We start from the raw sequence: 116,830 nt of genomic DNA on the forward strand, positions 1-116,830 counted from the left end.
CTCATGGATTATGTGTATAGACCCATAAGTCTGGCATACGATTAAAAATAAGTGAACCTATGATGTATGTGATGAATTGATGAAACCCTCGAAGGGTTAAGTACGAGTGTAAGATACACTAAATGGCCAAGTGCATTGGCATATGACGAAATGAACAATGCAATGATGAAATGATGAAATGAACAATGAACTGATGAAACACTAGAAGGGTTAAGTAAGAGTGTGAAATACACTAAATGGCCAAGTGTGTTGGCATATGATGAAATGAACTATTACATAAAAATAGGTGAGTAATAATGATGAGCAAATATGCTAATGTTAATGAATGTGGTGACAGCATGATATGAGGCTAATATAAAAGATGAGAGAATTTCAAATGAGCCTAAGTAAATGTTTGCAAAATGTACTCATCTATGAGAGTGTAAAGTTAATGAAGAGACCAGTCTCTATGAATACTCTAATGAAAGTATTGAGATTAACACACTTAATACTAATGATGAGATGAGAAATCATCTATTGAGCTATAATGTCCTCATACTAGAAGCCAGCTTCCATGACGTATGAGTTGAATGTAATGGAACTTTATATGGAGCACCGATAGACTAGCTATGAGCGGTTATGCCTTCTTTCGGGAAGGAAGGAGGTTTACGTAACTCTCATGAGATGAGACAGTCCGGCATGCCAGGTATGGGTCTCCTTATATCTCCTAGTCTTCAAACCTATACTGCCAATATAAGAATCAGGGGAGCTTAAATTCCCATGTACGCCGACATGTTTTTGGCCGGTGAGTCCACCTCTTTTCACTGTTGTGAGACACTGGATTTCATGATGCTTAGGTGATCTATGTCAGTTAAAGTTAAACTTCCCAAAAAATGAATGAGGTCAACCTCAAATGATGCACATAATGAAATGAACGATACCAAAGGTGTAAGGATAGGATAATCAAAAGGTGATATAGACTTAAAATAATGAAGCTAGGTTATTCTTGGTCATTGCACCATAAACCCGATGAGAGTCTTAAACTATATCCCAGTATGACTAGTGATTGCACTAGTATATGAAAGAATGAAAAATGAAGTACGTATGAATGAATGAAGCAAACTCTGTATTTGCTAAAGAAGGATCCCTAGTTGAGGTCCCATATGTTGAGCCCTAATTTTGGGAAGTCCTAACGCCAAGTCCATGATCCCAAAGTATCATGGCATATGAAAGAATGATATGAACTACATGATATGATATGTGAACTATGTTATGTGTTGTTTGCAAAATGATAAGTTTGATGATTCATGTTACTCTCATGGCATGACTTTCCAAATCCAAATTTGGCAGGTCCATTGACTTTCCTTATCCAAATTTGGCAAGTCCATTGACTTGACTTTCCATAAATCATGTTGTTAACAAATAGCTATTTTTTTCTCATGCATGTCCTTGGTGTGTGCTTGCATATACCTATATTTAGTACAAGTGTGTTCCATACAAATATCTACTTTTAGGTGCAGGAACAGGTGAACGTTAGATCTTACAATACGACATTGCAGCTATCTGGACGTGGAGATTCTCCGGACTTGGTAGGCCCTCATGCTTTCGAGGTTTTCTACTATTATTATCTAGCTTAGATATAGGCTTTAGCTAGTGGAGCATGTTCCACTAGTGTTTCATTTCCCATTTCTATTCAGGCTTTGTATTGGTGCCATTTTGGCAAGTACACATTTAATGCAGCTATGAACTATTTCTTTCATAAAATTATCTTTATGTTAGATGGTTGATGGTGAACAATTATACATGTAACAGAATGTTTTGTCAGCATGTTAGGAAACAAAAAGTTTCAAATTTTCCGCTAAAATTAACCTAGATGAAGTAACAACGACGTATGTAGGCTTGTTTGGACCTTTGAGAGGTCAACGACGCCGGTGTCGTCTTGGATCTAGACTTCGGTCGTGACAATTTTGATTTGAGATAACAATAAATCTTTTAACTAAATCAACTAACCATATTTGATACCTTTTTGGTAAAAAATCTATGTCAATTTATTTTATTGAAGGTAACATAAATCTCTTTACTAAGGTTACTAACCATATTCAATAATTTTTTGTTAGAAAATCTATGTCAAATTATTCTATTGAGACCATAAGAAAAGTTTGTAACACTATATAAAGAATGAAGTACAAAAGCAATTAACACATAAAAAGCAAAAATGACATTATTTTCAGTTACATCATGAGTAACTTCAGTCTTTTTGTATCTATTGTTCTTTTTCTCCTTTTAAATACATAAGTAGAAGTTGTAGCTTTAAGAATTGAAAACATTTCAACCAAATCCTTAAAAGTCAAAAAGATTTTTTGATCTTTCATAAAGTTAAAAAATTTTAATCCATGTGCACAGTTCCTACAGGGCCAAATCCTGGTAGCCCTCCTGATTCTCATAATACCCTAAATACATTTGCTACACGCAAACCCAATGCAACAAAGTGTTAGCTTTTGAAAAAAAAAATCATAAGATGTAATAAACTCATAGACATATGCATTAAATAAGAGTGTGGTTGCTTAATTATATTTTATTAATATTATTATAATATATATTTTATTATTTGATATTTGTATAATTCTAAATAAATAATTATATTGTACTATTATAAATGCTAACAAAACCTTATAATTATTTGTACATACACTGAAAACATATATATATATATATATATATATATATATATATATATACACACACACACACACACACGCTAGATGCCAACATTATAACTTTACCAATTTTGGTTATGAAAATGATGTTAAAGAAAAAGAACGAAAAATAGGAAAGGAATATAAATCAGAAAGTGCATAAACATATATGATGTGCTTATATGATTAAAAGTAGTAGGTGATGTAAATGTGAAGCAATAAGGTGACAAAATCAAATTAGACTTGAGTTGGGTTTTATATATATATATATATATGAAAAAATCTAACATTGTTGTTCATAATTGTACATCAACAAGAAAAAGAATAACACTGCAGTTCATAATTGTGCATCATGTTATGTAAATTGTACTATTTATTTAAGCTTAGTTGTAGGCTTGCATGTACAAATAACTTAAATAATTTTACTTTATATATGTATTTATGAGTCCATGTGTAGGTACTTTGAACCATGTATTTTTCCATTACTCACTCCCCTAACCTCCTTCACAAATATTTGTCTATTTTATTTTTGAAGCTCTCTGTAAGTGCAAATAAAAGATATCAAAGGTCATGGTTAATCCCTTTACTTTTTTTATTTTTGCAAGGTAACAACTCGTAACTCAAAATGTCTAAGAATAAGCAAAGAAATTGAAAATAATCACGTTTAGAGATAATTCTTGATATGGTTGAAAATTTCTTGGAGATAGCTTTTCAACTCTGCCGAGTTTACACCTTTTTCGATATCGTATGAGGAAGATATGCCTATCGGAAGTTGGGTTGTTGGATTGAAAAATATCATAATCTGGATTTAAGGAAGGGAAAACTAGTCTTTTCACCAATTAATTTCGTATTTTGATTTAGAAATTCATTTGGGTAAAACAAGTTTTAGTGGGATTAGAAAAGTTAACTTTATATATAGGGCTTGGAGAAGAGAGAAAAGGAGGGGAGAAAATCAAAAATTCACCAAGAACACCAAGGAATAGCGAGTGGAATTCGTCGTGGTGATCCCTATCAAGATATTGTAGATCTTTCATGTTGGATTAATTTATCCACACACCAAACTTGTTTAAATTCAGTGATTTTGGAATTATTTACATCATTAGAAGTGAATTCTTGATGAATCTTGTTGAATCCCTATTGGTTGAGTTGTTTGAATGTCCATTGATGTTGATTCTTAATTTCCAAGATGCATTTTGAGTTAGATCTACTAGGTAATGAAGTTATTGATAATGCTAAGGGTTTGTGAATAGAACTATGGAGGTTAAGGAGACCTAGGATCAGAAAACAAGAGAAGAAAGACGAACAGGCACATCTGGGTAGCACCAGGCGAGGCGCGCCCCATCTCCCCCAGAAGGTCTTCGACGTTCCGCCTGTAGTGCGCCAGAAAAGTGTCTCAAACCAACTAGTTTGGCGCGGCGTGCCCAAATCAGAATTTTTCTCCAAATTTTTGTACGTTAGCCTTTTTAAGTCCTTTTAAGGTAAATTAAAACCTTCAAGTGATTCTAATTACTTCAAATGATTTCTAAACACCTAGAAATCACCAAAGAACACGAATCATAATCTTGAATCCAAAATCCAATTCAAGGAGAGTTAAGATCAAAGAAAAAGAAGTTAAGCACCAAGTTTTATAAACTTCCTTGAATTGAATTATGGATTCAAGATTCATGATCTCATGTTTATAGATGATTTCATGATGTTTAGATGTACCTTAAAGTGTGAGAATCAATAAGGAAATGGGGTACATCACTTGGGAACTAGTATGAAAAAAGATCGAGAAAAAATGGGGTCTTCACACGTCCTTAATGCTCTCAGAGGTGTGGAGCCCAAAGCCTAACGGACAGAGTTTGTCCTTAGGAGCTCTAGCTAACGCGGTGCTCCAGATCCTGACGGACAGAAACTGTATTGAGAAGCTCTGGTGGGTGCAGCGCCCCAGGGCTTGTCAAAAAGGTGTTTCGACTTTTCTTCTCCGTTTTTAATCTCTAAACCCTCTAAACTTTCATGGATATCACCCCATAAAATAATTAATAACCTCAATGCCCAATATATTAGACTCTAAAAAACAACCGAGAAACATTAATTCAATCAACTAAAAGCATACCACAACTTCAACCAACAAGAATTCAATCATTGTTCTTCACGAACTTCAATGTTCATCATTATATCTACTCAACATTCACTGAATTAAACATATTGGTGTGTGGATGAACTAACCCAACACAGAAAGAGATCACATACCTTAATAGGGATCACCCCCGATGAATTCCACTCAAAGATCTTGGCGTTCTTGATGAATTCTTTATCCTTCTCCTTCTTCTCTTCTCTTCTCTTCTCTTTTTCTCCCCAGCTTAGTTTACCCCTAATAAACCTTTAAATGAATTAAGAAATAGTTGGGTGAAATGACAAGTTTACCCTTACAAAAATCCAGATTGGGACCATCCTCAATCCAACTTTTGATAGGCATATCTCCCTCATACAATATTGAAAATGCACAAACTCAACGGTGTTGGAAATATCTCTCCAAGGTCTTTCCAACCATATAAATAAGTGCATCTAAATCATCCTGAGTTAGAAGTTATGAACATTTGAAAATGACCAAAAACTCCTTTTCTTGACTTAGGAAATTTTTCAGATTTTTCCTATTCTTTCCAAAAAATGGTAAATTTTAGTTTCTTAGAAAATTATTGTATATTACGAGTTATGAGATTTTACAATATCTCCCCTTGGGAACATTCGTCCTTGAATGATTTTTCTTTCACTACGCTAAGGATAGTAACATCAAGTTTAACACTTAACTATCCAAAAGAAAATAACCATCATGCTTACTCATAGTGCATAAAGTACTAAAAAGAGAATTAGTACTTTGATATACATTCTCTTCGGATTCAAAGAGATGTGGATATATATTTTTCAAATCCTCTTCAACTTCCCAAGTCGCTTCTTCAACGAATTGGTTCCTCCAAAGGACCTTCATTGACGCAACTTTCTTTGTCTACAACTTGAGAACTTGGCAATCTAAAATCTGAACTGGAATCTCTTCATAGGACAAGTTATTCTTAATCCCAACATTCTCAGTTGATACAATCAATGAAGGATCACCCATGCACTTCTTCAACATGGAGATATGAAATACCAAATGAACCATGCTAATTCTTGTGGTAGCTCCAACTCATAAGCTACATTACCAATTTTCTTAGATATTCTATAAGGTCCAATAAACCAGGGAAAAAGCTTCCCTTATTACCAAACCTCATAACACCCTTCATGGGTGAAACTCTTAGATACACCCTGTCATCCACTTCAAACTCCAATTGCCTTCTCCTCACATCTATGTAGGACTTTAGACGACTTTGTGCCATTTTCAATCTATCTTGAATCATATTCACCTTCTCCATAGCTTGGTGAACTAGATCTGGTCCTATCAACCCGGCTTCACCAACTTCGAACCACGCAATAGGAGATCCACATCTTCTCCCATAATGAGCTTCATATTAAGTCATTTAAATGCTCGAATGGTAACTGTTGTTGTAAGCGAACTCAATGAGGAGTTGGTGATCATCCCAATTTCCTTTGAAATCAATCACACAAGCTCTTTACATGTCTTCTAAAGTCTAGATGGTACGCTCTATTTGTCCATCCGTCTAAGGAAGAAAAGTAGTGCTTAAGTTCACTTTTGAACCTAAACCTTTTTGGAAAGACTTCCATAATTGAGCAGTAAATTGTGCAACTCTATTTGAAATAATGGAGACCGGAACTCCATGAGTTTTACCACTTCTTGAATGTACACCTTATCATAATCCTCTGCCGAATGAGTGGTATATACTAGCAAAAAGTGGGTTGATTTCGTCATTATATCGACAATCACCCAAATTGAATCATGCTATCTGCGAGACTTTGGCAAGCCGGTAACGAAGTCCATATTAATCATCTCCCACTTCCATTCTAGAAGTTCTATATTCTGAGCAAACCTTCAAGCTTTTGGTGTTATACTTTCACTTGTTGGCAATTTGGGCATTTGGCAACAAACTCAGCAATGAAATATCTGGAGTTATGAGTCTCCTCCATGTTCCTCTCTTGAAGTCCATCAACCCTAGGTACACACAATCTACCTTGATACTCCAGCACACACACCCTTGTTCAAAAGTCAATACTCTTTTCTTATGAACATTCACCTTCAAATCAAGTAAAATGGGGTCTTTATCTTGTTTTTCTTTCACCTCTGGTACTAGTGATGATTCATCCCCATTAGTCACCACTAATCCTCCTTCTGTGGAATCCAAAAGTTTGACTCCCAGACGTGTAAGTCTGTGCACATCTTTGGCTAACACCCTCTTTTTTTCCTCAACATGGGTAGTACTCCCTATGGATAACATGCTTAAAGCATCAACAACCACATTAGCGTTACCTTAGTAGTAAAGAATACTCATGATATAATCCTTGAGTAATTCTGACCACCTCCTTTATCCAAGATTGAGCACTTTCTGGGTGAACACATATTGTAAGCTCTTATGGTCAGTGAATATGTCAACATGAACACCATACAAGTAATGACGCCATAATTTTTTCAAAACGAATACTATAGCAACTAACTCTAAGTCATGGGTTGGATAATTCTTCTCATGGACCTTCAATTGTCTAGAAGCATCAGCTATAACCTTGTCATTCTGCATTAACACACAGCCCAAACCAACTCTTGATGCATCACAATACACCATAAAACCATGAGTACCCTCTGGTAAAGTCAAAACCGAAAGAGTAGTCAACCTATTTTTCAACTCCTGAAAGTTTGTCTCACAAGCTTCATACTTTCGAAACTTAATTATTTTTTGAGTCAACTTGGTCAAAGGAGACAAAATAGATGAAAATACCTCAACAAACCTTCTGATCACTCCTCTCACTACTTTATATTTTTTTACGTAAAAGTCATTTTAGTTTGACTTTTAATTTCTGACTTAAACGCAATTTTTTTGTCAATGCAAACTTGCTCTAAATCATCTTTATTTTTAACAATTTGGGCAAAAATTCATTGCAATTGATTCATTGATTACTTTTTATTTTTACTCAAAAAATCATTATTTAAGCACTGTTTTTGGCACAAATGACAAATATCATCGTTTAATTTGTAACTTTACACGTCATTAACGAGTGTAACATACATACCTCGCGTGATTTCATTGATTAGAAAAAAAAGCGTCAAAATGGCACAACGTGTTCCTACATTAGGTATCTAAAATGAACATAGTCCAATTAAGTTGTTTAAGTGAAACTTCGTGCCAATTTTAAGGGATTACGATAGGTTAGCCCATTTATTTATGATTCAAGGTCCATTAGTGGCGTATTTCTCAAACTTGGATGATTTGGACTTGATTTCTATGATTTGAGGGTCGTTAGTGGCGTATTTCTCGAACTAAGATAATTTGAACTTGATCTTTATAATTTGAGAGGCGTTAGTGGTGTATCTCTCAAATTAAGATGATTTTATTTGGAATTGATCTAAGGACATTCATGAATTTACATAATATTTGATTTTGATCTTAATAGAATTTAGTATCATTTATATAGGCATGAACTAGGTTTAGAGTTGAGTAGACTCCAAAAATTCCAATTGAAATTGAGCACATGTAAAGTCAACTCGAATTAAACGCATCTTGTACAGTTTCAGAAAATTTCATTGTCTAAAATATAATAAGATATAGACATTTTAATTTTCTTACATAAATAATAAATAATAAAGTGTATTATCTTCAATATTTTTTTAAGCAAGCTCCATTGATATTTTAATTACGGCACTGCTGGTTGGCCTCATAAATTTGGCCAAATATTACGTCCCTTTTGTACACTTATTTAGTGTTATCTTCAAGTCAAACTTCTAATACATAAACATAAATTAATTTAATTTAATTACTTAAATTTACTAATGAAAATAAATTGAATATTTAGTTTCATTTTCAAGATTCATATCTTTCAAAGATTTTTTTTACAATGGATAAGGTATATCATGTCATAATTATATGAGAAATTTTTTTAATAGATAAAGTATATTTTGTAGCTTTCCATGTCTTTGACCCATTTTTATTTTTTATATTTTTTTTGGAAATGGGACCCAATAATTCACTTGAATAATTCTAAAGAAAATCTTTTACAAATTTTGTCTCCAACGTATCTATCTCTTATCCATCATAAAAATTTTCAATTTGTTAGGGTAAAATAAGAAAAATAATGATATTTATGTATTGATTTTGTTGATAAGATGTATTTAAAATGTTTATTTTTGGACAAATTTGTTTATAAACAAGAAAAAACTATAAAATATGGCAAATGTTAATATACATTTAAATAAATAGCTACATTTTTGTTTTATGATATACGGATATAACTACACCATAAATAGCAGAGTTAATTATATATAACTAATCATAAAAGTTATTGATATTAAATTGTAAAGACTCGTTATGTCATTTTGAGAACTAGTCCCCTCTCTTTCTTAAAAGACCCTTTCCGAAAAATTTATATCACAATTTTGAATTATTTGCTAAATTATGATTATTCAATTAATAATTAAAAAATTAGATAATAAAATTAATTGATAGTTAATGACCCAAGTTAATAAATCTTGTAATGTCCTACATTATGTGACCCGTGTATAAGAATTAAATTAAGTGGGAAGGATTAAACCTAATAAACAATAGCATCAGAAGTTTCGGCCAAAAGAAAAAAAGACACATAATTTTATGAAGCAGTTTCAGAAAAAAGCTTCAAAAGAAATCCTTCACAAGTCCAGGTTTGATTTCTTTTAGTTGTTGTATTCCTAGTATTAATTATTATATTAGTAAAATTGGGAGAATGAGATTTTATTAATCTACATGGACCAATTAATGTTTTAGATTTAGGTGTCATTATGTTGCTTTGAATTAATGGATAAAACATGATGAAGTAATGATAACCCAATAATAAGGTTAGCCAATTATTAAAAATTAACGTTTAATAGTGAAAATTTTTGGTGTTGCACACTGGATCTGTTAATTTGGTTTCAGAATCTATATTGTATTAGTCCGTAAGTAATCGACCTCAACTTTGGGACTATTTTTTTGTTATTACATTATAAATCAAGTTTTTACATATTAAGATAGGTAATTGAATATTAGTTATAGGATATTATATGAAGATTAATTGGGATTATGTTATTTTAAGGAACAATGACTTAACCATAAACTTGAAATTAAGAAAAATGTGAGATTTAATCTATTAGTTGGAATCAAGATTTAGAAACACTATTATAAATTCGGGTGAGTTTTGAGTCTAAGATAGACATATTATAATGTGAGTATTGTTAGTTCAAAAGTCTTATTGTAATTACTTATGTGAATAGATTGCTATGAGTTGAACATTCAATGAAAGGAGAAGGCTCAAGTTCCGAGTGACTTCTTGATTGGATTTAGGAAAGTAGATTTCTAAACTCTTGTTAAGTGTATGAAATGCGTGTTCCTTGTAGTATATGTTTGGGAGAAACTGGATTTGTGATGGGTTGACTTATCCACATTGTTTAATTCTAATGATGAAAAAAAAAGGGATAACAAAAGGCAGTGTGATTAATTGTATATGTGTGATGTGTTGAGAAAGGGTTGAAGGCTTGTTGAATCATTGTTGATGTGATTTCATGTTTGTTTGGTTATGAACTGTGCAATGTTATGAAAATGGTCATCTCCTCATAATTTGTGTGAACTTGTCATCTTCATTATTATGAGGCATTGGTTGTGACAAGTGTTATGTGCATTGAAAAAGAATGAGTACTTAAGAGGATGTACCATTTCGAGGGACGTATCGCGCACCGCGATGGATACTATATTTTGAGGGACGTATCGCGCGACTCGATGGATACTATATTTCAAGAGACGTATCGTGCGCCGCGATGGTTACTATTATTGAGGGTCATGTCGTGCACCGCGACAGATGCATTGACAGATATGTCCCCCGTGGGTCCCGGACTGAGAGATAGCGGGTATGTATTACTAGGTCAGACATGCATCATTATACTTGACATTGTATTCCATTGCATTGCACATACTTATCATTAGTGAACTTGATATCGTGTTTTGTTGATTTTCTGATTGCCTTTCTGCGGAACTTGTGATTGATCAATATGGATCTTGTTATTGCGGATATATAATTTATTGGAGTATTGTTGTTGAGGATATGTAATTTGTTAAAGTGTTGTTGTTGAGGATATGTAATTTGTCTAAGTGTTGTTATTGAGCTACGTGCAATGTAAACTGTGAGATGTTAGGTTGGCTTCATTTTAATGCAGGTTGTAGTTGTCGAGGTTTTGTTGGGGTGGTATGAGTACCCGTATTTAATCCCCTTAGCTTGTGTTTAGAGGTTTACTTGCTAAGTACCGTGTCGTTTGGTACTCAACCCTTGCTTCTACAAACTTTTGTAGGTTACTAGCTCGGGCCTTTGTGATATATTCTCTTCTTTTGCGAGGATTCTTGGAGATTTGTGAGGTAGTTGTTTGTCATCTCAGCAGACCTCCTTACTCCTGTTTATGATTTTGTTCTACTCTAGAAACAATATCATATGAGACTTATATTTTCTTTTGATTCAATTATAATACTTTAGAGGCTTGTACACGTGACAACCAGGTGTTGGGGTATAATGTAAGTTGATAGTAAATTTTCCACATTTTATTGTAATAGTTGAGTTTTAGGATGACTTGTCTTAATGGGATAAGGCGAGTGTCATCACGTTCATTTTTGGGTTGTGACAACATGGTATCAGAGCTCCAGGTTCATAGGTCTCACGTGTGTACAAGTCATGTCTAAGTTGAGTTTTGAAGATTAGTACAGAGACGTCTGTACTTATCTTCGAGAGGCTATAATGACTTTTAGGAAGAATTTTCACTTCTTGGATCTCTATCGTGCGTACTAGGTCCCGTTTTGATTCTTATCGCTTCACTCAGTTCACTCTCGTTTAGGTGATGACTCGTGCGTAGTTCCTCATGTGAATAGTTGGTGTGTCGTGTATTGGTTGGATATTAATTAGATATGGTATTAAGGTGGAAATGAAATATTTATAAAAGTAATGTGTGATCATATTTGAAGGGTTTGAGTAAGGTTAGTTACCATAGTAACAAAAAATAACAAAAATAAAATAGTTTTATGTGGTATAAACAATATCTGGAGTGATTCGACAATTGGAAATGAAATGATTAAAATGATGGCTAGATAATGGACATTTACCTTTGGAAACTACAATTATTAAAGTACATGAATTTGTTGCTTAGAAAATGATGAGAATAATGATGCACCAATTTAGGTTAGAATTTGTACTACGATCTTACAGATTGTCTATATATTAAAGAAGGCTATGATACGACTATTACAATAGTATCGATGCTTACTTAGTTTTCGTTAGAGTTATAGAACGTGTTACTTGTGATATTGACTTGGCCTATGAAAGAATACATAAAGCTTGGGCTAGATATGGAACAAATTTGATGATATTTTAAAATTATTCGATAGGTAGGAATGTGCGAGCTAATTGGGTACGATCTTCTTGAAAGATATGATGTGTTGTAGTGGTGGATTTAACAGACTTTCACGATGAAGTACTAGTGGTATATGAAAACAGATACGTCAAATTGTCAAGTGTGAATTCTACTTAAGGATTTATTAATTGTATCACATGCTCATATAATAAGATTTGGTGTTGTATTCATATTTGAGAATCTAACTAGTTTTTTTTACTACGGAAGAATGAGTTAAGAATTATTTATAAGGAAGCTTTTAGTGGTGGATCTTTGGTACGGTATTGATGTGTTTAGGTCGTGAAGTGTATCTCAGAGATTTTAAATGAGTGGTATTCCATCGTAAGCTACATGAAAGTGGATCAATATTCGGATGAGAAGCTTAAAGGTAAAGGAAGCCTGAATGAATATATTTGTGTGAAGGTAACTGAGAATTTTAGTAAGGAAAAACGTATACATTGGGTTAGCCCTTTGGATTTTGAATTGGTATAGTTGGGTTTGGGGTGTCATGTGGATGACAAGATTGACTTCGTGATGATGAATAAACTAACTAAGCATGACGATAACAAGGGATCGTGATGGATAGTGATTAGGATGCAATTATATGATAAACATTGTTGGCTAAATAAATTTTGTATTGTAATGACGACTTGTGAGTATTTAAAGCAGAGGTTTGATACTATTTGATGAGTAGCTTGATTGCAAGGAAAGTTATATGAGGTGTTGAAACACTGCTCGAATAGGATTTAAAGGAGCTAGAGTCATAATGAAAAAATAAATAATAAATAAATTAGCTGATATAGTGTAGCCTTCGGAAAGAGGTGAGAGTAAGAATATTTTCTTTGATAGCAAGGGATAAAGAGGTATATTCAAATGGGTTGAGAATTAAATTTAAATATACATGATTTCACCCATATTTTCTTTGATTATGGTAATATATAGTGTCACAAGATCATCAGATTGGTTAAAAACTATTGGAAAAATCTTGAGAAAAGAGTGAATGATCGTTCATCTCGAGCATGATAATTAGTTCTTTTGTGGTTTTGAGTTTAATAATGAATATGGTAGAATTTTTAGCGAAAGATATGATAAGGTCAATGGAGAGGTGATCAATGATAATCTAAGATACGTGAATTCATAAAGATGTTCAATATATGAAATAATGTTGGTAAATAATGGGATTGTGTTACATGATTGGGATTAAAAAAAATAAGTTTTTCATGGTGAGTTTATGTTCATGGTAGATGTTTTGTCAAGGTATGAATGGTAAGGTAAGGAATTATCGATAAAATTGAGTATGAAGTATGTGTAATTACTTAAAAATAATTTAAGCAGTAAATTTGGTTACTTTTGATTGTTATATCTAAAGGGCGATTCATGTAATGTGTTGGTTTGGAGGAGAATGTAAAAATACATTGCGTTGTTGATCAAAGGATAAGATTGGTAAGTAAGTCAACAAAAGGAACAAGAGTCTAGCGTATTAAAAGGTTCAATATATTAGGAATTTTATGTCATGGGAAGAATTTGAGAAAAGTGAAGGAAAATGACCTCTTGTATAAGCCATTGATTTGTCGTTGAATATTTTATTAGTTTTTGACTATGGATATAGATATGTATGTGAGAATTAATATATGAATGTGAGATGTGAACTAGTTCAGTATTGACTTGCTAGGGGTTTATCATCAAAGTTGTATAAAGATTGAGTTTTAATTGGGTGACAAGTAATCAGGTGTGGTAGGTTCTTATGTCTAGCTAGATTGTTCAAATTAGGATAGGTAACTTATGGATATTCGGCAGAGTGGACCTACAGTTTTACATGGTGAATGAGTATTTTAAGGGATTTAAACACTTGATAGGACGATATAAGCAGTTATGATGCATTACATAGGTATTTTATAGTGAGTAAAGGTTATGAGCTTATAGTATACCAAATTACTGGAGGTGACCAAGAATTTCTTAAGTGTTGGCATGAGGAATATGATGGTTTGAAGGATAGTTGAGACTTGGTATGTCTGTGATACTGTGTTGTTGACCATGGGCGTGATTCGTTTATCGTGTCGCAATGGAAAGTACTTTTTGAATTGAAATTAGTATTATTAGTTTTGGGTGTGACCCGTATTTGTCATTAAATAATTAAAAAGAAAGAGAACCATAGTTGAATTTTTTAAAGGCTACAATGTGTTTGCTAAGAAAATTTTGATAGTAGGAACAGTTTGAGAGTAAGGTAAAGGGTCAATGTGGTTATGATGTTTTTTAGTATAAAAAGTGTTGACTTTAAAAGAGTATTGTGAGAAGTATGTTGAATTTGATAAAATATGCGATGATTTGTGCATTATAAGTGTGTGATGGTTGGTTAAGATTCACTTCCCGTTGTAGCCACTATTGATTTAGAATTTTATAGTGGTTATGTGAGAGGAGCATATTGATGGTTGTGTTATGGTTCAGTTGTTTTCAGTTTCGACTCATGAGTTAACTTGTGGCTTAATGATATTCACTTCACTCTTCTTTTTCTTCTTCTTCTTCTTATTTATGTTCGAGGACAAACATGATATTTTAGTGGTGGATAATGTAAAGACTCGTTAGGTCATTTTGAATACTAGTCCCCTCTCTTTCTTAAAAGACCCTTTCCGAAAAATTTATATCACAAATATAAATTATTTGCTAAATTATGATTATTCAATTAATAATTAAAAAATTAGATAATAAAATTAATTGATAGTTAATGACCCAAGTTAATAAATCTTGTAATGTCCTACATTATGTGAACCGTGTGTAAGAATTAAATTAAGTTGGAAGGATTAAACCTAATAAACAATAGCATCAAAAGTTTCGGCCAAAAAAAAAGACACATAATTTTACGAAGCAGTTTCAGATAAAAAGCTTCAGAAGAAATCCTTCATAAGTCCAGGTTTGATTTCTTTTAGTTGTTGTATTCCTAGTATTAATTATTATATTAGTAAAATTAGGAGAATGAGATATTATTAATCTACATGGACCAATTAATGTTTTAGATTTAGGTGTCATTATGTTGCTTTGAATTAATGGATAAAACATGATGAAGTAATGGTAACCCAATAATAAGGTTAGCCAATTATTAAAAATTAACGTCTAATAGTGAAAATTTTTGGTTTTGCACAGTGGATCTATTAATTTGGTTTCAGAATCTATATTATATTAGTCCGTAAGTAATCGACTTCAACTTTGAGATTATTTTTTTGTTAATTACATTATAAATCAAGTTTTCACATACTAATATAGGTAATTAAATATTAGGTAGAGGATATTATATGAAGATTAGTTGGGATTATGTTATTTGGAGGAACTATGACTTTACCTTAAACTTGAAATCAAGAAAAATATGAGATTTACCTATTAGTTGGAATCAAGATTTAGAAACACTATTATAAATTCGGGTGAGTTTTGAGTCTAAGATAGACATGATAATGTGAGTGTTGTTAGTTTGAAAGTCTTATTGCAATTACTTATGTGAATAGATTGCTATGAGTTGGACGTTCAACGAAAGGAGAAGGCTCAAGTTCCGAGTGACTTCTTGATTGGATTTAGGAAAGTAGATTTCTAAACTCTTGTTAAGTGTATGAAATGCGTGTTCCTTGTAGTATATGTTTGGGAGAAACTGGATTTGTGATGGGTTGACTTATCCACATTGTTTAATTCTAATGATGAAAAAAAAAGGGATAACAAAAGGCAGTGTGATTAATTGTTTATGTGTGATGTTTTGAGAAAGGGTTGAAGGCTTGTTGAATCATTGTTGATGTGATTTCATGTTTGTGTGGTTGTGAACTGTGCAATGTTATGAAAATGCTCATCTCCTCATTATTTGTGTGAACTTGTCATCTGCATTATTATGAGGCATTGGTTGTGACAAGTGTTATGTGCATTGAGAAAGAATGAGTACTTAAGAGGATGTACCATTTCGAGGGACGTATCGCGCACTGCGATGGATACTATATTTTGAGGGACGTATCGCGCGAATCGATGGATACTATATTTCGAGGGACGTATCGCGTGCCGTGATGGTTACTATTATTGAGGGTTGCATCGTGCGCCGCGACAGATGCATGGATAGATATGTCCTCCGTGGGTCCCGGACTGAGAGACAACGGGTGTGTATCACTAGGTCAGACATGCATCATTATACTTGACATTGTATTCCATTGCATTGCACATACTTATCATTAGTGAACTTGATATCGTGTTTTGTTGATTTCTGATTGCCTTTCTGCGAAACTTGTGATTGATCAATATGGATCTTGTTATTGCGGATATATAATTTATTGGAGTATTGTTGTTGAGGATATGTAATTTGTTGAAGTGTTGTTGTTGAGGATATGTAATTTGTCTAAGTGTTGTTATTGAGATACGTGCTATGTAAACTGTGAGCTGTTAGGTTGGCTTGATTTTAATGCAGGTTGTAGTTGTGGAGGTTCGGTTGGGGGTGGTAGGAGTACCCGTATTTCATTCCCTTAGCTTTTGTTTAGAGGTTTACTTGCTGAGTACCGTGTGGTTTGGTACTCAACCATTACTTCTACAATTTTTTTGTAGGTTACTAGCCCGGACCTTTGTGATATATTGTCTTCTTTTCCGAGGATTCTTAAATATTTGTGAGGTAGTTGTTTGTCATCTCACTAGACCTTTTTACTCCTGTTTATGATTTTTTTTCTACTCTAGAAACAATTTCATATGAGACTTATATTTTCTTTTGGTTCAATTATAATACTTTAGAAGCGTACACGTGACAACTAGGTTTCGGGGTATAATGTAAGTTGATAGTAAATTTTTCGCATTTTATTGTAATAGTTGAGTTTTAGGATGACTTGTCTTGGTGGCATAAGACGAGTGTCATCACCTTCATTTCTAGATCGCTACATAAATATGAAAGTTATTGTCACACACTTAATTGATTAAGTGTAGGCATGTTTTATGTGATTGGTTCTCCATGTTTACCCTCATTAATACTTTCTCTTTTATCAATGTTCATATATCACAAAATTTATGTATTTTTCACTCAAATTTCTTTCAATTTAAGATAATTTTGATGATTTTAGGAGCAATTTTTATAATTTGAATTCATCAAATATGGCTTAATTGATTTTCTCCTCATTTTTTATGAAGATAATATTTGTATACATATATATTGCATCTATTTTTATAGGATTTTGATTAATTTGTTTCTACATTACAATAACTATAGGTATAAAAAAAAGTAATTCAAGAACAACACGAGCTAAAAGAGAATGAAGTTTCAAATTTGTATATAGTAGAACAGTTATGTACATAGATACTTGTATTTTAATGTTAACACAAGTTGAAATGTTGATTTCTGAATACAAGTATATTTGGATAAAATACAAGTCTTATTGGATATATTAATACTATTTTTCTTATAAACAAATACATGAATCAACATGAAGCTCAAGTATTATAAGAATAACTTGATCAAAAAGAGTGACGTTTGTCTTTTTTTAAAAAATTTTTTATACAATCGAACACTAGCACACTTTTGTTATCTACATATTCTATTATTTTCCTTTTCTTTGTTTCTATATTATCAAATATATTCATCTTCTGTTTAACAACAATGAATTCATATGTATACTATATTGGTGTAATCATTTCTGTTTAGTAATAATGTATTCGTTTTTCAAATCATCGTGTTCATATGCTAAATTGCTATACTTTATCTTCTTTCATATATTAATACATTAAGTTTTTACAACTTCTTGTATCCTTGAAATATTAATACTTTAAATTTATAAATAAATATACTAATTTTAATTCATACAATTAATACACTTTTCTTATTTCGTTCATTATACTTAAAAGTGTATCAATGTATAAATAGAAAAATAAATAACACATACAATAATATAGCTAAAAAAAGAGTTATATTGTAGTAATTTTTTTTATAAATATCATATTTCTAGCTATTGAACTTTAATAACCCTATAAATATAGTCATTTTTTGTAAGTTGCTTTAACAACAAGGGATACCAAGAAATGAGAAGACAAAAAAGGGAGAAGCATTTTCTAACAAAACGCCATTTTTCTTTGTAGCAATTGCTATTATTTAAGTGATTTTATTTAATTATAGTACTTTTGACTTTTAGTAATCCAAAAAATATACATATATACTCTTATATTATCATTGATTAATAAGTAACTTTTTACCAAGAAACCGTAATGATACAAATGTATTATATATATACTGATTGTATTAGTTAGAGAAATTATCAACCTTAATAATACCAGTATAATATTGATATCGATTTAGTATTTACTAAGCGAAAATTGTCACCCTTAATGAATAGGGGTGTGAACGGTAATTATTTGTGATAAAATCGACATTTCAGGATTTACTTTGGATCTAGATATAAACTTGTAATAAGGGAAAACCACATAAATCACACTAGTTTAAGTCTTAATTACTAAGATTCCCACTTGTTTCACATATTACTTCCTCTACCATATTTCATGCTTAAGATACATGACTCAGAATTCATGATATACATGTATCTGTCGAATTTTAAAATTGAGATAAAAATTTATTTATTTAAATTAATTGATTGTAACTTATTTCCTTAATTAGAGGAGTAACTAAGAATTTTTAAAATACATAGATAATTAATTTCATTTCATTATTCTTTGAAATAGTAAATTCATTAATATGTGTATCTTGGTAACGTAATTTGGTTAATATCAAACTATTACTCTTAAAATAATAAATTCAGTAATTTGATATATCTATTATCAATATATGATGTATCCAACAAACTAAACACTTAGATACATGAGTATCATACAAGTACATTCATATGTATCATAGAATTATCTAGCATTAATTTCATGTATTTGTTAAACGTATCTAGTATTAATTTTATGTATCCATTTATATATGTCTAATATTAATTTCGTGTATCTTTTATATGTATCTAGTATTGATTTAATGTATTATGTATCAATTGCATATGTTATATCCACAAACATGTATCTCAAATGCATAGTAAGCGTATACATCTAATTATGTGAATTTATATTCATACGTTATATCCAAAAAAATGTATCTCGAATACACAATAAGCATATACATTTAATTATGTGTATCTAACTATGAAATGTAGCTGAAACACATGAATTCGTGACAAATCATGATTGTAAAGTATCTTTCGTATCATTAATATCATCGTGTTGTTAAAAATCATATATCCAAAATTTAATAGTGGATACATATACATGTTTATATACCCCATTACTAAAAATGCTACTCGAATCTTAATTAAGATTACTACTTATTGGATACACATATTCCGTGGGCTATATAAAAGCAATATTGGTATTACCACATCAATGACATAGTAACCACAGAAAGCCTTATAAGAACACCAGCAAACAAAAACTCTCTAACTCCCTTTGATTCCTTTACGGTGAGGCATAACATAATCAGATCTAAGATTCATTTCTTCCGAAGACAACAATCAAGATTCACTCTGAATTTAAAAAAATTAGTAACAGTTACTTTGATTTGATCTCGTTATATATGAACAATACAGAATAATATTTGGGTTCATGAGAATTTATCGGCAATGGTGATGATATCTTGAGAAGAAGAAAGTAGAATAGATATTGCTGGAATGAAATTTTACATTGAAATTCTTGAATCAGAACGAAGGATACGTAATTGAGTGATAAATATGGGAGTGAAGAATTACGAGATAGTGGTTGATTTGGAGTGAAAGAGTTAATTAAGCAAATAATTAATCAATCCTCATTTTAAAGGATGTGTATATCTAATTTTATCTTCAAATAATATATTAATATATGGTATAAAATACTAAAAGTGGTAAGAGATATAATTGTTTGAAAGTAAAGATAATATTCGTATATATAGTAATGATGTATGTCTAATAAGTTAGTTTATCCTTGTAATTATATTGTATTTTATGACCCATTAATGTAATTTTCCAAAAAATTAACCTCACAATGATAAAATATCTTAGGAAAATCTACCTTATTTAATAGTATATTTTACACAAATTTCATAGTGTTAAGAGATAATTATATCATAATTTTATTCTTTTTTAAATTACAAAAATTTCTTAAAATTTAAGAATTTCATATACATTACTTGTTGTCCTTATGCATCACTCTCTGATACATTCTCTTACTGAATCTTGCGATAAAAAGGGGAAAATAACTGAAAATCAAATTAAAATTCCATAAAACATGTAATCAAGTTTTTATCACTGCTAATCAATCTCTCACAATGCTTAACACTTTAAAAAATTGAAATTCCAAAATTGTTCTAGCAAATCCTCAATAACTTTTCAATTTTGATTCAAAAATTTCACTAATATTTATTTTGTTGAGATATTCAACAATCTAGAAATCTGAAGTAAAGTATAAACGATACAAAAGTGATAGAGTCATTGTTGGAGATAATATTTTGTTTGTGAATATGAAATCGGTAATTGCAGTTGAATTAGAGATTGAATAATTGAGGAAAAGATAGACATCAGATATCATAGAAGTAACTATGATACATGACTAAACACACCTAAACACATCTAAAACAAAGTTTAATCATGAATTCTTATACATAACCATATGTATTGTGTCAGCTTTGTATTAAGTGTATTTAGTTATGTATCTCATATGTAACAGCAGGCATTGTATACATCGGATACTAAAATATAATGAAAGATGACATAGTTATGTATCACAAACATAATATAAACATGATTCATACTGATTTAGGTTTGAAATAATTGGGTTATGTATCAATAATAATATTTGTACAAGATACATTGTACACAAACAAAATTATAATGTATCTTATAGTTGAAACATAGACATGATACATAAATAAGCACACAAAAACATATGTATCGTATCAGATACATCATAGAAGTAATTTTAATACATAACTAAACACACCTACTACAAAGTTGATACATGAACTTTGATTTATAACTAGGTGTCTGCATCGGTCGGTTCAGTTCGATTTTATGTATTGTTGATTTTATTTATCAATTTTGTTTTTTAAATATGGTATTCCGGTAACAAACCAATAAAATACTCTTTATCAATTTTTGGTTTATCAATTTTTTGGTCGTTATTGGTTCAGTTTCGATTTACCCAATAAGAAAATGTTCCTAAAATATTATATGACTTTTCACTTCTCTAAATTCATTGATATAGTAAAACAAGAAAAATAATTGAAAATTGCATCAATAAGAGAAAATATAGTACAAGGGTGATAATTACATGTCAACGCAAAAACATGGTATGAAATTATTTATGTTGATCAAATTACGAATCTTTACAAACTTGCAAATGTTACAACCTACAATTACAAACTAAAACCAAAATCAAATTAAGTTGTCCAACAATACTAAAACTAAAACTAAAATCAAATAGTTGCAATTGTGAACCGTTACTAATTTTAGGGGTGGACATAAACACCAAAAAATCGAAAAACCGAATCCAACCGAAATTTTTTAGAATTTCTATTTCGGTATTTTGGTTTTCGATTCGGTGTTCGATTTACTTTTTTGTATTTTTTGGTATTTCAGTTCGGTTTAAACTAAAATATTATACTATAATTTATATTATATTAATTAATAATTATTAATATTAAATAAATTTTTTTAAAAAAAGAAAGAAATCTATGGCTTATTGCTTATTCCTCTCTTTTTCATCTTTCTCCTGACTTTATCTTGGTCTTTCATCTTTATCTTGGCTCTTTCATGTTCCTCTTCTTCCTCTTCCTCTTTCTCTTCTCCTCTTCCGCTAGCCAGAAGCAGCAGTCGCAGCCACGTCGTCTGCCAGAAGCAGCAGCAGCAGCCGCGCTATCCGCCAGAAGCAGCAGCCAGCAGCAGTCGCGTTGTCTGCCAGAAGTAGCAGCAGCCAGCAGCAGCCGCGCCTCTGCCATCAAGCAGTCAGCAGCCGTGTCATCCGCCATCAAGCAGCCAGCAGCCGCGCCGTCCGCCATTAAGCGACCATCAGTCGCGCCGTCTCAGGCCCATTAAAAACCCGAAATAAAAAACCAAACCTGAATTAATAAAAATCGAAACGAACCAAAATATTTTGGTTCGGTATTGGTACACAATTTACAAAAACCAAAAATCCAAAAAAATCCGAAACCGAACTGAAATACCGAATGTCCACCCCTAACTAATTTAGTCTTTAGGTTTTGAGTAAATCGTAAAGACTAGTAAAACGACCTAGTGTGAAGTAGGTAGAGTACTAATAATTTAATTTAATTATAGTGTCTAGTTATATATTAAATTAATAATATACAATAATTAGGACGTATAAAATAGTAAATTATAATCGTCTTATTGGTTCTCGGTTTACCCAATAACCCAATAGTAAAAATTGATATCGAATCAACAACCCAATAACTTTATTTATAAACCCATTAAAAACGCAATTGTATAATCTCGTAACTTGAAACATCTAATAATAAGCTTGTGGCTTTTATGAAAATTTATAACTTTTTCCATGAAAAGTTGTGACTTTATGAAGAGTTTCGACTTTTATGTAATGTTGTGACCTTTCTGAAGGATTGTAACTTTTTCAAATAGTTGTGACATTTCCAATAAGACACAATAATCATATATTTACATTACCCTACAAATAGAGGACTACATAATGCATTCAGTGGACTCAATTTTTTTCATTTTGTTTCATTATATTGTTGCATATCTGTTATATTTTTTACAATCATTAGTTTATACTTATATTAGTAATTGTTGTTTTAAAATATATACTTTAAACTTTGTTGTTTTTGAATATATGCTTTAAACATTGTTGTTTATGTTACTGAAATTGTTGAAGTTACATTAAAAAAGCTCTTGCATACCTCAAATTTCTTCGTCAACAACGTTATTCCTTCACAAATAAGGAGCTGATTTTGTATTCTTCAGAAAATCCTCTATGAGTTAATATTTGCATGCCTATACTTTTTTGTTTTTATGTTATTGTCTAGTTTTACTCAATTTTATCTATTATGAGTACTTTAAGAATTCAAAAGTTGATTAAAGTGTTAGTCAATTTTTTGAGGTGTCTTATTTCAAAACATAGGAACTTTTCTGGTTAGAATGATTTGTTATCATATTAGATATCTCATAGTTTACTCCCTTTAATGTATGTTTTTTCTTGCTCTTTTGTTGTCTCCTTACAGTTGTATTGCTTATTTTTTGTTTGGCATGTATACGATCTTACTATAATAAAGTTCTTCGTCCTTTTAATGTATTTTTCCTTTCTCGTCTGGCTCTTCTAAATATTTTTGTCGTTGGTTATGAAGAATATGAATAAAACCTACTCTAAATAAAAGTAATATCTTAAGCTACAAAAGATATGTCTGTTAACATAGATTTGTTGTCCTTCATGTCCCAAGTCATTGCTGAGCATCTAAATTATCTAGGTTAGACTCATTTTTAACTTTTTTTAATGTTCGAGAATGTTTCTTTAACATGAGTCTAGCATTCAACATTTTAAACTATGTGTACTGTTGACACCCAATTTTGACCCGCGTCGGTATAAATTAATTACCGAGCTTCGTAAGCTTTCCAAACAATTTAAATTAATTAGTTTTATGAATTTTGTGAAAATCAAATAATAGAATGCATGGATTTTATGTTACTTCGGATACTTTTGTCATAATTTTTAGATAATATACATATTTACCTAGTTATGTATATAATTAGTATATTTTATGATTACTCAAAAAAAACCGTCTCAAAAAAAATATTTTAATTTTAGTAAGCATCTTAGCTTAGTTAAATTATAATTATACTTCGAATCACTATTTTATAATTATATTACTAAAACAAAAAGGGGAGCTCGTTGATTAATTAATACAAATTCATTTTTTTAAGGTTTAGCCAATTTTTATTTTATCAACTAAAATTGGCCATCTTTTAAATTTAACCCTTTTCCCTTTAATCCATTTAAAGAACTAGCTTGGGCCTTTTTTCCAACTATCCAGCAGTCCATTCCATTTTTTTTTTACTTTCAGCCCACCTTTTTCCCAATTTCAGTGCACCTCAATTCTTTAATTCCCAAGCCCACTCCAATTTCTTCCTTTCAGCACCCAACATTCCCAGGCCCAATTCTCCCTATTCTCAGCCCCCACTTTAATACCCAGCCCATCCAATATTCCAACGGCCCAATACACATTTAAATACCCGCCCCTTTCCCTTTGACCCGTCCCCCAAACCCGTTTCCCCTCCTTCTTCCCCTTCCCCCCACGCGTTCCCCCAGAAAAACAGAAACCCAGCAAGAAATTCCCAGAAAACATCAAATTTCCCACTTCTTCTCCTTCCTCACGCGATCCCAACACCCCCACGCGATTCTCAGAGAAACAGAAACCCCCCCCAGCAGCCGCGAATCCCAGAAAATAGAACCCGCCTGCTTCTCCCTCACGCGCAAGGAATTTTCCTTTCGTTTTGTTTTCTTCCTCGCGTAGCTTTCCCGTACAGCGCGTCGCAACTCTTCCTCTATCCCCTTGTCTGTTTGTGCGTCTGTCTTCAGAGGGGCGTTACGTACTCGTACAGAAAGGGAGAGCGACGTGGCGATATCGCAGCACTCCCCTTGTCCTTGGGACGAAATCGAATGGTTGTTCTCTTTTTTTTCCGTTGGAGAATCGTATGAAGCTCGTACTACTCGTCCCCAACCTTATCTCTTCAGGGTTTCTTTTAATTTCAAAAGGAGACTTGGAATATCGATTTTACCCCAAGCCTTTTCCTGATTTTCCCCCGCCCTCCTAACCCAAAAAACCCTAATCTTCTATTCTATATTAACTCTCATCTTCTCCAGGGAAGGGGGAAAAAAGATTTTGGGGGGAAAAATATTTTTTGAAGAAAATTCTTTGGTTGTTCTACTGTTTGTGTTTCTGCTCGATTTTTTTTCTTGAGAGTAGCGTTCAACCTATTAGAAAGGCTTACAAGGACGTGATAGGCACGGATATGAACAGAGGAAACTAAAAAGAAATCGAGAGATTTCTGTTGAGTCACAGTGTGCTCGACTGCAGATTTCCATTTAGACGCCTTTGCTGTGGTTCGAGTAGGATTTCGGTGTTGAAGTTCATTCCTCGTCTAGCTCGACAATCCCCGTTCGCTGCTTTCGAGAAGGTAATTCTCCCTGCTTCATACTATTTCCTCGTTTTCTCCTGTTTCAAAATGGCTTTTTCGTTACTTTGTGTTCTGGTTGTTTGCTGTTAATCATCTTGGCTGGTCTTTCGTTTTGTGTTGAATCAAATGTGTTAAAATATCCGAATGTTGAGCGTACATGTTTGGTCTTGTATATCTTTAGCAATGGTTCGAGTTTCTTCATGGCTGTGTTGTTTCATCTTGCAATATGTCAACTCTAGCATGATCTTGTTTTCTTTGGGAATGGCATTACTCAGTTATGTTGCGATTTTCTTTCAAATATATTATTTGTTTTTGCAATCTTTAAACATGCTACTTCGAGATTGAGCTTACGTTTATGATTACGTCAATGCTTATAATACTGGAGGAAGTAGCAGTGACTCATTTGTAGAGACTGTAATACCATTCTTCAATCTGCTTTGCATTTGATATCAATACTTTTCTTGAAGCTAGTGATAGTGCAAGTTGCCTTGGGTTTTGATAAGACGTCTCTTTGTGTTAGTTTCCATCTCATTTATATTGTTTAAGTTTGTTCACTGTTTTCTTAGCAAATGATTCCATTTGAATTTCTCGTTTATTATTAAAAGGAAGTGTCTATCACGCTTTGAACTTTGTGAATGTATGCCTTGTTTGGAGTCAGTTGCCGTGAGTATTGTCTATTGTTTCGTTTTTTTAATGATTTTTTTGCATGTTTATTGCTTGGTTCGTATGAGTCTTCATTTGGAACCGGCATTTTCTAGCTTTACTCGACTTTTCAAAAGGGTGAGATTTTGAACTTTGTGAATGTATGCCTTGTTTGGAGTCAATTGCCATGAGTATTGTCTATTGTTTCGTTTTTTTATGATTTTTTTTGCAAGTTTATTGCTTGGTTCGTATGAGTCTTCAGTTGGAACCGGCATTTTCTAGCTTTACTCGACTTTTCAAAAGGGTGAGATTTTGAGTTAAATCGTGTGGTCGTCACTTCGAATTGGGAATGCACAAACATCTATCTGCTTGATTATTTAAAATGCCTTTGCCATTAGCTTCTGTGCCGAAATACTAATCAATTTTAAAAGGAAAATATTGGTTATTTCTGTGTTCCAAGCATGTCTTGTTGTAATCGTCGTTACTATTATTGTCACATCGTCCTAGCCGTTTGCTCGTTAGTTATTAGTCAAAACCCATGTCTTAGATTTTTTTTTATTTTTTTTATATATTTTATTTGATAGCATGTCATCAACTGTTTTATGTTCAATTATCTACTATGTGCAAAAATTTTGGTTAGTTGCTTATGTTCTCTTTGAAAGGAAAATTTTTTTAGTCTAATGTCGGAACTTGAATTGATGTTATAGCATTTTTAGTGATACATGTCGGGACTCACTCGTGTTTCTCTTATTTTGCTTTGTTACATGTAAACTCATGTGAATCCTCATGGATTCTTTATCCCTTGGATCTCGAGAGAGTCATTATGACTCGTTTCCAAATGAGTCAACCAATCGGAAAAAGATGAAAAAGAAAGAAAAGGAAAAGTAAAGGACAATCCAAATGATCGAAGTTTGAAGCAATCAAAGAAGGCGTATTAGAAGATTTTTTTATTTACTAAGTTGTATTTATTTTGGGCATAAGCCCTTGTCATTTTTACTTTCCTTGTATTTATTCTTGTATGTTTAGACTAGGACAGGTACGAAAGAAAAAATGGGTCAAACACCCAAAAATGGCAGGTGGGTCCAAAATTCGGTCAAGGCGAACAGAACCCGAATTTGGACCTAAAATCTCTCTCTCTCTCTCTCTCTCTCTCTCTCTCTTTATTAGTTGCTTTCCGTGTTTGTTTGAATATCGTATAGTTTAGGGTTAGAAAACTCCAAACCTTGTCAAAACGCTTATCTGTTCTATCAGAATTTAGAAACTAAAAATTAAATCTTAAATCTTAAAGCAATGAATATTTCAAAAATTTGTAAAGTTTATCTAGATAAAACCTTAAGTAGCTTAACTACAAAATAGATTCGCAACGTCTTTAAAAAATAGTCAAATAGTTAATTATCGGAAAACCGTAGTTAGCGGAGTGTCTTAGGTGCTTTCAAGACCTTCCTAAGACACTCGTAGGAATCCCGAACCCTTTAAAGTATTTTCAAAACAATTTTGTTGTTTGAAAAAAAATAATAAGTTTTCTTAATTTTTCTGTAAAAATTAAGTGGCGACTCCTAAAAGTCGAAAATATCTCTTAAATAAAACGAACTCTTTTCGAATTAAATATATTTTCTCATAAAATAGAATGGCGACTCAGCTGGGGAATATTTGGAGGATTCTAACCCTAAGGTTAACTTGTTTGACTATTTGCGATAACTGTTTATTTGTTTGGTTAGTTTAGTTTTCGAAATGTTGCATTTCATGACATAACTTTCGCCAAACGGCAAATAGTTTGCATTAGGAAACGAAAGTTACACGGCTTACCGCGACTTTCTTCAGATATACCCAAGAAATCATTTGGGAGTATCAAGAAAATAGTCGGAATGCGTTCATCCGGCGTTGTTCGATAGCTCCACCCCGATGTTTGTTCGATTCGGGTAACCGTCAATTTGAAAATTATTCTAGTAAACCTAGGATAAAGCTAAACCCAATCCCGAAAATAGCGCATTTGCCTAAGATGACCCAATACCCATAGCGTATCAGGCCCATTAGAAGACCACCTTGAGTCCAAAACGGCCCACGGCCTAAATGGACGTTCATACTTATGTGTTTAAGTTTGAAGGATGTATACATTGTTTGAGAAAAAATTATTGTCTCATAGGGTAAGGATTATATTATTAGTTTGTATAAGTTAACGAAAGAGCTTTAAAAGCTACTGGTCCGTCCAAAGACGTTGGCACCCGAAGATCGCGAAAAAAAAATCTTTCGTGGAGGCATAGTTTAGAGTCGTACCCCTGTTTGGGGCTGATTATTCTGTATACCTTTCCTTATGTATCCTCATTAAGTTTTATTCATAAAATTTGTATAAATTTGAGTTTTGGGGCAATGAAATATTTCAAATGACATATACATCCATCAAACCGCAAGGCCCACCCTTGTCACAAAAAGGTCACATATCTGTTTAAAACGCGTAATATTTGTTTATGTGTTATAACTGCTTATGTGAATATGTTGTTTATCCGGAGATATTCTAGCTCACTCTTCTTCAAATACTTTTAGAACTCATAAGCACAAATATCAAGTCACCATCAAAAGTTGCATCCAAATACTCTTCGAGTCTTTAGTTTCCTAAAAAAAAAGAGAGATTGAACTTCGTTTCTTTCTTTAGTACTACTCTCATATCAGAAAATATTCATCATTTCAAATCGAAAGAATTTTGATAAATTTTATCTTTTTCGACTCTTATCAGGAAATTGGAGTTACATCTCAATTAAAATCAAAGTGCGGTAATGAAAGATACCGTCAACTTTGTTTCGACTCAAGTTGACATTTTTATTCGCTAATCCCAAAGTCAAATAGACAAATTCCTGTCTATTTAACCATTTCTTTCCCTATATGTGTGAGCCAGTTTATCCCTGAATAAAGCAACTCTTATGTGTTTACACCTATATGTGATATCTTGTGTTATTTACCACCTCCAGGCACTAACACATTGGTCTTTTGAGTTTTTTCATTTGTCAGGTATTTAAAACTGATTTGTATTGATAAGTTGGTTGATCATCCGTATTTTACAAGGTCTAAGGCCCCTAAAGATTTCTTACCCGCTCAAATTTGCAAAAAGAAAAGACAACAATGGGGGATAACAATGATGAGATTGACATGAATGATGTTGTCGTGGCTCAACCCGCTTCTGCTGATAAAAATGAATTGATTATGCAGTTGATGCAACAAATCGCCGAAATGAGGGTCGAAATGCAAAGAGTGCAAGATTTGCCTAATCCAATTTCATCCTTCAACCCTCCAAGAGATGGAAGACCTCCACTCCACCATCTTCCCTCAAACGCGGAACAAGTTCAGAACATTCTCTCTAACCCCACTCAAAATCCTCCCACCATTGACTTAATTACCCCCAATCCCCGTGACGCCACATCGTGTCAAGCACCACAACATCCTCAAAATACTAACCTTCAAATCCTCCATCTCCCTCAAAACCAAAATACGAACAATGCTCAAACCTTCCTCCATCTTCAAAACCAAAATGCCGATCCTCAAACTTTCCCCCAAAATTATCAAGCCACTCAAAATACCCAAAATCCTTCCATTGTTCCAACCATACCTCAAAAAACTACTTTTCAAATCCCAACTTCAAATGAACCTTATGCCTACTGTTCTGAGCTTGATCACTATAAGGAACAGGAGAGAGAGTGGAGGTCAAAAGAAAAGGTGGATAAGCTGAATATGAAAGAAGAGATTAGGAAAGCCATAAAGGAGTTGCACTATATTTCCAAAGTCGATGGATTGAGCTATAATGATTTATGTATCCATCCGAGTCTCGACCTCCCGAAAAGGTTCAAAGTGCCAAAGTTTGTCACTTTTAATGGAACAGGAAATCTTCTAGCACATCTGAAAGTTTATTGTGATCAACTCGTGGGAGTTGGCAAAAATGAAGCATTATTGATGCGTCTCTTCAGTCGAAGTTTAAGTGGAGAAGCTCTGGAGTGGCTTACATCACAAGAGCTGAAACAATGGAAAAGTTGGAATGCGCTCGCAAAGGATTTCACGGAAAGATTTGGACATAACATAGAAGATACCCCAGATCGCTACTACTTAGAGAAGATCAGACAGAAGTCTACAGAAAATTATCGAGAGTACGCTCTTCGTTGGAGAAAAGAGGCCGCAAGAGTTCAACCTCCAATGTCCGAGCGTGAGATCACCGAAATGTTCATTCGTACTCAAGAGCCTGAGTACTATGAAAGAATGTTGTGTATGATGGGACAAAAATTTGTCGAGATTGTCAAAGTGGGAGAAGCTTTGGTAGATGGTTTCAAGACTGAAAAGCTCACCAAATTTATCGCATTGCGATCTAATGGAAAATCTACTATATATAGTGATATGGATAAATCAAAAGGAAAAGTGGAGGAGGTAAGTACAGTCACGACTACTCATGTGAGGTCAGCTTCTCAAAGGAAATATCAAAACCATAATGTCAATCGGGAAAAATTTCCTCGCCCAAAATTTAGGAAGGCTCCTAAAGTATTTACATCATTAAGGAAATCTCAAACTCAACTTTATGAAAGGTTGAAGGCAATGGGTATGCTCTATCCTATAGAAGGAAGACCAGCCAATCCTTTGGGAAAATTTTACAAAGCTGACCACAGATGTGCTTATCATTCAAGAGTCGTCGGACACGACACAGAGAATTGTTCAACTCTGAAACACAAGATACAAAACATGATCAATATTGAGGAAACCACCTGAATGGATGACATATTAGATACTCAAGAGCGAGTACAAGACATTTCTTAATTGAGTCGTTTGAACATATTCATCATCAAGGGTCGAGAAGAAAAATGCCCAACATTGCCAAATTTTGCATATGAAGTTTTGTTACTTTTCTTTTGAAAATGTATTTAATCCTTTTCCTCCCATTTTATCGCGTATTTCTTGTTTGAATTACGTTCGACTTGATTTCTCAAGAATGAGATACGTAGGCGGCCCATGTCTGCCTCGATCGTTTCTTTATCAAAACTTCCTATTTCGGTTAATCCTTGAAAGGAGAACTATGTTTGACCTGATTCCTGCTCCAATGGGATACGTAGGCGCCACAACGGCTCGGTCATATACCCAGTAAGATTTACATGTCTCTTTATAATGGAAACTAGGACAGAATTTTTGAGAGGATCTCAAAAATTCATTTGAAGTTGGACTTCTTTAACAAGTCAAAATAGAAGACCAAAATTCTACGGAGTTAGCTTTGGGTGGATCTCAAAATTACGATAATCTAGTTTACAACTGGGACAGAATTTTTGAGATGATCTCAAAATTCCACAAATGTCATTTGTTACTTATTGAGGTAAACTGGGACAAATTTTGGGGAGGGGCCTCAAAATTCCAGAATGAGCAACCTCAGAATTAACAGAGCAAGTCATGAGAGTTCTTATATATTTTAGACCGAGACAAATTTTGAGGAGGGTCCTCAAAAAAAATTCCATCAAATATGTCATATAAAGGACGGGCGAGCGTGTAAGCCAACTGTAAGAAGGAGCATGGAGACAAGACCAACACAAATCAGTCTTTCAAACTAAGAATTTTTCTTTGGATGCAGGAACATTGAAGTCACAAAAATAGCTATATAAAGCTGTCAAGAATGACAAAAGGCGTCATTGCACCCATCACCCATCATGGACTCATCAACAAAACCTAAAAAACCTTCCATCTCATTTTATCTCTATTTCTTTATATTGCCTCGGGTGATTTATAAACAAGTTTTTTTTATCTTGCAGGAATATTAAGGCCGAACGTTGATAGATTCTTTCAAAGTTGCAAGAAGCAAAGTACGAGAGGATCGCTAGTTTTGGGTCATGATCAAAGATTACAGTTGGACTCATCATAGCCTAATCTGGATAAGCCAAATGACTCAATCTAGTTCCTCAATTTTATTTTTGGTCTTTACTTCATCATCGATACTAATGTTTGGTGTCGAGCTTTGTAGGTGATAGTATTGATAAAGTCAAATTATATATTAAAGAGACATCAAATTTTGAAGATGATCAAAGTGACACTAATTTAGAAGTGTTGCAAGGGGTTTGCCGAGTCCATCACATCGGAAAGAGGATGGTGACCACAATATCTCCTTGACAGTCAAAATTATCGAATTGTTACATGTTTTCGATAAATGATTAGAAATGACTGCAACAAACTTAAATTCTACTGAGTTTGTCAAGGAAGACGAGAGTATCTCTATTTTTCATGCGAATGAATCAGTCATTCACCTCGATAATTCTTTCTTTTAAAGAACAGAATCATAGTCGCGACGTGCATAAACGTCAATTTAGTCTTTAGTATGTTAGTCTCGTAGTAAACTCGGCGTACTTTATTTCTTGAATATGTCAGAGTCATAATTCTTATTTGTTGGGTATCCACCCCATAAGTGGATTATGTGTTTTGATTGGACAATCAAAGACCTTAGCATATAGTTTGTTGGGCGATCCACCCCATAAGTGGTTCGTATATTTGCTTTTCCATTTCAGGTTTCTATTTTGAATCAGTTGGAATATTATCGAGCCATCCACCTCGTTACAGTTGGAATATTATCGAGCCATCCACCTCATTACAGTTGGAATATTATCGAGTCATCCACCTCGTTACAGTTGGAATATTATCGAGCCATCCACCTCGTTACAGTTGGAATTTTATCGAGCCATCCACCTCGTTACAGTTGGAATATTATCGGGTCATCCACCTCGTTACAGTTGGAATATTATCGAGCCATCCACCTCGTTACAGTTGGAATATTATCGAGCATCCACCTTATTACAGTTGGAATATTATCGAGTCATCCACCTCTTTACAGTTGGATAATTATTGAGCTAGCTAGCTCGTCACGGAGAGCTCCCAAAGAGGAGAAAACTATCTCCAAAACCAGTGATTTTACTGAAAGCAGGAGGTTGTTCATCTCGTTCGTGTCAAGATGCTTGGGAATGCGTTTGTTTATTTCAAGACATTCCCAACAATATGAAATTTACAAGGTGTCTAGCCAGATTCAAAGGTGAATCAAACAGGAATCTCAACGAGGATTTCACGATTTCTGTAGAGGGCGCTATTTGCATTACGTTATCAAAACAAGATAATTATTGTCAATCAAGACGATGCATTAACCCAGAAGAGATAGTTATTTTATTACTATTTGTTATTATCGATCAAGTCGGTATATTATTTGGAGGTCGTTTTGCCGTTATTATCAACACAGACGATATAAATATTCATGCATCACGGAGAATCATGTGTTTCCGAAAAATCATGCCTCGCAGAAGTCATACACTGAAGAATCATGCATCGCGGAAATCATGCATCGCGCAATTCATATACTGAAGAATCATGCATCGCGGAACTCATACACTGAAGAATCATGCATCGCAAGTTAACAATTATGTGCGACGAGAAAAAGTCACACCTCGTCGAACTTTATGCACGACGAGAAGATTTCATGCCTCGTCAATTTATGCATCGCGAGAAGATTTCATACCTCGCTGAAATTTAGACATCGTGAGAAGAACTTATACCTCGCTGGAATTTGTGCGACGAGAAAAATTCATTATGCACGACGAGAAGATTTCATGCCTCGTCAAAATTTATACATCGCGAGAAGATTTCATACCTCGCTTAAATTTAGACCTCATTGAAAATCATGTATCGCGGAAAGTCAAGCATTGCGGAAATCATGCATTGCGAGTCAACAATTATACACGACGAGAAGACTTCATGCCTCGTCAAAATTTATACATCGCGAGAAGATTTCGTGCCTCGCTGAAAGTTATGCATCGCGAGAAGATTCATACCTCGCGGGAATTTACGTATCACGGGAAGATATTCATGCCCCGTAAGAGGACATACACTGATAAAGAGAGAGCCACACTTATCCATCGGCCTCGATTGCATTCTGTTATTTCTTATAAAAGTAAATATCAAGAAGAGCATCGGAGATAACGACAAAAGAGACATCAATATCGCATCAACATTTATTTATTTATTTCGACATCAAATATAGAGTACATTGAAGACTATATTGCAAAACACAAGACATAAGCTTTATTTGCTGGACGCCAGACCGATCGAGTCGACGTCGATTTGAGGAGAACAATGAGGTGTCGACATGGTAAAAGACACTGTCTCCCAACATAATTGCATTTTTAAGCTGATGAGTTTTATCTCAGTCTTTGTCGAGAGCATCCAAAAGGATGAATTCTCCAAAAACCCACGGGTGCGGACGACATCAAAAGGATGCAGCACAACGTGAAACTTTTTCTTGGCGGCGAACTGGGATACAGTCCAAAGAGGAGTGTCAAACTCTTAGGAAACGAGTAGAGGAGCGACTTCCACCACAATCGAACCACCCCCTCAAAGCATGCGGGTTTTTCTTTAGTTCCGTCAGTTTCAGTCTCGCGTCCGAAGGTTTCGATTTATTGGAAGCAAGTTTCCAATCTGAGTGACAAATGCGTCGAGAGCTTTGGAAATTATGTCCGTGTAAGTTCTTAGTTACGGGTGTGAAGCGCGCCACATTCATGGCTAAAGAGGTTACAAGCCTCCTTTTCATACTCGTTAATTTGTCACTTGTCCAAAACCAAAGGTTATCTAGCATAATAGACTTCCTTTTCCACCAATCGAGTCGAACTACACACAGCCTGATTCCGAAGGTTTAAGGATATGTAGGCGGATTCAATGTTGAAAACTCGGTTGTATTCCAACATTCGCTCTCGAATTATGTTCTCGAGCGTTTCGATACCTTCATAATTCGGTATCGAGGTGGCTTTTGATTCTTTCAAAATCATGCGGTAAATCAAGCTTATCGAACTACAAGTGGCCTGAATTCTCATATAGCCTGAGATATGTAGGAAACTCGTTTCAAGGGTTCGGCCATAATTCACAAACCCTTTGTCGAATCCTTCCTTTAAAAATGAATGGGGTTGGTCAAAATTGGTTTGGTCAATTTCATTTTCCTCGAGTTGCTTGCATCAACCCAAGTAAAATGAGGGACAGTTGTTGACACCCAATTATGACCCGCGTCGATATAATTAATTACCGAGCTTCGTAAGCTTTTCAAACAATTTAAATTAATTAGTTTTATGAATTTTGTGAAAATCAAATAATAGAATGCATGGATTTTATGTTACTTCGGATACTTTTGTCATAATTTTTAGATAATATACATATTTACCTAGTTATGTATATAATTAGTATATTTTATGATTACTCAAAAAAAACGTCTCAAAAAAAATATTTTAATTTTAGTAAGCATCTTAGCTTAGTTAAATTATAATTATACTTCGAATCACTATTTTATAATTATATTACTAAAACAAAAAGGGGAGCTCGTTGATGAATTAATACAAATTCATTTTTTTTATGGTTTAGCCAATTTTTATTTTATTAACTAAAATTGGTCATCTTTAAATTTAACCCTTTTTCCCTTTAATCGATTTAAAGAACTAGCTTGGGCCTTTTTTCCAACTATCCAGCAGCCCATTCCATTTTTTTTTTACTTTCAGCCCACCTTATTCCCAATTTCAGCCCACCTCAATTCTTTAATGGGAAATTTTTTAAAATGTCAATATTTTAGCATTTAAGAGGACTCATTAGCAACAATTTCAATATTTAGTAAAAATGTCATTTTAGTTTGTTATGTATATTTTTATTATTTATTTTTATTTAAAGAATATAATTTTTTAATAACAAAAAGGAGAAAATTAAGGGGGGAATATTTCAAAAAAAGGCAAGCATCCTTAATTTTTTCATCAGTTACATTTTCAAATTAAATTTAAATTTTGTTTTTTTTTTCTCTAGAATTTTACCTTTTTAAAATTATATTCATTCCACAATATATTCTATTTATATTTATTATAGTTTTTTATTAGTTTGTATTTATTTCAATAGGTATGCCGAATTTATCTATATAGTCATTTAAGAAATATATTTGTATTTTCATATATTTTTTCCCTATATAGTTATTTTTTTCTTCAAAAATCCTGTATGTATTCATTTCAATATGTATTTTATTTGTATTTCTATTTATTCTAGTTTTTATTTAGAATTTGTATAATAATATATAAAATACAAAAAAATTAGTATGATGAAAAAGTGAATGAAATATAAAATTGAAAAGAAATAATTGAATATTTGGTGTACTCATTCTTAAATAAAACACATAACTAGTTGACATACCTTTAGAATAAATACAAATTAGAAAAAAATATCAAATTCAGTTGACATACCTTTGTTAGTTTTTATTCATTCCAATATGTATGTCAAATAAAATGTAGCTATTTAAGAAAATACATTTGTATTCGTATATATTTTCACTATGTATTTATTTTTCTTTTCAAAATCTTGTTTCCTTTTCTAAGTCGTATTCATTCCAATATGTCTATTATTTGTATTTGTATTCGAATACAAATAAACTAATAGAAAGTTGTTCTTCTTATAAATAAAATACATAACTAGTTGACATACATTTGGATGAATACAAATTAGGGACAAATATAAGATTCATAAACCATGCAACATGAAATTTTTAATAAATATAAATATTGATAGTATACATAGTGATTTGAATACAAATTAAAGAAAGCATACCAAATTCTAAAAAAGAACTGTAAATACAAAACAAACTAATAGAAAATTGTTCGACAACTATCCGATCTTCGTCGTCTTTTTCAAGATCCTCACAAGTAGACAAAGATTCTACATTTGCGTTCTGAATTTGAGGAAGGTTTTGCACACCAATGAGTCTTGCAAATGTTCTTACCCTCTTTCTTCCCTCATTTTAGCAGCGGATCATACATTATACACTATTTGTTAAATAATAAATAAATTAAAGGATGAAAAGTCAGCAGAAATTGGTTGATTAAGATGAATACCTCTAGTAAGCCTCTTGGATTCAGCCATTGGAGAGTAAATCATAACGGAAATTGAAAAATACAAATAATATTTTTTTAAGATTTAAACAAAAATAAAATTAGAAAAGAAATCTGAAAATAGGATAAAGATTAGAGATACCTTAATCAAAGGGATTCTAGTTGATTCAATTTTGGATTAAAAAAACAACCAAAATATATGGCAAAAAAATATTTGCAACTTGAATGTTGGAGGAAAATCAGAAAAGATAACCATGAGAGAGAAAAAAAATTAAATGGGAGAGAGAATTAACAATTTGAAAAGATAAATATGAGAGAGAATGATTTTTTTTTTCTAAAAAAAGCATATATAGAATTAATTGAAAAAGAGAGATAAAATAGGAAGAAAATTGGGACACATAAATTTTTTAAAATAATGACATTTTTGACATTATTGCTAATATTTATAAAGTATGGATATTTTTACTAAATATGTTATTTATTTTTACTAGTTTACTAATTTTTCCTTCTTTAATTCCCAAGCCCACTCCAATTTCTTCCTTTCAGCACCCAACATTCCCAGGTCCAATTCTCCCTATTCTCAGCCCCACTTTAATACCCAGCCCATCCAATATTCCAACGGCCCAATACATATTTAAATACCCGCCTCTTTCCCTTTGACCCGTCCCCCAAACCCGTTTTCCCCTCCTTCTTCCCCTTCCCCCCACGCATTCCCCCATAAAAACAGAAACCCAGCAAGAAATTTCCAGAAAACGTCAAATTTACCCTTTCTTCTCCTTCCTCACGCGATCCCAACACCCCCACGCGATTCTCAGAGAAACGTGGCGACTCCTAAAATTCGAAAATATCTCTTAAAATAAAACGAACTCTTTTCGAATTAAATATATTTTTCGATAAACATGTACTTTCATAATGCCACAATCATATATAAATATTCCTGAAAAAGTCATAAAGTTGCATTGGTAAAGCATCCGGAAGGGTCTTCCGCAGTTTACTGAAGAATGAATTTCTATAAGGGTCAAGAATATTATTTCTTTGTTGTTTAAAATAAATTTTCTCATTCTATAAATTTTTGTTAGAATAACAAAGTAATAATAGCATAAAGTGGTAAACATTTGACCTCAGATAAGTAGATTGTCTCTAAAAAATATTACTTATGTTGTTGCGGTGTAGATTTTTAACGGTCTTAACTTATTTATAACTAATATTGATTCTCAAAACATTTACATAAATTTTTTTAGACAATGAGTTATGATAACTATAAAATTATTAGATTCTATATTTTTCATGTATAAAAAAATGAAAAAGTGATGTTTAATTGTTACATAAAAACATGATTCAATTTTAACATGACAATTATATCATCAAACAGAATTATATCATCAAACATATAATATGATAAATTATGTAAAAGATAAAAATAATTAGATATCAAGTTATTTTAAATCATTAGTTATATATTTACGATTTTTGAGATATATGCTAATGTGAAATCATTTAATTTCTCTAGAAATGTTCTAAAAACCTAAAAAAAATTCATATAAGAGTTGTTTATTGGTAATGTTGTTCAAAAGGTTAGAGAGATTTCTTATGCCCGCGAAGCGTGGGTGAATCACCTAGTTGCATAAAAAAATCTCATCATAACTAATGCAAGCATTACTAATACACTATAGATTGCATTATTCTTACACACTCTATCAAACGACCCCTAAGGCACTTAATTATAAATCAAGAACACGTATCTTGCTCTAGTTATGTGGCCCTAGTCCGATGATATTTCATTGTAAAAAAGGAAAGTTAAGATGATGAAGCTCGTAAAACTTGCAAGTAAGAATAAGTTTCAAACTGTTCCTTGCAGAAAAGAATGATTTTCATGTGAGGCGTGAAAGAAATTGTTAGATTTATATTTAGATAAAGCCTTTTACTTTGTTTGCTCAATGGAGGAGGGAATTCCTATATATAGTGTTCTTGCAGCACATGAAATGTATTGAAATTTGAAATTGATGAAGTTAAGCGCGACAAAAATTTAAGAGTGATTGGGAGAGTTAAGCGTAAATTGGAAGAAGAATAGTGATGTATCTGAGAATGGAAGAGAGACCGAGTAAAATGTGAAAAATTTAGAAAATATGAAAAAAAAAATGGTGTAGTTAAGCAATTTGTCCTGTTAACTATACATCACTATAATATATGCTAATCCTAACTATATTTTAAAATGATTCCATATATTATCACTAGTTAAGATTTTACGTGCTTTAATGTCTCCATCCCCAATTCATCCTTTAATATCAATCAACTCTTTGTGTCTCATCAGCTTCCACTCCACATCCTCTAGCACTCTTCTCTCTTCCTTCCTTCTCTCTACCACGATTTTCACCATCAAAACCTTAAAATTGAAATTTGGAGCAAGAGCACACTAATTTGAGGTTTGTCTGTACCTAACCATTATTCAAAGTCATGAATATGTGACAAATTTATATCTGTTATATCTTCTAATTTGCAAAAGTTAAGGTAAAACTCTATTGATTTAAAGTTTTGTTAATTTACTTTTCTCCAATGAAAAATTGTCAGCGCGCGCCTCATCCTTTTCTCCGACTCCGGGTGTTGATGGTAAGTCATAGCCACAGAGCACTGTTTCTCACAAAAACAAATCAAAAGATGAATCAAACACTATCGCGGTTAGATGTCAAATCAGCCAGAAACGTAATTAGAAGGTCTCAATAAGCAGAGATTTACGCATATATCTAGCACATTATTAAAGTATCTAACTCGTTATTGAATTAAGATTATATATTTCTAGTTTTTAGCAGTGTATCTGATTAAGTATACATGTATTTGATAAAATATACACATGTATTGGAGATAAAATCATATATATGACACACTATATATTAACTTATCTCGCGAAGCATGTAGTCTCGCCGCTAGTAGCCATGCTACCTTCTTTGGCCCTGCCTTACACACCTTATTTATCCTAATAATGTATTTGACATATTATTGAATTAAGATTATATGTACCTAATTTTTATCTTTGTATTAATAAGTGTAAATGTATCTAATAAAATACACATGTATCTAAAATAGGAGTTCAAGAATCTGTGTTGAAAGTGTTATTTACAGTTTTGATGATTTGACAAACCAAAGGACCTTGTAAGGAGACCTAATACTTCGTGAAAATATGTATACAAATGACAGGTTGGAAAAGGTAAAAAAGTTTGGTGAGGTTGGTGCACAGTCTCCAAGCGTGACATAATCCTCGGCCAATAGCATGACCTCGAAGGTTGTGTCTATCCTTTATAAGGTTATCATTAATAGACACAACCTTAATTTTTACATACAGAAATACTCAAAAACTCAAGAAAAAAACACTCCTCGGAGAAGTATCTTCCTCAAGAACAACATGGACCTAATAAAGCTGCATGTGTCGTAGTTGTCTCAGGATTTATACTTCGATGCTTATATTGTAATCTATTCTTGTGCTATAAAGAAAGTAGATCTTTGTTTGATTCATACAAAAGTCTAAGTCAGTTAGGGGGAACTGGTTTAGTGGGCAGCATTGGTATTGCTTAGTTAAAGTCTAAATCATATAAAGTTAGGTGGTTTAGTGGGAAACATCGTTGTTGCTTAGTTGAAGTCTAATTCATCTAGAGTTAGGTGGCTTAGTAGACAATTAAGTTATTGCTTAGTTGCTTTCTTTGTAGTAGAGTTCGTACATTGACGGGGAAGGAATTTAGAGGTAAATTCCTAGGTTGCAAGCAGTTCTAATCTGAATTTTTGCTCTGTTTGAGTGAAATGGAGTTGGGTTGAAATCTTGTGAGGAATGGTCGTGGTTTTCACCGTCCTTGAGCAAGGGGGTTTCACATAAACAGCTTGTGTTGTTTACTTTACTACTTGTGCTTGTTTTACTGTTCTTGTTGTGTCAAGGGACCTAATCCATTAATTGTTAGTGGACGCATACATCTTATCAAGAAGTCTAAAATTTACTGAATCACCAAAAAATAGGATTTAATTGTTTTGATTTTTTTAAGGAGTTGTGATCTATCATACCCTCTAAAGTTGTTAAAAGCGTAATTTTCTCCATTGACTTTCAGTTATATCACTTAATTAGACTTACACTATCATAAATAATTTCAAATATATTTCCTAATTAGACACACTAATTGATTGAATTTGTCTTACATGTATCTCGGACTAGATACATGTATCTAGAAGAAATAAATATATGTATTTGAGATCTAAAAGGTGGTAATGAATGTAATTTTGGAATTTACAAACTAGCGAATCTAAGTAATTAACTTATAAAAAACAGAATTTGCGTAAACTATCCAAATTTTATAGACTTTTTGGAACAAGATAAAGATTACCTCAATTGTTGAGATCATTACTCCATCCGAGTATTGGATACATTATTGTCATGAGTAATACCCGTGTAGTAAAGTAGGAAATCAAATTTTATCATTAGTCTGTCCAGCCTTATGTATGTCTCGTTTATGGATTTAGAAGCCAAAGAAAAGCAAATAATTAGTACGAGTATGAAATATGTTGTTATTAGGAGGTACTACACGTGTTGTAATGTAAGAAACTAAGTTTTACTTTGTTCCGTTCATAAGGATCAAAACGTCTAATTAATCGTAGAAAATTTCAATAATCCCTTTTCCATTTGGAGAATGTAAGTAGCTCAATTGGTTGACTATGTGAATTTTATCTTATTAAGAAAGATTCGAATTCTCATAATTCTTTACCTATTTCTCCATTTCCTAGCCCCAACTGTTTAAAAAAAAAACATCCATCCCATAGTTGGTGCAGAATTACCATTTCTTTATGCTCATAATTCATGTTAAATGGAACACAAGAAATAGACCCGAGAATGAATCCTAGAAGTTTAATGATATAAACTTCTTTTAGCCACATCCATATTTCATAATTGTCTCTTTTCAATTTCAAGGACAAAATTATTTCTATTCTAGAGAATATCCCAAATGAATAGGATCTCTTATCAAGGCTATCAATGTAAAAAGTTTAGCTTTTTTTCTTCTTTTGACCGTTTGTCAAATATAGGATAAGAATTTCATCTCTATCCAATATAGTTGTCTCCAAGGTGGTTGGCAAAATTGACCTTGAAAATAATTTTGGATAACAAAAAAAAAATTCTCTAGTATGTTACAAACTCAGTATAATCTCATAAATAAAATCGAGAGAAGTTGATACGTACATAGATTTCTGTCATTAACTTGTGAAGGTAGAGACGGTATTCAATTCTAATATGAGGATGGATGGAGTAGATTGAAATTTGATATTTTATTCACACTAACACTACATAATGTCAAATTTGCAATCCTCTTCATGACTACAGAAGGGAAAAATGGCAAATGAAAAAGACAATGAAGTTCTCAAACAGATACAAATGTGGGGCAAACAATTTCTAAAGGACAATGTGGATAACAATCAGACAGAAACCTTCTCTTCTTTGTCAATTTACTCAACAGCCAATGGGACAAGTTCAGCCTGAATCAAAACAAAATACAGAAGCTCCATTAACAGTTGCTTTAGACTATTGGACAAGTGCAGAAAGCAGAGAGACATACCAGCTTGCGGAATTTGAGAGCGTAAAACATCTCAAGATAACGACGAATTTCAAGACGATCAAGCTTGGAAACGTGCTTCCAGAACCCGTAAACAGCAGCTAGTGTCAACAGCCGGTCGGAGTAGATTTGCCATGTGTACCTACAGCAACAGGAGATTAGAATCACTTTGAATTAATGCACTCAATAGTGATCACGTGATAGGACGAAAAGATGAGCAGCTTACTTCTCCTGTATACGCTTAAGGCCACCCTTGGAAATGGCTTCCCAATGTGAAGGGTCTACCTTACATTTCTCGAAGAACTCAGCGAGGAGATCAGCAGCCTGCTCGCCATGGTATGGATCAATTTGGAAACCAGACTTTCCATGAACGATGATCTCAGCTGGACCACCTTGATTAGTTGCAAATGTAGGCAAACCGCAGCTCATGGCCTCAACAACAGTCAGACCGAAAGCCTCGTAGAATGCAGGCTGCACGAAAGCTCCCCTTGTGTCAGCAATGTACCTGTAGAGTTCCCCATTCCTCACGCGGTTCATCTGGGAAGAAATCCATCGGAACTGGCCATTCAAATTGTGAGTCTTTATAAGTTCATACATCTTCTTCATCTCTGCCTGCTCTTCCAAGTCTTTGGATTCCTTTCTTCGGTCTCCACCAACCACTACAAGGTTAACCAACTCCCTTAGTCGTGGATTCTTAGCATACCACTCGACAAGTCCAGTTAAGTTCTTCACTCGGTCCAATCTTGCCATGGTGAATATGATGGGCTTATTCCTGTCCTTCAACACACACCTGATATAGGAACACAAATCTATTTCAGTACAAGCTTGTTTATATCAGTAAACACAATGTTGCACTATTATAGAAACATACAGGTGTTCTTCGTTCTCAACATCGCTAAACAGCAAGTCTTCAATTTCAGGGTGAAAAGTTGTCAATCTCTTTTCCTTTTCGGAGTATGGGAAATAGAGATTCACATCAGCTCCTGGTGACACAATGTTGAATTTGGGGTCGAACACATCAATGCCATGAACAACTCTATACAATCCAGGCATTGTGAAGGCCATGTGGCTCTCATACTGTCCAACAGTGTCCTTGCTAAAGAAAATTGAAAAATGTTTTAGGATCAAACACAATGAAACAGGAAGAAGAACAATTTAATCATAGAGCGAATTGATGTCATACCTTCCTGCTATCTCCTGGAAGGTGCTGGTGATAATGAAATCAGTATGATTCATTGCTATAAGATCAGCTGTGAACTGAGCTGAGAAGTGGTATTTCTCGTCAAATTTGTTCAAGTAAATGTCAGAATCAGGATATTTGGTTTTCTCCAATGCATGAGCAATGGTGCACTGCAGATCAACGCAAAAGAGAATTCTTAATAACTCCGAGTTCCAAATGAAAGGAAATGCAAAGTCAATCTTATACATGTGACCAATGTTACAGACCTGTGTTACACCTAACTTGTGAGCCAACAAGGAGGCTGCAAGGTTTCCCTCACTATAGTTTCCAATAATAAGATCTGGCTTAGCTTGCAGTTCTGCGGTTATTTCTTTCCCCACATCCTAATGTATTAAAGTCACAGTTTTAGTGTAAGTAGAAAATTGCTGCAAAAATCAACTAGAAGACTGAAAAATGAATACAGAAAAGTTGCTTCACCTCAATGAAAGTCTCCATGTATGGCCAGACTTCAAAACGAGAGATCCATTTGCGAACAATGCCCTTTTCAGTCCTAAAGGGGACCCTAAGAATATGTGAATGCTCAGTTCCAAATACCTTCTCGAGTCGCTGACCACAAGTGGTACCAACTGCATCAGGGAGAAGCCGAGTAACCTGAGAATTTAAACAAAGATCAGATGTTGCATTAGAACAAATCAAAATCCTGCATAATCATAATCTATAAGCACAATCTCTGAGAATACTAACAATAAGAATACGCGGTTTGATATCAAGTCCTTGCTCCTTTATGCGCTTGAGCATCTCACGCTCCAAGGCAGGAACTTGATCCAAAATATAGACAACCTGCAAATTAAAGGAACGGGAACTCAGCACTTGCCCCAATAGGTTTCTAAGGAGTAAGACAAAGTGATCACAAATAAGCAATGCACCTGACCACCAGTGTCGGGGTAACCCAAGACATTTTCCTGGGCGAAATATCCATGAGGTGAAAGTATAACTACATTGAAAACCATAGGAATTCTACTAAGGAACTTCTCAAGAGTACATGAGTCAGGAGCCTCAAGGAGATCCAGGAGCATGCAGATCATCTCTAGAACACGCTCTGCGGTGTCACCCCAACCTCTCTCCAAGCCAATTTCTTGGAACTTGTGCTCAAATGAGGAGTATGAAGTTTCTGGCGAAAGGGTGGTGAGGTATTCCTCGGCCTTCCTCAGGACTTTTTGGAGAGTATACAAATTCTGAATTCTATCATTCAGCATCATTGACTGCACAGAAAATGATTGTTCGAACATGTTAATCATTTGTTGGATGCAAAAATCAGTAACTCCATACTCGAAATTTATCGGAGAAAAACCACCATAACACTAAATTTACCTTTCCATTGTAGTGGTGAACTCGAAGAAACTCGAGAAGAGGGGTCATGCTTTCCTTGTCATGGAACATTTTAGCAGAGAGGTGCCTGTTGAGGAATTCAACTCCATTTCCAATTGATTTCGTGAGGGTTGGTTTTGGAAATGATGCAGTGAAGGGCTCAAAATCCAATTCAAGAACAAAGTTATCACTGGAACTGCATCAGGGAAAATCACAACATTAATCAAAAAGATTCTAAGAACATGTTGATTAGATAACTCATCATCAAATTCAAACGTAAAACTTACGTTCCGTTAACAAGTTCTTCCTTGAATTGCAAAAACTCAGGCACAGTCAGCTCCTCAACACTAAGAGCATTAACATTCACACGGACATATTCCCACACACCGGGCCTCAAACGAATAGCAAGTGCAACCCATGGGGGCAAAACAATTGCTTCCTAGTATGACGAACAACGCAAAAGAAAATTTCAAATGCAAGTACAAACAGATACACATGTTAGCTTAGTAAGAAAATTAAATATAATCAACCTAACAACAAAACCAAGTTACCTGAGTGGATTTCAGGACTTCTTCAAAGGCATGATCATTCAGTTTGTCTTTGTCTTCTTTCTGAATTGATTCAAACTCAGCCAGTAGCTGGTGAGGTTTCAAGATCCCTTTCCCGTGGCTTTCGATCCTGATACAGCCAAAAACAGCAAGAATAACTCATGATGTACTTGATGGAACCATATATTTGTCCGTCAATTAGGGGTCGTTTGGTTTGAAGACAAGTTTTACTAGGACAAACATTCATTGCATAATTTTTAAGAACGAAAGTTATTTGTTTACGAGAATACCTTCCACCTTATTAAGTAAAAAAGGATCTAAGGGACCTCTGGGGGATTTTTGTCATTTTCATTGTATTGTTCCAGGATTACTAGTTAACAGTACTATTATTCCATCAGAGATAACTTATCGAGGTACTAATTACTAATTCTGATATAACTTATTCCGAGATCAATAACCAAACAAAGGAATAAGGCAGTACTAAGTTTGTATCCCCAAAACTATTTAGGCTTGCGAAACATACCAAACGAAAATTACAAAAAGCGAAAACATGGCTGTAAGACCATACCTTGAAAGAAAGAGCAAAATTTCATTGCGATGAGCATCCAAAGTAGCATCAAGACGTTCACGAAGACTGTGAACACGAGTTAGAACACGTTGAGCCATTGCACCTGCAAATCCTCAGATGACTTTCAACTGTAAAAATAAACAAACAAAATACTGTTAACTCAAAAATCATAAAAATATTTTAGCACATTACTGCTATTCAAAGAGATGAGATCGTGTCACCTAATTAATCACCTAATTTTCCAATTATCTAGAATATACTAGCACAAATTTTCAACCCCACCTAGCTCTACTATATTTTCCAAAAAAAAAAAGTATTTTTTATATTTTATAAGTTTTTTCAATTCAAATATCTAACTGATAATTTAAAATCATAAATTTTTTATTTTAATTCATCAACTCGTCCGATCAAACTAACACGGACGGAATAATAAAAACTAGCAGACCTACCCAATATTATAATGTCATGAGAGTTATCAAATAAATGCAGAATAGGATACGTAAACGACCAAAAGAAATGTGGCCCAATAATAACACAACAGAGAGAACTTGCACTGATCTTCCTATTATATATTTATTAAAAAATAGGTGTTAGCAGTCGTATTTCACTGTTTTAGTTAAACCACACCAATAATTGAACCAATAAATAAATAAAAAACACCTATGACATACTCCCTATATACTATATGATCAATAGGTACCCTTCAAATATTATATTTCAAAAGAAATAAAGTGAAAGAATATGCCATCTAGAATTTAGTAAATATCAACAAAATTTCCCCGTTTTCCTCAACGTTTCACTCGAAAACAAAAAACTGGGAAGAAATTAAAGAAATTGTGACAAAATCAAATACTAAAACATTATGAAGATAAAATATGTCTTGATTGGAAACTATTTTTTTTAATCATTCGATATCTGAAGCTCACGTCAAACTAAATCAAGTAAAAATAAAATGATTTTAACCCATTCAACCCCACACAAAGCAACATCTAAATAGCTAGAATTGAAAAAAATAAAAAAACAGAGGAAAGAAAAACAGAGCAATACTAACAGGAGAAAAAGATGAAAAGAGATGTGAGGATTTTTGTTTCTTCTCGTCAAATGTATAATACATTGTTTTCTATCCGTGACGGTTATAAATAGATTTTTCTGTCAATATTGTCAAAAAAATGAAAAAAAAAAGAAAGTAAAGTTAGAATTTGCAGAGTATAACAAAAAAAAAATCTCACAATCTCTTCTTTTTATCAGTCAACAAAAATGAATATTAAAATGTTTTTTTTTGTTAAAAAAAAAAGAAAGAACTACTCTGAAAACGAAAGGTACATGAACAAGAGTAGTAGTGCAAGCAAATGCTACTGAAAATTATTCCTTTTTTTTTATATGTACGAATGAGATAGGGATGAAACAACAAAATTCTTACGCACCGACATAACATAAACAAATTAGAGTCGCAGGTTTTACCTTTTTTTAGTTTTTATTTTTTATGAATAAAATGGAAAGAGAGGAATATTGAAAGGAATAATAATAAATAGAGGGAAGTAATGGATGGAGGAAATTAACACAAAGATGGAAATGAAAGAGTATTGCTTATGAATGGTGATGAGAAAAAATGGAATGGTAGAGGTCCCTTTTTATAGAAATACAAAATGTGTACGTGTCTTCTCAAGTGAATCACATTTTAATTATACAAACAAAATGCTATGAATATTAATTAATTCTTGTTTGCCTGCTAAGCTCTTTTAAGCAACACCATCACAATCACTGATTCACGTGATAAATAAAGTTATTCATCGATTTTAGATTCTAAAATTAAACATGAAAATATTCTTAATATATATAACGCGAATTTAAATTAATTAAATTATAATATAATAACAAAAGATAAAAAAAAAAAATTCTCTTAGAAACATAATTTAATAATTATGGGTGTATCCATCCAAGAAAAATGTTTATTACTTTTTTATGCGAAAATAGTAAATTTCTTATTTCATCATGTTTAATAGTAAACAAGAGATATATCTAAGAAAAAAATATAATATTAAAATATTTTATGTATTTAAATAAATAATATGAGAGTTGAGGCATGTGGATAAAAAATGAAGTGTGCTAAAGATATAAAAAAAAAATGATAGAATATCACGATCAATGTAAAATGTCACTGATAAAATTTATTTTTTCTATATTCAGGAAGAAAAAGATATATATCTTTATTTTTTAAGAAAATTTATTTTTTTTCAAAAAGATTCATCAATTGAACATGGAAAAGAAAATAAGAAAATGTTAACTTTCCTCCATACTACCAAACACACCCTACAAAACAGGATAATTTGATGTACTTTATGTTGTTCACGCAAATTTTAGGAAATGATTGCACTTATTAGATAAATATTATCTTATTATTCTAAGTTCCAACTCATAACTAATAAATTATGTAAAGATAAAATTATTTTTACTTTAAGATTCACTTCAACTTTATGATATAGAATTAATAACTATTTAAACCTTTAAATTATTTATCCATTTAACTTTTTTGGTACAAATCTCATCTCACAGTAATTGTGGTAGTTGTTGGCCTTTGAGTTCATTGAATAACCAATTACCTCTTGTCCAATTTTCTTCTTTTGAAAAGAAAGAAAACTAAGTTCACATTTTCAAAGACCTTGGGTTTGACATGACAGAAAAATAATACCATGAAAATAATATCTATAGTGCTTAATCACTTTATTTATTTATCTAGCTTTTGGTATATATTGTAAGCTCGTTTAATTAGGATTTATATAGGATAAATAGGGATATATATAGGTTGTTTTGTTTTATATATCAGTTGCTATGATTTTTAATTTTTAAATACAATAAATCAATAAGATAATTTTATCGATTTATTAAATATGATATTTAAATGCTCAATTATAGATTTAATGAGTAAGAAGATGTTTATGAAACAAATATATGACATCTTCAATAATTTGATATGACAAGATAATAACGTAACTAATTTAATATAAAAAATTGTAACTAATATGAAACAATAAAGTGCAACACAACGAAAAAATTAAGAGAAATATATTTCTTACTTTAGGTTTTGAAGTTTAGTATAATGTGAAATTGCAAAACTCAAAGTCAATGTGAAGTGAAGGCTAAATGATACAACACTAGTGAATAAAATATAGAGATTAATATTTAATATTTATATAAGGATAAAATAGTAAATCAATATCGTCTTAATATATTACTGGGTGAATACTTAAAAAATTAAAATCGAACCAATAATAGAATAATTTTTCTTTACACAATCATTAAAACTCCGTGAACCAAATAAACTAATAACAATTATTCTAATTCAATTTATCGATGATTTAGTTTTCACCCTCACCCACCCCGGTATATAAATCTCTAATGAATTTAAACTGTACCACATAACACTTATTTATAATTAAAAAAAACAATTTCTTACTGATTATTTTTATTTTGACGATTAAATTCGTAATTTTATTTATCTCATCGCAAACCTAATAATTTTATCCAATGAAAAATGTTATAACATGCATGTACCTTGCTTCCTACACCTTTGTCAGTTAGGCTTCAAGTTTCAGAGTTGTTTTAACCAAAACCACTTTTGGTGCTTCTGTATTTAACACTAATCCAATGGACTCATTCTTTATTTAATATTGGTGGACCCGACCCGTTTCCTTAATGATGACTTTAAAACCCTTTTTTTATGTCAATTTGTTTGGGCTACTATATTTGATTCGTACTCGGGATAATTGACCTTTAAACTATTTTATTTGTTACAATAATGACATTTTTTTAATACTTGCATAGGGAATATAAAAGTTAATTGAGGATAATACTATGGTCTATGTTAATGTTTTCATTTTACTGGATTTCTTTGAATTTTCAAAGGTCCCTTTTTCTCTTTTGACTCTATCATCCTTAAATCAATTACATCTTACACTACGTGTGTTTAAAAATGAAATTAAGAATAGATTTTGAAATTTATTTATTTAATTAATAGTGATAATTCAGTGTGAAGGATAAAAATAAATAGTTTTGAAATAAAAAATAATTTTAGAATAAAATTTTATTATTTTGTTTGATTGTCATCTCACCATTTATAATATAGTGAGATAAGTTGTTTTAGAATAATTAATTTCAAAATTATTAATTTTGAGATAACTTATGTCTAATTAAACGGTCCGTAATATTTCTGTTTCTGCTAATCTTCTATAAAGATTTTGAAGTTGTGAAATTTTTTTAATATGCCGCTTATATACGTACGTTTTTCTTCATTTTCAATGTAGAGAATTTTTAGGCATAATACTTTTTACTTTACTTTGAATTTATTAGAGATAAAGTTATGTTTAGTTATATTTTTGCTAATTATATTTGAATACTCAATACAATTTCAAAAAATAAGAAGTGAGTTGAAAAACAAATTTTAAGTTATTTTTAAATAAAAAAATATAACTTCAAAGTTTTCCTATCAAATTTTCAAATAAAATAAATTTCAACAAACAAAAAAAAAAATTGCTTATGGGTAAAGTGGTCCACTTTAATTGTCATATACCATGTCATTTTTGTTGGTGGGTTCTAGAAATAGGGTGTAGAATTATGACTTTGTTTCTCTCCTCCATAATATTAGCTACAAACCATATCCAATCCACCAACTACACAAGACAAGACGAGAGGAATTAAATCACTTTTTTTCTTTTAATATTTGTCAAACATGATTCTTCTCCATAATTAGAAATAGAGAGTGCGGATCTGATTCTTTTTCACGATCAAATATGTTGGTACTGAGTAAAATCTCAGGGTCTAATCAGGGTTAAGCATGACAATGAGACTCGATCTCAAGACATATAACTGTTGTGATATATATAATTGAATTGTATAATTATTTTATCCAATTTAAAAATTTAATCTATTAAAAAAAATATTTTTATAAATTAATTTACGTAATTTATAAAAAACAAATTCAAAATATAACTATAAATAAAATTTATATAATTTGATTCTAAAAAATATTACGAGTATTTTGAGAGCCGGAGGGAGTAATTAATAAATGGAAATTGTTGAGTAGGCTAAATGCTAAATGTTGAGAGATTTCATTTTGGGTGTGGAAGTTGGAAGAAGTTTCGTGGAAACCAAAATCGTAATGAATGTCAGCCAATGAATTCCACCGTTTTTCTTTTTCCACATAATTCTTTTAGACTCAAATTAAGCATGACAAATAGATAGGAAAGTGAAATTTATGTCGCATGAAAGTCAAAGCAAAACACTTCTAGAAAGAGGGTTAATTTGCGGTTTTGAAATCGAATTATAATTGATAATTTGAATTGAAAAAAATATTGATTTATTGGTAATAAATTTTAATTTAGTTGTTATAACAATGATTTTAGTTCTTTTTATTATTGGGTTGTCGTTTTTTAACGGTTTAAAGTTTTTTTTAACAGGTTAATCGATAATTGGACAGTAAATTAAATAATTATATTTATGTATTTAATAAATAAAGTCTTTGACTTACAGTTTAGTTTAATTTTCTTTTCTTTTTTTCAGGTTGTTTCAAACTTTCGATTATTGTATAATGTGACAATATTTGCTTTTGAGCAAGGTGCATTCTTACAACTCATGTGCATAGTTCATTTAGTAGTCAGCTTATTTTCTAAGTGATTTTTTATGATAATTTTTTTTGTTAATATTTTAACGGTGAAATCGATAACGAATTGATAATAATCAATGCCCAATTGACCAATAATCAATAAGTCAATATCTTAAGTCTTGACGATTCTATATAACATGTCTATTAATCGATAACCTATAAGTCAATCAACCTTATACAATATAAGGCCCTTTTATTTTAGCTTTGTCCACAATTTTGATTACTTTCTCTATTTTAATTTGTTGGGTTGATTTTAGTTTGATACAAAATTTTAAAAATAATTAGTCTTAAATACATTAAATAGAGAGTTAAAATTTTTAAAAATCTCTATTACCATTACATTCTCTCCTTTTTATAGAAAAAAGACAATATAAGTAATACTTTTAGTTTGAACATACTTCTTTAAAAAATTACGCACTATTAAAAAAAATAAGGCAATTTTCTGATAGAGGGGAAGAGGCAGAGCACAACCGATTCTGTGGCACAAGATGCGCTGGTATTGCAAAAGCAGGAATGAGTTCACAACGTTCGAATAAGCTATTCGACCGACTAAAGCTAAAAGGAGAAAGGGAGATGACTCTAGTTTAAGATTTATTTGTATTTAAATTGAATATCCTTTAGAAATGTCTTGATGAAAAATACTACTAACAAGTAACGTCCATTTTATTTTATTTGATCATGTTGAACACACACTTGCCTAAAAAAAGATATTTATTAGCGGTGTATTTTATCAAAATAACATTATTAACTTATGTTGTGGAATTCAAATTAAGGGCAAATTCAGATAAATCATCTGATTTAAAGACAAATTTAATCCTTTTACTTCATTTCTCAAAATCTTTTAAAAAAAGATCATTTCCTTTTACTTTATTTCTCGAAATCTTTTTAAAAAAGGTTATTTAAATCTAATTAGATAATTAAGTGTCACTAAATATAAATAACTTAAAAAACAGAAAAAATATGGTTGAAGTACATCAATTTAAATTAAATGTGTAAAACTCTTTTTTTATTTATACCCGGTATATAAAACTTTCATATTGATATAATTTTTATTTACTTATAACATTCATTACTTGATTTACACCCCAAATTAGAATAGTTACAAGCAAAATCTCAATATTTGTAAAGAATCTTTTAATTAGATTAGTTTCATGAAAGTCTCATATCTCAATCTGAATAGTAAAATTTTAAATATTAAATTAAATTTTATAGACTAATAATATGATTGGATTTTATTTATCAACATGTTAAATTAGATAAGTCAAGTAAATAATGCATAAGAGTACAAAAAACTATACATAAGTTGGGATTGAATTTTATGACATCAAAAAGAAAAAAAATTAATTTCAATTCAAACATGTGTACTTTGACACACACATTCATCATCTACTATAGGCTATTTATTTGGTGACACTTGGTTATATTCGATTAGATTTAAATGTTTTTTTTGTAAAATAAATCTAATTGGATTAGATTTAAATGTTTTTTTTTTTGTGAAATAAAATCTAAAAAAAAACAATTTACTAAAGAAAAAACAATTTACTTTTCAACTTGGCAAAGGATTGAAATTTTTGGGACAAAATTTGAGCTATTTTGATAACTACAGTACTAAAAATATACTCTCTTTTTAAGCGTAAAAATTATTTCATTTCACATAGAATAAGAATATGCTATAGCTCTTAGCCTATAGACAAATGTTACATGATTTAGAGCCTATTTGGTTTAATTTTAAAAAATAATTTTAAAAGTTATGAATTATGAGTCGTGGTCATTCGTGTGAATTTGATCCGATTCAATATTATTTTTTTAAAAAAAGATAAACACCATTTTGAAATGAATGGAAAAAAATATTGGGTAACTATTCAATTGTAACATTCATTCTCTTTAAAATGGTTCTTTCATCTTTGAGAATAAAAAAAGAAATAAAAAACAAAAGTAGTAAGAAAACTGTTAAGATTTAGTTGATTAATTATATGTAACCGATTTTTAGTTAGCTTAGCCAATAGCTTAGCCATTTCAGTTAATTAGTTAGAATAGTTAGTTTGTTTGTTGGAACTAGTTTGTTATTGAACAATCCACTAGTTTGTTAGAGATTTTTTGATTTTCTTCTTTGTATAAATACATGATCTCCTCACAATACAAGGCAGTTGGCTTGATTCATTCATCACACTTTTCTTCCTCTCCTTTCGATTTTACTGCTACTGTTTTCTTCTTCTTCCTTCAGCTTCATTGCTGCAGTTATGGAGGCTCAATCATGATTTGTGAGCCAGTTCTTAACATGGTATCAGAGATAGGAGGTATTCCAATTGCATCTGTTTCACCTTCTGAGTTCATTTTTTAGATCTCGTTTTCTTTGTTTTCTGATATACATCTCAAATGTGTTGATTTGCTGGTTAAAATTTGGATTCCAGATCTGTTTCTTGTTCCAATATTCATCCTGTTGAAATTAGTTACTGGATCAATTTGTATTTTGTGTGTTTGACTGTTTTGGTTTCGCTATGGTGATTGAGAATATTTCAACTTCAACTGAGAGCTCTGTGAATAACAATGGTGTTAACAATATCGATATTAGTTCACCATTGTATGTACATCCTTCGGATAATCCTGGTGTTTCGTTGGTTCAAAATCCTTTTGATGGAATAGGTTATAGATCATGGAGGCGAAGTGTTCTAAGAGTTTTATCAGTTAAGAACAAGCTAGGCTTTATCAATGGTGATTGTAAGAGGCCTAGTGCAGAAACACCACAGTTTCGTCAATGGGAAAGGTGTGACGACATGGTTACTTCCTGGATTCTTAACTCCTTGACTAAAGAGATAGCAGAAAGTGTAGAATATGTTTTTGATTCATATGAGTTATGGAAAGAATTGGAGGATCGATATGACCAAACTAACGGTGCAAAGCTGTATCAAATCCAACGTGAAATCAATGATCTATCACAGGGAACTTTGGATATTACTGCCTACTACACTAAGATGAAGAAATTGTGGGAGGAGTTGAGCACATTACATATTAAGTTATGGAAAGAATTGGAGGATCGATATGACCAAACTAACGGTGCAAAGCTGTATCAAATCCAACGTGAAATCAATGATCTATCACAGGGAACTTTGGATATTACTGCCTACTACACTAAGATGAAGAAATTGTGGGAGGAGTTGAGCACATTACATATTAAAGTTCAGTGCAGTTGTAATTGCACTTGTGGAGCCAAGGACAATATGTACAAAGTGGAACAGGATAGAAGATTAATACAATTCCTTATGGGGTTGAATGAAGTCTATACTGTAGTGCAAGGAAATATCCTCATGATGAATCCATTGCCTTCTTTGGCACAAACCTTTTCTCTGTTAATTCAGGATGAGAAGCAGAGAGAGATTAAGCCTAGTGCTCAAATGTTCATGGAATCCACATCATTGAATGCAAGTGGTTCAGGAAAAAAGGCTATGGAGTCTGCTGCTTTCAATGCAAACAGCTCAGGAGGAGCAAGTTCTTCTAGATCACTAAGGCTAAGTAACAACTCTACAGGGAACAACAATGTTAATTTCAAAACCAACTACTCTCAGACTAGTACCTATGGTAATAGCAAGCCTCGTGTGATATGTGATTATTGCAAAAGGCCTGGACACATCAGGGAGAAATGTTACAAACTACATGGCTATCCATAGACAAATAACAATCCACAAAGGAACAATTACCAAAATGAGTACAGGGATAATAATCAGAATCCTAGATTCAACAGAGGAAAGGGACTTATGGCTGATGTTCATGGTTGTTCAGGAGAGACAAATGATGGAGAAACTCGTGCAGACACAACTCATCAACTAACTAAAGAACAATATGTTCAATTTGTGGAGCTGTTGCAACAATTCCAAGCTGAGAAAAACAATGTTAAACACATGGACAATGGTGGCATGAATTTTGCAGGTATGATAGCATGTACTTCTTCAATTGTTTTTGGGAAATTATCTTACAGATGTTCTCATAATGAAACTGAATCTTGGATACTTGACTCAGGAGCCTCTCACCATATGACCTTTGACATAACAGTCCTAATAAACATTACATACCTCCCATGTCCTTTATTAATTTCCTTACCAAATGGTTATAGAGTAAAAGTTGTGAAAATTGGTACTGTAATACTTGCACCAGACATTATTTTGCATCAAGTGTTGTATGTGCCTTCATTCAAATATAATCTTGTTTCAATTCACTGTCTTTCAAAATCCATGCCTAAAAGCATTGTGTATTTTTCTGGATCTTCATGCATTCTGCAGGCCCCTTCAATGAAGAGGCCTCTGGTAATTGGTGAAGCAAAGGATGGGCTTTATTTCTTGTGTTCTAAATGCTTGATGAAACATGTGTCTCCTGGTGATGCTCCTGCTGTTTCCACCTCTGATCATCTATCAAGATCAAATGTTTTCAATTCTAAGTCTGTGTCTTTTTCTACTCAATCATGTAAACATACTATACAGTCTTCTGTTTGTTCTTCAATAAATGTAATTCCTAATACTTCTCTTATGACTCATACTTGTAATGATGTAGATATATTGTGGCATAATAGACTTGGACATGTACCTTTTGGAAAGATGAAGGGAATTAAATCTATACCTGAAAGTTTTTCTGTGAAACAACAGTTCCACTGCAACATATGTCCTATGGCAAGACAAGAAAGAATGCCCTTTCATCATAGTGTCCATGTTTCTACCAAAATTTTTCAATTACTACATATAGATCTATGGGGTCCATATAACATGTTAACACACGACAAACACAAATACTTTATCACCATTGTTGATGACTATAGTAGATGCACATGGACACAATTGTTGACATGCAAAAGTAACACTTTAGCAGTCATCAAAAGTTTCTTATCCATGATTGAAAATCAGTTTAATACTCATGTTCAGACCATAAGAACTGATAATGGACTTGAGTTTGTTAATGCAGAAACATCAAGTTTTCTTGATGGAAAAGGAATTATACATGAAAGAACTTGTCCTTACACACCCCAACAAAATGGGGTGGTGGAAAGAAAACATAAATACTTGTTACAAACCTCCAGGGCCCTTCTTTTTCAGTCCAAGTTGCCTCTTAAGTATTGGGGTGAGTGTGCGTTGTGTGCTACTTATATCATTAACAGACTTCCTACCTCCCATGTAAAGGACAAGTCTCCATATGAATTACTATACAACACCAAACCAACTTACTCACACATGAGATCTTTTGGTTGTCTATGCTACCCTACTTTCCCAAAAATTCATAGGGACAAATTTCAAGCAAGGACCACACCACATATATTCATAGGCTACCCCTTTGGGACAAAAGGTTACAAGGTTATTAGTCTAGCCACAAGAAAAATACACATTTCAAGGGATGTGGTTTTTAAAGAAAGTATTTTTCCTTTTACTGTTTTATCTGATGTATCCACTTTTCCTTCAGTATTGCATTCTGTGCCCTTCATAGATACTTTGCATAATGACACTGTTTCACATTCTATGCAACATATGGAAAATAATGTAGATGGTGCAAGTAACAGTCCACTTCATACATCACCCAACACTATAACTGGTTTATCACCCAACAATGTAGAATCTGATTCCATTTCTGTCCAAAGAACTGACATTATGATTCCCAATAGACCATCTAGATCACACAAATTACCAGCTTATCTACATGACTATATTTTACCCAACAATATGACAAATCACTTACATAATACACATGTTTCACTTAACACTGCATTCTCAAAACACCAACACATAATACACATGTTTCACTTAACACTGCATTCTCAAAACACCAATATATACCATCTAAGATCTTGTCCTCTGAGAGTCAAACACTTGTGAGAAACATCAGTAATGATAATGAACCTTCTTCATATGAAGAAGCTGCTATAAATCCTGCTTGGCAACAAGCTATGACACAAGAATTTGAAGCATTGCACACAAACCATACTTGGGATCTTGTTAGTCTACCTGATGGTAAGAAGGCCATAGGATGCAGATGGGTATACAAAGTGAAACATAAAGCTGATGGAACAATTGAGAGATTCAAAGCAAGACTTGTAGTGAAGGGTTATACTGAAGAAGCTGGAATTGACTATACAGAAACCTTTTCCCCAGTAATCAAGATGACAACTGTGAGGGCTTTGTTAGCTACAGCTGTAAAGAAGGGCTGGGATATATTCCAACTTGATGTGAATAATGCTTTCTTACATGGGGATTTACATGAAGAAGTGTACATGGAAGTTCCTCCAGGGTTGGCAGTGCATAAACCAGGATTGGTATGCAGATTGAATAAATCTTTATATGGCTTAAAGCAAGCCAGTAGGCAGTGTTATGCCAAGCTGACTGAAGCTTTGTATTCAAAAGGGTACACACACTCTTTGAATGACTATTCCTTGTTCTATAAGAAGTCTGAGGCTTCCACTATTTTGTTGCTGTCTATGTAGATGATGTGATCTTAACTGGAACAAATGTTTCTGAAATCAATGACCTCAAAGCTTTTCTTCATGACAAGTTTAAAATCAAGGATCTAGGGAGACTGCATTACTTCCTTGGAATGGAGGTATTGTATAAAGATGATGGACTGATCATTTCTCAGAGAAAATTTGTTCTTGATATGTTAAATGACTACCAGATTGGAAACATGAGCAGCTGTTCATCTCCACTTGATCCTGCAATCAAACTCCAAGCAAAGGAGGGAACACCTTTGACAGAACCATTTTTCTACAGGAAACTCATTGGTAAACTGAATTTCTTAACCAACACTAGAATGGACATCTCATATAGTGTACAATATCTCAGCCAATTCATGCAAGATCCTAGACAGTCACATTTACAAGCAGCATTTCATTTACTAAGGTATCTCAAGACAGATCCTACACTAGGAATCTTTATGTCCAAAGATCAGTCTTACAGCACCAAGGCTTATTGTGACTTTGACTGGGCTGCTTGTCCAGACACTAGAAGGTCAGTAAGTGGCTATATTGTGTTAATGGGTAACAGTCCACTTAGCTGGAAGTCTAAGAAATAAGAGATCATATCCTTGTCATCAGCAGAGGCAGAGTATAGAGCTTTGAGGAAAGTTGCAGGAGAACTAGTATGGCTCAGCAGATTGCTCACAGAACTTACACTGCCATTGCAAAGGCCTATAGAAGTATATTGTGATAGTCAATCAGCTCTTCATATAGCTCGAAATCCAGTGTTTGATGAACGCATTAAGCACATTGAAGTTGATTGTCACTTTGTGAGGAACTTACTTCAGACAGGGCTCATATCACTGCATCACATAAGTATTGATAATCAACTGGCAGACATACTAACTAAGACATTGACTGGAATTAAGCATTCTGCAGCACTTAACAAGTTATCTGTGTTCTCCACACCTCCAACTTGAGGGGGGGTGTTAAGATTTAGTTGATTAATTATATGTAACCGATTTTTAGTTAGCTTAGCCATTTCAGTTAATTAGTTAGAATAGTTAGTTAGTTTGTTGGAACTAGTTTGTTATTGAACAGTCCACTAGTTTGTTAGAGATTTTTTGATTTTCCTCTTTGTATAAATACATGATCTCCTCACAATACAAGGCAGTTGGCTTGATTCATTCATCACACTTTTCTTCCTCTCCTTTCGATTTTACTGCTACTGTTTTCTTCTTCTTCCTTCAGCTTCATTGCTGCAGTTATGGAGGCTCAATCATGATTTGTGAGCCAGTTCTTAACAAAAACCATTTATTTTTTAATATTGATATCAAACAATTTGTGGCATTGTATTTTGTTTCCTTGAGATTTTTAAGTTCAATTTAGAGATGCATAGAGTTCCCTGGTAGGAAGAATTTCAACAAAAATACTGTTGATAAATCTTTTGCTATTGTTAACAGGTACACCGTCATTGTTCTTGTTACTATTAATCTTATAAATAACTTTTTAAAAATAGTTTTTTAAAAAAATCAAATTTAAGTAACTTGTAAGTTTAAAAAAAAAGGTAGGAAATTACCTATTTTTAACTTTTAATTTTTTAAGTCATTTTAATAAATTTAATGACTTTTAAATCAATTCAAATAAATTCGTGATGACAAAAAATAAGTATACGCTTTAAAAATTTCAACATGCGTACGATGAGCTAAACAATGTGGCTTCGTTTTGCAACAAACAAATCTATTGGCTGGCCTGCCCCCTGTGGGTTTAAGGGAACCCATAGTATCTCATTTCATTGTATGTGTCACTTGCTATATGTATTCATTTTACATGAAATTAATATATATCATCTTTCGTCTCAAATTATGTATCGTATTTTATTTTATACTCCTCTTATGAAATACTATCATTTAGGAAGCGTTTTGATTATCCTACCTTCATATATAAATCATCATCTCATAATTGAAGTATTTGTAAGTTTTCAAATAAAAGTTCTATTAAGAGCAACATAAAAATAAATAAATTATCTTAAATTTTTAAACTGATAAATAATTTGTGATAAGTAACTTTTAAATATACAAACAAAAAAATTTAAGAGAATAATAATTAACGTAAAATTTATTAATTGTGATTCACTACTCATGACACAATAGTGACCAAAAATTACTCGCGCGGAGTCATCGGACATGTGGTAATATCAAGTAATGATAATATGAAAAATTAAAAAAGAATTGAATCAAGTTGCCATAAACAAGTTGACATATTTTGTTAACCTCCTTAGTTTTAAATCTTAAAAAATTGACAATAAGTTATGTCGATGTTAATAATATAAAAATTGGTTATTTCATCTTTAATATTCTGTATATCAATATTAAACAATTTCTCTTATAATTTATACATGTTATTCAACCTGTATTATAAGGTTAGCCTACAACGACAGAAACAGAATAAGATGAAACAGAAAGTAAATAAAAAATAAGAAGTAATTCGAGTCCATAGAAATTACTATGTGTCCTTAAGAAATTTAATCCCCTCACTGTACCCGAGGTTATGGATTAATTTCTCCCAAGATAAAACGGATTAATCCTGTTAAAGAAATAGCGGTATCTCAAATTTCTTTAACTTCAGCGAACTTCAGAACAAAAACAAGTCACACAGACTCAGTCGATCGACACTTTGATTTATTTGATAGAAAAAATTTATGCGGAGCAAGAAAATTTCGGTGTTTGAAAAAACTAAAATTGACTTCCTTTTATAGCTATTTTCAGCAAGAAACGTGTCTGTTCAGAGAAATCTCTTCAGACCCACTTTATTTCGAAAGTTGTGTCTTTTGGATGTGTTTGTTGGGAAAATAACGGCTTTTCAGAAAGTAACGACTTTTCGGAAAGAGTAACAACTTTTCTGAATGTTACCGTTACCCGCAAATTTATAAGAGATAATATTAACAGGATTTGATTTAACAAAAACTGATTAAATAAATTTTGTCCAAAAAATTTATCAATCACATCATTTGCCAAATCTGAAGCCGAAGCCGAGCGAGCGACGACGGTGGCGCGAGGGGGCATCTTCTTCTTAGATCTTTAAGAAGTAATGGAAGTGTTTCCTTATATAAGGACAACAATTTCCCTTTCTTTTGCCGATATGGGAGAAATGACTTTTCATTTGCACTTTGCAAATGACTTTTTTCATTTTCACTCCAAAATAGTTCCCTCACTTTTCATATTCTCTCTTTTCTTTTCCAATTCACACTTGCTAAACCCAACAATTCCCCACATGAATGGGGAAGGCTATTGTTAAAACATATGCATGAAAAAACTTGTGTGTCTTGTAGGTAAAGGTTAATCACATCTGGATAAGTAGGTTTCCCCTTAAACTTTCCGTAGTGAACATATATCGGATATACTCGGTCAATCGGTAGATTTGACATCTTTGAACCGTCGAGCTTTGGTGTATACCTAGACAACATATGTCACACAATCAACCCTTGAACTGTTCTTAGTTCTCATTGTTTTGTTCGTTTCAGCCATGAACACATCTTGGATAGTAAGTGCTTAAAGAACTGGCCTTACCAGATTCTTCTTGAAGTGGCTTACACTTCACACTTAACATAAGTGATTTCTAAATGTGTTATCCCATAGATACACCATTTGATATTCCCTGTATCAAACTTAGAAACGATTAAAAAGTCCTTATGTCTTTATCCTGGTTACTAAACACTGTCTCATCATGAGAATGGACCATAAAATAATAATTTTTCTTGACAATGTTGAACCATCATCAATGACTTTGTTTTATCTCCTTGAACCTAGATCTTTGGATCTCTAGTCTTCTAGGTAGAGTTACCACCACGACAACTTGTTCTCGGCCATAGTCACATTCCCGTCGATAATTTCTCAACTCCCTCTCTAGTTAGGCCTTTTGTAAGTGGATCCGACACATTATATTTTGACTTCACTTAGTCAATTGTGATAATTCCACTAGAGAGTAGTTGTCTCACAGAGTTATGTCTTCGTCTTATTTGACGAGACTTGCCATTATACATAACGCTTCCAGCCCTTCCTATTGCAGCTTGAGTATCACAGTGTATGCATATAGGGGTCATTGGTTTGGGCCAAAATGGAATATCTTCTAAGAAATTCCGGAGCCATTCAGCTTCTTCACATGCCTTGTCTAAAACAATGAATTCAGACTCCATTGTAGAGCGAGCTATACATGTTTGTTTGGATGATTTCCAAGATATTGCTCCTCCACCAATAGTAAAAACGTATCCACTTGTGGATTTTGTTTCAGTTTACCAGTAATCCAATTTGCATCACTATATCCTTCAAGAACGGTTGGATATTTGTTGTAATGTAAAGCATAGTTTTGAGTGTCATCTAAGTATTCCAAAACTCTCTTCATTGTCAACCAATGACTTTGATTAGGATTACTTGTGTATCGACTCAGTTTACTGATAGCGCAAGCTATGTTTGGTCGTGTACAATTCATGACATACATTAAGCTTCTCAATACGCTAGCATAGTCCAATTGAGATTGACCTTCACCTTTATTCTGTGCAAGATGAAGGTTTACATCAATTGGAGTCTTTGCCCTTTTAAAATTCAAAAAATTGAATTTTTCAAGTATCTTTTGAATAAAATGAATTTGAGGCAATGCTAGACCATTAGGAGTTTTAAGAATTTTAATTCCTAATATCACATCTGCAACTCCTAAATCTTTCATATCAAACTTATTAGCGAGCATACGCTTTGTAGCTTTTATATTAGCAATGTCTTCGCTCATTATAAGCATGTCATCTACTATAGGCATACAATGACTTCCTGATTTGGAGTATCTTTAATGTAAACACATTTATCACATTCATTGATCTTAAATCCATTTGACAAATGGTTTGATCAAACTTTGCATGCCATTATTTTGGTGCTTGTTTTAGTCCATAAAGTGACTTAATAAGTTTGCACACTTTCTTTTCTTTACCAGGAACTACAAAACCCTCAGACTGTTCTATGTAAATTTCTTCTTCTAGCTCTCCATTTAAGAAGGTTGTTTTCACATCCATTTGATGAATTTCAAGACCATATACTGCAGCTAGTGCAATTAACATCCGAATTGATGTAATCCTAGTCACTAGCGAGTATGTGTCAAAATAATCAAGACCTTCTTTTTGTCTAAAACCTTTGACAACAATTCTTGCTTTATATTTGTCAATAGTTCCATCATCTTTCATCTTCCTTTTAAAGATCCATTTTGAACCTAAGGTTTGTTCCCCGGAGGAAGATCAACCAATTCCCAAGTATGATTGCTTAAGATTGATTCAATTTCACTATTAATAGCCTCCTTCCAAGAGGTTGAGCCGCTAGACAACATTGCTTCATTGAATGTTTGAGGCTCACTTTCAAGAAGAAATGTTACAAAATCATATGCAAATGAAGTAGATGTCCTTTGACGTTTACTGCGTCTTGGACTTTCTTCGTTGGGTTCATTCTCTTTTGGTTCTTCTCTGGGTTGTTTAGATCCCCCACTAGATGACTCAAGTCTAGTTTTATACAGATAGGTATGTTTAAAAAATCAGCATTATCTGATTCCATTACTGTATTATCATGAATATCCGGATGTTCGGACTTATGAACCAAAAATCTACATGCCTTACTGTTTGTGGCATATCCAATTAATACACAATCCACAGTCTTAGGCCCTATTTTTACCCTCTTAGATATAGGAACTTGGACTTTGGTTAGACACCCCCACACTTTGAAATATTTCAAGTTGGATTTTTTACCTTTTCATTTCTCATATGGAATTACATTTGTCTTTGAGTGAAGCACTCTGTTAAGTATTTGATTTGATGTAAGGATAGCTTTCCCCCACAAGTTATGTGGTAAACCTGAACTTATAAGTAATGCATTCATCATTTCTTTTAAAGTTCGGTTTTTTCTTTCTGCAATTCCATTAGACTGAGGAGTGTAGGGAGCAGTAGTTTGATGGATTATTTCATTTTCTAAACATATTTCTGTAAATGAAGATTCATATTCTCCACCTCTATCACTTCTAATCATTTTGATCTTTTTATCTAACTGATTTTCAACTTCAGTTTATATTGCCTAAATGCATCTATTGCTTCATCCTTACCATTTAGCAAATAGACATAACAATATCTAGTGCACTCGTCAATAAAAGTTATGAAATACTTTTTTCCACCACGTGATGGTGTTGACTTCATGTCACAAATATCAGTGTGAATCAATTCTAAAGGATTTGAATTCCTTTCAACAGATTTATAAGGATGCTTAGCATACTTAGATTCAACGCAAATTTGACATTTTGATTTATTACACTCAAATTTTGGCAAAATATTTAAGTCAATCAGTTTTCACAAGGTTTTGTTATTAACGTGTCCCAAATGTTCATGTCATAAACATTTAGACTCAAACAAGTAAGAAGAAGCAAAATCTTTATTCATATCAACTGCAATTACATTGAGTTTGAAAAGGCCATCACTAAGGTAGCCTTTTCCTACATACATATCATTCTTGCTTACTACTACTTTATCAAAAACAAATACACATTTGAATCCATTCTTGATCAGAACTGGAATTGAAACTAAATTCTTTCTCAATTCTGGAACATATGAGACCCTATTCAAAGTCACCACCTTGCCTGATGTCATCTTTAATAGGATTTTGCCAGTTCCTTCCACCTTTGCAACAGCGGAGTTTTCCATAAACAACTTCTCATCTGTAGGTGCTAGAGTATATGATGAAAATAATTCTTTGTTGGCACAAACATGGCATGAGGCACCAGAATCTATCCACCATTCTCTTGGATTTCTAACCAAGTTACATTCTGAAAGCATTGCACATAGATCGTCCATTTCTCCTTTGGATTTAGCTGAGTTTGCTTGGTCCTTCTTTTTCTTGTCCTTCTTAGGACCCGACATTCAGTAGCCTTATGACCATGTTTACCACAGTTGAAGCAGTTTCCATTGAATTTCTTCTTAGGATTGCTTTTTGGACCAGATGCTTTCTTTCTTTTCTTTAATTTTGTGGGATCTTCTTCAACAAAATTTACTCCAGATATTGTTGAATTACCACGTGACCTATTTTCTGCAGCCTTATTATCCTCTTCGATTCTCAACCTTACTATGATATCTTCAACAGTCATCTCCTTGCGTTTATGTTTCATGTAGTTTTTGAAGTCCTTCCACAATGGAGGTAACTTTTCAATAATTGCAGTTACTTGAAAGACATCATTCACAATCAATCCTACATTAAAGATTATGTGAGTAATAAGGAAAAATTTAATATTTCTAACATAGGCATTAAATAAATTTATACCTTCAGTAATGAGATCATGGATTATGACCTACACATCTTGAACTTGGGTGACGACAATCTTACTGTCTATCATCTTATAGTCCAGAAATTTTGCCACAATGAATTTCTTCATTCCGACATCTTCTATTTTGTACTTCTTTTCTAAAGCATCCCAAAGTTCTTTTGAGGTTATGAAATTGTTGTACACATTGTACAGATCATCTTGCAGGCCACTCAGAATATAATTTTTATACAAAAAATCTGAGTGTGTCCATGCTTCTGTTAGCAAGAATCGTTCATCAGACGGACTTTCATTTGACATAACAGGAACATTCTCATTAATGAACTCTGCAGACTCAACGTAGTGAGATAGAAGAACATCTTCTGCTGTCATCTCTTAAAGTCGACTCCAGAAAACTTTGCAGGTTTTTCAGTCGACGCTAAGACAACATTTGAACGATTATGTTCAACCGATGTTGTTGCAGCACTTACTGTTCCAGCATTTGTTTGACTTGAATTAGTCATTTTTCTTTCTTTTTTTTCTGTCACAAATGGCAGATAATTTATGTATTTGAAATACTAACAGTAAAGAACAAATCTTTACACAGAATGTTTCTAATTTAACGATAAAGTTTTTATATTTTTTTAATCGTTAATCGAATGAATTTTAAAAATTCAAGCAGAGTAGAAAACCATAAAGGTTTTAATCTCCAGAAACCTCAAATACAGAAACTTATTAAATTTCTTTAGATTGTTATTCAGCCTGTATTATAAGGTTAGCATAAAACGACAAAAACAAAATAAGATGAAATAGAAAGTAAATAAAATATAAGGACAGGAACTACTGTATGTCCTTAAGAAATTTAATCCCCTCACTGTACCCGAGGTTATGGATTAATTTCTCCCAAGATAAAACGGATTAATCCTGTTAAAGAAATAGCGGTACCTCAAATTTCTTTAACTTCAGCGAAATTCAGAACAGGAACAAGTAACACAGACTCAGTCGATTGACACTTTGATTTATTTGAGAGAGAAAAATTACGCAGAGCAAGAAAATTTTGGTGTTTAAAAAACAAAAATTGACTTCCTTTTATAGCCATTTTCAGCAAGAAACATGTCTGTTCAGAGCAATCTGTTCAGACCCGTTTTATCCCAAAAGTTGTGTCTTTTGGAAAAAATAACAACTTTTTGAAAAAATGTGTTTGTTAGGAAAATAACGGCTTTTCAGAAAGTAACGACTTTTCGGAAAGATTAACAGCTTTTTGAAATGTTACCGTTACCCGCAAATTTATAAGAGATAATATTAACAGGATTTGATTTAACAAAAATTGATTAAATAAATTTTGTCCAAAAAATTTATCAATCAATCACATCATTTGCCAAATTCAAATCCAAATCCAAATCCAAAATTCAAAATCTAGAAGTCGAAGCCGAAGCGACGACGGCGCGAGGGGCATCTTCTTCTTAGCTCTTTAAGAAGTAATGGAAGTGTTTCCTTATATAAGGACAACAATTTCCCTTTCTTTTGCCGATATGGGAGAAATGACTTTTCATTTGCACTTTGCAAATGACTTTTCATTTTCCCTCCAAAATAGTTCTCTCACTTTTCATATTCTCTCTTTTCTTTTTCCATTCACACTTGCTAAACCCAACAATACATGTATTAGTTACTTATACACAACAATTAAGCTACTAAAAAATAAAATAGTACTATTTATTAAAAGAATCAAAGTACTTCTAAAGAGGAAAATAACCATTAAATTATGTTTGCTATCAGAAAATTCCCTTTACTTGTCTCTACCTTTTATCCCAATGCCATTAGAAATGGTCATATACAACATCAAATATTCTACGTTTGTGTGTATATCATTACTCTAACGTCTTGCATTTTTTTTCTGGTAGAAGTGAATTCCAGAGTGTGTTTGGTTCCACTGAATGTATTCCCAATGGAAATGTTTATATATTGGTGTTACTTTTGTTTTTAATCCGGTGTCAGACATTCACATTGAAATATATTCTATTAATTTCAATTTGCACCGTGTAGGATCCATTCAGAAAAAAATGCTTCCTATCAAGAATTTGTTCATATCCAAAACTCAAAACCAATACAAAGAAGTAGTTTCATTCATTGCACTACCTTCTTTGATAGATTTTATGGTACAATGATATGCATTCTTCATAAGTTAGCTTTTAGATTGAATTAATTTAAACAATGTTACTTTGATCATGGTTCAAATGGCTAGTCATCAACATGTATTCTATTGCCATTATCGGACATTTTTCATATGTTATATGTGCAAATTATCATAAATTTACCTCTATTTTCTATTGCCATTATTGGATATTTTTAAGCTTGAAATATAGGCTTCAATATAATCTCTTTGTTTTAGTAATGAACTTTAAACTCGTTTTGAAACTTGTTTTGATAGAGTATAACTTCAAACTTAAAACTCGTTGTTCGAATAATTTAAATTAATTAATTTCATATAAAATTTATCAAAGAACAAAAATTTTCTTAATTAAAAATAAAGGATCATATTACCCACCTGAATTTTATATTTCTCTATTTTCTGCACGCCTAAGTGTTGAAGTCGTAGGAGATGTTCTCACCTCTTGGCGCGTTAGAAGGTGAATTTTGATGAAAATTTCCTCTTTCTCCAACGGTTATCTTCCTCATCCTTAAAATAAACCATTGTTTCTTCTTTCAGACCATTAAACCTTATTCCTTTTATAAAATATTCACGATTTTCTCTCAAAAATAAGGGCTTAGTTGTTTATGTTCATTTTCATTTCAAAATTTGAATTTAGGGTTTGTGATCTTCTCTAATTTATTATTTAGGTCTCTAATTTGAATTTTCTCGAAACTCATCAAAAATGACAAATGAAAACTTGAATAAGTTTTGTATGGATGAATCAAACGTAATGTTCAACGATGTAGTGAGATGCAAACATGGACTTTTACTGAATTTGCAAACTTCTTGATCGAAATTAAATTCGGGAAGAAGATTTTGGTCTTTCCCATGGTATGGCGCATGTGTTTTTTCTTGTATTTTTGCTACAAATTATATTGCACGATGCTAATGTACTGTTTTGAATTATTTTCAGTCTAAAAATTGTAAATTTTTTTGATGGAGGGACAAAGAAAAATTGGATCCAGGATCAAGTTTTATCCTTCCAAAATTGGTGAACAAAATTAATGAGTTGAAACAAAAATTATGTATAAGACAGGTTCATATTGACAACTACTTTTGTGTATTTTAATTTGTTTTGTCTTTATGCTCATCAGCAACCAATATATTCAAGGGTAATATTTGATTTGGATTTATCTTTGCTTTGTATTGTTGTTATGATTAATTGGAATTGTTCGTATGTGACACATTTTGTGTCTATGATGTCAATTAAAACGTATTAATATCAGCACTTCATCAACAACCAACAACCTAGTCATCCATTCATGCTTCAACATAAACAACACAACACCATTTATAAAACACATAACCAACGCAACATTATTTCTACAACCATATATAAACATACCTGAATAGCCAATACAATTCGATAGACAACTCAACTGAATCAACACATCATCATATGTAAACACACCTGAATAGCCAACATAATTCGATAGACAACACAATGACATTTCATAACACAACACCACCATTTATTTATAAGGCCTCACATAATATAAAATTTATCAAAATAAAGTCATATTGATAACGCCTCACATAAGACAAAATTTACCTAAGTAATATCATATTCAAAAGCTCTCACCTAAGGCAAATTTTATCAACAAACAAAATTCAAATAGTAGGCCCTTAATGCAGCATATCTCGACTAACTTAAAAGTGCTTAAATACATCAACATCACTACAATTTTCATGACATCTTTGACTGTAAAAAATTGTAATTTAGCTTGGATTATTTGAACTACTTCCCAGTGCTTCTTTCTTTACTTCTCTTTGAGCTCATGAAGTTTGATTTTTGAGATTGTTGCTTTACCATTTCATTTCATTTCAGCTTAACTGTATTACTTGGTGTATAAGAAATGTCACCAGCTACATCAGATCATCTTGTCACTTTTGCTTGTCTAGAAAATTAGTAAAATTAGGATTAAGTCAATGTTTAGGCAGGTTAAATAAATAAAATTAGGATTATTTAAGTTGTTAAGATATATCAAAGACTCACATTCATGACTTTAAAGCCATTTGCAGCAAGAAATGTAGAACTCTCACACCTAGGACTAAAGAAATCAAGGATTGTATTGATAGTATTGATATATTGATCAATATTAATATATTGATATTATTGATATGTTGATTAATATTGCTAGTATTGATATGCTAATCAATATTTGTAGTATTGATGATTATAATGTTGAGTAACAAGCTCCTTATATAGAAGAGAATTGTAGAGTCCTAAGTTATCTATACTTACAGTCCTACTACAATACATATTACTACTATAATTATAATAATGCAATTATAAGTAATGTAAATCCTAATTGTACTATATTTCTAATAGTAGTATAATTCTAGTCGTAATATAATTCTAATCATAATATAATTCTAGTCGAAACATAATCGTAATTAATATAATTCAGCTTCGTTGGACATGTTCCTTTGACATGTTCCAATCGTCTGTTTCCTTACTCATCAACAATTGTTGCAGACAGGTCAGTCAACTTCGTTGACCTATTCCTTTGGCATGTTCCAATCGTCAGTTTCCTTGTTCTTCAACACTTCTCCTCAAGCTAGTGAGTAGAGGAACCGTTACTCCTAGCTTGCTTTGAATATCCAGCAAAAAAACTTTGAATACCCAACAAAAATTTATTTTTTCAATGCTTCAGTATATTTATGTAGTTGTTGTCGAATATCTAGCAAAAAGAACTTTGAATACCTAGCAAAAACTTATTTTGTCAATGCTTCGGTATGTTGTTATTGTTGTTTTCTCTTCACCTGCCGTTTTTTAGCAGATAATACCATGTTACTTTTTTTTACCTCTTTTTTCTTTTTCCTTATATCAAAGCCTGTGAGAGCATTAACAAATTGATTAAGGGTGGGATATGATTCCTTACCTAAGTTTCCAGCAAAATTAATTGTTTTTTGATATAATTTTTTTTGATAGTATTCTCGCATCTCCTTGGCAGTTGAGCAGCCCACAATTAGTGTGCTTTCTTCGGTCAAGGTGCTTGAGATCCAACTCTTTAGTAGCACATCTTTCTCCTTCCAATCATCAATGGTGCCACTGTATTTTGCATCCTTCTTAACCGCTACAACTTTTCCAGCAGTCTGTCCAGTAAAACAACTACTTTTATTTGGTTCATTCTTTGTGATATGAATCAATTGAGATATGTGTGTCCTCTTTATGAGGTAGGTTGCTGGCTTAAGTTTAGTAGAGCAAGCGATAATTATTTGGTGAATAAGGAGGTTGACATGATTTTGGTAGAAGGGGATATTGCAACGTGTAATTTTTTCTATTTTTTTAATCAATACTCAGAGAGCGGAAGATATTTAAGCTCTGATATCATGTAGAAATCTCACACCTATTACTAAAGAAATCAAGGATTATATTGATAGTATTGATGTATTGATGTATTGATATATTGATTAATATTGATATATTAAAATTATTAATATGTTGATCAATATTAGTAGTATTGATATGCTAATCAATATTTGTGTGATTGATGATTATAATGTTGAGTAACAAGCTCCTTATATAGAAGAGAATTGTAGAGTCCTAAGTTAGCTATACTTAGAGTCCTATGACAATACCTATTATTACTAATTATAATAATGCAATTATAAATAATGTAAATCCTTATTGTAGTATAATTCTAATAGTAATCTAAAACTATACTTAGAGTCCTATGACAATACCTATTACTACTAATTATAATAATGCAATTATAAATAATGTAAATCCTAATTGTAGTATAATTCTAATAGTAATCTAATCCTAGTCGTAATATAATTCTAATCATAATATAATTCTAGTCTAAACATAATCCTAATTAACATAGATAGTCTAATCCTAATGCAACTCTAATTCTACAACAGTGATGTAAACACGTTGGTCAGCTTCGTTGCACCTGTTCCTTTGGTATGTTCCAATCGTCAGTTTCTTTCCTCATCAACACTTGCTGCAGATAGGTCAGTCAACTGCAGTAGGTAGGGGGTGCACTAAGTGCTACTGATGATGTTTTATTTTGTCTTCCTCTTCCTCTTTTTCTGCAGACTCACTTTCTGATGATGTTGATGGAGTTAAGAGAAATAGTAAGTCATAAATTAAGAAAAAGTAAAACAAATTCAAATATTACATTTGATTTGCCTCTTCCCCTGCCTGATGGTTCTTCCCTTACTGTTGCAATAGGTGATTGGTGCACTTTGTCTTGTTGATGACTCGACACCTTCTCTTTGAGGATACCCTCTTTTGTTATGGCCTATGACATTGCATATACTACATGTCATTGCAAGTTCATTCCTAGGAAACTCTCCAAATTTCTTAGTTTCTCCATCTTCTTTCCTTCTAGTCTTAGGTGGCCTACCAAACATGTTTGTGATTGTTATGACTCAATATATAATGTCGTTTGTAGAAACTATCCACATATTTATGTTTGTGAGTAATTCAATAACATTGACATAAGTCCTCAAGTAAGTTTCCTTACTGTAGCAGCTGTCTATATAGTCATAAAAAGTAAACTTTTTAAAGTACAAAGCAACCATAACATGTGCACATGATATGCCCTTTAATTGCCACACCCTACAATTACAAATTATCCTACCAATATCTACTTTGTGTTAACAAAGCCCTTATTTCATTTCAAATCTAACAACTCCCTTAAACTCAATGACACATTCCTTAGACCTACTAGTGTTCTCCACTAAAATCTTCAGAGCTAGTGGAGAGAAATTACACTTCCAAGTACTTGGGAACTCCTTTAAATTGACTATTTGTGTCATCATCTTCACTCTTATTTCTTCAAGCATAGTAACGATGGTCTTGTGTCTAGCATCCAAGATCCATGCATTAAAACACTCAGACATGTTGTTTTCTATATAGTCACACTTTACTTCAGTATTGAAGTAAACATTGCACAAATAATTAAAGTTGTAGTACATTAAGCTATCCATCATTTTCTCTGAATCTAACAACTTCAGCTTCTCTATATTTTTCCTTAATTGAGACTTAAATGTACTCTTAGCTATCTTCTAAAGTTATTGTCTTTTTCTAAGACTCCTACAATCCTTAGCCCAATTAGCTAATATGTGTCTAGCACATGTTTCATGTTCACACTTAGATAATACATCTTTAATTACCTACTGGTACCTCTTCATTGTCACCAGATACTCTTTCCCTGCTTTTAATCCTTTGAAAACTTTTGTTTTCAGCTCTTAACTCCCTGACCTCCTCATGAATATCACTATCATACTTTTCCTCATCATCATCTCCAACTAATTCAGTTTCAGACTCAACACTATCCTCAGTTGAATAATCAAAACCCTCTACTTCTTCTTCTGAGAAATCAGGCCCAGCTGGACAAACATCTATATCATCATCTTCTACAAAATCTATTGTAAGTGAAAGGAGGTGAGGTTGAAAAAGTAGAAATAGGGTCTTCACTGTTTAAATGGTCTTCACCTACCCCAGAGTTAAAGATTTCACTCTCACTAGACCTTGTATTAAAAACTGAACCAGATTCTCCTATTTTCACATGACTACCATTTTTTATTAACATGAGCCCTATAGTTGCCTCATCAACCAAATGTCTGACAAATACCTCCACTACATCCCCCTCTTTCAAGTAACACATCATGCCTAAAATATCCTTATCCTTATCATTATCTATCAAAATTTCACTATTAGGTGTTTTAATACTAAAGGTGCAAGTTATATTATATGTCAATTTTCTAGTATAGTCTTTCATCTTAAAATATGATATTTTATCTACATCAACATTCAAAAATTCTGTAACATTTCCACCATTATATATTGATTCCCCACTACTTAAATATAAACACCCCATCATAGTACCACCTTAGACTAATCTAAGTAAACCCATACATCTCTTACCTGAAGGCAATCAAAAAAATAGAATAGTAACTATAGACCTACTCTAGCAAAAGGGCAATAAATAGAATGGTATTTAAAACGTAGTATCACTATAGAAATATGAACATGATACTAAGACGAACGTAAGTACAATATACTAGCATTAGTTTCTCTATGAACATAATACTAAGACGAACATAAATACAACATAGTAGCAACTTCTCTATGAGCATAATACTAAGAAGAACATAAATACAACACTTCATGAACATAATACTAAGACGAACATTAATTCAAAATTACGCGACATAAACGAGAAAGGAAAAAATCTAATTTCATAAAAGTGTGGTATAATATGGTGTAAATGAACACCTAACACTATAATCGTAAGCCACACATAAGATTTCACACAATGTTACTCTTTATTTCATGAATCAACAAAAACCCTAGGAGAAAAAGCACAAACACGAAATAAGGGACAAAGAATTAATATTTTATTAAATCAGTTGATAAACTACGAAATGAAGTTGAAAATACACAATAAAATTGTTCCATGATCACTAGAAATGCATTGCAAATGGAGAAGGGGATGAAAAGGAGAAAAATAATTTTTTTTTTGGTCTTTTACGTCAAGAAAATGGGGGAAAACAAGAATTGGGAGTTGAAAAGGTGGGGGACCCAATAATGTTGGACTAATTATTTGGTTTATGTGTTGAGGTTCAGCACTTAGGGTTATAGAAAATAGAAAAATATAAAGTTCAGGTGGATAATATGACACCCGTAAAATTCAAGTGTGTAGTTCAAATTTCGGGTATATGTTGGGGGAGGGGGTTTAGACCATTTTCCCTATATAATAGGAAAAAATCTTGATTACCCCAAAACTTTATGATATACCCTCTGTTTAAAAAAGAACTCATGTATATACCCCTATCATCATAGAAATGACTCATATATGTCCTATTACTTAACAGATTAAGTTTTAATAATTGACTCATATATGTCCTATTACTTAACAGATTAAGTTTTAATAATTAAATAATCACTTTCTTACTTTAATTTAAGAAAATGTCCCACCTTCCACCAGACTCACCCGACCCAATTGAAAATAATAAAAACCCACCCGCTCAAATTAACTTCACCCATTCTATTTCATTGTTACCACCTCAACAGAAACAAAAACAAATTTTACCAAATTGTGTTTTCTATTTTTATCCGGTTCCCTCTGATAAAACTAGCTTAATTGGTGTGAATTAGTTATCAATCAATTTGTTAGTTAGTTAGTTAGCCATTATTCAACTTTCAAGTAGTTAGTTGTAGTTGGTTATAGTTAGTTAGTGCTCACATGTTTTGTATTTTTTGATTTGTTAAACTACTCATTGATGTGTATATATACACATCCAAATGTACTGCTTTATCTACAATTTTTCAATATAGAAAAGTTCTCTTCTCCCTTCTTCATACTGCCAGAAGCTCAACCTCCACCAATGGAGGTATGAGACTACTTTCCAGCTTAGATTACTGGTTCAAATCAGCTTGCATTGCTGATTTTATCATGGTATCAGAGCGAGGTTACTCATACTAAATCCTTTTGATCTAATTGATCGATCGACTCACTGATCATTTTTGTTTGATTTTTTGATCTGATCTGTTCTTCTCTTCTGTTCTCTTTTGCCTTCATTTGTTCTCTGTTTTTTTTATTTGGTTACTTGCTTGTTGATAATTCATAGATTTTCCATTTGTTGAATATCAATTCATTCTCCATGGGTGATACTTCTCCTGATGTGAATACTAGTAACTCCGTAAAACGACCAGATTTTAGTAGTCCTTTCTATCTACATCCTTCTGAAAATGCTGTTTCTACTTTGGTTCCTATGGTGTTTGATGGAACTGGTTACAGATTATGGAGAAAAGCAGCTCTTAGAGCATTGTCCGTTAAGAATAAGACTGGATTCATCAATGGTAAGATTGTGAAGCCAAGCTTTACAGATCCATCATTCATGCAATGGGAGAGATGTGATGATATGGTGACATCTTGGGTTCTAAACTCCCTCTCCCCAGAGCTAGGTTATAGCCTACAATATGTTAACAATGCTAAGGAATTGTGGGAGGAATTGGAGGATAGATATGATTAGACTAATGGATGCAAACTATACCAGTTGCAGAAGGAAATAAATGATTTGATGCAAGGCACTCTAGACATCACTGGTTATTATACAAAGATGAAGAAATTGTGGGAGGAAATGAGTGCAATTGATGTGAATTCGCAATGTAGTTGTGTGTGTACTTGTGGAGGAAAGGTAAAATTGTACAAGGCTGAACAGGACAGAAGGCTTATACACTTCTTGATGGGTTTAAATGAGATGTACACTGCTATACGAGGGAACATCCTAATGATGTCTACCTTGCATACAATGGCACAGGCATTTGCTATACTGTCACAGGAAGAGAGGCAAAGAGAAATGAAGCCTTTAAATCACATGGCTTTGGAGTCTACTTCACTTAATGCATATATGTTGTCTCAAAACAATTCAACAAACTCCAGTTCTTATAGAGGAAACACAGGTAGGGGAAATGGAAGTTACAATAACACTGGCAGTTCTAACAATATCAATGCTGGGAATTTCAACAACAATAATACCTATAGGGGAAACTCTAATGCTGGTAGTAGATCAAATACATTTTATGAGTATTGCAAACGAACTGGACATGTCAAGGATAGATGCTACAAACTTCATGGTTATCCAACCAATACAAGAAATCCAAGAGGAAGAGGAAGAGGATCTGCAGCTAATGTACATACCTCTGAGGGTGATAGTTACAAGTGCGAAGAGAGTTTTGAGCAGGGAAAGCAAATGCCAGTGAATCTATCAAAGAGTCAATATGAACAATTGCTCAACTTTCTTGGAAATGAGTCTGAATATTCAAACAATGTGTCAAGTGGAGCTGCAACCCTAGCAGGTATACTTGCTTGTCATTCTTCCATAAGTAAGATAAGTGATATGTCATGTAAATGTGAAAGGTTAACTGCTGATTCTTGGATCATTGATTCAGGAGCATCTCACCATATAACCTACACAAAACACAACCTCACAAACCTTAAGCCTGTATCTTATCCCTTCTTAATCACCTTACCAAATGGATACAAGGTTAAAGTGACTGAAATTGGTGATGTGTGTTTGAATTCAACATTAACTCTGTATAAAGTATTGTATATACCTAGCTTCAAGTTCAATCTAATATCAGTTTACTGTTTAGCTAATCAACTCAAAGGGATGGTCAATTTTAACAATAGTTCTTGTTTACTGCAGGGCCCTTCTCTGAAGAGCCCTCTGGCACTTGGTAAAGCAAGGAGTGGTTTGTATCTCTTTTGTTCAAAGTGTCACATTCCATCTGTAAATGATGATACTGGCTCCCAACAAAAGTTTCAATCTGTTTCTCTTATGAACTGTAAAGCACCATCACTTCCTAATGCAAAATACTCTCATATATTCAATAAAAAGGTCTGTTCCACTGATAAGATTTCTAACTCAGCTGCTCACTTTTCTTTCAATCAAGACAGTGAATTCTTATGTCATGCTAGATTAGGACATATGTACCATTTGTGAAAATGAAGGACATATCTACCATTCCTCTAAAATTCTCTAACAAACAACCTTTCACTTGTACAATTTGTCCAATGGCTAGACAAACCAGACTGCCATTTCCAGAAAGTGTTAGTACAACCAGTTCAATATTTGAGTTGCTACATGTTGATTTGTGGGGACCCTATAATGTACCAACACATGATGGACATCAATATTTCTTAACTATGGTAGATGATTACAGTAGAGCTACTTGGACACAACTTATTAGGTGTAAAAGCAATGCTTTTTGTACTATAAAAGCTTCTATGTCCTTAATAGAAAATCAATTTCACACTAGATTGAAAACTATCAGGTCTGATAATGGCTTAGAATTTTCTAGTACTGAGGCAACATGTTTCTTCCAAGAAAAAGGCATAGTACACCAGAAATCTTGTCCCTACACACCACAACAAAATGGGGTGGTAGAGAGGAAACACAAGTATCTTCTTGAGACAGCAAGGGCACTGTTATTTCAATCAAAAATTCCTGTGAGGTATTAGGGAGAGTGTGTATTAACTGCCACTTATTTGATTAATAGATTACCTACTAAACTACTTCAAGGGAAGTCTCCATATGAGTTGTTATATCAGAAGAAGCCTTTTTATTCAAATCTTAGAAACTTTGGATGTCTTTGTTTTCCAACTACTTTAAAAACTCATAAAGATAAGTTTGAGCCTAGAACTGTACCTCACATTTTTGTTGGATATCCCTTTAACACAAAAGGGTACAAGGTCTTAAACTTGGCTACCAAGAGAATTCATGTGTCTAGAGATGTTTCTTTTTATGAAAATATTCTTCCTTTTGTCATTACTTCTGCTGGTTCTAGTTTTGATTCTATACTGCAATGTCTTGTTCATCACTCTGATAAGTTGCCTTGCATGTCTAGTAAAACAAATACTTTTATTGATGATGATATGTTGAGTCAACACACACTGGATGAAGTCACTTGTGATCAAGTTTCCATACCTGAAAATATACCTATGACTGAATCAACAACACCTTCTACTGAACTAAACATACCTGTCACAGCACCTACTGAACCAAATGCATCTGTTCTCACACCTAGAAGGACAACTAGATCTTGTCATCCTCCAAGCTACTTAAAAGACTACAACTACTCATTACCTAAGCTACATTCTTCTTCACATACAAATAACATTTCTGATTCTCAACATTCATTCACATCTTTCACAAATCATCCTGACCACATATGCTTCTCTACATTGTGTTCTGAAAGTCAGCAGTTGATCCATAGTGTTTCACATGACATTGAGCCTACATCTTATGAAGAGGCAAGCTTGAATCCAGCCTGGCAAGCAGCAATGAAACAAGAGTTTGATGCACTGCATACTAACAATACTTGGGAGCTAGTTAAGGTGCCAAAAGAAAAGAATATTATTGGATGTAAATGGGTGTATAAGATTAAACATAAGGCAGATGGGAGCATAGAAAGGTTCAAAGCTAGACTAGTGGTAAAAGGATACACTCAACAAGCAGGGATAGACTACAATGAAACCTTCTTACCTGTGGTAAAGATGACTACAGTCAGAACACTAATCTCATTAGCAGTTAAGAAGAGCTGGGATTTGTACCAATTGGATGTAAATAATGTTTTCCTACATGGTGACTTGAATGAAGAAATGTACATGGCTTCACCTCCAGGACTGGTAGTGGACAGTAGTGATATGGTATGCAAATTGAAGAAGTCTTTATATGGTATAAAACAAGCCAGTAGACAGTGGTATGAGAAGCTAGCTGATAGTCTTTGTTCAAAGGGTTATGTTCATTCAGACAGTGATTACTCACTATTTTACAAGAAAAATGGTCACTCCTTAGTATTTGTAGCTGTATATGTTGATGACATTATCATGACTGGTACTGATAAGAAGGAGATTGAATATTTGAAACTCTTCTTGCATGAGAAATTCAGAATAAAAGACTTAGGAAGGTTGCATTATTTTCTTGGATTAGAGATACTGTACAGGCAGGATGGTGTCCTTATTTCACAGAGGAAGTTTACCCTTGATCTCTTGAAGGAATTTGAGTCTATAAACTACAAATCTACCACTTCACCATTGGATCCTACTGAGAAGCTAAGGCTCACAGAAGGGAAGTTACTACAGGATCCTACTTACTACAGAAAATTAGTAGGCAAACTGAATTTTCTTGCTAATACAAGAATGGATATAGCATATAGTGTCCAGCATCTCAGTCAATTCATGCAATCTCCTAGAGAACCTCATTTAAAGGCAGCTTACCATGTACTCAGATACCTACAACATGATCCTACACTGGGAGTTTTTGTTAGTAATAGACCTGATATCACCATTAGTGCCTACTGTGATTCAGACTGGGCTTCTTGCCTTGATTCAAGGAAGTCAGTGAGTGGTCATTTGGTTCTCATGGGAGATAGCCCTATCAGTTGGAAGTCAAAGAAGCAACCTACAGTATCATTATCCTCAGCAGAAGCAGAATATGGAGCTATAAGACAGGTAGTAGGAGAAGTGGTGTGGCTAGAAAGATTGCTTGGTGAACTCTCAGTGACAACACCTTTGCCTATACAAGTATTTTGTGACAGCCAAGCAGCAGTACACATTGCTAAGAATCCAGTATTTCATGAACAAACTAAACACATAGAAGTTGATTGTCATTTTGTCAAGACAAAGCTCTAAGAAGGACTGATTACACTCCAACATGTCTCAACAGACTCTCAGCTGGCTGATGTTTTCACTAAGGCATTGACTGGTGTTAAACATTCTAATCTGTTGAACAAGTTGTCTGTGAATAGCTCACTTCCAACTTGAGAGGGGGTGATAAAACTAGCTTAATTAGTGTGAGTTAGTTATCAATCAATTTGTTAGTTAGTTAGTTAGCCATTATTCAACTTTCAAGTAGTTAGTTGTAGTTGGTTATAGTTAGTTAGTGCTCACATGTTTTGTATTTTTTGATTTGTTAAACTACTCATTGATGTGTATATATACACATTCAAATGTACTGCTTTATCTACAATTTTTCAATATAGAAAAGTTCTCTTCTCCCTTCTTCATACTGCCAGAAGCTCAACCTCCATCAATGGAGGTATGAGACTACTTTCCACCTTAGATTGCTGGTTCAAATCAGCTTGCATTGCTGATTTTATCACCCTCTACTTGGTACATTTCTCAAGCAACCTGTTTTTTCTTATCACTCATTGTATGCTTAAATATAGATTATCACTCATTGTATGCTTAAGTTGTAGATTTACGATATACAAGCTTATGTAGTTTTCTTTTAAGATGGATCAATTTATAGACCCTAACAAAGTAAATGTTAAATGTGCAATATATAGGATGCATAACTACATCTCTTATAACAACATTTGATCTTTGCAAACTTTGGTTTGTTAAATGCTTGATAAATAGTTGGGTTATTGTTTTGTAGGCACTTCAATAACTGAGGCAGCTCCGACGAAGAAGGGCACTGTTGCGGCCGCTAAAGCTTCTAAAGAGGAAGTTTGACGTTCTATCTTGATTTTCCCCTCCATTTCACCAATGAATCGAAGTTCAGAGTCTTTGTTTCTCGAATATCATTCGATCTCAGGCTCATCACAAAAATTTTTATTTTTGTTTCTGTTGAGGTGGTAACAATAAAATAGAATGGGTGAATTTAATTTGAGTGGGTGAGTTTTTATTATTTTCAATTGGGTCGAGTGGATCTGGTGAAAGGTGGGACATTTTAAAAGCGATATGACATTTTCTTAAGTTAAGGTAAGAAAATGATTATTTAATTATTAAAAATTAAACTGTTGAGTAAAAAGGCTATATGGGTCATTTCTATAAAGATCAAATCATAAAATTCAAAGGTACATGAGGACTTTTTCCCTATCCTTAGTAAAGAGTGGGTTCATGTACCACATACCTCAAAAGAAAAGGGAAAGACACAAAGAATAAAGAGTAAATTCTCTGGGTTGGGTTGGGTCCAATTGCACATCTCATCAAGCTTGGACAGCATTTAGGAGAAAGTATTTAGGTTCTATATTAATAAAAACAGAAACTTTAGGTACTAAAGTGTAGTAATTTCAAAAACATTTTGCAGGGATGAGCGAAGAGGCTCCAACTTAAATATAAACAAATAAATCAACGGCCTTCAGGTGCGCTAAGTGTACGGAAACGGAAAAAGAAAAAGAAAAAGAATATAATTTTGTTAAGTAGCCGTTACTCTCTCTCAGAATCTCAAAAATACGAACCCTGAAAAATCATCTTTTCCATATTTGATCTCAGTTTTCTCTGAGTAAGTCATTTACATTTCGTTGAAATCGCAAAATTATCGTTTGAAAATCTATTTTTTTTGGGTTTGAGCTTTACTGGTTTAAGTAATCTTTCCATATTTGATTTCACTTTACTTGCCATTTCTTGTTTATTATCTTAAAACAAACGCATAACTTCATCTGGGTTTCGTTTAATTTTTACTTGAAAATTAGATGATAATAACAAAATTGGTTTTTTTTTTCAAGATTAGCTTTTTTTTCTTGTTTAAAATTGTGGGTTTTCTTGAATGCGTTGTTTTGGTGGTTCAAGGAACTTAAGTTGATGGTTTTAGTGACTATCTTGAATTTTAGTTGGGGATTTTGGTGTATGGTTTGATAATTTCATGTTAAGAATGGGTTATTAATTTGATGGTTTTTGAATAGGATGGTATAGAAATAGTTCACAAAGATGGTGATAGGCGTACCAGGAACACCATTGTCGAAGACTGGAAGGACACCTTCTCGTTTTCCAGGTAGTAGAAGGACGATTCCGTCGTCTACTCCAGGAGGTCCAAAGCTTCGCGAAGAGAAAATTCTTGTGACGATACGTGTGAGGCCTCTTAGCCCAAAAGAACAAGCAGCCTATGATCTCATTGCCTGGGATTTCCCTGATCAACAAACTATTGTTTCGAAGAACTTAATTCATGAAAGACACACTGGTCCTTATTCATTTGGTAGGTTGATTAAATGTGAATTACTGGTTGTTGTAAGTTCTGATTTTTGAAAAATCTGCTTACATGGTTTTTTTCTGTGCCAGATAATGTCTTTGACCCAACGTGTTCGACTAGCAAGGTTTATGAACAAGGGGCTAGAGATGTTGCTCTCTCTGCTCTAAATGGGATAAATGGTAGAACTAGAGTACATTTGTTTTAGCTCTTGTATACATCATTTGGTTTATTGTTTGAAAGATTCATTCAGTTATTCTCGTACTTCTTTTGCAGCAACCATATTTGCATATGGACAGACAAGTAGTGGGAAGACATTCACAATGAGGGGAATAACCGAGAGTGCTGTTAATGACATTTATGAGCACATCAAATTTGTAAATCATACTTTCTCCAGAATCTTTTGTTGTTCTATGATTGAGAAATTGAGATGTTGATATCCGGATGCTTTTTTTTCTGCATTTCAGACTACTGAGAGGGACTTTGTGCTGAAATTTTCTGCTTTAGAAATATATAATGAGACAGTAGTAGACCTCTTGAATCGCGAGTCTGGCTCACTTCGCCTATTGGATGATCCAGAGGTACACAAGTGTCTTAGTTTAGGAGTTCAAGTTTCTTAACTAGAATTTCCTTATAAATAAATTTTCCTGAATTTTTTGTTTCTGAATGCAGAAAGGTATTATTGTAGAGAAACTAGTGGAAGAGATTGTAAAGGATGGCCAACATCTGAGAACCTTAATTGGTGCCTGTGAAGGTAAGTTGCATATTTCTTTAATGATACATTATTGCATTCATCTTATAATATCATAGAAGAATGCCGCCTTAGAAACCTCAGTATATATATTTTTGAAGTTCAGGATTTTCCTCTGACCTTGTGGTTAAATACTTGTTACTTGTTACTTGCTGCAGCCCAGAGACAAGTGGGTGAAACTGCTCTAAATGATAAAAGCTCAAGGTCTCATCAGATAATTAAGCTGGTAAAAGATGCTGACCCCTTTTCTACTAAAGTTTAAAAGTATTTGGCATTGTTAAGTTTCTTCTGCACATTTGACATGAGATATCGTATATGGAATAGATGGGGATTCAAGGATTTGTAGGCCAGAAAATTAAAGTTGGACCACTTGGACTATGTAATATATGTTAGTTGGAGGGAGCAAATCTTATCTATCCAATAACTATGTAGACTAAATCCTTAACTCTTAATCCGGATGCCAAGTAGTGAAGTAGATGTGATTGCTGCCTCATTCTATACTGGGACCTACTTCTAAGGTGGCATCCCAGCAGTTCTTATTTTCTTGATTTATATGGAATATCTTTATAGTAATACTAGATGTAGTTGCTGCCTCTTTCTATGCTGGGACCTACTTCTAAGGTGGTATCCCATCAGTTCTTATTTTCGTGATATATATGGAACATATCTTTATAGTAATACTAAATGTCATGTTGGTAATGTTATGACGTATCCATTCAGCTGACATTTTAAGGTTGTATCAGAACAGTTCTTAATTTGGTGATTTATATGGTACTCTTCGTGTACTAATAAACAATGTTGTGTTTGTACTGGTATGATGTATTATGTATGTTACCTCCTTTCATCTATGTTGTTTCTACATGAGTTCTTAGAACCCTGTCCATACAGCTGACATATTTGCTTTTTGTTCAGACCATTGAGAGCAGCATCCGGGAAAACTCAGGGCGTGTGAAATCCTTCTTGGCAACTCTGGTAAGGACCTCTCATTACTGATACGATAATATTTCTGATGTCGTGCTCGTGCATGAAGGCCAATATATGATACTCCTAATACTGCAGAACCTTGTGGATCTTGCTGGAAGTGAGCGTGCTTTGCAAACAAGTGCAGACGGTACAAGGTTAAAGGAAGGAAGCCATATTAACCGGAGCTTGCTGACACTGACCACAGTGATCAGAAAACTAAGGTATTTGAGAACACCATGATCTTCAGTTACTAGAAATTTTTGCAACTTGGAAGAATGGGTGAGCACATTGCTTTCCATTGACACTATTTATATAACCACAACTGTTGTTCTTGTTATTCTGCACAATTCTCATATGCATTAATGGCCTAGAATTCTTGTTACTTGTAAGAACAATCCAGTTGATGATAAATCTCAGTTAATAATAGCCTTGAGACACTACTTGTTGAATTTCATTTGCAGTGGTGGAAAGAGGGGTGGTCATATTCCCTACAGAGATTCAAAATTGACGAGGATATTACAGCCTTCACTTGGCGGAAACTCAAGAACAGCAATTGTTTGCACTATGAGTCCTGCTTTAAGTCATGTGGAACAATCACGCAACACTCTGTGCTTTGCAACAAGTGCCAAAGAAGTCATTACCACTGCGCAAGTAAACATGGTATGCAATTAGTGGTTACTTTGAAAGCTCCAAGTGACTTCTAAAGGAACTGTATCATTTTTCTATTTCCCTCAGTTTTCTTCCCTTTAAAATTAAATATACCAATTGATAACAATATATAAGTTAAGGGGTTGTTTGGCCATGTGCTAGTTATGCGGTGATTATTTATGCGGTGAATAGTAATGTGGAGATTGTTAAACTGTTAATACCGAATAATCTTGTAATGCAGAACTTTATTGTTTAGTTAGTCTTATCCATGTAGTGCTATTATATGTTTTCTTATCACATATACTATCAAGCATAGATTAATATGCAGATTGGCGCACACTTATGTGGTATGAGCAAATGCGCATTTTAATGCTGCCAACCAAATGTTTATTATAAATTATGTGGCACTCATGGTGGAGTACTCTCTCACGGATTCGCTCTATTGGTTTAACTATGTTTTTTTTCCAATTATTATTAATTTTGTCAGATTTAACACTCACTGACTGTCCGTCCACGGATTAGGATGTGGAGGACTCGCATTAGGGTAGAAGGGTAGTAGTAGGTAGTGTAAGTGTTGTCTTGCTTAGGGTGGCTGGTGTTTGCGATGGTACTAGTTGTATTATTGTAATTCTTGTTTTTTTACCAGTATCATGTTGTTTACGGTGTTTAAATTATCACATGATTTTATTGTTGTTTTCGCTACTTTTGCACTGTTCCTTGTTATTGCTGTATTCTCTACATTGTCTGCTTCTTCTTTATACCGGTATTTGTTACACTTGAGCCGAGGGTCCTTCGAAAACAACCTCTGTACCTCTATAAGGTAGCGGTAAGGTCTGCGTACACTCTAACCTCCCTAGACCTCACTTGTGGGATTTCACTTTACCGTCCATGGATTCAGATATTCAATCCCACAATGATTGGAAATATTTGGAACCGGTAGAGCGAGGATTTCCAGTCCTCTATTAATCCATAGATTGGGACTGGTGGAAGCGAGTATTTTCAGTTCTCTGCTACAATCCCAACCCTCTGGAACCGGTAACTGCCAACTGGTGGTGACACGAGAAGTTTCAGTCCTTTGCCCTATGAAGTGAGCTATCCTGGCTATTAATTCCCAATCCAGATTGGAATTGGTTGCACGAGGATTTTCAGTCCTGCCAATCCCCTTGAACAAGATACTTTTTTTTTTCTTCCTGCAAGCTTGGACCGGTTGTGCTTTAGGGTGATTAGTGGTAATTCAGCTCTGAAAAAAATTCCCCGTAGAGCCAGAGAGAGATGAAATTTATAGTCAACCTCTCTGCCTCTCAGATAGCTTTCTTTTTCCTCTACAACTTAAACCATAAGATCCCTGAGTTATTGTTTACGCCTACAAGTTATCTCATAATGTGAATTAAATCCGTAAAATCTATACAACTTCCATAGTGTAGATACCATTCATTGTTTTGTTTAGTCCCTTTATTGCTAATTACATGTACTCTTATTCCATATTCTATTTGGCATAAAATAAATTCACATACTCAAATTCTTTGTATTACTTGATGTGGATATGAACAAATGCAACTTTAATAAGGCCAACCAAATGTTGTATTAAATCGTGCAAATTCCATTTTTTATGCAAGTTAAAGCCTGCATTTTCAAAAAAAAATCAGGGCCCTTAGTCTACTTGGTATTCTACAATCACAGTCATGTTTGACTTCTTCTTTCTTGTTTTCCAATAATTTTCCAGGTTTTTGCTGAGAAGCAATTGCTGAAGCATTTACAAAAGGAAGTTTCCAGACTTGAAGCAGAGCTCCGAAGTCCTGACCTTTCTGCCTCCCCATGTTTCAGATCTCTACTAATGGAGAAAGAGCAGAAAATCCAACAGGTACCACTAATGTTTTTCAGTAGTATTATACTTCCAGCATCATTTTAGAAAGTAGGGGGGGGGGGGGTAGTAGGTTATGCCTGGCTCTTCTAGTATCATAATTTTGTCATAATAAATGAACTTTTTTCTCATTTTCTGAAGTCATTATCTCTGGCAGCAGCCTATTGGTAGTGTACTGCTTCTCATTTTCACATGTGAAGAGTTCCTCGTTTCATTGCACAATCCAGTTGAAAACTCTAGATTGACAGAAGCTTCCTATCTCATTACAGCTTACAATGTCGACTTACAAATACTAGCCATGTTACCCAAGTACTTCATTTTCCTAGATTCACCTGACCAGATGTTGAGATATGAAAACATAGGATGCTTATTGCAGATCCTTCTACGCACGGAAAAAAACTGATAAATTTGCATTTAAACATGCAGATAGACCTCTTCCCAACAATGTAATACATGTTCTCTAAGTGTAAAGTGTCAGTTGTATTTTAGTTCAGAGAGATTTGTATGTTTAAGAAACAGAAAGCAATAGCTTATTAAGGTGGAATTGTCATTATGTTCACTGTTAAACTAATATTTTTACTTAATCTAATATCTTTACTTGTGAATCTTTTGCAGATGGAGGAGGAGATGAATGAGCTGAAACGTCAGCGTGACCTAGCACAATCTCAGCTCGAACTAGAAAGAAGATCAAAGAAAGAGCTCAAGGTACAAAAAAATGTTGAATTTAGACAGAACACCTAACTTCCCATCTTTGTTTGTGGATTTGAGTCTTGATAAGTAAAACTTGTTGGCATATGCTCATTTTTCAGGCTTCAGATCACCATGGACCTTCTCGTCAAGTAGTCAAATGTCTTTCATTTACAACTGAAAATGAAGTAGTTTCCGGATCTCTTTCTACACCCCTGGGAAGAAAAAAGTTACTTGACAGGCAGGCTGCAATTAGGAGGTCTACCAATTCAACCAATCCATCTATGCTGGTGCACGAGATCCGAAAGCTTGAGATGAGACAGAGGCAACTTGGTGATGAAGCAAACCATGCTCTTCAGTTGCTTCACAAAGAGTTTGCATCTCACAGAATTGGCAGCCAAGGGGCCACAGATACCATTGCAAAGTTGTTTGCAGAAATTAAAGAACTGCACAAAATAAGTTCTGTTCCTGAACAAATTGAGATAAAAGATAAAGCCAGCTTGAAAGAAGAGATTGCACGGCTGAGATCGCAGGAAAACAACATTGCATCTTTAGAACAGAAACTTGAAAATGTTCAGAGATCTATAGACGAATTAGTCACGCATCTTCCAAGTTGTCAGGAATCTGTTGATTTGAGGACTCCAAAAAAGAAAAAGGTGCTTCCTTTTAACTTGAGTAACACCAGTAACATTCCAAATATAATTCGATCACCATGTTCTCCTATGTCTCCTTCGTCCTGCAACATCGTGGAGGGTGAGATTGAGAACAGAGCACCAGAATTCACCAATGTTGGATCTGCTGGTGATTCATTTTGTAGCCAAAAAAGCACTCCAATTAGAAGAACGGACAGTAACTGTATCTCATCGAGGGAGGGTACTCCTGGATCAAGGCAGTCAAACTCTGTTAACATGAAGAAGATGCAAAAGATGTTTAAAAAAGCAGCTGAAGAAAACATCAGGAGTATTAAAGCTTATGTTACTGAGCTGAAAGAAAGGGTGGCTAAGTTACAGTACCAAAAGCAGCTGCTTGTTTGCCAGGTTAAGATTTATCTTCACTCTCCTTGTGGCCTTTTTTTTTACAAGATATGCTACCTCCGGTTCCTTGCAATTTCCTTTTGTTTCGATAAATCAAGAATATCATTTGGACTAATTGTTGCGCGACGGGTAAAACCAGGTGCTGGAGTTGGAAGCAAATGAAGCTGCAACTGATGAAGCTGATATAACCGAACAATCTCCATTGTCATGGCACTTGGTGTTTGAGGACCAAAGACAGCAAATTATAATGTTGTGGCATTTGTGTCATGTGTCTTTAGTGCACCGCACTCAATTTTACATGTTATTTAAAGGGGATCCATCAGATCAGATATACATGGAAGTTGAGCTTAGGAGGTTGACATGGTTAGACCAACACTTAGCAGGGCTTGGTAATGCTAGTCCTGCTCTTTTGGGTGATGACCCTGCTGGCTATGTCTCATCAAGGTATAATTTATTCTTTCAAGGTTTATTTGAACTTTTCCAAGGCATTTAGTAATTTTTACCAACTCTTGGCTTTTGAATATACAGTATTAAGGCACTGAAGCAGGAAAGGGAATATCTAGCTAAAAGGGTGAGTTCGAAGCTAAATGCAGAAGAAAGGGAAATGCTGTACATGAAATGGGACATTCCACCAGAAGGAAAACAGAAGAGACGGTTACAGCTTGTGAATAAACTCTGGTCAGATCCTCTTAACATGCAAAATGCACGCGAAAGTGCTGAAGTAGTCGCGAAGCTTGTTGGATTCTGCGAAACAGGAGAACATGTCTCAAAGGAGATGTTTCAGCTCAATTTTGTTTCCCCGTCCGACAAAAAAACATGGCTAGGTTGGAATCTGATATCAAACTTATTACACTTGTAGTTTCAAATATCAAGTCAATGTAGATTTTGGCATCCTGTACAGTTTCTTGCAAATGCGTCCAGCATTTTTGCTTCTAGCAAACACACATCTTACTAGAATTTTAGCAGAGAGGGTTTACTGAATTTTTTCAAGAAAAACTAAAAAATAACATTCATGGAAGACATAAAACGTGATGCAAATGCTTTTGACATATATTGGTTTGGCTACGAGTGGCAAATGCTTTGCGGGTCGAGTCGAATATGAGAATCGAAAATGAGTTAAACTAAAATGCGTAAAATACTCAACTAGATTCATATTTTGAATGGTTAAAATTGAGTTATTCATTTAAATGGTTACGCCTTCTTAAGGCAGGTGAAGAGTTGTCCGTCTTGTGGTACGATCCTATCTACACTTAGTTATATGAACTCTCTCCAAAATCGGTGCTTAAAACTACTCAAATATATAATTGTATGCTCCTGTAAAATTCTCACGGAGTTGAGATAATTACTCAAAATGATATCTTTAAGAGGTAATTGAACTGTACTCAATCTTTTTGAAATACTCTAAAAACTCTTGAAACTTTTCTATCCCATGTGAAAAATAAGACTTTTTCAAGGGGTAGCTGAACTTATCTTTATCTGGCTGAAATGCGTTTGAAAATTATTTATGATCTTCTTAAAAATAGTAATAATTCTTTTGTCAGAGTAAATAGTGCTTCTATAGAACCATTTGTATTTTCTTAAACTTTTCTCGAAAGATACTTTAAAATATTCTTTAACTCAGTTTAAAATTCCAAAACCAATGCATGAAAATAAATGCATAGACTTTCAATAGAAATCTCATCAACTAGGATTCATCTGAAATATAAGTATGAGCAATAACTCAAATGTGTCAATGTATATAATATTGCAATCTCTTAATATAAAAATTTAGAATTAGGAATAAGAACATTACTTGTATCAAGAATTTCATAAAATTAAGAGCAGAATCCTAGATTGAACTTTCTACTGACTGAATTGAGATATAGGGCGTGAAGACGAATTTAGTTCAATACTATGATTAGCCTAACATACGTGGAAGAATAAATTTCTTAAAGAAGTTTAATGAATTACTTGATTAGAAGCCTTGAAACCCTAATTTTTGTCTCTCATGCGGGTTTTTTTTTGAGTTGCGGAGTTGAGAGCGTAAAATTAAAAGAAAATTGAGTACTTGGTGGAATATATTCTCCTAATTAGGAGTGTCAAAAGAACATGAAAAATTGACCGAACGAATCGAACCTAACCGATTTATACAATTTTTAAAGAAAATCGTGGACTTTTATTTATGTGTATAACCATCCCGAATATTGGGATTATTTTTTTAATTTATGGAAAAAATCCTGAACCGAATAACCTTACATGTATGCAAATATATTTTATTATCAAAAATATATTAAATTTAATATATAAATTTATTTTATAATAATTTTCAAATATAAATATAACTTGCGTCCTAGGCCTCTGGTGACTAGACAACTTTGGGCCTTTATTTTTTAATTAGCTTTTACTTAATTAGATCTAAAATTAAAAGATAATGTAATACACAACAAGATTTTACATTCTTGTCCTTTTGGTGAAAAAAAGTGTTTTTTCAAGAACATATTGTGAAAGAAATATATTAATGGTAGTATATTTTGAGGTGATATTTTAAAAGTAAAAAGATCGAAAATTAACCAAAACGTATTGATGCCAAAGAGATGATAAAACTAACTGATAACCTTCACTTACGATCAGACCTACGGACCGTAGACCGAATGACGATCCGTGCTGGTCATCCTTAGTTAATGTAGAGGCTGGGTAATAGGAGTCTTTATACATGAACACAGACCACAGACCGTTGGTCGAGACTTAGTCGATTTTCTGAGCTGAGGTTTTTAGGGGGCTATAGTGGTGAACCACGGACCCATAGTATGGGTCGTAGATCAGACTACAGTCCGTATATAATGACTGTAGATTGCACCTGCAATTTTTGAAAATCTAATTTTCTATCTGTTTTGGATATGGAATGTTATATTATCTCACTCTTGGGAACATTCGTCCTTGCATGATGGGTAAACTAGCTGAAATAGAGGGAAAGAGTTGCAATCCCTACCACTAAACACTGAGAACTGAGTTTCTGACTGAATTGAGTTCCAAGAACATGCAACTATACTGAAAATGCAAGTACAAACTGAGGGAACATGATTCTAAGGTTGAATTCACGCATGAGTGACTGAAAACTGAAGAGAAATTATTATCTCAAGCTGAAGTGGAATCAGAATGAAAGAGGTGAGGATACTCGACTTTCATGGCTGCTTTTGCTTCTCAACTAGCTCCCTCTACGGACTGACTCCTCCACAAAACCTTGACTAAAGCGACTTCGTTGTTCCTCAACCATCTAACCTGATGATCAAGAATCTCAACAGGTACATCCTCATAAGAAAGACTATCTTTCACAGCCACACTATCTAATAGCACCACAGAAGCTGGATCACCCACACACTTCTTCAAAAGTGAGATATGGAAAATCGGATGCATACTGCTAATTTTGTTGGAAACTCTAACTCATATGCCACTTTGACAACCCTTTTCAAGATCTTGTAAGGACCTACACATCTAGGACTGGGCTTCCCTTTCTTGCCAAATCTCATCACCCTTCATAGGTGACACTTTCAGGAAAATCCAATCATCAACTTGTAACTCTAGTTCCATTCTCCTTACATCTGCATAAGATTTCTGACGACTTTGGACTTTCTTAACTCTATATCTAATGAGTTGCACTTTCTCTATATCATAAAGGACTGAATCTGGTCATATCAAAGTTGTTTCACCTACTTCAAACCAACCAACATGAGATCTATAAGGGGTCATCTGAATGCTGGAATGGTAGCTATTGTTGTAAAAAAACTCAATAAGAGGAAGGTAATCATCTTAACTATCGATCACACAAGCTCTCAGAATATCCTCTAGGGTCTGAATGGTACGCTCGGCGTGTCTATACGTATGTGGATGAAATGTTGTGCTAATGTTAACCTGAATACCAAGACCCTTCTGAAATGACTTCCAGAAATGAGAGATAAACTGAGGACCTCTATCTGAGATGATAGACAAAGGAACCATATGCAACCTCAAAATTTCATTAATGTAAAGCTTGGCATAGTCCTCCACCGAATTTGTAGTCTTAACCGCCAAAAAGTGAGAAAACTTAGTCATCATGTCAACTATCACCCAAATGGAGTTATGATGTCTACGAGTATAAGGTAACCCTGTGATGAAATCCATATTGATCACTTCCCACTTTCAAGTAGGAATGTCGATCTCTTGGGTCATACTCCCTGTTTTCTGAGTTCTACCTTGACTTGATGGTAGTTGGGGCACTTACTCAAAAAATATGATATATCCCTCTTTATGTCATTCCACCAATAGACTACCCGCAGATGCGATATATCTTAGTGACACCTGGATGTATTGAATATCTTGAATTATGGGTTTCTTCAGGAATATGTTGTCTCAACTCATCCACATCATGAACACACAATTACATTGGTAGCGAAGTACACTATCTCTTTTTTGAGAGAAATCATTTACTCTCTGATTGTGGACTGCACCCTTAAGTTCAAACAAGATTGAATCACTGTCTTGTTTTTTGTTAACCTCCACTCTAAAGAAGATTCTGCCTATTCTAAAGTGTTACACTATTGCCTGTGAACATCCTTCACTAGTTCCTTGCTTACTTCCTCAACATGGGCTACACTACCATATATAATTTGCTAAGAGCATCTGCCACTACATTTGTCTTACCATGATGGTAATGCACACTCATATCATAATCCTTAAGGAACTCAAGTTATCTCCTCTGGCGAAGATTCAACTCTTTCTAGGTGAACACATATTGAAGGCTCTTATAGTCATTGAACACATCTACATGAACATCATACAAGTAGTGTCTCCATATCTTGAGTACAAACACGATTTCTGCAAGCTCAAGGTCATGAGTTGGATAGTTCTTCTCATGCACTTTAAGCTGCCTAGAAGCATAAGTTATAACCTTATCTTGTTGCATCAACACATAACCTAGGCCAACTTTAGATGCATCGCAATATATCACATAACCATCTGAACCCTCTGGTAGAGTCAACACAAGAGTTATAGTCAATCTAGTTTCAATTCTACAAAGTTTTTCTCACAATCATTTGACCATTGAAACTTGATCATCTTTTGAGTCAACCTAGTCAATGGTGAGGCTACAAATGAAAATCCTTCCACAAACCTTCTGTAATAACCTGCTAGACCTAAGAAGATTTTGATATCTGTAGCAGAGGTAGGTCTGGGATATTGTTTCATTGCTTCTATCTTCTGCGAATTCACTCAGATACCCTTGCTAGATACAATGTGACCAGGAAAGTAACGGATTGCAACCAGAACTCACATTTGCTAAACTTAGTGAATAATTGGCGATCTTTAAGAGTGAAGAGCAACTCTCAAATGATTCTCATGTTCTTCCTCATTCCTAGAGTAAATGAGGATATCATCAATAAAAATGATAACGAACAAGTCCAAGTACTATTTGAACACTCTGTGCATCAAATCCATGAAAGTTGCACGAGCATTAGTTAGTCCAAACGACATAACTACAAATTCATAATGATCATATAGAGCTCTGAAGTCTATTTTTGGAATCTCACTATCTCAGACTCTAAGTTGATGATAACCTGATCCGAGGTCTGTCTTTGAGAAATGACTAGCACCCTGAAGTTGGTCAAACAAGTCATCAATCTTGGGGATGGGATACTTATTCTTGATTGTGACCTTGTTCAACTGTATATAGTCAATGTTTATTCCGAGAGAACAATATTTCTTCTTTACGAACAACACTGGTGCACCCTATGGCAAAATACTAGTTCTGATGAAGATCTAATCTAGAAGGTCTTTCAACTGCTTTTTCAATTCCTTAAGCTCAACTGGATCCATTCTGTAAGGAGGAATAAAATTAGGCTGGGTATCAGGAAGGAGATCAATTTCAAAGTCGATTTCCCTTTTTTGGAAGGGACTCTGGGTAACACTTTTGAAAACTTACATACTACTTGAACTGACTCAAGAGTTGAGGTTTCAAAGTTAGAATCCTTGACCCGAACTAGATGATAGAGATAACCCTTAGAGATCATTTTTCAAGCCTTAAGTTAAGAAATGAATCGACCCATAGGCACTAAGCTACTACCTTCCACTCTAAGAATGGTTCATTTAGAAACTGAAAACGAACAATCCTAGTTCTACAATCGACTGAGGCATAATAGGAATGTAATCAATCCATGCCTAAAATGACATTGAAGTCTACCATTTCTAACTCTACAAGATCTGCTGAGGTGACTTTCTGAGAGACTGTGACAGGGCAATTTATGTATAACCGTTTAGCTATAATTGGGTCACCAACTGGAGTAGAGATTGAGAAAGGTTCTGAAAGAGTTTCTAGATTAACACTGAATTGGACTGCTATGTAAGGAGTTACAATTGAGAGAGTAGCCTCTGGATCTAATAATGCATAAACATCAAGGTCAAAGACTTGTAACATACAAATGACTACATCAGGAAAACCTTTCTGATCCTGGCGAGCCTGAAGAGCATACAACCTATTTTGGGGTTGACCGCCACCTGTACCAGATGAGTTACCCTGCTGAATCAGGCAACTTGTTGGTGGTGCTGAAGTTGTAGACTGAGCTCTATCAATACTACCTCTTTTACCCTGTCTAGAAGGACAATCCCTCAACCTGTGACCAGACTGACCGCATCCAAAGCATCTTTATTTTCCTGTGAGACACTCGTCCGGATGTTTCTTACCATACTTAAGGCAAGTGGGAAAAGTCTTCGTGCCTAAAACACTTCCCTGAGACTTGGAGCATGTTGCCTTAACCTTTTGATCATACTTGTTTTTGGAAAATGGAACACTAGCTGACGAAGGGACTAGGGTCGAAGACTTCTGCTGAAATTGCGAGCGATTTCTACCACTCGACTTCTGCTGAGAGTAGTCATAGTTCCTAGTCCTAGCCTTCTTATTCTCCTTGGACTGTTCCCTAAGCTTATCACCCTCAACCTGTTGAGCATGAGTCATAAGCCTAGAGATGTTCATGTCTCCTAGTAACATAGCATTTCTGCACTCTGTTTTCACCAAATATGATATTCCATACAAGAACTTATTCATATGATCCCTAGAGTCAGCAACCATGTGAGGAGCATACCTGGAGAGTTGTTTAAACTTGAGCCCATACTCTTGGACTATCATGTTACCCTTCCTTAAGCTCATGAATTCCTGGGCCTTTGCTTCTCTCAACTGTATTGGGAAAAACCTATCAAAAAAGGTCTCACTAAAGCAATCTCAAGTAATAGAAGCTGCATCTGTACCCCTATTTTCCTTCCACTGAGTGTACTAGATACGAGCAACATCTTTCAGCTGGTATGATGCCAACTCAACTCAATCATTCCCAGTGACCTGCATCACCTCAAAGATCTTCTTGATCTCATCTAAGAAATTCTGGGGATCATCATTAGTTTACGATCCTAAGAACTCGGGCGGATTCATCTTAATAAAGTCACAGACCCTTGCTGGATCCACCATTAGCATTCACAGAAGCTTGAACCCGATTGATCTAGTTGGCCACACTACGAGCCAACATTTGAATGTCGTTATTGAACTCAACATAAGAGACTTCCTGATCTAGGACTGGAGGAGCTGCGTTGGCAATCCTAGCATTAACTCTACGATGAGGCATGATCTAAAACGTAGAACGTCGAGTTAGAATGGAATTAGATCATACCTTATGCACAATAAGAGTAATAAGAAAGTAAAGTTTTTCCTAAAACACTCCATATCCTCCCTCTTATTAGATGTGGTGCACTTCACACTAATGAAAAGGACTCTACTTGCGACTTCTCAAACATCCTAGGATACTTAAACCTAGTGCTCTGATATCAAGTTTGTCATGCCTCAAGCTACCCTCAAGACGCAGACACGGAAAAAGGACTTAGGACCACAAGTGATCCTAAGATAACCCTGCTAGCATGATCATGAGCATACTAAAGATAATAAACTAGTGCAGAACCTGAATAATAAATCAATGAAAAGATAGGGAATACCCATATACTATAACTGAGATAAATGAAATACTGATGAGTTAAATACAAATAAGTGATTAACTCAACAGTAAGATGAATCTAACGATGTCTGAAAATAGCCTCTAACTAACTAGAAATGCTTAGACAAACCCCAACTAAGTCTAGCAAAACTGAAATTAAAGGACTAAAAATACTGAAAAGAAACTCATGATTGTTGTCCTCGGAGAATGAGGAATCATTACTGATTCAACTGAATTAGAGATTGGGAACCGATCTAAGCGTGATTTGGATGCTGAGAAGCTGAACATACATCACGAGAAGATGTAACACATGTATGCGTCAGTACTTGAAAGGTACTGAGCATGCAGGATAGAGTAAAGTTGAAATAACACATAACTGAACAAGGAATAAAGCAATGATATAATCTGAACGTGATATACTAAATGCTGAGATAATTGAATATAGTGACCAATTTGTAGCATGTTGGAACTGAATACTAGATATATTGATAAATGGTCAATGCAATGGAATTTGTCTAAACTTTGGGAGCTACTAATAACCGATAATAAAACCACATGAGCTAAATGTGAAATCCGATGTATACGCCCCATCGAGAGGACCCAATATACCCTGTAAGAAGTATAAATGTATGCTGGCATGATCACTAAACTGATACCCACAGAGGGGACTTACAACCTACTTGGCTAGTAGTTCTGGGATTATTTGGGCATGATAAACCCTAGTCCAAATCGGTATTATGTTACTCCCAATGAATTTAGTGGTTAACTGATTATGACTAAGTTTTTGTAAATACTAGATGACTCAAACTGAACATGCAGACTGAGAATACAACAATTAATCTGATAATGATGCATTAATAACTGAGGCTGATATATCTGAAGTAACTGAAATATTTGACCTAGCATGTGTAATTCAAGAACTAAAGAAATACATAGCTAGGTTCTGAAATTCATGCAATAACTAAGTAATAACATGGTAATCTGATTTGGAACATATAACTAAATAATTCATGATAATCTAATGAAGTTCTAGAAACCGTAGGTCTAATCACGATAAGGGAATCAAGAATTTGACTAATATTTGGGGATCTAATGGGTGAAAGAAACCCACTAGTGAGATTTCCATGGAGAAATCTTTAGATTTCGGGGTTGGAACTGATGGAACCTTGTTGCGCTCTTGAACCAGGGTTCTTGACCTTTTTATCCTCTCTCGCTTCTAATTTTCTAAGTTTTTGATTAATGATTTGACTTAGGGTAGGTTTTAGTTATGTTTTTAGGTTTTAAACTGACTAAAATCTCATGATTTATGGTTTAAACGACGTACCTTAGGGGTCCAATGAAGTAGAAAAAACCAAAAGACCCTTGAATTAATTTTTGTCAGAGCAATCGACGGATTGGATTGACGGTCCGTCATTCAATCAATGATTCGTCATTTGATTCTGTTCGACACGCCTTCACTAAAATGGGCATAACTTTTTACTCGGAGGTTGTATTTTAGCAAACTCGGCTGTGTTGAAAAGCGGATTCATTTATCTATCATATCATAGGTCATAGGACACCTAATTACTTTTATGTTAAGAGTTATGACCATATGAAGTTGATCAAATCAGCAATTTACCCCTAACTAAGTGCTAACCTTCACTTACGATCAGACCTACGAACCGTAGATCGAATGATGGTCCATGTTGATCGTCGGTAGTTCATGTCAGAGGCTGGTTAATAGGAGTCTCAATTCATATGGACACAGACCACGGAACGTGGTCTAACTTACCGACCGTAGGTCGCGAGACTTAGTCGATTTTCTAAGTTGAGTTTTTTTTGGGGGGAGGGGGGGGTATATAGTGGTGAACCACGGACCCATAGTACAGGCCATATATCAGACTACAGTTTGTAGATGCTGACCGTAGATTGCACCTGCAATTTCTAAAAAGTTAATTTTTGGTCTATTTTGGATACGGGTGTTACACTTACTGTGAATTTTGTTCATCAACGAGTCATTTCTATTGTAGGAATTGAAAGAACAGTTTCAGTAGGTTTTAGAAGTATCAAGACTAGCTCAAATTATTGATGGAATTGGATTGGATATACAATTTTTATTAGCCATTATAGGTTGGAGTTTTCCACAATGAGGTCGATGTGTCAATATCAGATGATCTTCAAAAAAAATTGCGCCCTAGAATATTCAGGCTGCAAAGAGAAAAAAATGCACAAAAGATAAGAAATAGTTTGATTGCACAAAATGTCAAAGGCAGATAACATTGGTGCCTCGATATTACGTTTATGTTATATACACAAATTTATTATGGTAATATATCACATATATACAAATAAATTTTCAAGTATTGACTCATTATGTTTGTATGTGTACCTTTCAAATTGATCTGATTGATGACGTTGGTACAACAAGTGCCTTCATTTCTGGTGATTTATCTGAAAAACTTATCTCCATAAAGGCAAAAGACATTTGACACAACCTGCATCAAGGTTACCTCTTACTTATATTTCTTAGTGTATGTGTTTAAATATACTTAATATACTTTTACAAACGATTTCTTTTGTTTTCGGAACCCATTTCTCCATTTTGATCAGACCAACAAATATTGTCGAAAAGACTATTTCACATTCAACTTAGAAAGTCATTATGGACAAACTTTTATATTACTCAGTCAAATCTAACAATTTTGTCCTACACAAAAAAAAACATGTATCTCTACCAGACACTATCAAAAGAAACATTAAAAGGGCCAAATCATTTGATACTAGCGAGGTAGAGATAAAACCAATATTTGTTGAATCTGAAACTGACAAACAATATAACTTAAAAGGCTTGTTTACATAAGTAAATTTTAAGAATATGTTGTCTTCTGAGACCTACAAATTCATTACATCACATGGAATTTTTCCTAACGATCAGTAATGAATAGTTAAGTGAAATCAAAAGAATCAGCGGAAGGATTCATACCTGACAGAACAAAGGACAACTTCTAGAACAGTAACTGAAATTGAGTTTGTCTCAACAGGTCATCCTAAGCTATTCCAGTCATTATTTTATATTGACCTTACATTAACAGGATTCATATTAGTCTTCCGGCCTCTATTTCGAAGGCTTATTAGTTCATTATTGTGCTTTTTAAAATTCAACCAGGCTACATAATGTTAAGTGTAATGGATGTTTTATAGCTTCAACTATATTTTTTCTTCTATATGAACCTCTCATTTACCTTCTTCAAATAAATATGCAGTCAGAAAAATAATAAAGTTCATACACTTATATGAGGATCTTACGCTAACTATCTGTAGCATGTACGTTTTTAATAATTGACAACAATAGGAAAAAATAACGTCTTTACTGGTACATTGAATAGTGAAGAAGTTGGGTTATGCTCAGAATATCTCAACCGCCAAATGGTATTTTTAAGTTTTTGGCTTCTACATCAAAGTATACTTCGTGTTGTCTATATTTGAGTTCTTATGGGAAAGTGTACAAATCAGTTAGTATGTTTCATTTGATGGTCACTTTGTCGGATCGAAATATCTGCATTCACTTGTGTACTCTTTGTAATAAGAAATTATGCATGTCCTACTCTGATTGTCTATTTTTCATTTCTTTTCTAGAGTACATAACTTTAACTCTATTCAATTGTATGTTTGCAACTATGATTACTTTAATGATTGAATTTGATATAGTCACATTTAATTATAGAAAGTATGTTCCTCATTTTGGTATATTTGGTTACTATAAAATCATAACTTTTGGGATTCTCAATCTGCACAAACTCAGTTAGTATGAAGATCTTGTTATAAGAAGTTGGGGATACAAAAGTAACGGAGATGGTACTCAATCTTTTAACTTTTTTGGATGCCTCAGGGATTTAGATTTTACGTTAAGTTGATATGGCACATTTAATTAGATATGTTGTGTTACACTTTGTCTAAGTAAATATTTATTATTAACATAACTTCACCATAAAACTATCGCCTTTGGCTGTAAATTTGTGAAATTAATGTAGTATATTATGTCTCAGTTGTTTGTTGTAGTATCTCTCTTACTTTCTTGCCAATATCTCTATCATTTATTTTTAGGTACTTTGACATCTTGCAATTTCATAAATGTTGTGACTGGATAAGCTTGCGTGGATTCCAATTGTACCATGTTGTTCTAGACTAAGATACCATCATCTTGTAACTAAAAACTCCTAACACTCTTTGACTTTTTGGGTTTTATTATCACTACTACTGCAACAACTTTTGAATCAGTGCATCTGCACGACATGTTTGTGTCTATTGTAAATATTGTGAACCTTATATATAGTAGTGTGACATCAAGCTTGTATTTAAGTAGTCTTGTGCTCAATAATTTGTTCAAGATTCTTGGTAAACTCCAATTTCAGTGGCTTTCGTCATTTCTTTCCTCTGGCCTTTTTCTAAAGGAATTAGATTATCAATTTCCTTAAGTTATATTGTTTGTCACCAAGCAATGTTAACGTGGTACAATACTAGATATTTATTATATTTATCTCTTATAGGCACCAATCATTTTTTTTTGTTCGTTTTTATCTTCTCTATTTTTCATATTTATTAATTTACTTTTACAAATAAAATCAATGCATAATTAATAATATATTACTTATTTATATTATTTATAACTCATATTTTTTCATCTTGCTTCTAATTTCCACTCTTCAATATTTTTCATAACTTCTTATGTTTTATTTCACAATATTTAATTAATGTTTTAAAAATTATTATAAATAATTTTAATAATAAAGATACAATGAAGAAATTCATTTATTTTTTTACGAAGTTAGAATTTGTATATAGAATCAGGTAATCTCGTCCCTACGAGGACATCCGATAAAAAAATCAAGTGATCCCATAAAAAATATAAATAATATTCAAATATAAAAAATATTTTGATGTAGCATAAAATATTATTATTTTAAGATATGACCTCTTATTCATTTGCTTTATCACAATAAACATTTTATCTTACTATATATGTATGAATATTTGTACTTAAAAAGATGAAAATAATAATATTCTTTTATATATATCCCGCACTAACATAAAAATATAAATATTTTTAATACTCAATTAAAACAAGATTGTTCATTAAATTATTATATGAACATATAATTATGCGAAGAGCGAACAATTTCACTTATGAAATATAATAATGTCAGAAAAAAATTTCAATTTAAATCAATCTAATTTCAAATCATATTCAAGGATTGAGAGAAATTTGAAGGGTATATCCGTCACAAACAAATAATCCCTCCCGTATCTCTTACTCTCGCCCTCTTAACCCTAAAACCTCCGTTCAGCTGTACTGCAAGTGCAACCCCTTTTGGCTCCTCTCTTCACCTTCCAATTTGTTCGAAAGCAGTCAGATACAGTTTACAAAATGGTTCAAGAGGCGACTAATGGTGGTTCCGAGAAGTCACAGTTGGCTATCACTGTAGAACAGCTCATTGCCGTTAACCCTTACAATCCAGATATCCTCCCTGATCTTGAAAACTATGTCAACGAACAGGTACACCAATTCACCATCGTTCATCACTCCAAAAATTAATCTTTTTGTAATGGGTTGCCAACCCCTTTTCAGATTTTTGTTTCTGCTGAATTTTCCGTTGTTATTGATTGAGTAATCCCAATGTTAATTTAGGTTTTGTCTCAAACATACAATCTGGATGCAAACCTTTGCCTGCTCCGTCTTTATCAGGTTTATATCGTTATTTTGAGAATTAATCATGGAGGTTTGTTTGTTGTTTGATTTTGTTTTTTTTTTATTTGTTTGGATGTGTGCAGTTTGAGCCGGACAGAATGAGTACACCAATTGTTGCTCGTATTTTGGTTAAGGTGCAATCAAGTTCTTGTTTTGCATACTGTGATATTACTTGTTGCCTCTGTTATTATCTAACTTATTATTTGCTTGGTTGTATTGATAGGCCTTAATGGCAATGCCAGCTCCAGATTACAGCCTGTGTCTCTTCCTAATCCCCGAACGAGTGGTATATATCTCTGAAGCTGCCTTGATTATGACTTTACCTTTGATGAATATGAATTGTAAATTTTGCTAGTCTTGTGTACTCTGCTGGAAAACATAAAAACTGTCACAGCCAAAGATGTAGGTAGATTTGTTACTACCCCTATTTGTGACCAGGAATATTAGCTATTCTCAGTCATGCCTAACACAGCTTGACAGTTGTTTCATGGCTTGTGTAAAATGAAAAAGGAAGGCAGTTGATCAGATGACATAATTCTACTATAAAAATACCCCAAAAGATCTTCCTATATTTCTAAATTTTTGAATACTCATTTGTCATCTCCTGCTGTGTATCCAACTAGATTGGAGGTACATCATTTTATTTTATAGCTGGCAGTTTGGGAAGGTTGCTTTGTTGGTTCAGAAATGTCCTCGTGCTAAGTTTTGAGGAAATTAGATAAACAGGAAAGTCTGAAACAAATAAATAGATACATAGTGATGTACGATATTTGGTGTTGCTCTATATATAAACCGATATCTGCAACATAAAGGTTGTAAAACTGAGCAACAACAACATACCCCAGTGTAGTTCCACAAGTGGGGTCTGGGGAGGGTAGGATGTACACAAACCCTTACCCCTACCTTTGTGGGGTAGAGAGGTTGTTTCCCAGAAGTTCTTCATTTCCTTATGTTGGTATTCTTTAATTTCTTAGCTAGTATAGTTTCATATTTGTTAATGAAATGCATCCTATGATGTACACAACCTTACCCCCCACTTTTGTGGGGTAGAGAGGTTGTTTCCCCGTAAGTTCTCCATTTTCTTGTATTGGTGTTCTTAAATTTCTTAGCTAGTATAGTTTCCTATTTGTTAATTAAATTCATCCAAAGGGATATTGAGGAGGGTGAGGATATACATAGCTGGCCCAAACAAGATTGGGATTGAGGAACAGTTAAGGTTGTTTCCTAGAAGTTCTTCATTTCCTTTTGAGGGGCACTTTCATGTACACTCTTTTTGCTGCAACCCCCATAGACATCTATTTATTGTTGCTCAACTTTGCAAACACTTTTCGCCTTAATTTTCTTTACTGTTTCACTGGGGTTGTGGTCATTGTGGTGATTTTTTTGGGAGCAAGGCAGAATGCATGCTTTGACATCTACATATGAATCTTCAACTGTGTTAGATGCATTGCCCTATCCTTTTTTCTTCATAATGATTTTCTCATTTCATTCCTCAGCAAATTGAAGAGCAATTCAAGACACTAAATGTTCTGTCACACTTCTTAGAGGTATGCCATGTTGTGTTTGCTGAAAGTTTCTTCCAACTCTGTAGTTAACCCAACAAGTACACACATCTTTTTGCAGACTGCAAGGTTCCGCCAATTTTGGGATGAAGCTGCAAAGAGCCGCCACATTGTGGAAGCTGTTTCTGGTATTACTGAATGCTTTAATCCACCCCTCATCCACAGTGTTCAATAGTAGCAATACGGATGCAATAAGAAACCTATTTGTTATACGTAATAAGTGTCAGATTTTGCGGCAACATGCTTAAAACTGTGGAGAGAGAGACATTTTATGAAGTGATTGAGTTTCAAATCATTTCCTTGACCCTATTTATTCCAACTATTAGTAGTAAAAATTTTGTTTCAGATATAACCCATCAATATTCTTGAGTTTTTGACTACCCAAAAAAAATTCCTAGAGTGTTTCTTGTTGACAATTACACTTGGCCCCACCTATTTACAACAAAATGAATGAAGCACAGAATATAACATTCTAAACCCCTCATATTAACCACATAATCTAGGTATTATCTCCATATACTTGATCCTCTCCTTGCCCAAAATGAATGAAGTACAGCGTATAATATTTATAACCCCTCATATTAACCACATGATCTGGATATTATCTCCATATAGTGTTAATCCTCCCCTTGCCCACAATGTGCAATAGCAGTTTTGATACAATGAGAGAACCTATTTCTTTTAAAAAGAATTACATTTTTCTGGACTTGCTTGGCTTTGTGCAACAAGAGGAGTTTCATGTAGGGATTTTAAGTTTCGAACCGAGTCCTTTATTTCGTTGACAGTTTTTATTCTACTACCAACTTCGTTTCATTTTACTTGGGCCTTGTACTAAAACTAGATTTTTTTGCTTGTCCATTTTAATAAATCAAGAGAAATTTATTGTTTTCTTTCAATACTACCCTTATCATTAAATAATTGAATAAAGTAATAGTCGTCAAATTTAGATTTCCAAAGCGTAGTTAATAAGATTAGTTTAGCAAAATGAATCCGTAATAAATACTTTCTTGAGGAAGTGTCAAGTCAACATGGATCAAGTAAAATGAAACGGAGAGTAATTTTTAATAATATAAGTAGGACATTTAAGCCATTATGCACCTGACTTTTTGGCCGTGACAATATATATTTGGCCTCACTTAAATCTTGATACTGTTATAACAGCAGTTTAAGTGATATATGGTGTTTAGTATTCTCAGGCTTCTCTATTAATCACATGATCATGGCAACTTTATTTGAAAATTCTTTAATCCCCTAATTGTATTCTGTATTTGTTATTAGTTAATAAATTCCAAATTTTGATATAAAATTATTATTAACTTCCAAACTCTGTAGACGAACTGCTTTTAATGTGGCTTTTTGCATTCAAACTTCAATTTTTTTGAGTTTTCAGCAGCCAACCATTTAGTGTTTGCCTCTTTTATAGGCAAATTTAGAATGTTACAAATTCAAATTTTGTTACTTATTTGATGTAAGTGGGACAATCTTGAATAGAAACTTGGGGGAAAATGTCAGAGGATCTTCTTTATATACTTGATCCCTCTTGTATTATCCACATGTTGGCTAATTGGAATTTGTGCCATACAGTTGCCTCTATCTTAGAATTTCTTGTTTCTATAGAAAAATGAATGCTATTTATATTAAGAAAATGTTTGACTGTAGGTTTTGAACAAGCAATTCGAGCATATGCTGTTCATGTCCTTTCAATAACCTACCAGAAGGTTCCAAGGACCATTCTTGCGGAGGTATGTTTTTCTCCATGATTGCTGGTGTATTATCTATTTTGATCTTTACTTGTGCAACCACTTGAAAGAATTTGAAAGGTTCATAAATCCTAATCATTGGATGAATATATGTTCCGTAAAAAGAAGATGAAGTGTGTTAATATGAGTTTGGCTGGTCAGACTTTTGGAGAAACCAGAGGATTGGATGGTTGAAATTTCATAATTGTGTGACATACCATAGTTAAATATGGTTTATAACTTTTTGATCATTTTATACTTTTGAAAGATTATACAAAAACTTGTAAAATGTATATGCTCTATTGCATTTGCAACTCAGGTTTTTTACTGGTTCTATGCATAAAGAACTCGTTTTATTCATCGAGTTATGGTCTAGGCACACATATCCTACTTGTATTTATCTGCTGTTAGTGATAGAATGTTTTGAAGAGAAGTATCTGTTAAACTATGTGGTAAAGAATTCCCTTTCTAGAAAGAAAATGACTTCCAACTTGCATTTTCACTAAAGCATAGCAAAAATATAATTCTGAATTCATATATTGTGTTAACCTGAATCTAATGGTAAGTCGCAGAAGGGGTAGTATACTCTGTGTGAACTGTATTTGACATGCTTGTAGGTCTCTTTTTACTTGAAATCTGTATCTCAGTGTTGTTTAATAAGAAACTTTTCTTTCTTAATGGATATTTTTAATTTATTCAGAGAGAAGGAAGGAGGTTGGAATTCCAACATGCACATATTATATTGAATTTACCCTATAGTTAGTTCCCAAGTCTCTTTTATCATTATGACATGTGTTGAGCTCACTGTGTAATTGATATTGGCGCAGGCTATCAACATTGAGGGTGTTTCATTGGATAAGTTCCTTGAGCACCAAGTATCGAACAACGGTTGGGTTGTTGAAAAAGGCCAGGGTAAGGGCCAACTCATCACCCTTCCTCCCACTGAATTCAACCATCCAGAGCTTAAGAAAAATACTGCTGATAGTGTTCCACTGGAGCACATCACGCGTATCTTCCCCATTCTTGGCTGAAGCCTGTAATTGTTGCATCAGTATAGAATCTGGAGTTTGAGAGAGTCATTTTTCATCATGAAACACATGGAACTGCAGGTCCTTGCATTTTGTGAACTCTTTAACAGACTTAGGAGAGGTGTTCTTTTTTAAAAAAAAATTACTGCGAGTCAATTTACTTTTGGAGGATGTTAAAATTTACTCTTTTCTCGGAAAATCTATAATGTAGTTGATTTTGCTAATTGATCTGCTACTCCATTAGCCCCTTTCTCTCTCAATATATATATACATATATATATATATATGTTTGATTGGCGCCCTTCCTGCTTCACGCAATAGATACCTTCAATCGTCAATTAAATTTTGATAGAAATAGCCCTTTGTTAGTAGATATCATACCAATAGTTCCATAGCAATCTGTCTCGATTATTAAGGGTGTTGAGTTATTTTGTAAAGTCAATTTTAAATTGTGGACTAATGTTAGTGCTTCCTTGAAGATGTTAGTGGCATAATATATTACCACGTTGAGAGTGCTATTCAGCCTTCTTTATTCAAATTAGATTGTTCTCTCAACCACCAAATCATGGTGTCGTGGTTATTCTTGTAAATAATGGAGAAATTTATGTCACTGTTCCCACAAGATTTTTGAGTAAGTGCACCTGAAAAGCATATGTCCTATGCAATAGGACGAATTTAATAGTTTCACAAAATTCACATGATAAAAGTATCAATACAGTTCAATTTAATCAGGTGATATTCATGAAGCCAGCATGAAAAGTTTCAAAGTATTTAGGGTCAATTATTCAAGATAATGGGGAGAATGATGATGATGTCCCGTATTGTATTAGAGCGGATGAATGAAATGAGGTTTGTTTCTAATGTTTTCTGTGATAAGAAAGTGATATTGAGGTTAAAAGGTAAGTTTTATAGAGTGGCTGTTAGACCAACTTTGTTGTATGAACACCTACGTTCGGAAGATGAAAGTAGTATAAATGAGGATGATGAAATCGATATGTCGACATACTAGGAGAGATGAGATTTAAAAAAATATATATGGGGATAAGGTCTGTGTATTCTCTATGGTGGATAAAATATGAAAAGGAAGACTAAAATATTTCGAATATGTGCGCATGAGGTGCATGGATGTCCCAATGAGAAAGCGTGAGAGGTTTTTCATATTGTGTATGAGGAGATGCAAAAATAGGCCAAGGAAATGATTAGACAGAACAAGTCGCAACTTTAGCTTACTCTTGATAAGAGAATTTTGGAGGGGTCTAGCATCAGATGTAGAGGATTAGTAGGTTGTTGAGCGTATTCCTTTACTTGAGTATAAGGACCCGTTTGCCCCCAACAAAATTTGGAGAAAACTTGAGAAAAACTTTGGTCATATTTACAAGTATCCAAATTCCCAAATACTAGAAATAACTAGTATTTGGCCAAGTTCTAATATTTGGAAATTTCAAAAAATTCAAAAATTACCCAAACTTTTCTATGGTATAAAAAGTACCTATCATTTATTACTTCTAACTAATATTTATTACTATATTCTTCAGCAAAGTTCAAAGTTCTAATTTGATTGATAAAGTTGAGAGAAAAGAACACTTTGTGTTTAATGTGTTACATAACGACAAATTTGAATATGCTATTACTATATACTATATTGGTATTTTGTTGTTGATTATTATCAATTATGTTATAAGATTATTTTTAAATTGACATATTCATTATAAAATGATAATATAAAATGTATGTGTATTTTATATAATTTTTAAACATCATGTGTTTAAATCATATTTTCTGAAATAGTCAAATATTTTTTAAAAAAAATTAAGGGACAAAACACATGATGAAAATTCACCAAAAACTTGACTCAAATATAATTTTTCAAAAATATTTGAGAATTTAGGTTAAACACTAGCTTAATTTTATTTTTGAATTGTTTGTTCTTAGATGTATAGTACTAACTAATTTTTTCTGCTTCTTTTGTTTGACGATTTTGTTACGTGCCATTACAACTTTTTTCATTTTTTAAAAAAATTAAAAGACTATTACAAACAATCTTTAATTATCATTAAAAAAAAAGTAAAAATAAGATGAGCAATACAGTACTATTGATATTTTTCAAATTACGAGGCATTAAAATGTTAAAAAGTCTTCATCACTCTCATAATAAGCAATACTATTCATATGGTGTTATTAAAATTAAAACACCATATATTCAAAAATTTAAAACTTACAAAAGTGTAAACAGACAAAAAAGAAAAAGAAAATAAAATCCTCGGGACCAGCAGCTTCAAGTGGGTCCCATTACCGAAACGCTCCCCTCTTAATTCGAAAATCCAATCAGAGCGCGAAAACTTAAAACAGCCACTCGGGAAAACCCTACACCGTCGCTCTTTGCCGGCGCGTGTTCTCCACCTCCCGGTATCTTTCTCTCTCTCTCTTTCACTGACATTAACTTTTCAGAGTTTTTCTCCTTATTCGCACTCTGTTATTGTACGGGATTTTATTTTCAACTTTTCTCGCAGTGAGCTCCTTCTTCACTGTTTCTCCATCACCGAGATTCGTGAATTTTCAAATATTAAAGTACTATAGTATATAGTACAAGTACTGAATGGCGTAAGTTTTATTCTTTAATGTTTCAAATATGCACATGCAGGGAACATTATTTACAGCTTTAATTCGCAGTTTCCTAATCTGCGATGATTATTACCGAAAAAAGTGATAAAAATTTATGGCCAAGTTGTTCGTTGTATAGAGTAAAGTTTGATATTTCAGTAGTATTATTAAATTAATATTCAAATTTTGAACTTCAAAATGTTACTCTATTTTCCAGGGACCCTAGCTTTATGAGTTTAGATTTTTGTACATCTGGTGAGGACTGAAAGATGCTCGATTTCTTTTGTAAGCTTCTCAATCTATGAACATTTTTCTGTACTTCCATGTTTTTTGCTTGGTTGCAGTGAAAATGTAACTCTTTTGATTTTTCTTTTTAAAATAATGTGGGTGTTCGACAGGTTCAAATTGGGGTAACTCTGACCACCAAAGCTTGCTTAGATGGAAAAAAAATCACCTACCATTTTTGCATATGTTGAGATTTAAACTTGGTCTCTCATGGTTTTCATCCTTACTTCATGGACCACTAGTGCAGGCTCTTGGATATTCCTAGAGTTTTGAATTTGTGTTCTGCAAAATGTGCTCAGGTTCAGTCATTTGTGTGATCTTAACCGTTTCTTTGTACTTTCTTTTTGGCTTAAAGGAAAGTTGGAAGCTATACAGTTACAAATAATATTAGATATAGTTATTCATTTTCCCCTTTTGTGGTTTACTGGTTGGAGGTTTGTTGTGGGGCTGAGAGAGAGAAACATTGGGGGCTGCCTTGCAACATTATTAATCGTAGTTACTAACTTTGACCCAATAATTTTTTTTGAAAATGAAAATGACTTTGGCACATGAAAATAGGTGTTGCTGTTTACTGGATAGAAAAAGTGGAAAGCTTGATATCTTCTTAACAAACTATTTATTTGAATATTGAAGGGGATAATCATGGGTTACAACTGTGAGTTGCTGGAATTATGTTCTCGGAGAGGTGAATAAGCAGGCAAAAGAGATGAAGACACATGTGAATATGATGAAAGGAAGAGGTCCCAGCCGGGTGAACGGACAACAGGTTGTTTTTGAACTTAAACAACGTGTGGTTCTTGCACTGAACAAGCTTGCAGATAGGGATACTTACCAAATTGGAGTTGAAGAGCTAGAGAAAATAATTGAACGCTTAACCCCAGATGGAGTCCCTCCATTTTTATCTTGTATATTAGATACTGACTCAGAGCAGAAAAGTGCTGTTCGTAAGGAATCTATCCGGCTTATGGGCACGCTGGCCAATTTCCATGATAGTATTGTTGTTCCACATCTTGGGAAGATGGTAACCAGCATTGTTAAGCGTCTCAAGGACTCTGATACTGTTGTAAGAGATGCGTGTGTGGATACTGTTGGCATTTTGGCTTCTAAAATGAGCAGTGTTGCATGTGACAATGAAAATGATGGAGTTTTTGTAGTGCTAGTGAGGCCTATTTTTGAAGCATTGGGAGAGCAAAATAAGCATGTGCAAACTGGTTCAGCGCTGTGCTTGGCTCGGGTCATAGACAGTATTCAGAACCCTCCAGCTGTTATTTTGCAGAAGATGCTGGGTAAAACTGTCAAGTTGCTTAAGAATCCACACTTCATGGCAAAGCCAGCTGTTATTGAATTGAATAGAAGCATAATTCAGGTTAGTCCATCTTGTGTAATTTTTTTTTTGATCTTTGAATTTTTCCGTGACACACATATACTGGTAATATTTGTGTGACTTGAAGGATAAAAACATTCCAGTTTATACTTACTGTTAGATCCTATTGAGTTCTGTAGTTGTGTAACATATGTCTACATGTGGTTGGCATCTTAAAAGAACAAGGAAAATGTCCTTTTGGTCACTAATTTCACCTAAGTAAAATTTTCAAATTATGTTTGCAAGCTAATGCTGATTCATACATCAGATAAAGATGACAACTTTTCACATTTTTTTTCTAATAATCAGGCTGGTGGTGCAAGTACACATAGTGCTTTATCAACTGCAATGACTAGCATTCAAGAAGGACTCAAGAACAGTGATTGGGCAACAAGAAAAGCTGCATGTGCAGCATTAGGGGATATTGCTTCAGTTGGTGGAGCATTCTTTAGTGCATTCAAATCCTCCAGCATCCGGACCCTTGAATCCTGTCGTTTTGATAAGGTAAGAGTTGCAGTCAGAATAAATATTGAGCAATGTGGTAAGCTTCCTTGTGGTGGTTGCCTGATATGGAAGTTGAAAATGTCAAACCTTATATGCTTTGTTCAGGTGAAACCAGTCAGGGACTCGGCATTGCAAGCTTTACACATGTGGAAAAGGCTTCCTGGCCATGGTACATCTGAACCTTCTGAAGCAGGCTCTTCCATCAAAGGTATGCTGGTCAGTGCTCTCTGATGTGGTATCCTTTTCAATTGTTGCAGATATCTCTCATGTCTCATCTTACTCTTAACATTTATGTAATGCTTTGATTCGTCCCACATCTAAGTAATTAAAGTTTGCATTTTGAGTTCTCTAGTTCTTGAGCTATGATTATTTGTTAAATTGAGTTGGTTCTTTGGGCTCATGGCTTTTTATACTCAAGTGTTGATCTAGTTTCAGGTCAGTCTTTCTTCGTCCTTGTTAGGCTGGCCATATGACTGGCATGTTTCCCAATTACATGTTATTTCCAACTGAATTTTGAGGATGAACTTCTGTTATTTTAATTCTGTGACTTGCATAATAATACTTTGTATCATGCAGAAAATCTGTATAAAGATGACTATGGTGATATAACAAGTGCCAGTGAGTCAACACTGAAGGATGTCACACCTAAGAAATTTGGTTGTGACTCAGTTAAAAATAAGCTTCCCCTTTCTTTGAGAAAAGCAGGCCAAAACCATATTGAAAAGCCGCAGCATTCTGGAGCTGATGAGTGGCATGTAGAAATAGCAGTTCCAAAAACCCGTAAGATCTTTATGCCAGAAGTTAGGGATGAAGAATCAGAGAGTAGTTCTGTAACGAAGGCATTTGAAAAAGGTTCTGGCACTAGAAGTTCTCATGATGTTGAATATGAATATGTGCACATAGATGACAAACAGGAATGCTCTTCTGGGTCAAATCTGTTTCCTGATAACTTCCAATGCAAAGAAGTTGTGGGTTCTCATGACGTAATTGATGAGGCCAGTTTGAGTACACCATTGGGAACAAGTCGGCGTTCTGCAGTTGAAGAAATCAGTATTGAGGAACAACGGTATCTTTCTGGAATGCAGGACCGAAGAAGCTTAGATTCAACAGTTACTGATTTGAGTTCTCAAAAATTGCATGGCTGTTGTTCTCAAGTAACCAAGGAAATGTTATCTGTCAGAAAGCAACTGTTAGACATTGAAAATAAGCAATCCAATTTACTGGACTTATTAAAGGTAATCAAATTAACATTTCTTTTGTGTTAGTCTGGATCAGCCAATGCATATTATGGCCACTAACCATTGTGTGTCATGCCAATTTGTGGAAGGCACATCCCATGATCTTGCAGTATTAATCTGTAATGTAAATTAAGCCAAGAACTTAACTTCCTGGAAACTGTCCTTCAAATATTACTATATAACAGTGAAGAGGAAGCTTCAGTATATGCATTATACTTGTATCTGATTAAGTTTCTTACTTTCTATATATGATGTATAACATTTAGTTGGTGCCTTGATTAAAAAAAAACATGTTCAGTTGATTATTTGACCACCCCTGTTGTAACTATACTTTCAGGAGTTCACATCCAACATTGTGGATAACCTATCAATGATGCAAATGAAGGTATCCGGTCTTGAAGGCATGGTTGATAGAATGGCCAAGGAACTTTCTCATGGAGGGAAATTTCCTGATCCAGCGACAACAAAATTTATGAAAAGAAGTCCCGCTGTTGCTTCCCCAAGACTCTCCACATACACCCCAAGGCCATCTGTTGATATACCTCATAGGACGTCTCCATTAGTACCCACCAAAGATGTGGAGGTTCGGGGGGATAGGACACTTGTGAAGAGCAGATCGAGCAGTTTTAGAAATCAAAATCTAGACAAGTGGATCGATCCTGCAGCAAAACAAGGTGGATATCCTGTTGGAAAGGGCATGCACCAAAATAGTGGACAAGTAACACATGGAGGACAATTGAGGAGAAATAAAGATGCTTTTGGCAGAAATTCTACTACTAATGACAAACAAAATCAGTTAGATGTCAAGAATAACCTCTGGAGAGTTGTCAAAGGACATCTGTTGGGTGGGGATGTAGACTCTGCTTATATGGAAGCCCTTTATTCTGGTGATGAACTTGTTTTGTTCAAACTTATTGATACAACAGGGCCGGTTCTGGAGAATTTATCCCAAAAGACCACAAATGATCTTTTGGCCACTTTGGCATCTTATGTCTTCGAGCAAACATATGTGAATAGCATAATTCCCTGGCTGCAACAGGCAAGTGCATCTTGTGGTTATCAAAATCTTAAAAGTTCTTTACATTTCTTGAAAATATACATGCACAAAGTATGCTTTATTAGGAAAAAGGTTCAACTAGGAGTGTGTAGCTGGTAGCACTAAGAGTATATTAGTAGGGGTTTGAATGTTTTATCAAATTACTGTGCTTTTTTTCTACTTTAGTAAATCCTTTGGTTATGTTTTCTGCCAATATGTGATAGCTTTGTTGTGTTTTATTCCATAGGTTTCTTCTTATCTTGGTTTACAATCTTTCACGACTTAGATGCCATGTCCATTGCCTGTTTTTGTATCCAGGCCAAACCTCGACCTTCACGCCGGATTCCTGCTGCCTCCCACCATCACAAGTACCAGACTACTTTGTCCCATGTTTTTTTTTGTTGTAAATAACACATAACGGTGCTGTCCGGACCAACTTGTGCTCACCTCGACTTTTACACCGGACTCCCACTGCCTCCGACCACACAAGTACCAGACTACTTTGTTTCCAAGACTTGAGCAGATGAGAAGAAATCACCTTGTCTTTTTTTGTCTTAACTGCGATTTGAATCCTGATAAAGTGATATCCAAGATTTGCCTCCACACTTAACACTAGGCCAAAACCTTGGGTGCCACGTCCACTGCCTTTTTGTTTCTTCTACTTGCAACAGTTTTGAATTGTGCCATATGGTAAAGCATGTTATGATAGTCTGATCACTTCAGGCATAATGATGTATCTGGATCATTAATAATTCATTTTTGAAAAATTGTGAACTTCAAGCCTCATGGTATGTATTTTTTTTCTGAAACTTAGGTGGTGGAATTGTGTTCTGCCCATGGACCAGATTATATTGTCCTCCCTACCAATGCAAAGCGGGAGTTTCTTTCTGCATTTCAGGAAATGATAAAGGGTGGATATTCTACCCTGGCAGAGAAAAAATCTTTGATGCAGTTGGCAATGACCTTAAACCAGATTTGGGGTAAGAAAAGTCTCTTCTTATTCAATTTTTCTCCAGTCAGAAGCTCACCTTCTTGAATGATCAATTATATTTACCTGCTGCAACTCTTGTTGAACATGGGCAAGATAGATAGGTATAAGGTTGCTGATTGCTACTAAGAACCTAACAGAACTTTCCAAAAATGTGGTTAAAAGCCACTCATTTAAGTCTGGATTGAGAGTTGGAGGGGCTATGCCCTACCCCGTCGGTCTAAGCTTCACTATGATAACTGACACTTTCTAATTCTCTATGAGGGGCCCTCTTATGAATTTCGTAGGTCAGAAAGCTCCTTTACTTTTATAGATCCTTGCGTGATAGTCAACGATTCAATGTGCATTATCTATCATGTGATGCATGGTGAAAAGTAGAATTTGAGAGTTGATCTCAGAATCTGCGATTTTTAGGATAGGAAAGAGTGGCCATGTGGAGAAGGAAGTTTCAGTTTTCTGATTTTTGTTTCTCAAAAACAAGGTTTATAAAATACAATGGAGCAAGTACTTTCTGTGACGGTGCCCCTATATGGAACTCCTAGAGAGGGTGTTTAGAGTTTTCTAGAGAATGGAAGGACAACACGATTACGACTCTGCAATACCAACAAAGTGATATCACAAGAAGAAACACAAAAGCTTGTGTTTATTCGTGTACTTGAATGTGTGTGTTAGCAATTGTAAAGTTGACCTGAGAAAGATCTTTTGTTGCTTCTGCTTCTTTTCCTCTTTCATAAAAGTATCTTCAGTCTTGACATCACTTGTTTCTCGTCGCAGGAAAAAATGCACCATAGCATATGCCAAAGAAAGTTGAAGTGGATGAATTTGCGGGGAAATGAATCTTGATGTTTAGAAAGAGCTACTCTTTTCTCTTTTCCACTTTTAGAGTGTCAAGACAGCTTCTGTTTTCATGAATCTGTGATCTGTTTTTGTTCATTTCTCGGTTTCCTTGACAATTCTGACTTATCAGCCATCATGTCAACGATTCATTACGTGACATTGTACAGTTGAAATTAAACAGTAATTTCATGCTTTTACTTCTCCAGTCTCATTTTAGCAATGTTTATAAGAAACCTGCCTCTAGTTTAGTGAAATGAACAAGGGTCAGGAAGAGGCTTATTGCAGTATCGAGGACCTGAGCTTCTTCAAACAAAAAATTGCGCCAAAACCAAATATTGAATTATTAATTTTTTCAGTCTGTAATCATCCTTAATGAAATGGAAAAATTACCTGTTCTCAGCATTAATTGAATCTAATGAGCTTAGGTGGTATGATAGGAAATAAAGACAATTCTAGTTCGAAGCATGTTCAATCATGTGATTTGTGATTTTTCCATGGAATATTATGACATTTGGTGATTTGATGGAATGTAAAGATATTTTGTAGTTGAAATAATGTGGTAAGTTCTTGTTATCTTTACCTAAAAACTTCCTAACTTAAATTGTACAAAATATCATTCTTTAGTTGCTTAAAAATGGCTCAGAATGTGTCTACGCAGGGAAAATTCGAGTTCCGAGTTTAGATGGTGAAAGATATTAACAAAAATTTTAAAATGATGATATATGCGATTTTTTTTAACAAAACGGTAAAATCGCTATGGAAGAAGCGATTTTGTCAGCCTGAGTTAAGGAAAATCGCTGCTATAGCAGCGATTTGTTCAATGTAATTTTTTTAAAAAAAAAAAAATAAAACCAAATTGCTGTCAAGGCAGCGATTTTCCTTATCAATTTTTTATTTTTATTTTTTTAATAGCAGCAACTTTACGTTAATTTTTTTTTTAATTTTTAGCGATTTACCAATTTAATTTTTTTTTAAAAGTACATCGCTGCTAGGCGATTTACCGATATTTTTTTAATTTATGAATAAGTCGCTGCGCTGACAACGATTTATGAAAGTTTTCTTTATTTTTTTTTTAATTTTTAAATAAGTCATTATTAAATTGTCATTCTTTCGTTCAAATATCCCTACCCCTATTCTAATATTGATTTTAATTTTCAGTATTTTTTATTTAATAAGAAAAACTCAATCTAAATAATGTGACCACAATATTTATTATTATTATCATTATCATTAATAATAATAATAATAATAATAATAAATATAATATAATATGATACATTATATAACGAATGGAACAAGTTATTTTTTCTCCTCTAAAATAAAATAAAATAAAATTCTTTTTTTTGAATGACGACTCTAAGAAGCAGCCAAAAACAGATTCTTTTTCAACCCCTCCTTTTAAAAATTTAAAAAAAATAAAGAAAAATTTAATAAGTCGCTATCAGTGCAGCGACTTATTTTTAAAAAAATTCCTTAAAAATTATAAATCGGTAAATCGCTAAAAAAAATTAACGTAAAATTGCTGTCTTTGCAGCGATTTAAGCGATTTATTAAAAAAAATAATTGATAAGGCAAATCGCTGCCAAGTTAAAAAAAAAAATTTAAAAAGCAAATTGTACAAATCGTTGCTATAGCAGCGATTTTCCTTACCGTTTTGGTTTTAAAAAAATTATATATCGTTTGAAATTTTTGTTAATTTTTTTCACCCTTTAAGCTCCGGACTTGAGAAAATTCATTACAACTTAATCAAGTGCTTTTTTAAATGCAATTTCATAAATTTTATATAATCATATATTATTATAAGTGGGAAGCTCCTAACCTCAAAGTTGAATTACCATTTTGTCCTTCATT

General features: G+C 33.5%; 7 protein-coding genes across 17 annotated transcripts; 5 read left to right on the forward strand and 2 right to left on the reverse strand.

Moving 5' to 3' along the window:
- Positions 1 to 42,059: 42,059 nt before the first annotated feature.
- sus3 (sucrose synthase) lies at positions 42,060 to 47,788 on the reverse strand. 7 transcript variants are annotated; one of them, XM_019214635.3, is made up of 15 exons: positions 47,588 to 47,788; positions 47,178 to 47,275; positions 46,127 to 46,254; positions 45,562 to 45,688; positions 45,298 to 45,449; positions 45,014 to 45,206; positions 44,569 to 44,904; positions 44,387 to 44,482; positions 44,120 to 44,293; positions 43,909 to 44,025; positions 43,646 to 43,812; positions 43,334 to 43,558; positions 42,689 to 43,252; positions 42,466 to 42,604; positions 42,160 to 42,385 (listed from the first exon to the last, which is right to left on the reverse strand). In XM_019214635.3, the coding sequence occupies exons 3-15, from the start codon at positions 46,222 to 46,224 to the stop codon at positions 42,356 to 42,358; spliced, it is 2,418 nt and encodes an 805-aa protein (XP_019070180.1). In that variant the 5' UTR covers positions 46,225 to 46,254; positions 47,178 to 47,275; positions 47,588 to 47,788; the 3' UTR covers positions 42,160 to 42,355. The 7 variants fall into 7 exon arrangements, with proteins under 7 accessions (NP_001234804.2, NP_001300839.1, NP_001300840.1 ...); XM_069299813.1 differs by lacking the exon at positions 47,588 to 47,788 and adding an exon at positions 47,450 to 47,475; NM_001247875.2 differs by lacking the exon at positions 47,178 to 47,275 and having other exon boundaries at positions 42,060 to 42,385; positions 47,588 to 47,679.
- A 6,495-nt stretch (positions 47,789 to 54,283) lies between these two features.
- On the forward strand, positions 54,284 to 55,450 carry LOC138337526 (uncharacterized). The gene has a single exon (XM_069287441.1). The coding sequence runs from the start codon at positions 54,284 to 54,286 to the stop codon at positions 55,448 to 55,450; it is 1,167 nt and encodes a 388-aa protein (XP_069143542.1).
- Positions 55,451 to 75,334: 19,884 nt separating this feature from the next.
- On the forward strand, positions 75,335 to 75,706 carry LOC138337527 (uncharacterized). The gene has a single exon (XM_069287442.1). The coding sequence runs from the start codon at positions 75,335 to 75,337 to the stop codon at positions 75,704 to 75,706; it is 372 nt and encodes a 123-aa protein (XP_069143543.1).
- A 5,622-nt stretch (positions 75,707 to 81,328) lies between these two features.
- LOC101267251 (kinesin-like protein NACK2) lies at positions 81,329 to 89,053 on the forward strand. Its single transcript, XM_010325676.4, has 15 exons — positions 81,329 to 81,466; positions 81,867 to 82,156; positions 82,240 to 82,329; positions 82,424 to 82,524; positions 82,615 to 82,728; positions 82,820 to 82,901; positions 83,057 to 83,124; positions 83,811 to 83,870; positions 83,958 to 84,082; positions 84,323 to 84,521; positions 86,233 to 86,370; positions 86,986 to 87,075; positions 87,180 to 88,094; positions 88,231 to 88,535; positions 88,620 to 89,053. The coding sequence occupies exons 2-15, from the start codon at positions 81,892 to 81,894 to the stop codon at positions 88,948 to 88,950; spliced, it is 2,883 nt and encodes a 960-aa protein (XP_010323978.1). The 5' UTR covers positions 81,329 to 81,466; positions 81,867 to 81,891; the 3' UTR covers positions 88,951 to 89,053.
- A 5,195-nt stretch (positions 89,054 to 94,248) lies between these two features.
- On the reverse strand, positions 94,249 to 95,710 carry LOC138337528 (uncharacterized). Its single transcript, XM_069287443.1, has 3 exons — positions 95,613 to 95,710; positions 94,868 to 95,287; positions 94,249 to 94,711 (listed from the first exon to the last, which is right to left on the reverse strand). The coding sequence occupies exons 1-3, from the start codon at positions 95,708 to 95,710 to the stop codon at positions 94,249 to 94,251; spliced, it is 981 nt and encodes a 326-aa protein (XP_069143544.1).
- Positions 95,711 to 101,176: 5,466 nt separating this feature from the next.
- Positions 101,177 to 106,351, forward strand: LOC101266955 (eukaryotic translation initiation factor 3 subunit K). The gene is made up of 8 exons (XM_004243630.4): positions 101,177 to 101,606; positions 101,739 to 101,795; positions 101,882 to 101,932; positions 102,022 to 102,084; positions 103,295 to 103,345; positions 103,422 to 103,488; positions 105,020 to 105,102; positions 105,927 to 106,351. Exons 1-8 carry the CDS (start codon positions 101,478 to 101,480, stop codon positions 106,128 to 106,130), a joined length of 705 nt encoding a protein of 234 aa, XP_004243678.1. The 5' UTR covers positions 101,177 to 101,477; the 3' UTR covers positions 106,131 to 106,351.
- Positions 106,352 to 108,284: 1,933 nt separating this feature from the next.
- Positions 108,285 to 115,184, forward strand: LOC101256016 (TORTIFOLIA1-like protein 2). Of its 5 annotated transcripts, XM_069286973.1 has the most exons (10): positions 108,499 to 108,533; positions 108,638 to 108,728; positions 108,946 to 109,013; positions 109,647 to 110,379; positions 110,686 to 110,880; positions 110,986 to 111,088; positions 111,457 to 112,115; positions 112,456 to 113,157; positions 113,969 to 114,134; positions 114,917 to 115,184. In XM_069286973.1, the coding sequence occupies exons 4-10, from the start codon at positions 109,720 to 109,722 to the stop codon at positions 114,931 to 114,933; spliced, it is 2,502 nt and encodes an 833-aa protein (XP_069143074.1). In that variant the 5' UTR covers positions 108,499 to 108,533; positions 108,638 to 108,728; positions 108,946 to 109,013; positions 109,647 to 109,719; the 3' UTR covers positions 114,934 to 115,184. The 5 variants fall into 5 exon arrangements, with proteins under 5 accessions (XP_010323973.1, XP_004243912.1, XP_069143074.1 ...); XM_010325671.4 differs by lacking the exon at positions 108,638 to 108,728 and having other exon boundaries at positions 108,285 to 108,533; XM_010325670.4 differs by lacking the exon at positions 108,499 to 108,533 and having other exon boundaries at positions 108,591 to 108,728.
- The last annotated feature ends 1,646 nt before the right edge of the window (positions 115,185 to 116,830 follow it).

The sequence above is a fragment of the Solanum lycopersicum genome, chromosome 7 (genome assembly GCF_036512215.1).
Source record: "Solanum lycopersicum chromosome 7, SLM_r2.1".
NCBI lineage: Eukaryota > Viridiplantae > Streptophyta > Magnoliopsida > Solanales > Solanaceae > Solanum > Solanum lycopersicum.

What these genes read in the sequence shown, in the direction of transcription:
- sus3 (NM_001247875.2), bottom strand. Translation starts at nt 46,224, where the DNA reads ATGGCTCAACGTGTTCTAACTCGTGTTCACAGTCTTCGTGAACGTCTT. An exon ending in ATTTTGCTCTTTCTTTCAAG is followed by an intron (nt 45,689 to 46,126) that starts GTATGGTCTTAC and finishes TGGCTGTATCAG; the next exon opens with GATCGAAAGCCACGGGAAAG. An exon ending in TCAAACCGCGTATTCTTATT is followed by an intron (nt 44,294 to 44,386) that starts GTTAGTATTCTC and finishes TTAAATTCTCAG; the next exon opens with GTTACTCGGCTTCTCCCTGA.
- LOC138337526 (XM_069287441.1), top strand. Translation starts at nt 54,284, where the DNA reads ATGGTGATTGAGAATATTTCAACTTCAACTGAGAGCTCTGTGAATAAC.
- LOC138337527 (XM_069287442.1), top strand. Translation starts at nt 75,335, where the DNA reads ATGGGTGATACTTCTCCTGATGTGAATACTAGTAACTCCGTAAAACGA.
- LOC101267251 (XM_010325676.4), top strand. Translation starts at nt 81,892, where the DNA reads ATGGTGATAGGCGTACCAGGAACACCATTGTCGAAGACTGGAAGGACA. An exon ending in TGCTCTAAATGGGATAAATG is followed by an intron (nt 82,330 to 82,423) that starts GTAGAACTAGAG and finishes CTTCTTTTGCAG; the next exon opens with CAACCATATTTGCATATGGA. An exon ending in CTCATCAGATAATTAAGCTG is followed by an intron (nt 83,125 to 83,810) that starts GTAAAAGATGCT and finishes CTTTTTGTTCAG; the next exon opens with ACCATTGAGAGCAGCATCCG.
- LOC138337528 (XM_069287443.1), bottom strand. Translation starts at nt 95,710, where the DNA reads ATGCCTCATCGTAGAGTTAATGCTAGGATTGCCAACGCAGCTCCTCCA. An exon ending in TTCAATAACGACATTCAAAT is followed by an intron (nt 95,288 to 95,612) that starts GTTGGCTCGTAG and finishes CTTTTTTGATAG; the next exon opens with GTTTTTCCCAATACAGTTGA. An exon ending in GTTCCATTTTCCAAAAACAA is followed by an intron (nt 94,712 to 94,867) that starts GTATGATCAAAA and finishes GTCTGGTCACAG; the next exon opens with GTTGAGGGATTGTCCTTCTA.
- LOC101266955 (XM_004243630.4), top strand. Translation starts at nt 101,478, where the DNA reads ATGGTTCAAGAGGCGACTAATGGTGGTTCCGAGAAGTCACAGTTGGCT. An exon ending in AAAACTATGTCAACGAACAG is followed by an intron (nt 101,607 to 101,738) that starts GTACACCAATTC and finishes ATGTTAATTTAG; the next exon opens with GTTTTGTCTCAAACATACAA. An exon ending in TTGCTCGTATTTTGGTTAAG is followed by an intron (nt 101,933 to 102,021) that starts GTGCAATCAAGT and finishes TTGTATTGATAG; the next exon opens with GCCTTAATGGCAATGCCAGC.
- LOC101256016 (XM_010325671.4), top strand. Translation starts at nt 109,720, where the DNA reads ATGAAGACACATGTGAATATGATGAAAGGAAGAGGTCCCAGCCGGGTG. An exon ending in AATCCTGTCGTTTTGATAAG is followed by an intron (nt 110,881 to 110,985) that starts GTAAGAGTTGCA and finishes TGCTTTGTTCAG; the next exon opens with GTGAAACCAGTCAGGGACTC. An exon ending in TAATTCCCTGGCTGCAACAG is followed by an intron (nt 113,158 to 113,968) that starts GCAAGTGCATCT and finishes TCTGAAACTTAG; the next exon opens with GTGGTGGAATTGTGTTCTGC.